Source organism: Mustelus asterias, unplaced genomic scaffold, assembly GCF_964213995.1.
Source record: "Mustelus asterias unplaced genomic scaffold, sMusAst1.hap1.1 HAP1_SCAFFOLD_682, whole genome shotgun sequence".
Classification (NCBI taxonomy): domain Eukaryota; kingdom Metazoa; phylum Chordata; class Chondrichthyes; order Carcharhiniformes; family Triakidae; genus Mustelus; species Mustelus asterias.
The window spans coordinates 1-144,179 of record NW_027590631.1 but is presented as its reverse complement, the minus strand read 5'-3'; the positions used below and the strand labels follow the sequence as shown (position 1 = coordinate 144,179).

The following is a 144,179-nucleotide window of genomic DNA, read 5'->3' as shown; positions in this document are numbered from 1 at the left end:
TGCAGAATCTCCCCTTGTACCCAATCACCCCATGTACAGAATCTCCCCATGTAAATACACAGAGTCTCCCCTGGTAGAGAGTCTCCCCTTGTACAGAATCTCCCCTTGTACAGAATCTCCCCATATAAATACACAGAGTCTCCCCTTGTACAGAGTCTCCCCTTGTACAGAATCTCCCCTTGTACAGAATCTCCCCTTGTACAGAATCTCCCCTTGTACACAATCTCCCCATGTACAGAATCTCCCCATGTAAATACACAGATTCTCCCCTTGTGCAGATTCTCCCCTTGTCCACATTCAGCCCATGTACAGAATCTCCCCATGTAAATACACAGAGTCTCCCCTTGTACAGACTCTCCCCTTTTACAGAATCTCCCCTTGTACAGAATTTCCCCATGTAAATACACTGAATCTCCCCTTGTACAGAAGCTCCCCTTGTACACAATCTCCCCATGTACAGAATCTCCCCATGTAAATACACATAATCTCCCCTTGTACAGAGTCTCCCCTTGTACAGAATCTCCCTTTGTACAGAATCTCCCCTTGTGCACAATCTCCCCATGTACAGAATCTCCCCATGTAAATACACAGAGTCTCCCCTTGTACAGAATCTCGCCTTGTACACAATCTCCCCTTGTTCACAATCTCCCCATGGACAGAATCTCCCCATGTAAATACACAGAGTCTCCCCTTGTACAGAGTCTCCCCTTGTACAGAGTCTCCCCTTGTACAGAGTCTCCCCTTGTACAGAGTCTCCCCTTGTACAGAATCTCCCCTTGTACAGAATCTCCCCATGTAAATACACAGAGTCTCCCCTTGTGCAGAGTCTCCCCTTGTAGAGTATCTCCCCTTGTACAGAATCTCCCCTTGTACACAATCTCCCCATGTACAGAATCTCCCCATGTAAATACACAGAATCTCCCCTTGTACAGACTCTCCCCTTTTACAGAATCTCCCCTTGTACAGAATTTCCCCATGTAAATACACTGAATCTCCCCTTGTACAGAAGCTCCCCTTGTACACAATCTCCCCATGTACAGAATCTCCCCATGTAAATACACATAATCTCCCCTTGTACAGAGTCTCCCCTTGTACAGAATCTCCCTTTGTACAAAATCTCCCCTTGTGCACAATCTCCCCATGTACAGAATCTCCCCATGTAAATACACAGAGTCTCCCCTTGTACAGAATCTCGCCTTGTACACAATCTCCCCTTGTTCACAATCTCCCCATGTACAGAATCTCCCCATGTAAATACACAGAGTCTCCCCTTGTACAGAGTCTCCCCTTGTACAGAGTCTCCCCTTGTACAGATTCTCCCCTTGTACACAATCTCCCCATGTACAGAATCTCCCCATGTAAATACACAGAATCTCCCCTTGTGCAGATTCTCCCCTTGTACACAATCTACCCATGTACAGAATCTCCCCATGCAAATACACAGAGTCTCCCCTTGTACAGTATCTCCCCTTGTACAGAATCTCCCCTTGTACAGAATCTCCCCATGTAAATACACAGAGTCTCCCCTTGTACAGAGTCTCCCCTTGTACAGTATCTCCCCTTGTACAGAATCTCCCCTTGTACACAATCTACCCATGTGCAGAATCTCCCCATGTAAATACACAGAGTCTCCCCTTGTACAGAGTCTCCCCTTGTACAGAGTCTCCCCTTGTACAGATTCTCCCCTTGTACACAATCTCCCCATGTACAGAATCTCCCCATGTAAATACACAGAATCTCCCCTTGTGCAGATTCTCCCCTTGTACACAATCTACCCATGTACAGAATCTCCCCATGTAAATACACAGAGTCTCCCCTTGTACAGAGTCTCCCCTTGAACAGAGTCTCCCCTTGTACAGAATCTCCCCTTGTACAGAATGTCCCCTTGTACACAATCTCCCCATGTACAGAATCTCCCCATGTAAATACACAGAATCTCCTCTTGTAAATACACAAATCTCCCCTTGCACACAGGGAGAGTCTCCCCTTGTACAGAGTCTCCCCTTATACAGAGTCTCCCCTTGTACAGAATCTCCCCGTACAGAATCTCCCCTTGTACACAATCTCCCCATGTACAGAATCTCCCCATGTAAATACACAGAGTCTCCCCTTGTACAGAGACTCCCCTTGTACAGAGTCTCCCCTTGTACAGAATCTCCCCTTGTACAGAATCTCCCCATGTAAATACACAGAGTCTCCCCTTGTACAGAGTCTCCCCTTGTACAGAGTCTCCCCTTGTACAGAGTCTCCCCTTGTACAGAATCTCCCCTTGTACAGAATCTCCCCATGTACAGAATCTCCCCATGTAAATACACTGAATCTCCCCTTGTACAGTATCTCCCCTTGTGCAGAATCTCCCCTTGTACACAATCTACCCATGTACAGAATCTCCCCATGTAAATACACAGAGTCTCCCCTTGTACAGAGTCTCCCCTTGTACAGAGTCTCCCCTTGTACAGAATCTCCCCTTGTACACAATCTCCCCATGTACAGAATCTCCCCATGTAAATAGACAGAATCTCCCCTTGTGCAGAATCTCCCTTGTACCCAATCACCCCATGTACAGAATCTCCCCATGTAAATACACAGAGTCTCCCCTGGGAGAGAGTCTCCCCTTGTACAGAATCTCCCCTTGTACAGAATCTCCCCATGTAAATACACAGAGTCTCCCCTTGTACAGAGTCTCCCCTTGTACAGAATCTCCCCTTGGACAGAATCTCCCCTTGTACAGAATCTCCCCTTGTACACAATCTCCCCATGTACAGAATCTCCCCATGTAAATACACAGATTCTCCCCTTGTGCAGATTCTCCCCTTGGACACATTCAGCCCATGGACAGAATCTCCCCATGTAAATACACAGAGTCTCCCCTTGTACAGACTCTCCCCTTTTACAGAATCTCCCCTTGTACAGAATTTCCCCATGTAAATACACTGAATCTCCCCTTGTACAGAAGCTCCCCTTGTACACAATCTCCCCATGAAAAGAATCTCCCCATGTAAATACACATAATCTCCCCTTGTACAGAGTCTCCCCTTGTACAGAATCTCCCTTTGTACAGAATCTCCCCTTGTGCACAATCTCCCCATGTACAGAATCTCCCCATGTAAATACACAGAGTCTCCCCTTGTACAGAGTCTCCCCTTGTACAGAGTCTCCCCTTGTACAGAATCTCCCCTTGTACAGAATCTCCCCATGTAAATACACAGAGTCTCCCCTTGTACAGAGTCTCCCCTTGTACAGTATCTCCCCTTGTACAGAATCTCCCCTTGTACACAATCTACCCATGTACAGAATCTCCCCATGTAAATACACAGAGTCTCCCCTTGTACAGAGTCTCCCCTTGTACAGAGTCTCCCCTTGTACAGATTCTCCCCTTGTACACAATCTCCCCATGTACAGAATCTCCCCATGTAAATACACAGAATCTCCCCTTGTGCAGATTCTCCCCTTGTACACAATCTACCCATGTACAGAATCTCCCCATGTAAATACACAGAGTCTCCCCTTGTACAGAGTCTCCCCTTGAACAGAGTCTCCCCTTGTACAGAATCTCCCCTTGTACAGAATGTCCCCTTGTACACAATCTCCCCATGTACAGAATCTCCCCATGTAAATACACAGAATCTCCTCTTGTAAATACACAAATCTCCCCTTGCACACAGGGAGAGTCTCCCCTTGTACAGAGTCTCCCCTTGTACAGAGTCTCCCCTTGTACAGAATCTCCCCTGTACAGAATCTCCCCTTGTACACAATCTCCCCATGTACAGAATCTCCCCATGTAAATACACAGAATCTCCTCTTGTAAATACACAAATCTCCCCTTGCACACAGGGAGAGTCTCCCCTTGTACAGAGTCTCCCCTTGTACAGAGTATCCCCTTGTACAGAATCTCCCCTGTACAGAATCTCCCCTTGTACACAATCTCCCCATGTACAGAATCTCCCCATGTAAATACACAGAGTCTCCCCTTGGACAGAATCTCGCCTTGTACACAATCTCCCCTTGTTCACAATCTCCCCATGTACAGAATCTCCCCATGTAAATACACAGAGTCTCCCCTTGTACAGAGTCTCCCCTTGTACAGAGTCTCCCCTTGTACAGAATCTCCCCTTGTACAGAATCTCCCCATGTAAATACACAGAGTCTCCCCTTGTACAGAGTCTCCCCTTGTACAGAATCTCCCCTTGTACAGAATTTCCCCATGTACAGAATCTCCCCATGTACAGAATCTCCCCATGTAAATACACTGAATCTCCCCTTGTACAGTATGTCCCCTTGTACAGAATCTCCCCTTGTACACAATCTACCCATGTACAGACTCTCCCCATGTAAATACACAGAGTCTCCCCTTGTACAGAGTCTCCCCTTGTACAGGGTCTCCCCTTGTACAGATTCTCCCCTTGTACACAATCTCCCCATGTACAGAATCTCCCCATGTAAATACACAGAATCTCCCCTTGTGCAGATTCTCCCCTTGTACACAATCACCCCATGTACAGAATCTCCCCATGTAAATACACAGAGTCTCCCCTTGTAGAGAGTCTCCCCTTGTACAGAATCTCCCCTTGTACAGAATTTCCCCATGTACAGAATCTCCCCATGTACAGAATCTCCCCATGTAAATACACAGAGTCTCCCCTTGTACAGAATCTCCCCTTGTACAGAATCTCCCCTTGTACAGAATCTCCCCATTTACAGAAACTCCCATGTAAATACACAGAGACTCCCCTTGTACAGAGTCTCCCCTTGTACAGAGTCTCCCCTTGTACAGAATCTCCCCTTGTACAGTATCTCCCCTTGTACAGAATCTCCCATTGTACACAATCTCCCCATGGACAGAATCCACCCATGTAAATACACAGAGTCTCCCCTTGTACAGAGTCTCCCCTTGTACAGAGTCTCCCCTTGTACAGAATCTCCCCTTGTACAGAATCTCCCCTTGCACACAATCTCCCCATGTACAGAATCTCCCCATGTAAATACACAGAATCTCCCCTTGTACAGAATCTCCCCTTGTACAGAATCTCCCCATGTAAATACACAGAGTCTCCCCTTGTACAGAGTCTCCCCTTGTACAGAGTCTCCCCTTGTACAGAATCTCCCCTTGTACAGAATCTCCCCATGTACAGAATCTCCCCATGTAAATACACTGAATCTCCCCTTGTACAGTATCTCCCCTTGTGCAGAATCTCCCCTTGTACACAATCTACCCATGTACAGAATCTCCCCATGTAAATACACAGAGTCTCCCCTTGTACAGAGTCTCCCCTTCTACAGAGTCTCCCCTTGTACAGAATCTCCCCTTGTACACAATCTCCCCATGTACAGAATCTCCCCATGTAAATAGACAGAATCTCCCCTTGTGCAGAATCTCCCTTGTACCCAATCACCCCATGTACAGAATCTCCCCATGTAAATACACAGAGTCTCCCCTGGGAGAGAGTCTCCCCTTGTACAGAGTATCCCCTTGTACAGAATCTCCCCTGTACAGAATCTCCCCTTGTACACAATCTCCCCATGTACAGAATCTCCCCATGTAAATACACAGAGTCTCCCCTTGGACAGAATCTCGCCTTGTACACAATCTCCCCTTGTTCACAATCTCCCCATGTACAGAATCTCCCCATGTAAATACACAGAGTCTCCCCTTGTACAGAGTCTCCCCTTGTACAGAGTCTCCCCTTGTACAGAATCTCCCCTTGTACAGAATCTCCCCATGTAAATACACAGAGTCTCCCCTTGTACAGAGTCTCCCCTTGTACAGAATCTCCCCTTGTACAGAATTTCCCCATGTACAGAATCTCCCCATGTACAGAATCTCCCCATGTAAATACACTGAATCTCCCCTTGTACAGTATGTCCCCTTGTACAGAATCTCCCCTTGTACACAATCTACCCATGTACAGACTCTCCCCATGTAAATACACAGAGTCTCCCCTTGTACAGAGTCTCCCCTTGTACAGGGTCTCTTGTACAGATTCTCCCCTTGTACACAATCTCCCCATGTACAGAATCTCCCCATGTAAATACACAGAATCTCCCCTTGTGCAGATTCTCCCCTTGTACACAATCACCCCATGTACAGAATCTCCCCATGTAAATACACAGAGTCTCCCCTTGTAGAGAGTCTCCCCTTGTACAGAATCTCCCCTTGTACAGAATTTCCCCATGTACAGAATCTCCCCATGTACAGAATCTCCCCATGTAAATACACAGAGTCTCCCCTTGTACAGAATCTCCCCTTGTACAGAATCTCCCCTTGTACAGAATCTCCCCATTTACAGAAACTCCCATGTAAATACACAGAGACTCCCCTTGTACAGAGTCTCCCCTTGTACAGAGTCTCCCCTTGTACAGAATCTCCCCTTGTACAGTATCTCCCCTTGTACAGAATCTCCCATTGTACACAATCTCCCCATGGACAGAATCCACCCATGTAAATACACAGAGTCTCCCCTTGTACAGAGTCTCCCCTTGTACAGAGTCTCCCCTTGTACAGAATCTTCCCTTGTACAGAATCTCCCCTTGCACACAATCTCCCCATGTACAGAATCTCCCCATGTAAATACACAGAATCTCCCCTTGTACAGAATCTCCCCTTGTACAGAATCTTCCCATGTAAATACACAGAGTCTCCCCTTGTACAGAGTCTCCCCTTGTACAGAATCTCCCCATGTACAGAATATCCCCTTGTACACAATCAGCCCATGTACAGAATCTCCCCATGTAAATACACAGAGTCTCCCCTTGTACAGAGTCTCCCCTTGTACAGAGTCTCCCCTTTTACAGAATCTCCCCTTGTACAGAATTTCCCCATGTAAATACACTGAATCTGCCATTGTACAGAAGCTCCCCTTGTACACAATCTCCCCATGTACCGAATCTCCCCATGTAAATACACATAATCTCCCCTTGTACAGAGTCTCCCCTTGTACAGAATCTCCCTTTGTACAGAATCTCCCCTTGTGCACAATCTCCCCATGTACAGAATCTCCCCATGTAAATCCACAGAGTCTCCCCTTGTACAGAATCTCGCCTTGTACACAATCTCCCCTTGTTCACAATCTCCCCATGTACAGATTCTCCCCATGTAAATACACAGAGTCTCCCCTTGTACAGAGTCTCCCCTTGTACAGAATCTCCCCTTGTACAGATTTTCCCCTTGTACAGAATCTCCCCATGTAAATACACAGAATCTCCCCTTGTGCAGATTCTCCCCTTGTACACAATCTACCCATGTACAGAATCTCCCCATGTAAATACACAGAGTCTCCCCTTGGACAGAGTCTCCCCTTGAACAGAGACTCCCCTTGTACAGAATCTCCCCTTGTACAGAATGTCCCCTTGTACACAATCTCCCCATGTACAGAATCTCCCCATGTAAATACACAGAATCTCCTCTTGTAAATACACAAATCTCCCCTTGCACACAGGGAGAGTCTCCCCTTGTACAGAGTCTCCCCTTGTACAGAGTCTCCCCTTGTACAGAATCTCCCCTGTACAGAATCTCCCCTTGTACACAATCTCCCCATGTACAGAATCTCCCCATGTAAATACACAGAATCTCCTCTTGTAAATACACAAATCTCCTCTTGCACACAGGGAGAGTCTCCCCTTGTACAGAGTCTCCCCTTGTACAGAGTCTACCCTTGTACAGAATCTCCCCTGTACAGAATCTCCCCTTGTACACAATCTCCCCATGTACACAATCTCCCCATGTAAATACACAGAGTCTCCCCTTGTACAGAATCTCGCCTTGTACACAATCTCCCCTTGTTCACAATCTCCCCATGTACAGAATCTCCCCATGTAAATACACAGAGTCTCCCCTTGTACAGAGTCTCCCCTTGTACAGAATCTCCCCTTGTACAGAATTTCCCCATGTACAGAATCTCCCCATGTACAGAATCTCCCCATGTAAATACACTGAATCTCCCCTTGTACAGTATGTCCCCTTGTACAGAATCTCCCCTTGTACACAATCTCCCCATGTACAGAATCTCCCCATGTAAATACACAGAATCTCCCCTTGTGCAGATTCTCCCCTTGTACACAATCACCCCATGTACAGAATCTCCCCATGTAAATACACAGAGTCTCCCCTTGTAGAGAGTCTCCCCTTGTACAGAATCTCCCCTTGTACAGAATCTCCCCAAGTAAATACACAGAGTCTCCCCTTGTACAGAGTCTCCCTTTGTACAGAATCTCCCCTTGTACAGAATTTCCCCATGTACAGAATCTCCCCATGTACAGAATCTCCCCATGTAAATACACAGAGTCTCCCCTTGTACAGAATCTCCCCTTGTACAGAATCTCCCCTTGTACAGAATCTCCCCATTTACAGAAACTCCCATGTAAATACACAGAGACTCCCCTTGTACAGAGTCTCCCCTTGTACAGAGTCTCCCCTTGTACAGTATCTCCCCTTGGACAGAATCTCCCATTGTACACAATCTCCCCATGGACAGAATCCACCCATGTAAATACACAGAGTCTCCCCTTGTACAGAGTCTCCCCTTGTACAGAGTCTCCCCTTGTACAGAATCTCCCCTTGTACAGAATCTCCCCTTGCACACAATCTCCCCATGTACAGAATCTCCCCATGTAAATCCACAGAATCTCCCCTTGTACAGAATCTCCCCTTGTACAGAATCTCCCCATGTAAATACACAGAGTCTCCCCTTGTACAGAGTCTCCCCTTGTACAGAATCTCCCCATGTACAGAATATCCCCTTGTACACAATCAGCCCATGTACAGAATCTCCCCATGTAAATACACATAATCTCCCCTTGTACAGAGTCTCCCCTTGTACAGAATCTCCCTTTGTACAGAATCTCCCCATGTAAATACACAGAGTCTCCCCTTGTACAGAATCTCGCCTTGTACACAATCTCCCCTTGTTCACAATCTCCCCATGTACAGATTCTCCCCATGTAAATACACAGAGTCTCCCCTTGTACAGAGTCTCCCCTTGTACAGAATCTCCCCTTGTACAGATTTTCCCCTTGTACAGAATCTCCCCATGTCAATACACTGAATCTCCCCTTGTACAGTATCTCCCCTTGTACAGAATCTCCCCTTGTACACAATCTACCCATGTACAGAATCTCCCCATGTAAATACACAGAGTCTCCCCTTGTACAGAGTCTCCCCTTGTACAGAGTCTCCCCTTGTACAGATTCTCCCCTTGTACACAATCTCCCCATGTACAGAATCTCCCCATGTAAATACACAGAGTCTCCCCTTGTAGAGAGTCTCCCCTTGTACAGAATCTCCCCTTGTACAGAATCTCCCCATGTAAATACACAGAGTCTCCCCTTGTACAGAGTCTCCCTTTGTACAGAATCTCCCCTTGTACAGAATTTCCCCATGTACAGAATCTCCCCAAGTACAGAATCTCCCCATGTAAATACACAGAGTCTCCCCTTGTACAGCGTCTCCCCTTGTACAGAATCTCCCCTTGTACAGAATCTCCCCTTGTACAGAATCTCCCATTGTACACAATCTCCCCATGTACAGAATCTCCCCATGTAAATATACAGAATCGCCTTTTGGAAATACATACATCTCCCCTTGCACACAGGGAGAGCCTCCCCTTGTACAGAGTTTCCCCTTGTACAGAATCTCCCGTGTACAGAATCTCCCCATGTACAGAATCTCCCCATGTAAATACACAGAATCTCCCCTTGTGCAGATTCTCCCCTTGGACACAATCACCCCATGGACAGAATCTCCCCATGTAAATACACAGAGTCTCCCCTTGTACAGAATCTCCCCTTGTACAGAATCTCCCCTTGTACAGGTCTCCACTTGTAAATACACGGAATCAGCCCTTGTAAATGCGTAGATTCTCCTCTTGTACAGAGAGAGAGTCTCCCCTTGTGCAGAATCTCCCCTTGTACACAATCTCCCCTTCTGCTGGTTCCCCTTGTAAATACACAGAATCTCCCATTGTACATCGATTCTCCCCTTGTACAGAGGGTGAGTCTCCCCTTGTAGAATGGGAGTCTCCCCTTGTACAGAGAGAGAGTCTCCCCTTGTACAGAGAGAGAGTCTCCCCTTGTACAGAGAGAGAGTCTCCCCTTGTACAGAGAGAGAGTCTCCCCTTGTACAGAGAGAGTGTCTCCCCTTGTACAGATTCTCCCCCTGTACAGAAACTCCCCTTGTGGAGACAGAGTCTCTCCTGGTACAGAATCTCCCCTTGAACTGAGACAGAGGGCACGAACTTATGAAAAATATTCAAAGTGCAAAAAGAGCGATGAAACGGGGAGAATGGTGCCGCTCTTTTTGCCAGGCACGCCTCAACCTTCTGGCATTTTTGCAAATAAAGACAGCATCTCGATTCTCACCAGTGGAGGGGGGGGGGGAGGGGGGGGCGCAGAGCCTATTCTCGCCGTTGAAGCGGACTGCAGAGTGCTTGGGGCGCCATTACGCAGGTGCCCCCATCTGCCCTTGAACTGGGAGACCCCCTGCCACCCCCACCCCTTCCACGGACTTTGCCAGCCACCGCCCCTGCCGATTTTCTCCCTGTGTCAGACCCTCCTCCGCCCAGCTGCCAATCGCTCCCTGTGCCAATCCCTCCCCCCACTTCCCACCGATCACTTCCTGTGGCGGTCCCTCCCCCTCCCTCCCCCCGCCAATCACTCCCTGCGCTCCCCCCCCCCTCCCCACTGATCACCCCAACCCTGTCAGCAGAGTTCCCCCCCAATGATCAGCCCTCGTCTGCAGAGTTCCCCTTCAACGCCGATCACCCCCGCTGCAGAGCTCCCCCCCTTGCCTCCCTCCCTTTGCAGACCTCCCTCCCCCGTGGAGCTCCTCCTTTCCCCCCTCCCATCATTGCCCCACCCCCACTCAAGGCCTACCCCCACTCAGGCCCCACCCCCTTGGCACTGCCCCCGGCACAGTTTTGGTGCACGGTAGGGCACTGCCCAGCCCTGCCCCCAACACCTGGGGGGCTTCAACTGCCTACAATCCCCTGGCAAGGCCATCACATCTGGTGTCCGCTGCTGGAGACCATCCATGATTCTTGCCAGTGAGAACCTTGACCAGTGAGGTGGTGAAGGTAAGTGAGTCCAGACGATAACATCCGAGACTCGCGAATGACATGTTAATAATGTCATTAACATTTAAATCAGCCTCACGCCCAGAATGGCAAAGCGGGGCAGGTATGATCAGACGTGAAGCTGGTTTAAATATTAATGCCATTATTAACATGTCATTAACGTGTCCCGAACACTATCATCTGGCCTCACTTACCTTCACCACCTTGATGGACAAAGTTCGCCCCGGAGAGATTCACGTCTGCCTGCCGAGACTAGAGGTGATGGCCTTGCTGGAGGTTTCAGAGGCACTGGCATTGCCCACCTTGAACCCTGGCACTTTCCACCTGGCACCCTGGCATTGTCCACTGGGCACCCTGGCATTGCCCACCTGACACCCTGGCATTGTCCGCCTGGCACCCTGGCACTGTTCCCCAGGCACCCTGGCACTGTTCCCCAGGCACCTTGGTGCGGTTCCCCAGGCACCTTGGTGCTGTCCCCCAGGCACCCTGGCGCTGTCCCCCAGGCACCCTGGCGCTGTCCCCCAGGCACCCTGGCGCTGTCCCCGAGACATCTTGGTGCTGTCCAGAAGGCACCTGGGCACTGCCTGCCTAGCACCCTGTTAATACCCGCCAGGCACCTGGCATTGTCTGCCTAGCAGCCTGGTATTGTCCACTGAGCACCCAGGCACTGTCTACCGGGCACCCTGGCATAGTCCACGGGGTGCCCTGGCACTGCCCAGCTGGAAACCTGACACTGTCAAGAAGGCACCTGGCACTGCCTGCCTAGTGCCCTGCTACTGCCCATTGGGTACGTTGGCACTGCCCATCAGGCAGCTTGGCACTGCCTACTGGGCGCCCTGACAGTGCCCACCAGTCACCATAACTGTGTCAATGGCAATGCCAAGGGGGTGGAGCCTGAATGGGGACAGAACCTATTGGGGTAGAACTATGACAAGGGGGGAGAGAAAAGGTGCACCGCAAGGGTGGGAGGGAGAGAAGGGCATTCTGATGGAGTGGCAATCGGTGGGGGAGAGGGAACTGTGCAGATAGGGTGATTGGCATTGCGGGGGAGAATGACATCCATTCGGCAGGTGGGGGATAGACTGGCAGAGTGGGGGCGAACAGCAGTATGCAGGGGGGGGAGGGGGGAGGGAGGAGGTGTCCAATGTCCGTGGGGTGGGTGGAGGGGGGGTCAGATCGGCAAGGGTGGTTGTTGGCGTAGGGGAGGGGTTCCCATGTCCATGGGGTGGCTGAGCAGAAGAGGCAGAAGATCTCTGGGAGATGGGGGCACCTGCACAATGGCACCCCGAGATCTCAGCAGCCGACTCCCCCGGCGGTCTCCAGCTACACCTCCGCAAAGTTTTCCCTTGAACAGAGACAGAATTTCCCCTTGTACACGGACAGAGTCTCCCCTTGTACACGGACAGAGTCTCCCCTGGTACACGGACAGAGTCTCCCATTGTACACGGACAGAGTTCCCCCTTGTTCACGGACAGAGTCTCCCCTTGTACACGGACCGAGTCTCCCCTTGTACACGGACAGAGTCTCCCCTTGTACAGAGACAGAATCTCCCCTTGTACACGGACAGAGTCTCCCCTTGTACACGGACAGAGTCTCCCCTTGTACAGAGACAGAATCTCCCCTTGTACACGGACAGAGTCTCCCCTTGTACACAGACAGAGTCTCCCCTTGTACACGGACAGAGTCTCCCCTTGTGCAGAGACAGAATCTCCCCTTGTACACGGACCGAGTCCCCCCTTGTACACAGACAGAGTCTCCCCTTGTACACGGACAGAGTCTCCCCTTGTACACAGACAGAGTCTCCCCTTGTACACGGACCGAGTCCCCCCTTGTACACAGACAGAATCTCCCCTTGTACACGGACCGAGTCCCCCCTTGTACACGGACAGAGTCTCCCCTTGTACAGAGACAGAATCTCCCCTTGTACACGGACAGAGTCTCCCCTTGTACACGGACCGAGTCCCCCCTTGTACACGGACAGAGTCTCCCCTTGTACACGGACAGAGTCTCCCCTTGTACACAGACAGAGTCTCCCCTTGTACACGGACAGAGTCCCCCCTTGTACACGGACAGAGTCTCCCCTTGTACACAGACAGAGTCTCCCCTTGTACACGGACAGAGTCTCCCCTTGTACAGAGACAGAGTCTCCCCTTTTACACGGACAGAGTCCCCCCTTGTACAGAGATAGATTCTCCCCTTGTACACGGACAGAGTCCCCCCTTGTACACGGACAGAGTCTCCCCTTGTACAGAGACAGAGTCTCCCCTTGTACACGGACAGAGTCTCCCCTTGTACACGGACAGAGTCTCCCCGTGTACGCAGACAGAGGGTGTGATCTTTCTGGCCCCCTGCACTGGTTGATCAGTGTGGTGAGCTGGGAAGATAGCGCCTGAGGCTTTTGCACCGGTGCAAACCAGTCTCACGGCGAAAGCTATCGTCCCAGCTGTGTTTTGTCGGTGTGATTGGCTTCTCACCGATTTAAATATTACTGACGCGCTTTGCCCCTTTGACAGAGAGAATCAGTCATGGTCCACACCGACTGGGACCAGATGTGATAACCCTGCCGGGGGGGATTGGAGGCCACTGAAGAACCCCGGTTGGTGGGGGCAGGGCCTGGCAGTGCCCACCAAGCACCATAGCTATGCTGGGGCAGTGCCAAGGGGAGGGGCGCAGGAGTGGGTGTGGGTTATAAGTGGTGAGGTGGGGCAATGATGGGGGAGGCAAGGGGGGGGTGAGCTCTGCAAGTGGGGGAAGGGAGCTCTGTATGGGGGGGAGGCATGGGGGTTGCTCTGTATGGGAGGTGATTAGCGGGGAGGGGATTCTGCAGTTGGTGGTGATCGACGGGGGGGGATCTCTGCAGGCGAGGGGTAATCAGTGGGGGGGAGCTCTGCAGACAGGGTGTGATCAGCAGGGGAGGGGAGCTCTGCAGGGATGGTGATTGGCCGGGGCGGGGTTGGACCGACACAGGAAGCAATTGGCTATGGGGTGGGGTCAGAGGGACTGGCACAGGGGAGCCATCGGGCAATCGGTGGGGGGGGGGGGGGACGCCCTGGCGCAAGAGAGTGATTGGTAGTGGGTAACGTGGGGACGATGTCCGTGGTGGGGGCGTTGGGGGGGTGTCAGGAGCTCTCCCAGTTCAGTGGCAGATTGCAGCACCCACGCAATGGCGCCCCAAGCAGAATGCAGCCAGCTTCACGGCTGGTTAGCCTCCGCCGCACCCCCGACTGGTGAGAATCGCGCTTCTGTCCAAAAGAGTGTCAGAAGATTGCATTTTCAAACGTACCCAAAAAATAGGTCGGAAACTCTCCCGTTTACTGGCTCGTTCAGCACTTTGAATTTTTTGGAAAGATCTCGTCCTGAATCTCCCCTTGTACAGAGACAGAATCTCCCCTTGTACAGGGGCAAATCTCCCCTTGTACAGAATCTCTGCTTGGAAATACACAGAATCTGCCCGTGGACTGAGAGACAGTCTCCCCTTGTACAGTGTTTCCCCTTGTACAGAATCTCCCCTTGTCCAGAGAGGGAGAGAGTCTCCCGTTGTACACAGGGAGGGTCTCCCCTTGTAAATACATTGTACAGAGTCTACCCTTGTACACAATCTCCCCATGTACAGATCTCCCCTTGTAAATACACAGAATCACCCCTTGTAAATACATAGAATCTCCCCTTGTAAATACACAGAATCTCCCCTTGTACAGAGAGAGAGAGAGAGTCTCCCTTTGTACACAGGGAGGATCTCCCCTTGTACAGAATCTACCCTGGTACAGAATCTCCCCTTGTACACAATCTCCCCATGTACAGATCTCCCCTTGTAAATACACAGAATATCCCCTTGCACAGAATCTCTGCTTGTAAATACACAGAATCTCCCCTTGTACAGAGATACAGAGTCTCCCGTTGTACACAGGGAGGGTCTCCCCTTGTACAGAGAGAGGGTCTCCCCTTGTACAGAATCTGCCCTTGTACAGAATCTCCCCTTGTACAGAGAGAGGGTCTCCCCTTGTACAGAATCTCCCCTTGTACAGAATCTGCCCTTGTACAGAATCTCCCCTTGTACACAATCTCCCCATGTACAGATCTCCCCTTGTAAATACACAGAATCTCCTCTTGTCCAGAGAGAGAGAGAGTCTCCCCTTGTACACAGGGAGGGTCTCCCCTTGTACACAATCTCCCCATGTACAGATCTCCCCTTGTAAATACACAGAATCTCCCCTTGCACAGAATCTCCCCTTGTACACAATCTCCCCTTGTACACAATCTCCCCTTGTACACAATCTCCCCTTGTACACAATCTCCCCATGTAAATACACAGAATCTCCCCTTGTACAGAGAGAGAGAGAGTCTCCCCTTGTACACAGGGAGGGTCTCCCCTTGTACACAGGGAGGGTCTCGCCTTATACAGAATCTCCCCTTGTACAGAATCTCCCCTTGTACACAACCTCCTCTTGTACACAATCTCCCCATTTACAGATCTCCTCTTGTAAATACACAGAATCTCCCCTTGTCCAGGGAGAGAGAGAGTCTCCCCTTGTACACAGGGAGGGTCTCCCCTTGGACACAATCTCCCCATGTACAGATCTCCTCTTGTAAATACACAGAATCTCCCCTTGTCCAGAGAGAGAGAGAGTCTCCCCTTGTACACAGGGAGGGTCTCCCCTTGTACACAGGGAGGGTCACGCCTTATACAGAATCTCCCCTTGTACAGAATCTCCCCTTGTACAGAATCTCCCCTTGTACAGAATCTCCCCTTGTACACAATCTCCCCTTGTACACAATCTCCCCATGTACACAATCTCCTTATGTAAATACACAGAATCTCCCCTCGTAAATACACAGAATCTCCCCTTGTACAGAGACAGAGAGTCTCCCATTGTACACAGGGAGGGTCTCCCCTTGAACACAGGGAGGGTCTCCCCTTGTACAGAGTCTACCCTTGTACAGAATCTCCCCTTGTACACAATCTCCCCTTGTACACAATCTCCCCTTGTACACAATCTCCCCATGTACAGATCTCCCCTTGTAAATACACAGAATCTCCCCTTGCACAGAATCTCCCCTGGGCAGAGAGAGAGAGTCTCCCCTTGTACACAGTGATGGGCTCCCCTTGTACAGAATCTTCCCTTGTAAATGCACAGAATTTCCTCTTGTAAATAGACAGAATGTCCTCTTGTCCAGAGAGAGAGAGAGTCTCCCGTTGTACATAGGGAGGGTCTCCCCTTGTACACAATCTCCCCATGTACAGATCTCCCCTTGTAAATACACAGAGTCTCCCCTTGCACAGAATCTCCCCTTGTAAATACACAGAATCTCCCCTTGTACAGAGAGAGTCTCCCGCTGTACACAGGGAGGGTCTCCCCTTATACACAGGGAGGGTCTCCCCTTATACACAGGGAGGGTCTCCCCTTATACACAGGGAGGGTCTCCCCTTATACACAGGGAGGGTCTCCCCTTGTACACAGGGAGGGTCTCCCCTTGTACACAGGGAGGGTCTCCCCTTGTACACAGGGAGGGTCTCCCCTTGTACACAGGGAGGGTCTCCCCTTGCACAGAATCTTCCCTTGTACAGAATCTCCCCTTGTACACAATCTCCCCTTGTACACAATCTCCCCATGTACAGAACTCCCCTTGTAAATACACAGAATCTCCTCTTGTGCAGAGAGAGGGTCTCCCCTTGTACAGAATCTCCCCTTGTAAATACACAGAAACTCCCCTTGTACGGAGTGAGAGAGTCTCCCATTGTACACAGGGAGGGTCTCCCCTTGTACAGAATCTTCCCTTGTACAGATCTCCCCTTGTAAATACACAGAATCTCCTCTTGTGCAGAGAGAGGGTCTCCCCTTGTACAGAATCTCCCCTTGTAAATACACAGAAACTCCCCTTGTACGGAGTGAGAGAGTCTCCCATTGTACACAGGGAGGGTCTCCCCTTGTACAGAATCTTCCCTTGTACAGATCTCCCCTTGTAAATACACAGAATCTCCCCTTGTAAATACACAGAATCTCCCGTTGTACAGAGTGAGAGGGTCTCCCCTTGTACACAGGGAGGGTCTCCCCTTGTACACAATCTCCCCATGTACAGATCTCCCCTTGTAAATGCACAGAATCTCCCCTTGTAAATACACAGAATCTCCCTTTGTACAGAGTGAGAGAGTCTCCCCTTGTACACAGGTAGGGTCTCCCCTTGTACAGAATCTTCCCTTGTACAGAATCTCCCCTTGTACACAATGTCCCCATGTCCAGATCTCCCCTTGTAAATACACAGAATCTCCCCTTGTACAGAGAGAGGGTCTCCCCTTGTACAGAATCTCCCCTTGTACAGAGACAGAATCTCCCTTTGTACAGGGCCAACTCTCCCTTAGTACAGAGACAGAATCTCCCCTTGTACAGGGCCAACTCTCCCTTAGTACAGAGACAGAATCTCCCCTAGTGCAGAGATGGAATCTCCCCTTGTGCAGAGACAGAATCTCCCCTTGTACAGAGATGGAATCTCCCCTTGTACAGGCCAGAATCTCCCCTTGTACAGAGACAGAATCTCCCCTAATGCAGAGATGGAATCTCCCCTTGTGCAGAAACAGAATCTCCCCTTGTACAGAGATGGAATCTCCCCTTGTGCAGAAACAGAATCTCCCCTTGTACAGGACAGAATCTCCCCTTGTACAGAGATGGAATCTCCCCTTGTACAGGACAGAATCTCCCCTTGTGCAGAGACAGAATCTCCCCTTGTGCAGAGACAGAATCTCCCCTTGTACAGAGATGGAATCTCCCCTTGTCCAGGACAGAATCTCCCCTTGTACAGGGACGGAATCTCCCCTTGTACGGGGACGGAATCTCCCCTTGTACAGGACAGAATCTCCCCTTGTACAGGGCCAACTCTCCCTTAGTACAGAGACAGAATCTCCCCTAATGCAGAGATGGAATCTCTCCTTGTGCAGAGACAGAATCTCCCCTTGTACAGAGATGGAATCTCCCCTTGTACAGGACAGAATCTCCCCTTGTACAGGGATGGAATCTCCCCTTGTACAGGACAGAATCTCCCCTTGTACAGAGATGGAATCTCCCCTTGTACAGGACAGAATCTCCCCTTGTACAGGGACGGAATCTCCCCTTGTACAGAGATGGAATCTCCCCTTGTACAGGACAGAATCTCCCCTTGTGCAGGGACGGAATCTCCCCTTGTACACCAACTGAGCCTCCTTCCTTCCCACGCTATACGCCCTGTGTATGACACCTTTGTATCTAAGCTACTACATTGCTGCCACTTGGCAGGGTCCACCCACCTGCGCCACTTCCTGCACCAATCTATTGGTGGCATCAAGCGGTGAGTGAGCACGCGCCCAACCAATCATCCCCATTCAGGCACCTGGCACTGATAGACTGCCCATTGGAGTTTCAATCTCCAAACCCAGCATGTGATTGGACAAGTGGGGAGGCGGTTTGGCACCAAAGGTTGGATCGTAAAGCGTACTTTTTGTGGTGGCCTTTGAACAACACACAGCAAAAAAAAATTAACAAATGGATAATGTATATTTTTATTGGACTAAAGATCTGTACTCTTATCTACGGACTGTTGGGTTATGATTTGTGGAAGTCTAGATTGTAGAAATCACCAAACTGTTTGTACAGAAGTGCAAATTATCCTGTGTCCTTCCAATGATGGGGGATTGATGTGACACCATCACTGGATGCTAGTTACCATGGCAACTGGAGTTCTGACAATTGGGTTCATCGTCAGTCAGCACTGGGAAGCACCGACCTTCTGCACCAATGTGTCTGATGTGGGCAGAGGACTTATTCCTAATTGGGTGGTGGGGTTTATTTGGAGTCATGGCTCTACTTCTCCCAACGTCCTTTATACCTGAGGCGAATCCAATAAAAAGTTGTTGTGGGTGCCAGGGCGATAGACTGAAGCTCTCTTCCTGACGGGGGCTGGGGGTGAAGTGGGGGGTGGGTTTGGGGTTGGGAAGGTGGTGGAGGGTTGGTGGGGGAGGTATTGCTGTTTCTTTTGAGTTGCCAGGCGGAGCCACCCCGAGCGTGATGTCACGTAAGTGCTCTTCTAACTTTGGGCTGGTCAGTGATGATGGGATTTGGAATTGACATTGGAAGTCAATTGACAGTTATCAGGGCAGGTTGAGGGGTAGGGGTTGGGGCGGTGTTAATTTACGGAATGCTCCACCCATTCACACCCACGGGATTCTCTGGTCACACCGGCGGTTCCACCCACCCACTGCCGTGGGTTTCCCGGCAGCATGATGGGGGCTGGGGGGCTTCAATGGGAATTCCCATTGACAACGGCGGGACCAGAGAACCCCACCGCCAGAGAGTGGCACACAACCTCCCACCGCTAAGAAAAACGCTGAAGGGAAGCCTGACAATCTCACCCATTGCCCTGTCTTTGGGGGGAGCCTGGCAGGTCAGCCAAGGGGGGCGTCACCCACTGTGGAAACCAACTGGCATTCTGTCAAAATGCAGGAATTGAACCGGGGGCAGGGGTTTGTATTGAGGGGGGGGGGGGGGCGAGAAGTGGGGGGCAAGTAAGAGGAAAAGCCCCAGAAAATCTCTCAGACCAAGTAAAATCCAGAGTTTAGAATTTGGACCGATTCCAAACACCAGAACAATGTTGGCCAGGAGGAGCACATTGGAAAGAACTAGACTGAAGATTGACTTGGATGATGTCACACTGGAACAAGTCAATACCTTTGTGTGTTTAAAATAAATAATAACCAGAGGTTGGCAGATGTGATGTCAAAATCAGAAGAAGGACAGAGTAATATCTTGAAGGTGGGGATGTGTTGACAACAATCAAACTCAAGCTTGGAAACAGCTCCTCAATATTTATTCTCTATTCTAACCACTTCACGTCCGCCTCAGAAAGCCAAAGAATCAGTGAAGATCTGTGGAAGAGAATAGAAATGAGGATTCTCAGATGCTCCGTAGACAGACCATAAGGTGAATGAAGAGGTGTTTGAAATTTGCGAGAGCAAAAACAGTGCCCTAAAAAGTGACATCCAGAGCAGGAAATGTCGGGATTTTGGCCATTTGATCAGAGCTGGAATCCTGCAGAGATCTCATAGAATCCCGAGAGTGCAGAAGGAGGCCATTCGGCCCATCGAGTCTGCACCAACAACAATCCCGCCCAGGCCCTATCCCCATATTTACCCTGCTAATCCCTTTAACCTACCACCCCAGGAGACTAAGGGGCAATTTTAGCACGGCCAATGCACCTAACCCGCACATCTTTGGGACTGTGGGAGGAAACCAGAGCACCCGGAGGAAACCCACGCAGACACGGGGGGAATGTGCAGACTCCACACAGACAGTGACCCAAGCCGGGAATCGAACCCGGGTCCCTGGGGCTGTGAGGCAGCAGTGCTAACAACTGTGCTACCGTGCCGCCCCTCCAGACGACATCAGAAAGTGGAGATGACCCAAGCGTAGTTGGATGATGGATGTCACGGAGCAGTCATAGCTGAGCTACTTGACGTATGAGGATGGAGCAAGTCAGACAAAGGTGACAGTCAATAACCGCAGATCCCTGGGAGGGAGCAGCTACAGGGTGACCTCAATAACAGACGGAGGCGGCAGAAGTTCCTTTTTGAAGTGTACTTTCACACACACTTTTCTTTCCATTGGGGGAATAGTGGGGATATGGTAGAAGGATTCCTGGGATGATCTTCAGCCCATTGAACCATCTCACCAATGTTCCTCCATTGACCATCAAGTCTTGAAGTGGAACTTGAACGCAGTGTTTCTGGGACAGCACCCACTGAGACACTGGGCACCCAATCAGCAGAGGTGATCATATGACGGCCCCGAAACTTTGAATCAACAACAGCCGCACCTCACCCATATTTAACTCCGTTGGCTCAGAGAGGGGTGTAATTCAGACGAACCCTTGAAGATCGCCATGTTCCGTAGGGTTTCCAAACCCTCCAGGATTGTGTCCGGAATCTCTTGGAATTAAAGATGAATCTTCAGGATCCTGTAGTGAGCATTCCCAGGAGAGAAACTGCAGAGTTATTGAAAAAGAATGTTTTTTTAGAAAATATGTATAGACCAGCATTTATTGCCCTTGGGAAGGTGGTGGTGAGTTGCCTTTTGAACCGCTGCAGTTCAGCTCGTGCAGGTACACCCACTGTGCCGTTAGGGAGGGTGTTCCAGGATTTTGACCCAGCAACGGTGAAGGAGTGGTGATATATTTCCAAGTCAGGATGGTGATTGGTTTACAGGGGAATTTGCCGGTGGTGGTGTTCCCATGTGTCTGCTGCTCTTGCCCTTCGAGATGGCAGTGGCTGTAGGGTCTGGAAGGTTTTGCCAGAGACTATTTTTAATGATCAATGAGTGAAATGGAACAAGTAAATCCTGCTTTTCCTTGTCCTCCGAGTGTACAAAATAAGAATTGTTTTCCCAACACACACCTCTTGGTGCCTGTATATGTTTTGTATATCTCTGCTCAACTATTGGTCAAAATAGCCTTCAGTCTCACACAAGCAACCCATTAGCTTAAATGTTGTCCAAGGAAATTCTATCTGCTTTACATTGCCCGGCCCAGCAGCTGGTGGGTAAAATGTCAGTTCTGTGCTTTAAACTTCTAAGGTGTGATTATTTACAGGATTTTATAAAATAATTAGGTTTTGTACGATATATTATACTTAATATATATCATTCATCCCCTCTTCAATGTGTACCCAGAGAGTGGGAAGCACAGTGAGAGGGTTTGGGGTGCCCAGCACTACCTGGACATTGATGTGGGTCACACCAAACTCTCCCATCTGCATTGTGTTGATGGGATGGACTTTGTCTCCGTCTGTGGAGACAGCCAGGAATTCTGCTCCCTGGATAACCAAGCCGAGAAGGAGTTCTCCCTTTCTCTCAGTCGCGCTGTGCACCGTTGGAATTGAACAGCCAATGACATTGCAGTAGTTCAGAGCTGCAGGTCAGGTATTGGCTGAGGGCTTTCACAACTTTGACCTCATCTTGACAGTCTGCAGAAAACGTCAAGTGATCACGGCCTCTCCCTCTGCCCCCCCCCTCTCTGCCCCCCGCCCCCCCTCCCCCTCTGCCCCCCCCTCCCCCTCTGCCCCCCCCACCCCCTCTGCCCCCTCCACCCCCCCTGCCCCCCCCTGCCCCCCCTGCCCCCCCCGCCACCCCCCCCTGCCCCCCCTCTCTGCCCCCCGCCCCCCCTCCCCCTCTGCCCCCCCCTCCCCCTCTGTCCCCCCACCCCCTCTGCCCTCCCCTCTGCCCCCTCCACCCCCCCCTGCCCCCCGCGCCACCCCCCCCTGCCCCCCCCTCTGCCCCCCACTCCCCCCCCCCACCCCCTCTGCCCCCCCCACCACACCACCCCCCACCCCCCACCACAAGCAATCAGCAAAATCCAACCCCAACAGGCAGCTAATTCAGCCCATCTCAAAAATGGCTGCCACTCACAATGGCCAATGGCATGAGAGTTCTTCATTCCAGGAGCTTCTACTGGTGTGAAGAGGGGAGATCAGGAGAAACCTCATTCATTATATGGGAGGGGGGGGACACACGATTGGTGGATGGAGGGGCTGGTGGAGGGAGAGGTTGGTGGAGGGCGGGGCTGATGGAGGGCGGGGCTGATGAAGGGATGGGCTGGTGGAGGGCAGGGCTACTGGATGGAGAGGCTGGTGGATGGAGGGGCTATTGGATGGAGAGGCTGGTGGAGGGAGGGGCTGGTGGAAGGAGGGGCTGGTGGAGGGAGGGGCTGGTGGAGGGAGGGGCTGGTGGAGGGAGGGATTGGTGGAGGGAGAGGCTGGTGGAGGGAGGGGCTACTGGATGGAGGGGCTGGTGGATGGAGGGGCTATTGGGTGGAGGGGCTGGTGGATGGAGGGGCTATTGGATGGAGAGGCTGGTGGATGGAGGGGCTGGTGGAGGGAGGGGCTGTTGGAGGGCGGGGCTACTGGATGGAGAGGCTGGTAGATGGGGGGGCTATTGGATGGAGAGGTTGGTGGAGGGTGGGGCTGATGGAGGGAGGGGCTACTGGATGGAGAGGCTGGTGGATGGAGCGGCTATTGGATGGAGAGGCTGGTGGATGGAGCGGCTATTGGATGGAGAGGCTGGTGGATGGAGGGGCTGGTGGAGGGAGGGGCTGTTGGAGGGAGGGGCTATTGTGTGGAGGGGGTGGTGGAGGGAGGCAGTTGGAGAGGAGTGGCTCTTGGAGGGAGAGCTAACTGGTTGGCATGGCTACCTAATGTTACGTCTCCAGCTTGCCTCGAAATAGCAAACAGGGAAAATTTTAGGGGAGTGGGAAATCTCCTGGCTGAGAAAGACCAGGAGAATTCCCCAGACCTGTTCCCACTCCCACTCTGGAATCTCGCTGGATCGCTGGCATTTTCATCAGCTTGGCATCTTGCAAAGGGGTGTCGGTGGGTTCATGATTGGGTGGGACACATGGAGTATAATGTGGGAAAATGTGAGGTTGTCCAGTTGGGTGGGAAGTTTAAAAAAGCAGCAAATTATTGAAATGGAGAGAGACTGCAGAATGTGGCAGTACAGAGGGATCTGGGTGACCTTGTACATGAATCACAAAAAGCTAGCATGCAGATACAGTAAGTAATTAGGAAGGCAAATAAAATGCTGGACTTCATTGCGAGAGGGAAGGAATACAAGCAGGGGTATAAAAATCTTTCGACAGCTGTATTGGGCATTGGTGAGACCACACCTGGAGTAGGATGTACAGGTCTGCTCTCTTTACTGAGGGAGGGATATACTTACATTGGAGGCAGTTCATAGTGAACCTCGATGAACTGATTCCTGGGATGAAGGGATTTGTCTTACGAGGAGAGGTGGAGCAGGTTGGGCCCACACTGATTGGAGTTGAGAAGAATGTGAGGTGATCTTATTGAAACACAGGATTCTGAGGGGGACTTGACAGGGTCGAGGCTGAGAGGTTGTTTCCCCTTGTGGGGGAATCTAGAACTAGGGGCACAGTTTGAAACTAAGGGGCCTCTCATTTCAGATGGAGAGGAGCAGGAATTTCAGAGGGTCGTTCATGTTCAGAATCCTCTCCCCCAGGGAGCAGTTGAGGGGGAGGAGGGTCATTGCATTTATTCAAGGTTGAGTTAGACAGATTTTGAAATGATGGGGAGGGTCGAGGGTTATGGGGAGCAGGCAGGAAAGAGGATTAAGGTCACAATCAGACCAGCCACGGTCCTACTGACGGGTAGAGCAGGCTCAATGGGCTGAATGGCCGACTCCTGCTCCTCGGTTTTCATGATGTGGAGACGCCGGCGTTGGAGCGGCGGGCTTGGAGCTCCGAAAGCTTGTGTGGCTTTTGCTACCAAATAAACCTGTTGGACTTTAACCTGGTGTTGTTAAACTTCTTCCTCTGTTTTCAGCCAGATTTCCAGAAACGTTATGACATAGTTGGGGGGGTGGGTGGTGGGGAACGTCTCCTGGGTAACAGTAACAGCCTTGACTCATCCAGCCCACCTTCTGCACCGCCCCCCCACCCCCCCTCCCACCAGCCGTTGTGATCAATCATGTCTTCCAGGTTTCTTGTCCAGTTTGACTCAATTGTAACGATCCCAAGATCCGCTCCGTGAACTGGAATCCGATCCGATCCCGATCGACTGAACTCATCACCTTCTTGTTGTGCAGATTGTTCAGGATGTACAAGTCGGGGAATTCTCTCCCGGCCCTACGCCCAATACCGCTCCTCCCATTGACTCCCCGAGCCAGGTTATTAATGGTGGAAAGCAGTTAGAAGTGGAGACATTGAGAATGTGAAATTCTGTGTGGGATGTATAATAAAACTGTCAACTCTCTGTACCGACGTCTGTGTGTGTTTCTGTTGCTAAGGAGGTGAATTTTCACACGAATGGTCGTGGGGAGTTAAGCACAGCAATATTGAGAATGTCACCGTGTGGGCCACTGAGACAAGGCTCTCAGGCTTCTGTCCAATAGAAAGCCAGTGAGAGCCCTACCTTGCCTCTTATGGGATGACCCGCCCGTATCATGTGCCAATCAGGCATTTAATTCATAGAATCATAGAATCCCTACAGTGCAGAAGGAGGCCATTCGGCCCAATGAGTCTGCACTGACCACAATCCCAACCAGACCCTATCCCCATAACCCCCTGCACTTACCCTAACTAGTCCCCCTAACACTAAGGGGCAATTTAGCACGGCCAAGCCACCTAACCCGCACATTTTTGGACTGTGGGAGGAAACCGGAGCACCCGGAGGAAACCCATGCAGACATGGGGAGAACGTGCAAACTCCACACAGCTAGTGACCCAAGCTGGGAATCGAACCTGGGTTCCTGGCACTGTGAGGCAGCAGTGTTAACCATTGTGCCGCCTCTGTTCAGCATCAGGCCCTCGCCATGATCAAGGACCCCAAGGAGTGGAAGTCCCGCCCTCCCCGAATCCCCACTCCCACCCCGCATCTCTGAGGAACCCAGGTGATCAGTGTGTGATGGCAGGAGGGAGTCGTGGGGGAGGGGGCAGGATCACAGGGGAGAGGGTGATCGACGGCTAGGGCAAGGATGTGGTTCTCCCTTCCGGATGTGTGGTGCCTCAGTCAAAGAAGAACAAAGAAAATTACAGCACAGGAACAGGCCCTTCGGCCCTCCAAGCCTGCACCGGCCATGCTGCCCGACTGAACTAAAACCCCCTACCCTTCCGGGGACCATATCCCTCCATTCCCATCCTATTCATGTATTTGTCCAGACGCCCCTTAAAACTCACTATCGTATCCGCTTCCACTACCTCCCCTGGCAGTGAGTTCTAGGCACCCACCACCCTCTGTGTAAAAAACTTGCCTTGTACACCTCCTTTAAACCTTGCCCCTCACACCTTAGAACTAAGCCCCCGAGTAATTGACTCCTCCACCCTGGGAAAAAGCTTCTGACTATCCGCTCTGTCCATGCCCCTCACAATCTTGTAGACTTCTATCAGGTCACCCCCCTCAACCTCCATCGTTCCAGTGGGAACTAACAAAGTTTCTCAAACCTCTCCTCATAGCCAATGCCCTCCATACCAGGCAACATCCTGGTAAATCTTTTCTGTACCCTCTCCAAAACCTCCACATCCTTCTGGTAGTGTGGCGACCAGAATTAAACACTATATTCCAAATGTGGCCTAACTAAGGTTCTATAAAGCTGCAACATGACTTGCCAACTTTTATACTCAATGCCCCAGCCGATGAAGGCAAGCATGCCGTATGCCTTCTTGACTACCTTCTCCATCTGTGTTGCCACTTTCAGTGACTTCTGTACCTGTACACCCAGATCCCTCTGCCTATCAATACTCTTGAGGGTTCTGCCATTTGCTGTATATTTCCCATCTGTATTAGACCTTCCAAAATGCATTACCTCACATTTGTCCGGATTAAACTCCTTCTGCCATCTCTCCGCCCAAGTCTCCAACTGATCTACATCTTGCTGTATCCTCTGATGGTCCTCATCGCTATCTGGAATTCCACCAACCTTTGTGTTGTCTGCAAACTTACTAATTAAACCAGTTACATTTTCCTCCAAATCATTTATATATATTACAAACAGCAAAGGTCCCAGCACTGATCCCTGAGGAACGCCACTTGTCACAGCCCTCCATTCAGAAACGCACCCTTCCACTGCTACCCTCTGTCTTCTATGACCAAGCCAATTCTGTATCCATCTTGCCAGCTCACCACTGATCCCATGCGACTTCACTTTCTGTACCAGTCCTGCCATGAGCGACCTTGTCAAAGGCCTTACTGAAGTCCATGTGGACAACATCCACTGCCCTACCCTCATCAACATCTTTGTCACTTCCTCAGTCAGTCACTCAATAATTTTGAATGCGTGTCACCCCACCCCCACTCCCCCACCCCAGCCTGAAAATGACCCAACTGGGTTTGCTTTTTGGGTCTCACACATGGTAGGAGACCCCTTGCCCACCCCCACACCCCCCACCCCCTGTGCCCCCAGACCCCATCCCCATGCATCCCCACCCCCATCCCTTGCCACTGGGTGAATACTTGCAGGGGCAGGATGAGGGTCTTAAGTCGACATTAATTGCCCACATAAGGACCCCGATTGGGGGTCGGAGCAGGAAAGCCGACCATGAATCTTTCCAGCAGGGAGTTAATCGGGGCAGAGGCAGAAAGAATCAGAGGCTGGGTCAGGGCTGTATGAGCTCAGCAGACGTGATGCCAACTCTCCAATGAATCAAGAGTGGCTCTGGGCAACAGGCATAGTTGGCACAACACAGACATGCCAAAACCAAAGTGGGGGCGAATCAAGTGACAGGAGGCACAATCCCCATGTTGGATGGATCGCTAAATGGGAGCACTGCTTTGTAAGGTCGGTGTCCTCACGTGTTTGCACAGAGACGCTGTGGGCCGTGTACCTGGCAGTAGGTGGCACCCACAGTCAGCACTGTGGACAGGTCCATGCAGCACCAAGGAACAGATAAGGCAGATCATTCAACAATACAACACAGAAGGAGCCATGGAGCCCAGTATGTTTGTGCCAACACATCTCAAGAACTATCCAATCAGTGCCATGCCCTGATGTTTCTCCGGAGCCCTGTCTATTTCCTTCCCTCCGCAAGGTTTCTATCCAATTCCCTTTGGAAAGGGAATTATTGAATTCTATTCCATCTGCTTCCATTACACTTTCAGGAAATGAGTTCCAGATATGAATTCATTTTAAATACTTCTCACATCAACGGCCATTTATCCTAATTATGGAACTATGGCAGAGCTAAAGAAAGCTTTGAGGGGAAGATGTCCTTCGCTGATGACTACCAGGGGAGTGAGTGAATCTGGAAGACCCTTGACGCTGTAACATTGCAAATAGATACCAGGTGACTGTAAGACACCATTCCCACCCTGAACAAACGGTTAGTGATGTAGAAAGTGAGTGACAGATTGGGCATACATCCTTTAACTAACACCACATCTTTACTCTGATTAAAGGACAAGATCAGTTAATAATAGAAAGAACTTTCAATGCAATAGCACCTTGACACAAGGGGATACTGAACTTGAGAAAGAGCGAGTTACTGAGTGAGTGATATACGGTGTGAGGGAGGTTGTTATTGTGTGAGGGAGTGAGTTACTGAGAGTGAGGGAGTGAGTTAATGAGTGAGGGAGGGAGTTACTGAGAGGGAGGGAGTTACTGAGTGAGGGAGGGAGTTACTGAGTGAGGGAGGGAGTTACTGAGTGAGGGTGTGAGTTACTGAATAAGGGAGGGAGTTACTGAGTGAGGGTGTGAGTTACTGAGTGAGGGATTTACTGAGTGAGGGAGGGAGTTACTGAGTGAGGGAGCGAGTTACTGAGTGAGGGAGGGAGTTACTGAGTGAGGGTGTGAGTTACTGAGTGAGGGAGTGAGTTACTGAATAAGGGAGGGAGTTACTGAGTGAGGGTGTGAGTTACTGAGTGAGAGAGGGAGTTACTGATTGAGGGAGTGAGTTACTGAGTGAGGAGGGAGTTACTGAGTGAGGGAGTGAGTTCCTGGAAGTAAGGGAGGGAGTTAGAGGCATAGAGATTTACGGCACAAAAACAGGCCCTTCGGCCCAAATCATCCATGCCGACCACATTTCTTAAACTGATCTGGTCCCATTTGCCTGCGTTTGGCCCATATCCCTCTAAACCTTTCCCATCCATGTACCTATCCAAATGTCTTTTAAATGTTGTAATTGTACCCGCCTCTGGCAGCCCATTCCATACACACATCACCCTCTGTGAAAAGGTTGCCCCTCAGGTCCCCTTTAAATCTTTCCCCTCTCACCTTAAACCTATGACCTCTAGTTTTGGACTCCCTGGGGAAAGACCTTGGCTATTCACTTTATCTATGCCCCTCATGATTTTATAAACCTCTAAGGTCACCCCTCATCCTCCTATGCTCCAGGGAAAAATCTCCTTCCGATTCAGCCTCTCCTTTATAGTTCAAACCTTCCAGTCCCCGTAACATACTTGTAAATTATTTTTGAACCCTTTCCAGTTTAATAACATCCTTCCTATAGCAGGGTGATCAGAATTGTACGTAGGACTCCGAATGTGGCCTTAACAGTGTCTTGTACAGTTGTAACATAATGTCCCAACTCCTGTACCCAATGCTCTGACCAATGAAGGCAAGTGTGCCAAACACCACCTTCACCACCCTGTCTACCTGTGACAACACTTTCAAGGAGCTATGTACCTGCACCCTGAGGTCTCTCTGTTCGACTCCCCAGGGCCCTACCATTAACTGTGTAAGTCCTGCCCTGGTTTGTCTCAGCAAAATGCAACACCTCGCATTTATCTGAATAAAACTCCATCTGCCATTTCTCCAGTCACTGGCCCAGTTGATCAAGATTACATTGTAATCTTAGATAACCTTCTTCACTGTCCACTACACCACCAATTTTGGTGTCATCTGCAAACTTACTAACCATGCCTCCTATATTCTCATCCAAATGACAAACAACAGTGGACCCAGCACCAATTGCTGTGGCACACCGGTGGTCGCAGGCCTCCGGTCTGAAAAACAACCCTCTACCACCACCCTCTGTTTCCTACCAGCAAGCCAATTTTGTATCCAATTGGCTAGTACTCCCTGAATCCCATGTGATCTAACCTTACTGACTAGCCTATCATGTGGGGTACCTTGTTGAAGGCCTTGCTAAAGTCCATGTAGACAATGTCTATGCACTGCCCTCATCGACTTTCATGGTCACCCCTTCAAAAAAGTATCAAATTTGTCAGACACAATTTCCCAATGGAGAGAGACTGCAGAATGTGGCAGTACAGAGGGATCTGGGTGACCTTGTACATGAATCACAAAAAGCTAGCATGCAGATACAGTAAGTAATTAGGAAGGCAAATAAAATGCTGGACTTCATTGCGAGAGGGAAGGAATACAAGCAGGGGTATAAAAATCTTTCGACAGCTGTATTGGGCATTGGTGAGACCACACCTGGAGTAGGATGTACAGGTCTGCTCTCTTTATTGAGGGAGGGATATACTTACATTGGAGGCAGTTCATAGTGAACCTCGATGAACTGATTCCTGGGATGAAGGGATTTGTCTTACGAGGAGAGGTGGAGCAGGTTGGGCCCACACTGATTGGAGTTGAGAAGAATGTGAGGTGATCTTATTGAAACACAGGATTCTGAGGGGGACTTGACAGGGTCGAGGCTGAGAGGTTGTTTCCCCTTGTGGGGGAATCTAGAACTAGGGGCACAGTTTGAAACTAAGGGGCCTCTCATTTCAGATGGAGAGGAGCAGGAATTTCAGAGGGTCGTTCATGTTCAGAATCCTCTCCCCCAGGGAGCAGTTGAGGGGGAGGAGGGTCATTGCATTTATTCAAGGTTGAGTTAGACAGATTTTGAAATGATGGGGAGGGTCGAGGGTTATGGGGAGCAGGCAGGAAAGAGGATTAAGGTCACAATCAGACCAGCCACGGTCCTACTGACGGGTAGAGCAGGCTCAATGGGCTGAATGGCCGACTCCTGCTCCTCGGTTTTCATGATGTGGAGACGCCGGCGTTGGAGCGGCGGGCTTGGAGCTCCGAAAGCTTGTGTGGCTTTTGCTACCAAATAAACCTGTTGGACTTTAACCTGGTGTTGTTAAACTTCTTCCTCCGTTTTCAGCCAGATTTCCAGAAACGTTATGACATAGTTGGGGGGGTGGGTGGTGGGGAACGTCTCCTGGGTAACAGTAACAGCCTTGACTCATCCAGCCCACCTTCTGCACCGCCCCCCCACCCCCCCTCCCACCAGCCGTTGTGATCAATCATGTCTTCCAGGTTTCTTGTCCAGTTTGACTCAATTGTAACGATCCCAAGATCCGCTCCGTGAACTGGAATCCGATCCGATCCCGATCGACTGAACTCATCACCTTCTTGTTGTGCAGATTGTTCAGGATGTACAAGTCGGGGAATTCTCTCCCGGCCCTACGCCCAATACCGCTCCTCCCATTGACTCCCCGAGCCAGGTTATTAATGGTGGAAAGCAGTTAGAAGTGGAGACATTGAGAATGTGAAATTCTGTGTGGGATGTATAATAAAACTGTCAACTCTCTGTACCGACGTCTGTGTGTGTTTCTGTTGCTAAGGAGGTGAATTTTCACACGAATGGTCGTGGGGAGTTAAGCACAGCAATATTGAGAATGTCACCGTGTGGGCCACTGAGACAAGGCTCTCAGGCTTCTGTCCAATAGAAAGCCAGTGAGAGCCCTACCTTGCCTCTTATGGGATGACCCGCCCGTATCATGTGCCAATCAGGCATTTAATTCATAGAATCATAGAATCCCTACAGTGCAGAAGGAGGCCATTCGGCCCAATGAGTCTGCACTGACCACAATCCCAACCAGACCCTATCCCCATAACCCCCTGCACTTACCCTAACTAGTCCCCCTAACACTAAGGGGCAATTTAGCACGGCCAAGCCACCTAACCCGCACATTTTTGGACTGTGGGAGGAAACCGGAGCACCCGGAGGAAACCCATGCAGACATGGGGAGAACGTGCAAACTCCACACAGCTAGTGACCCAAGCTGGGAATCGAACCTGGGTTCCTGGCACTGTGAGGCAGCAGTGTTAACCATTGTGCCGCCTCTGTTCAGCATCAGGCCCTCGCCATGATCAAGGACCCCAAGGAGTGGAAGTCCCGCCCTCCCCGAATCCCCACTCCCACCCCGCATCTCTGAGGAACCCAGGTGATCAGTGTGTGATGGCAGGAGGGAGTCGTGGGGGAGGGGGCAGGATCACAGGGGAGAGGGTGATCGACGGCTAGGGCAAGGATGTGGTTCTCCCTTCCGGATGTGTGGTGCCTCAGTCAAAGAAGAACAAAGAAAATTACAGCACAGGAACAGGCCCTTCGGCCCTCCAAGCCTGCACCGGCCATGCTGCCCGACTGAACTAAAACCCCCTACCCTTCCGGGGACCATATCCCTCCATTCCCATCCTATTCATGTATTTGTCCAGACGCCCCTTAAAACTCACTATCGTATCCGCTTCCACTACCTCCCCTGGCAGTGAGTTCTAGGCACCCACCACCCTCTGTGTAAAAAACTTGCCTTGTACACCTCCTTTAAACCTTGCCCCTCACACCTTAGAACTAAGCCCCCGAGTAATTGACTCCTCCACCCTGGGAAAAAGCTTCTGACTATCCGCTCTGTCCATGCCCCTCACAATCTTGTAGACTTCTATCAGGTCACCCCCCTCAACCTCCATCGTTCCAGTGGGAACTAACAAAGTTTCTCAAACCTCTCCTCATAGCCAATGCCCTCCATACCAGGCAACATCCTGGTAAATCTTTTCTGTACCCTCTCCAAAACCTCCACATCCTTCTGGTAGTGTGGCGACCAGAATTAAACACTATATTCCAAATGTGGCCTAACTAAGGTTCTATAAAGCTGCAACATGACTTGCCAACTTTTATACTCAATGCCCCAGCCGATGAAGGCAAGCATGCCGTATGCCTTCTTGACTACCTTCTCCATCTGTGTTGCCACTTTCAGTGACTTCTGTACCTGTACACCCAGATCCCTCTGCCTATCAATACTCTTGAGGGTTCTGCCATTTGCTGTATATTTCCCATCTGTATTAGACCTTCCAAAATGCATTACCTCACATTTGTCCGGATTAAACTCCTTCTGCCATCTCTCCGCCCAAGTCTCCAACTGATCTACATCTTGCTGTATCCTCTGATGGTCCTCATCGCTATCTGGAATTCCACCAACCTTTGTGTTGTCTGCAAACTTACTAATTAAACCAGTTACATTTTCCTCCAAATCATTTATATATATTACAAACAGCAAAGGTCCCAGCACTGATCCCTGAGGAACGCCACTTGTCACAGCCCTCCATTCAGAAACGCACCCTTCCACTGCTACCCTCTGTCTTCTATGACCAAGCCAATTCTGTATCCATCTTGCCAGCTCACCACTGATCCCATGCGACTTCACTTTCTGTACCAGTCCTGCCATGAGCGACCTTGTCAAAGGCCTTACTGAAGTCCATGTGGACAACATCCACTGCCCTACCCTCATCAACATCTTTGTCACTTCCTCAGTCAGTCACTCAATAATTTTGAATGCGTGTCACCCCACCCCCACTCCCCCACCCCAGCCTGAAAATGACCCAACTGGGTTTGCTTTTTGGGTCTCACACATGGTAGGAGACCCCTTGCCCACCCCCACACCCCCCACCCCCTGTGCCCCCAGACCCCATCCCCATGCATCCCCACCCCCATCCCTTGCCACTGGGTGAATACTTGCAGGGGCAGGATGAGGGTCTTAAGTCGACATTAATTGCCCACATAAGGACCCCGATTGGGGGTCGGAGCAGGAAAGCCGACCATGAATCTTTCCAGCAGGGAGTTAATCGGGGCAGAGGCAGAAAGAATCAGAGGCTGGGTCAGGGCTGTATGAGCTCAGCAGACGTGATGCCAACTCTCCAATGAATCAAGAGTGGCTCTGGGCAACAGGCATAGTTGGCACAACACAGACATGCCAAAACCAAAGTGGGGGCGAATCAAGTGACAGGAGGCACAATCCCCATGTTGGATGGATCGCTAAATGGGAGCACTGCTTTGTAAGGTCGGTGTCCTCACGTGTTTGCACAGAGACGCTGTGGGCCGTGTACCTGGCAGTAGGTGGCACCCACAGTCAGCACTGTGGACAGGTCCATGCAGCACCAAGGAACAGATAAGGCAGATCATTCAACAATACAACACAGAAGGAGCCATGGAGCCCAGTATGTTTGTGCCAACACATCTCAAGAACTATCCAATCAGTGCCATGCCCTGATGTTTCTCCGGAGCCCTGTCTATTTCCTTCCCTCCGCAAGGTTTCTATCCAATTCCCTTTGGAAAGGGAATTATTGAATTCTATTCCATCTGCTTCCATTACACTTTCAGGAAATGAGTTCCAGATATGAATTCATTTTAAATACTTCTCACATCAACGGCCATTTATCCTAATTATGGAACTATGGCAGAGCTAAAGAAAGCTTTGAGGGGAAGATGTCCTTCGCTGATGACTACCAGGGGAGTGAGTGAATCTGGAAGACCCTTGACGCTGTAACATTGCAAATAGATACCAGGTGACTGTAAGACACCATTCCCACCCTGAACAAACGGTTAGTGATGTAGAAAGTGAGTGACAGATTGGGCATACATCCTTTAACTAACACCACATCTTTACTCTGATTAAAGGACAAGATCAGTTAATAATAGAAAGAACTTTCAATGCAATAGCACCTTGACACAAGGGGATACTGAACTTGAGAAAGAGCGAGTTACTGAGTGAGTGATATACGGTGTGAGGGAGGTTGTTATTGTGTGAGGGAGTGAGTTACTGAGAGTGAGGGAGTGAGTTAATGAGTGAGGGAGGGAGTTACTGAGAGGGAGGGAGTTACTGAGTGAGGGAGGGAGTTACTGAGTGAGGGAGGGAGTTACTGAGTGAGGGTGTGAGTTACTGAATAAGGGAGGGAGTTACTGAGTGAGGGTGTGAGTTACTGAGTGAGGGATTTACTGAGTGAGGGAGGGAGTTACTGAGTGAGGGAGCGAGTTACTGAGTGAGGGAGGGAGTTACTGAGTGAGGGTGTGAGTTACTGAGTGAGGGAGTGAGTTACTGAATAAGGGAGGGAGTTACTGAGTGAGGGTGTGAGTTACTGAGTGAGAGAGGGAGTTACTGATTGAGGGAGTGAGTTACTGAGTGAGGAGGGAGTTACTGAGTGAGGGAGTGAGTTCCTGGAAGTAAGGGAGGGAGTTAGAGGCATAGAGATTTACGGCACAAAAACAGGCCCTTCGGCCCAAATCATCCATGCCGACCACATTTCTTAAACTGATCTGGTCCCATTTGCCTGCGTTTGGCCCATATCCCTCTAAACCTTTCCCATCCATGTACCTATCCAAATGTCTTTTAAATGTTGTAATTGTACCCGCCTCTGGCAGCCCATTCCATACACACATCACCCTCTGTGAAAAGGTTGCCCCTCAGGTCCCCTTTAAATCTTTCCCCTCTCACCTTAAACCTATGACCTCTAGTTTTGGACTCCCTGGGGAAAGACCTTGGCTATTCACTTTATCTATGCCCCTCATGATTTTATAAACCTCTAAGGTCACCCCTCATCCTCCTATGCTCCAGGGAAAAATCTCCTTCCGATTCAGCCTCTCCTTTATAGTTCAAACCTTCCAGTCCCCGTAACATACTTGTAAATTATTTTTGAACCCTTTCCAGTTTAATAACATCCTTCCTATAGCAGGGTGATCAGAATTGTACGTAGGACTCCGAATGTGGCCTTAACAGTGTCTTGTACAGTTGTAACATAATGTCCCAACTCCTGTACCCAATGCTCTGACCAATGAAGGCAAGTGTGCCAAACACCACCTTCACCACCCTGTCTACCTGTGACAACACTTTCAAGGAGCTATGTACCTGCACCCTGAGGTCTCTCTGTTCGACTCCCCAGGGCCCTACCATTAACTGTGTAAGTCCTGCCCTGGTTTGTCTCAGCAAAATGCAACACCTCGCATTTATCTGAATAAAACTCCATCTGCCATTTCTCCAGTCACTGGCCCAGTTGATCAAGATTACATTGTAATCTTAGATAACCTTCTTCACTGTCCACTACACCACCAATTTTGGTGTCATCTGCAAACTTACTAACCATGCCTCCTATATTCTCATCCAAATGACAAACAACAGTGGACCCAGCACCAATTGCTGTGGCACACCGGTGGTCGCAGGCCTCCGGTCTGAAAAACAACCCTCTACCACCACCCTCTGTTTCCTACCAGCAAGCCAATTTTGTATCCAATTGGCTAGTACTCCCTGAATCCCATGTGATCTAACCTTACTGACTAGCCTATCATGTGGGGTACCTTGTTGAAGGCCTTGCTAAAGTCCATGTAGACAATGTCTATGCACTGCCCTCATCGACTTTCATGGTCACCCCTTCAAAAAAGTATCAAATTTGTCAGACACAATTTCCCACGCTCGCAGACATGCTGACTGTCCCTAATCAGTCCTTGCCTTTGCAAATGCATGTAGATCCGATCTCTCAGAATCCCCTCCAACAACTTACCCACCACTGATGTTACGCTCAATGGTCTGTAGATCCCTGGCTTTTCCCTGTCACCTTTCTTAAACAATGGCACAACACTTGCCTCCCTCCAGTCTTCACTTGTGGCTGTCGATGATTCATATATCTCATAAGACCATAAGACGTAGGAGCAGAGTTAGGCCGCTCGGCCCATCGAGTCTGCTGCGCCATTCAATCATGGCTGATATTTTTCTCATCCCCATTCTCCTGCCTTTTCCCCATAACCCCTGATCCCCTTATTAATCAAGAACCTATCTATCTATGTCTTAAAGACACTCAATGGCCTGCAGCAAAGGGTTCCACAAATTCATCACCCTCTGGCTGAAGAAATTCCTCCTCATCTCTGTTTTAAAGGATCGTCCCTTTAGCCTGAGGTTGGGCCCTCTGGTTCTAGTTTTTCCTACTAGTAGAAACATCCTCTCCATGTCCACTCTATCCAGGCCTCGCAGTATCCTGCATGTTTCAATAAGATTCCCCCCACCCCCCCTGCCCCCTCCTCATCCTTCTAATCTCCAATGAGTACAGACCCAGAGTCCTCAACCGTTCCTCATACGACAAGCTCTTTATTCCAAGGATCATTCTTGTGAGCCCATTCTGGACCATTTCCAAGGCCAGCACATCCTTCCTTACATATGGGGCCCAAATCTGCTCACAATACTCCAAATGGGGTCTGACCAGAGCCTTATACAGCCTCAGGAGTACATCCCTGTTCTTGTATTCTAGCCCTCTCGACATGAATGCTCACATTGCATTTGCCTTCCTAACTGCCAACTGAACCTGCACGTTAACCTTAAGAGAATCTTGAACAATGATTCCCAAGTCCCTTTGTGTTTCCCATTTCCTAAGCATTTTCCCATTTAGAGAATAGTCTATGCCTCCATTCCTCCTTCCAAAGTGCATAACCTCACACTTTTCCACATTGTATTCCATCTGCCACTTCTTTGCCCACTCTCCTAACCTGTCCAAGTCCTTCTGCAGCCCCCCTGCTTCCTCAATACTACCTGTCTCTCTACGTATCTTTGTATCATCTGCAAACTTAGCAACAGTGTCTTCAGTTCCTTCCTCCAAATTGTTAATGTATATTGTGAAAAGCTGTGGTCCCAGCATCGACCCCGAGGCACACCACAAGTCACCGGCTGCCATCCTGAAAAAGACCCCTTTATCTCCACTCTCTGCCTTCTGCCAGTCAGCCAATCCTCTATCCATGCCGGGATTTTACCCTTAACACCATGATTTAAATATCTACGCTAGGAGCCCCGCAATTTCTTCCTGAGCTTCTCACAATGTCTTGGGATACACTTGATCGGGTCACAGAATCACAAAATCACAGAATCCTGCAGTGCAGAAGAGGCCCTTTGGCCCATCGAGTCTGCACCAACGCATGGAAGGCCCTGACCTGCCCACCTAATCCCACTTGCCAGCACTTGGCCCATAGCCTTGAATGTTCTGGCGTGCCAAGTACTCACCCAGGTACTTTTTAAAGGATGTGAGGTGTCCCGCCTCCACCACCCTCCCAGGCAGCGCATTTCAGACCTCACCACCCTCTGGGTAAAAATGATTTTCCTCAAATACCCCCTAAACCTCCCACCGCTCACTTTTAACTTGTGTCCCCTCATAGCTGACCCTTCAACTAAGGGGAACAGCTCTCCCTATCCACCCTGTCCATGCCCCTCATAATCTTGAACACCTCAATCAGGTCGCCCCTCAGTCTTCTCTGCTCCAACAAAAACAATTGTCTGTACCTTTAAGACTTGATTAGCTGTAAAGACTCACATTCCAATCATTATTCATGTAAATTGAGTTTGTGTCTTCGTGCCCTGTTTGTGATCAGAACTCCCACCCACCTGACGAAGGAACAGCCTGTTCCGAAAGCTCGTGGCTTTTGCTACCAAATAAACCTGTTGGACTTTAACCTGGTGTTGTTAGACTTCTTACCAACGAAAACAACCCAAGTCTATCCAACCTCTCTTCATAGTTTAAATGCTCCGTCCCTGGCAGCATCCTGGTGAATCTCCTCTGCACTCCCTCCAGTGCAATCACATCCTTCCGATAACATGGCGACTAGAACTGCACACAGTGCTCCAGCTGTGGCCTCACCAAAGTTCCAAACAACTCCATCATGATCTCTCTGCTTCTGTAATCTATACCCCGATTGATAAAGGCGGGTGTGCCATATGTCTTTTTCACCGCCCTATTAACCTGATTTTCTGCCTTCAGCGATCTATGGACAAAGGTCCCAGGGATTTATCTACCTTTATGCATTTTAAGGCCTCCAGCACCTCCTCTACTGTAATGTGGACGCTTTTCAAGACATCACTATTTACTTCCCCCAATTTCCTAGCTTCCATGTCTTTCTCCACGGTAAATACTGACAAGAACATAGAACATAGAACAGTACAGCACAGAACAGGCCCTTCGGCCCATGATGTTGTGCCGAGCTTTCTCTGAAACCAAGATCAAGCTATCCCACTCCCTATCATCCTGGTGTGCTCCATGTGCCTATCCAATATCCGCTTAAATATTCCTAAAATGTCTGACTCCACTATCACTGCAGGCAGTCCATTCCACACCCCAACCACTCCCTGAGTAAAGAACCTACCTCGGACATCCTTCCTATATCTCCCACCATGAACCCTATAGTCATGCCCCCTTGTAATAGCTCCATCCACCCGAGGAAATAGTCTTTGAACGTTCACTCTATCTATCCCCTTCATCATTTTATAAACCTCTATTAAGTCTCCCCTCAACCTCCTCCGCTCCAGAGAGAACAGCCCGAGCTCCCTCAACCTTTCCTCATAAGACCTACCCTCCAAACCAGGCAGCATCCTGGTAAATCTCCTCCGCACTCTTTCCAGCGCTTCCACATCCTTCTTATAGTGAGGTGACCAGAACTGCACACAATATTCCAAATGTGGTCTCACCAAGGTCCTGTACAGTTGCAGCATAACCCCACGGCTCTTAAACTCCAACCCCCTGTTAATAAAAGCTAACACAAAGAAATATTTGTTTAGGGTCTCACCCATCTCCTGTGGCTCCACACGTAGACAACCTCATTGATCTTTTGCCCTTAATATACTTATAGACTCTCTTTGGATTCTCCTTTGCCTTATCTGCCAAAGCTATCTCATGTCCCCTTTTTGCCTTCCTGATTTCCCTCTTACTTTACTCCGATACCCCCGATACTCCTCAAGGGATTCACTTGACCCCAGCTGCCTGGCCATAGGCGGCAAGGTCACACAGTGGTTAGCGCTGCTGCTTCACAGCGCCAGGGGCCCAGGTTCGATTCCCAGCTTGGGTCACTGTCTGTGTGGAGTCTGCATGTTCTCACCGTGTCTGCGTGGGTTTCTTCCGGGTGCTCCGGTTTCTTCCCACATTCTGAAAGACGTGCTGGTTAGGGTGCATTGGCCTGAACAGGCGCCGGACTGTGGCGACTCGGGGAATTTCACAGTAACTTCATTACAGTGTTAATGTAAGCCTTACTTGTGACTAATAAAAAGACTTTAAATCTGCTTCCTTCGTTTTATTGACCAGTGCCTCAATATCTCGAGTCATCCAGTGACCCCTACTCCTGCCAACCTCGCCCTTCACACTAACAGGAACATGCTGACCTTGAACTCCTGTTATTCCGCTTTTGAAAGCCTCCCATTTGCCAGACGCTCCTTTACCCGCAAACAGCCTCCCCCAATCAGCTTTTGAAAGTTCCTGTTTAATACCATCAAAACTGGCCTTTCCCCAATTTAGAACTTTTCACTTATGGACCAGACCTATCTTTTTCCATAACTATCTTAAAACTAATAGTCACTGGTCCCAAAGTGACCCCTCACGAACACTTCAGACATTTGCTCTGCCTTATTTCCCAAGGGGAGGTCGAGTTTTGCCCCTTCTCTGGTACATATTGATTGAGAATTTTTTCCTGAACACACTTGACAAATTCCTCCCATTTAAGCTGTTAACACAATGGCAGCCCCAGTCTATGTTTGGAAAGTGAAATTCCCCCATGATTACAACCTTATCATTCTGGCAGCTATCTGTGATATTTGCTCTTCAATTTCCCGCTGACTATTTGGGGGGCCTATAGTACAATCCCATCAAAGTGATCTCTCCCTTCTTGTTTCTCAGTTCCAACCATATCGCCTCACTGGACGATCCCTCAGGAATATCCTCTCTAAGTGCTGCCGTGATGCACAACTCCCCCTCCTCTCTTTCCTCCCCTTCCACCCTTCCTATAGCATCTGTACCCCAGAACATTGATCTGCCAGTCCTGTCCCTCCCTCAGCCATGTTTCAGTTATTGCCATGATATCCCAGTCACATGTACCCACCCATGCCTTGAGTTCATCGGCCTTACCAGTCAGGCCTCTTGCATTGAAATAAATACAGTTTAATTCATCAGTCTTCCCTCTCGTTCCCTGCCATGCTCATGCCAGCCTTGTCTATTTAACTTTGCTCTCTTTAAATTCTGTATTAGCCTCAATATCCCCTTTTGTATCACTACTCTTTAGGGTTCCACCCACCCCTCCCCCAAACCCTCGCCAGACCAGTTTAAACCCTCCCAAGTAGCTTTAGCAAATCTCTCCACCAGTACATTTGTCCTCTCCAGTTCGGTGTAACCTGACCCTCTAGTGCAGGTCACCTCTGCCCCAGAAGAGTTCCCAATGCTCCAATAATCTGAAACCTGGCCCCCTGCACCAGCTCCTCAGCCACGCATTCATCTGCCCTACCCTGTTCCTACTCTCACTAGTGCAGGGCACCAGGAGTAATCCAGAGATTACCACCCTTGAGGCCCTGCTTTTTAACCTCTTGCCTAATTCCTTATATTCTGATTGCAGGACCTCATCCTTCTTCTTACCTCTGTCAATGATACCGATGTGGACCAGGATCTCTGGCCGTACGCCCTCTCCTTTCAGGATGCCCTGCAGCCGTTCAGTGACATCCCTGACCCTAGCATCAGGGAGGCAACACACCATCCTGGAGTCACATCTTTGGCCGCAGAAAGGCCTGTCTACTCCCCCAACTAAAGAGTCCCTTATCTCTATTGCTCTTACACCCCCCTTCTGCCCCACCCCAACACCCCCCAACCCCCCCCACCCCCCCCCACCCATATAACCAAGCTGCTAGCGGTGCCAGAAGCTTGGCTCTGACTGTACTCCTCTGAGGTACCAGCGCCCGCATCAACTTCCAAACTAGAATACCGGTTAGTAAGTGGGATCCAGGCAACTCCTGCACTGCCTGCCTGTTCTTTCTGGACTGTCTGGTGGTCACCCATTCTTTTCTTAGAGCTGCGGTGTGAGCACCTCTCTAAACGTGCAGTCTACATAACTCTCAGCCTCGCCGATATGCCACAGTGTCTCCAGCCGCTGCTCAAGCTCCAAAACCCGGAGCTCCAGCTTCTGCAGTTGGGAGCACTTCCTGCCATGGCCATGTGGCCATCTCGGACACTGGCAGCGTCCAGGACTGCACACATTTTTTAAAAATTCATTTGTGGGACATGGGCGTCGCTGACTGGCCAGCATTTATTGCCCCATCCCCAGTTGCCTTGAGAAGGTGGGGGTGAGCTGCCTTCTTGAATCGCTGCAGTCCATGTGCTGTGGGTTGACCCACAATGCTGTTAGGGAGGGAATTCCAGGATTTTGACCCAGTGACAGTGAAAGAACGGCGATGTATTTCCAAGTCAGGATGGTGAGTGGCTTGGAGGGGAACTTGCAGGTGGTGGTTTTCCCATTTATCTGCTACCCTTGTCCTTCTAGATGGAAGTGGCCATGGTTTGGAAGGTGCTGTCTAAGGATCTTTGGTGAATTGCTACAGTGCATGTTGTAGATAGTCCACAGTTTTGCTATTGAGCGTCGGTGGTGGACGGAGTGGATGTTTGTAGATGTAGTGCCAATCAAGCGGGGCTGCTTTGTCCTGGATGGTGTTGAGTTTCTTGAGTGTTGGAGCTGCACCCATCCAGACAAGTGGATATGACATATGACAAGCTACACATTCCGCTTGGCAGGCCGCTCCGGACATCTCTTAAATTGACAATTAACAACTTAGACTAGAATTAACAGACTATTAGACTTATTATGAGACTTCCTACTCCTTATCACTAAGATTATGAAAGAATTAACTGTAGCTAAGATCCTACTGCTCTAACTCTGTTAGGATAAGAAAGAGTTAACCAGTAATTGTCAGGTAACCAGTTCTCACCAATCCAGAGCTTTTCTACCCACCAAGACCGGAATTCCCGCCCAAGGTCAAGCGATATTTCCATTGTCGGCTCCGATTCTGTGGTGGGCGGGACGGTAGAGTTCCAGCAAATGACTACTAACTTCAGAGTTACTGACTACTAACTATAGAGTTACTAACTAGTAACAATCGAGTTACTGGGTGGGATTTTATGGCCTTGCTCGAGCGAGACCGGAAATTCCTGCCCAAGGTCAAGCGATATTTCCATTGTCTGCTCCGATTCCGTGGTTTGCGGGACGGTAGAATTCCAGCAAATAACTACTAACTTCAGAGTTACTGACTACTGACTATCGCCACCAACTAGACTAACCTCTAAATAGTCAAAAAGGAACTCTTACCTTTCAGCTGTAGTCAGATTCCCAGTCCTGTAGAACTAAGGGACTGCTTCCCAGACTGCTTCAGAGTGACGGTGACTGTAGAGTACACTCTTCCCCAATATCTACCCTTGTCCTTCTAGGGTAGAGGTCGTGCGTTTGGAAGGTGCTGCCTAAGGAGCCTTGGTGATTTCCTGACTTGTGCCTTGTAGATGGTGGACAGGCTTTAGGGAGTCAGGAGATGAGTTACTCGCCAGAGTATTCCTAGCCTCTAACCTGCTCTGGTAGACACAATATTTATATTATTAAGGCCCAGGCCAGAAACGCCAAGGTGTTTTGTGAAGTTGGCCTAGACCCTAAGTTTACATTTGTTTTGGCGTGGGTGGGCATAAGGTGTTTCACTCCAGGTATGATTCAAGTGACCCATTAGGAAGCTTTTATCAAAGTTTATTTAAGAACACAGTTAAAATATAACAAAAATAATTAACATAGCTTTTACCAATTACAGGACTTCAACATGACACAGTATAGCTCCTAACAGCTAGCTATCTCTGTTGTTCCAGGTTAAGCACCATCCCACAGACATAAACTCTTCTTCAGACTTAGCACAAAACAAGTATACTCACATGAGGCTGGATTTTCAGCTTTGTAACATCTATGGACATCTATGGACAGGGCGGCACGGTAGCACAGTGGTTAGCACTGCTGCTTCACAGCTCCAGGGACCTGGGTTCGATTTCCGGCTGTGTGGAGTTTGCACATTCTCCTCGTGTCTGCGTGGGTTTCCTCCAGTCCGGTTTCCTCCCACAGTCCAAAGATGTGCGGGTTAGGTTGATTGGCCATGCTAAAATTTCCCCTTAGTGTCCTGAGATGCATAGGTTAGAGGGATTAGTGGGTAAAATATGTAGGGATATGGGAGTAGGGTGGGATTGTGGTCGGTGCAGACTCGATGGGCTGAATGGCCTCTTTCTGCACTGTAGGGTTTCTATGATTTCTATGATGATTTCTATGAAATCCAGGCCAGCTGTTTACAGAGAAGGATATATCCTCAAAACAGCCAAACTTCAGCAAGGTAAATGTAATCTCTGGCGACTTCCAGTCTTCACACTCCAGAGAGTGAAAAAAAACTGCTGTTGCTTCTCTGCTTCAAGCTGCTTCTGAAAATGAAACTAAAGCCTGGAATGCTCTGTGAAAAATAAATGTCCCCGGGCATATCACCTGACCTGTCAATTACCCCCAAATCCAGCTCCATTCAGAAATTCCAGGGCACCATTAAAAACCACAGAACACTGCATTAGTTCAGATTAAAAGCAACTTGGTATCAATTATCCAGCTTCAGTAATAATAAAGGATACTGGCTACTGGCCGACTAAACATCCTGCAGAGAAACATATTAAAATACATTTCTTAAAGGCACGGTATCGTCACAGTATGACTAGTCCAGCTCAGCTTCTGGTCAATGATAACCCCCAGGATGTTGACAGTGGCAAATTCAGCCATGGTAATGCAATTGAATGTCAAGAGACAATGGTTAGATTTTGCTTGGCCCTTGTGTGGCACGACTGTTACTTGTCTCTGGCCAGCCCAAGTCTGGATATTGTCCAGATCTGGTGGCATTTGGACATGGACGACTGCAGTATCTGAGGAGTCGTGAATGGTGCTGAACATTGTGCAATCATCGGCGAACATCCCCACTCCTGACCTTATGATGGAGGGAAGGTCAATGATGAAGCCATTGATGGTTGGACCGAGGACACTCCCCTGAGGAACTCCTGCAAAGATGCCCTGTAGTGAGATCATTGACCTCAACTTTCCTTATATTGAGTGGGGACCAGATGGACAGGTGGATCTTTCCCCTTTGACACTGTGGAATGGGCAAACCTACAGACACGGACAGCTGCAGTTTGTGACTCTCTGTTTTATACATCATTCACTGCGTTATTCATAACAGCTCAGGAAAGGCCAGCAGCAGCTCCTATGGGTCTTCCAGAATGAAGGATGGTAACTCATTGAGTATGCAAGGTGCTGCGGGGTTGAGGGAGGCCATTTACATCTCGAGTACTGAAATGGGATTCCCTCCAGCAAGTACAACGCTGGGCAGATAGGGGACAGCTTCACATGTCTCTTCTGTTATTTGAGGCCAAGTGTAATAAATCAAGGGCAACTTGATGTGGCTCAAAGTAACAAGGGATTTATTGCCAATGATAAATAAGCCTTTACAACACAAGGTCAGACTCAAGCTTCTATGCAATTCTACAATTCTCCTCCCAGACTCCAACTGTGGGATCTCCTCGACCCGGGAAATGCACCCTCGCTCCCGATTGGCTTAGCTTCCCTCCTTGAAAGCCCTTAAGGTCCGGTCCAAACGCACAGCCCTCAGGGAACGCCCCCTTAAAGGGGTCACACGACCACATTCTTCCCCCCGCCACACCCCAACTCCTGAACTCACCTATGGAGGAAACAAATAACATCATTTGCAAAGACAAACAAATTTTAAAGGCAACATGAGTAACCCAGGGAAAATTTCAGCATGAGTTTAGTTGTTCCGGTGACTTCCTGGTAGAATGCCTCAGTTCTGTGGTAGGCTCCTTAGGATTTGAAGAATCAGGCCGGGTGGCTGCAAAAGGCATCAATCCGAGGTCTAGTTCCTCCTCGATAGCGGCTGGTTCCTCAGTTACCATTACTGCCAGCTGCTCATACCCTTCATTTCCAACCGGGATTCCAGTTACCAATCCTGGCATCTTCGAATATACAGCAGGGGTCGCCTGTGGACCCCTTGTGTCCGTCACTATTCTCCTCCTCAGATAGTCTACGTGTTTCTTGAGACAACAAACTTGACATCGGAGATCAATCCTGTTCCAACCACGATCTTGCCAACCACTCATGCCGGTCCTGCTGCAAAGTATCTGACCACGACTGAATCCTCAACTTGGAAACTCTGTCATTTTTCCTAGAATCATGATTGCCCTTCTGAGAGGCTAGCGTAACCTCCACATTCCCTGCCAAATGTGGAAATACCTCCACCCATGTTCTTAAGCAGTGTCCCATCGGTAGCGCGGCTGGTGGGACCCCCCTCTTGGTGTGGTGTTATAAGACAGCAAAAAGCTGGCTGTAGGTAGAGGAAGAGGCCAATTGATGGGTTTCCTCATTGACGACTTGACTGCCTGTCCAGCACATTCTGCTTGCCAATTGGAGGCTGGGTGGTAAGGTGCTGACCTCAAATGGCCAATCCCATTTGATTCGACTCATTTTTGAAACTCCTTTGCGGTGAATGATGTGCCAATGTCCAACACGATAACTTCTGGAATTTTCCTTAATTTGTCAATGGTGGCCATGACTGTTGTGAACTCCATTAACTACACATCTAACAACTTAGATTGCGCATCGACTAATATAAGAAACATGATCCATGAACTGTCCAGCAAAGTCGATATGATTCTTACCCAGGGTCTACCTGGCCGCTCCCAAGGATGCATGCTCGCCGGTGGTGGCAAGGCCTGTTAAACTTCACAATTGGGGCACTGACTGACCATTCTTTCAATTTCTTTCTCAATGCCCAGCCACCAAACGTGATTCACAGCTCGGGCCTTCATTCTGCTTTGCCCGGGATGGGAGTCATGCAATTCCTGTAATAAAAGTGGTCTCCCCCGGGATTATAACTCTAGCCCCCACACAATAACACCCCGTTTTCACAGGTTATCTCCGTCCTTCTGTGCTGGTAAGATTTCAGCAACTCTGACTTCTCACATCGCCACCCTTGCATTACCATCTTCTTAACTTTTGATAATACAGTTTCTCTTTCTGTCCACATCTTTATTTGTTTAGCTGAGACTGGCAAGGTCGCTGCCAGATTCAGTGTCAATATAACCTCTTGAGGCACCGATGATGATGGGTGGCAAAGGCAACCAGTTGAGTGCAACTGCATTTGATATCCATGTCCAGGGTGATGCTGAAACGTATAACTGTGATGCACCATCAATCGAGCAAAGACTAGTTTGAACGGAAGAACAAATAGGCTTTTATTAGCAAAAGACTTGGAGCACACCCATGCCGATGAACTGGTCCAGACTGAGGCGGGGGGGGGGGGGGGGGGGGGGGGGGTGGGGAGCAGTCACCTTTATATCTGGACCGGGGGGGGAGGAGTCTCGGGCAGGGCCGGCAGGGGATGTGTCCAGGCATGTCACATATACAGGTAATAAGCTAACAGTGGTTTACCACAAACTGTACGCTGATAATGAAAGAGCCATCTCTGCACCCTTACAGAGGCGATTTGGCAGCATGGACTTATCTTTTCTCAATAGACCGAACAATGGCTTGTGGTCTGAAACTATTGTGAAGTGCCAACTGTAAATATATTGATGAATGAACGGATGAATGAACACCGCTCGACAATCACCAGGCAGGAGCGTTCTCTTCCTGTCGGGGAACACTTCAGCAGTCACGGGCATTCAGCCTCTGATCTTCGGGTAAGCGTTCTCCAAGGCGGCCTTCATGACACATGACAATGCAGAATCGCCGAGCAAAAACTGATAGCCAAGTTCCGTACACATGAGGACGGCCTCAACCGGGATATTGGGTTCATGTCACACTATCTGTAACCCCCATGACTTAGCTGGGCTTGCAAAATCTCACTAACTGTCCTGGCTTGAGACAATTTACACCTCTTTAACCTGTGCTTAACCCTCTCTCCACTCGCATTGTCTGTATCTTTAAAGACTTACATTCCAAACATTATCTTGTAAATTGAGTCTGTATCTATGTGTGCCCTGTCTGTGAACACAACTCTTCACACACCTGATGAAGGAGCAACGCTCCGAAAGCTTGTGCTACCAAATAAACCTGGTGGACTTTAATCTGGTGTTGTGAGACTTCTTACATTGCCAGCGATAGCCGCACCTCATGAATGAATAAACAGAGAATGGTCATACCTGAAGTGGATTACAATCCTCTGTCCTTTTTGGGACTATTGTGGATCAGGGATACTCCTCAGATGATCAGTCTCACTCATGATTGAGAAAGATGGGCCCCACAGATACTTCAGTGGGTCTGAAGAACTGATCCAACTCTCCCTGAAGGAAAGGAACCAGCAGAAAATAGCAGTGTCCTCCAGATAGCCTTTCTAACACAAACACAAATGAAGAATTCTGGAAAGACTCTGCAGCTTTGGCCCACAGGTAGTGCCAGACCAACTGAGTTTTACCAGAATTCTCTGGTTTTGTTTCAGACGCCAACCCCCTTTGACAAGGTACCGCATGGTAGGTTGTTGCATAAGGTTAGATCTCACGGGATCCAGGGTGAGGTAGCCAATTGGAAACAAAATTGGCTTGATGACAGGAGACAGAGGGTGGTTGTTTTTCAAACTGGGGGCCTGTGACCAGCGGTGTGCCTCAGGGATCGGTGCTGGGTCCACCGTTATTTGTCATTTATATTAATGATTTGGATGAGAATTTAGGAGGCATGGTTAGTAAGTTTGCAGATGGCACCAAGATTGGTGGTATAATGGACAGTGAAGAAAGTTATCGAGGATTGCAGCAGGATCTTGATCAATTGGGCCAGTGGGCCGACGAATGGCAGATGGTGCTTAATTTAGATAAATGCGAGGTGATGCATTTTGGTAGGTTGAACCAGGGCAGGACTTACTCAGTTAATGGTAGGGCGTTGCGGAGAGTTGCAGAACAAAGAGATTTAGGGGTACTGATGCGCTATCAATAAGGCGAAAGACTACCGATATGCCAATATAAGTGTAGGCTTTTATTCACAACAGAATCAGGAGCAGATCCCAACAAATAACCAACCTGGACTGAACAAGGGGGAGGAGACAGCCACCTTTATACTAGGTGCCGAGGGGAGGAACCAAACTGGAAGGGGATGTGTCCAGGTATGACAAACACACACAATGGTGGTCCATATAGGACAAAGGCACAACTGAGGTCCACCACATTCACCCCTTCCTTTTAAAAAAACAACACGGGGTGAAGCAGAAACAATATTACAAGTTCAGACGAACCGGTGGCTTGATCCGCCGTCGCGATCGTCGTAGTACAGGTCGCAGAGTCGTCGGAGCAGGGTGCGATGTCGGCCCAGGCTCCGTACAGTGAGCGCGAGAGAAGGCGCCAGGTGGTGTGAAGCGGACCGATCCGTCGTCCCGTCCAGTCGTCGGGTACTGCGTGGCGACGGCTCCGGCGACTCAAGCGAGCTGTACACAGGGGCGAGAGGAGTGAGCAGTGGCCCTGGTGGCGTATGGGGAACAGTGGAAACAGGAGCTGGGGGGTAGGGGGCCACAACAGGCTCTGGGCACACTACATTGGGAACAGGGACTGAGGGAGGAAGAGGCGTAGCAGTCTCCGAATGGACGACACCAGGGACCGTGGGGCGGAAGGACGTGGTGACCTCAGGGGCACCCGCGGGTGCCAAGTCACGGACAGAAACCGTGTCCTCCCGCCCATCAGGGTACGCTACGTAAGCATATTGAGGATTAGCGTGGAGCAGTTGGACCTCCTCGACCAAGGGATCTGCCTTATGGGTCCGGACATGCTTCCGAAGCAGGACGGGTCCCGGGGACATCAGCCAATCCGGGAGCGAAGTACCCGAGGAGGACTTCCTGGGAAACGAAAACATCCGCTCGTGAGGGGTCGTATTGGTCACTGTGCACAAGAGTGACCTAATGGAATGTAGTGCGTCCGGAAGGACGTCTTGCCAACGGCTGACTGGAAGGCCCCTAGACCGTAACGCTAATAGAACGGCCTTCCAGATGGTTGCGTTCTCCCGCTCTACTTGACCATTGCCCCTGGGGTTATAGCTAGTGGTGCGGCTGGAGGCAACGCCTTTGGCAAGCAGGTACTGCCTCAGCTCGTCACTCATGAAAGAGGACCCACGATCGCTATGGACATAGGCTGGGAAGCCGAACAGGGTGAAGAGCTTGTTCAGGGTCCGAATCACTGTAGCCGTGGTCATGTCCGAGCAGGGGAAGGCAAAAGGGAAATGTGAGTATTCGTCAATGATATTCAGGAAATAAACATTGCGGTTAGAGGAGGGGAGGGGGCCTTTAAAATCAATGCTAAGGCGCTCGAACGCGCGAGTGGCCTTTACAAGGTGCGCCCTACCTGGCCGGTAGAACTGCGGTTTGCACTCAGCGCAGACCCTGCATTGCCTGGTAATCGTCCGGACTTCCTCAAGGGAGAAGGGCAGGTTACGGGACTTGACAAAATGGAAAAATCTGGTGACACCCGGGTGACAGAGGTCGTTATGGAGGGACTGTAGCTGGTCTAGTTGGGTGCTGGCACATGATCCACGGGACAGGGCATCTGGGGGCTCATTGAGCTTTCCGGGCCGGTACATGATGTCATATCTGTAGGTGGAGAGTTCAATCCTCCACTGCAAGATCTTGTCATTCTTAATCTTGCCCTTTTGCCTGGTGTTAAACAGGAAGGCAACTGACCGCTGGTCCGTAATTAAGGTGAATCGTTGGCCCGCGAGATAATGGCGCCAGTGCCGGACGGCTTCCACGATGGCCTGGGCCTCCTTCTCGACCGAGGAGTGTCGAATCTCAGGGCCTTGTAAGGTCCGAGAAAAGAAGGCCACCGGACGGCCCCTCTGGTTAAGGGTGGCAGCTAGGGCAAAGTCAGACGCATCACTTTCCACTTGGAACGGGATGGATTCGTCCACAGCGTGCATCGCGGCCTTCGCGATGTCCGCTTTGATGTCGTCGAAGGCCCGACGGGCCTCCTCCGCCAGGGGAAAAGAGGTCGATTTTAGGAGCGGACGGGCTTTATCTGCGTAACGGGGAACCCACTGGGCATAATAGGAGAAGAAGCCCAGGCATCTCCTCAGTGCTTTGAGGGTAGTAGGGAGGGGAAGCTGCATAAGGGGACGCATACGGGCTGGGTCGGGGCCAAGGACACCATTTTCGATCACGTACCCAAGGATGGCGAGGCGGCATGTCCGAAAAACACACTTCGCCTCATTATATGTGAGGTTCAGGAAAGTGGCCGTACGAAGGAATTTTTGTAGGTTGGCATCATGATCCTGCAGGTCATGGCCGCAGATGGTGACGTTATCCAGATATGGGAAAGTGGCCCGTAGCCCGTGCTGGTCTACCATTTGATCCATGGCCCGTTGGAAGACTGAGACCCCATTGGTGACACCAAAGGGGACTCGGAGGAACTGGTAGAGGCGGCCATCCGCCTCAAAGACAGTATATGGGCGATCCTCCGAGCGGATAGGGAGCTGGTGGTAAGCCAATTTCAAATCGATCGTCGGGAAAACCCTATAGTGCGCGATGCGGTTGACTATGTCCACGATACGGGGAAGAGGATACGCATCCAGTTGAGTATACCTATTTATGGTCTGGCTGTCGTCAATCACCATGCGGTGTTTCTCCCCCGATTTAACTACGACCACTTGCGCCCTCCAGGGGCTGGTGCTGGCCTGGATAATCCCTTCCCGGAGCAGTCGTTGTACCTCGGACCGAATGAAGGCCCGGTCATCCGCACTATAGCGCCTACTCTTGGTGGCTATAGGCCTACATCCGGGGTGAGGTTATCAAATAACAGGGGGGGGGGTGATCTTGAGGGTCGAGAGACTGCAGGTGGTGCGCGAGGGGCGCTGCCGTGACGGCGCCTGGCAGACGGAGAGCGGGGGATAAGGGCCATCATACTGCAGGGTGACGCTCCTATGATGGCTGAGGAAATCTAACCCCAGCAGTACAGCTGCGCAGAGTCGCGGCAGCACGAGGAGCCGAAAACGCTCGTAGACTGTGCCCTGTACCGTCAGCGTCACCAAACAGCACCCGAGGACCTCCACTGAGTGGGAATTCGAGGCCATGGAGATGGTCTGGCTCCAGGGTCACAAGGGAAGGGCATATTGACGCACTGTGCGAGGGTGTATAAAACTTTCTGTGCTCCCGCAGTCGAACAGGCAGATTGCTGCATGGTCATTTACCTTGATCTCCATTATGGACTTGGAGAGTTGATGAGGCTGCGACTGGTCCAGGCAAATCGATGCCACTGTTGAATTAAAGAAGAATCGATCTTCGTCGCCGTCTGATGACGTCACGGATGAAGCTTCCTGCTCAGCTCGCCTTGATGCCAGTCGCAAAGATGGCGACTCCCGCACTTCCGGTGACCGCATCAAAGATGGCGATTCCCGCACTTCCGGTGACCGCATCAAAGATGGCGATTCGCGTGCAGCCGCCGCCTGCATCAAAGATGGCTGCACCCTCGGAGCACACATGGCTCCACGAGGCTTCGGAAGCGGCTTTGCTCGGCAGACTTTAACGAAGTGGCCTAGCTTACCGCATCCGGAGCAAATCGCGTCCTTTGCCGGGCAGCAACGCCGAGGGTGCTTAGGTAGGCCACAAAAGTAACATTTGGGCCCCGCCGGAACAGCCGTCGCGGTGGAGCCGTCGGTGGAACGGGATGCAAGGTAAGACCTGAGATTATGGGAGGCCGCTTCTAACGTTTCAGCCATTGTGGCTGTTCTTCGGAGATCTAGGTCATCTTGTTCCAGCAGACGCTGCTGGATGTATGTAGACTCAATGCCCGCAACGTAGGCGTCGCGGATCAGGTCCTCCATGTTCTGAGCTGCTGTAACAGCCTTACAGTCATAAGCTCGAGCTAGGACCCGCAGGGCGCGCAGAAATTGGGCGTACGATTCTCCTGGCTGCTGCTTGCGGGTAGTTAGGAGGTGTCTGGCGTAAACCACGTTAGGGTTCTTTCGGAACTGCCCTTTTAGGAGTTCGATAGCGTCCTCGTAAGTAGCAGCGTCCCGGAAGATTCCATAGACAGCTTCGCTTACCCGGGCGCGGAGCACGTGGAGTTTAGCGGCGTCGGTGTCGATGGCCGTAGCGGTGTCGACGAATGCTTCGAAGCAGTCCAACCAATGATCAAATTTATCGGAGGTTCCAACCTCTTGAGGGTCTAATGCTAACTTGTCGGGTTTTAGAAACTGCTCCATACTGGTAGCTGTTGTGAATAAAATTGATGCGCTATCAATAAGGCGAAAGACTACCGATATGCCAATATAAGTGTAGGCTTTTATTCACAACAGAATCAGGAGCAGATCCCAACAAATAACCAACCTGGACTGAACAAGGGGGAGGAGACAGCCACCTTTATACTAGGTGCCGAGGGGAGGAACCAAACTGGAAGGGGATGTGTCCAGGTATAACAAACACACACAACGGTGGTCCATATAGGACAAAGGCACAACTGAGGTCCACCACAGGTACAGGTTCATAGCTCCTTGAAAGTGGAGTCACAGGTGGACAGAGTGGTGAAGAAGATATTCGGCATGCTTGGTTTCATTGGTCAGAACATTGAATACAGGAGTTGGGACGTCTTGTTGAAGTTGTACAAGACATTGGTAAGGTCACACTTGGAATACTGTGTACAGTTCTGGTCACCCTATTATAGAAAGGATATTATTAAACTAGACAAAAAAGATTTACGAGGATGCTACCAGGACTTGATAGTTTGAGTTATAAGGAAAGGTTGGAGAGACTGGGACGTTTTTCCTGGAGCATAAGTGGCTTAGGGGTGATCTTATGGAGGTTTATAAAATAATGAGGGACATAGATAAGGTAGATAGTCAACATCTTTCCCAACAGTAGGGGAGTCTAAAACTACAGGGCATAGGTTTAAGGTGAGAGGGGAGAGATGCAAAAGGGTCCAGAGGGGCATTTTTTCCACACAGAGGGCGATGAGTGTCTGGAACAAGCTGCCAGAGGTAGTAGTAGAGGCGGGTACAATTTTGTCTTTTAAAAAGCATTTAGACAGTTCCATGGATAAGATGGGTATAGAGGGATACGGGCCAAAAGCTGGCAATTGGGACTAGCTTAATGGTAAAAGCTGGGCGGTATGGACAAGTTGGGCCAAAGGGCCTGTTTCCATGCTGTAAACCTCTATGACTCTATCTATCCCCAGCGTTTTGCTTTTATTTTAGCCTTTTTAACATGTTTTTGCCAGATTTTAACAAGCCGGATGTTATGAGGGTCCGGGCACCTTTCCTCAACAATGCTCCTCTCCACTGAAGAGTGTACAGAGATGGGTTCATGAGATTGGGTATAACAGGTTATATGAGGCAATATACTTTCTAAATTATATAAAAGTTTATTAAAGAATCTAACGTGTAATTCACTTTTGATGATAAGTATAACATTGATGGATCTCGGAAGAATAAATTTAATTTTATTCCTATTGGAGAATCTCGTCCTATCAACGTTACAGACAATAGTTAAGATATCTATCAATATTTAAAGTAATATTCATCCTAAATCCCCAAGTAGAAAGCTATCGAGTCAGGCAAAGTGCCTCTATTCCAATTAAGGGAATAACTACCATCGCCACACTACAGTAGTCATGCCTTTACCTTTTGAGACATTGAAATGAATGTAATAAGTCCTACTGTGTGGTTCTGATATTCCTACTATAAAAGAACAGAACCAGCATATTGGCCACATGTGCTGGAAAACAGTCTTTGCTTTTGTCAACATCTTTCGGTTTAGTCAACATCCTTGAAGCAAACGATACCGTGCAGATAGTGTTCAATACACGCAGTTTCGAGGATTCAATTGACAAGTTATTTAGGGTCATCCATTAGGTTATCCATTGGCAGATGAAGTTTAGTCTGGACAAATGTGAGGTAATGCATTTTGGAAGGTCTAATACAGATGGGAAATATACAGTGAATGGCAGAACCTTAAGAGTATTGGTAGACAGAGGGATCTGGGTGTACAGGTACACAAGTCACTGAAAGTGGCAACGCAGGTGGATAAGGTAGTCAAGAAGGCCTACTGCATACTTGCCTTCATCGGCTGGGGTATTGAGTTTAAAAATTGGCAAGTCATGTTGCTGCTGTACAGAACCTTAGTTAGGCCACACTTGGAATATAGTGTTCAATTCTGGTCACCGCACTACCAGAAGGATGTAGAGGCTTTGGAGAAGGGACGGAAAAGATTTACCAGGATGTTGCCTGGTATGGAGGGCATTAGCTATGAGGAGAGGTTGGAGAAACTTGGTTTGTTCTCACTGGAACGATGGAGGTTGAGGGGGGTGACCTGATAGAAGTCTACAAGATTACGAGGGGCATGGGACAGAGTAAATAGTCAGAAGCTTTTTCCCAAGGTGGAAGAGTCAATTACGAGGGGGCATAGGTTTAAGGTGCGAGAGACAAGGTTTAAAGGAGATAGATGAGGCAAGTTTTTACACAGAGGGTGGTGGGTGCCTGGAACTCACTGCCAGGGGGAGGTAGTGGAAGCGGATACGGTAGTGACTTTTAAGGGGCGCCTTGACAAATACATGAATAGGATGGGAATAGAGGGATATGGTCCCCGGAAGGGGAGGGGGTTTTAGTTCAGTCGGGCAGCATGGTCGGTGCAGGCCTGGAGGGACGAAGGGCCTGTCCTTTTGCTGTAATTTTCTTTGTTCTTTGACTGCATAGACCACCTCCAAACTTCCCTTGCCTATCTGCGAATACTCGTTTTCTGCATCTGGCAGGGTTCTAGAAGCAAAGGCAAGGGGCCTCTCTGCCCTGTGGGATAAATCAGCTCCCACTCTGTATGGTGATGAGGCCTTGCATGGGATTGTTAGAGTCAAAGTATTGAAAAGAGTTAAAAAAATAATTTGCAAAGATGAGTCAGGAACATTTGACACGTTCAGCAATATTGATAATTGAAAGTGCGTTGTCACAAGATTTTACCTACGATGATGTAATTGATAATTATTTGAAGAAAGAGTGAAGAAAAGCTATCTAAATTGCCATGTCAACAAGGGATGAAGCAAGAAAATCTTAAAAATCAGTCCCGCTTCCATATTCTCCTGTTTAAATTCTGTTTTTCAAAGCGGGGAATATTGCTGCTCTGATACAGTGGCTGCAGCTGGTCACATGTTGATAGCTCTAACCATCATCACTCTCAAGACTTCCTCTTCAGAAAGTCTCTACAGGACAAGGAACGGAATCCTCCTGCAGACGGAGCCGCTGATATGGATTCACCAGACATTTCACTCACATGAATTTATGGCAATAACTTCTTTGATTTTGTCAGAGGAAGTGGGGAAGTTAACTTCTGAACCTGAATGATACTCTGGAATGTACGGAATGATGGCGTATTGGAGTATTTGCTCTGGATTGGCTCATGATCATCTGCACTGGCCTGTGCTGCAGTGATGTCATTGGTTGCAATTATACAGGGCCTCGGTGAGGCCACACCTAGAGTATTGTGCGCAGTTTTGGTCTCCTTTTCTGAGGAAGGATGTTCTTGCTCTCCAGGGAGTGCAGCAAAGGTTTACCAGGCTGATTCCGGGATAGCGGGACTGATGTGTGAGGAGAGATTGACTAGGTTAGGATTGTTTTCGCTGGAGTTCAGACGAATGAGGGGGGATCTCATAGAGACTTATAAAATTCTAACAGGACTCGACAGGGTAGATGCAGGGAGGATGTTCCCGATGGTGGGGGGAGTCCAGAACCAGGGGTCACAGTCTGAGGATTCTGGGTAGACCGTTTAGGACGGAGGTGAGGAGACATTTCCTCACCAAAAGAGTGGTGAGCCTGTGGAATTCATTACCACAGGAAGTAGTTGATCGCAAAACATTGAATGTATCCAAGAGGCGGCTGGATATAGCACTTGGGGTGAATGGGATCAAAGGTTATGGGGAGAAAGCAGCATTGGGCTATTGAGTTGGATGATCAGCCATGATCGTGATGAATGGCAGAGCAGGTTCGAAGGGCCGAATGACCTCCTGACCTATTTCTAGATCTATGTTGATTTATTCATCTCGTTGCTCATCAGCAAGTTCCACATCTGCTCGTCTCAAAACTCACATTGCATTCTTGACCATCTTTACCGTCATCCTGACAAGACGGAAGCTTGGATTTCAGAGTCATAGGCTGGAATTCTCCAGACCTTCACGCCGGCGGGATTCTCCGGTCCTGCTGACAGCGCACCCCCTGCCCGTGGGATTGCCGCCGGTCTGGGGTGACGTCGATGGGAATTCCCATTGACAGCGGCAGGACCACGGAATCCCGCTGCTCGCAAGCAACACGCCACCTCCTGCAGGCGGGAAGCATGCGGCTGGGAGGCCAAACAATCCTGCCCATAGAGCCAAACAGCACAGAAAAGGCCCTTCCGTCCATCGAGTCTGCACTGACAATTACTACCACTAAAGTTGCGCGAATCGCATTTTCCAGCATGTGTCCCATATCCTTGAATGTTCTGATATTTCAAGTGCTCATCCAAATATTTTTTAAAGGTTGTAAGGTTTCCGGTCTCCACTACCTTCCCAGGCAGCGCATCCCAGATTCCCATCACCCTCTGAGTGAGAAAAAGTTTTCGCAAATCCCCTCTGAATCTTCTGCACCTCACCCTAAAACTGTGCCCCCTTGTGACTGACCCCTCAACCAAGGGGAACATCTGCTCCCTATTCACCCTGTCCACACCCCTCATAATCGTAGACACCTCAATCATGTCCCCCCTCAGCCTTCTCTGCTCCAGAGAAAACAATCCAAGCCTATCCAGTCTCTCCTTATCGCTCAAACGCTCTGTCCCAGGCAGCATCCTGGTGAATCTCCTCTGTACCCCCTCGAGTGCTATCACATCCTTCCTATAGTGAGGTGACCAGAACTGCACACAGTGCTCCAGCTGTGGCCTCACCAACGCTCTGTACAGCTCCAACATCACCTCCTCGCTCTTATACTCTATACCACGATTGATAAAAGCAAAAGTACCATATTCAGCAATTATTCACACACACATGTTTTCACAAGTGAAAAAGCAGTGATCGATGTGTGTATTTATGTGGCTTCCTTTCAGTTCTGTGGGGCGAGGGTGGGTCGGGAGGGACACGAAGTTGTGCCCTGACTGTAAGTGCGGTGGAGGCAGGTTCAACTGAGGCATTCGGGGGGGCATTGAACAAACAAAGAACAAAGAACAATACAGCACAGGAACAGGCTCTTCGGCCCTCCAAGCCCACGCCGCTCCCTGGTCCAAACTAGACCATTCTTTTGTATCCCTCCATTCCCACTCCATTCATGTGGCTACCTAGATAAGTCTTAAACATTCCCAGTGTGCCCGCCTCCACCACCTTGCCTGGCAGCGCATTCCAGGCCCCCACCACCCTCTGTGTAAAATATGTCCTTCTGATATCCATGTTAAACCTCCCCCCCCCTCACCTTGAACCTATGACCCCTCGTGAACGTCACCACTGACCTGGGAAAAAGCTTCCCACCGTTCACCCTATCTATGCCTTTCATAATTTTATACACCTCTATTAGGTCTCCACTCATCCTCCGTCTTTCCAGTGAGAACAACCCCAGTTTACCCAATCTCTCCTCATAACTAAGCCCCTCCATACCAGGCAACATCCTGGTAAACCTCTTCTGCACTCTCTCTAAAGCCTCCACGTCCTTCTGGTAGTGTGGCGACTAGAACTGGACGCAGTATTCCAAATGCAGCCGAACCAACGTTCTATACATCAGACCCCAACTTTTATACTCTATGCCCCGTCCTATAAAGGCAAGCATGCCATATGCCTTCTTTACCACTTTCTCCACCTGTGACGTCACCCTCAAGGATCTGTGGACTTGCAAACCCAGGTCCCTCTGCGTATCTACACCCTTTATGGTTCTGCCATTTATCGTATAGCTCCCCCCTACATTAGCTCTACCAAAATGCATCACTTCGCCTTTATCTGGATTGAATTCCATCTGCCATTTTTTGCCCAAATTTCCAGCCTATCTCTATCCATCTGTAGCCTCTGACAATGTTCCTCACTATCTGCAAGACCAGCCAATTTTGTGTCGTCCGCAAACTTGCTGATCACCCCAGTTACACCTTCTTCCAGATCGTTTATATAAATCACAAACAGCAGAGGTCCCAATACAGAGCCCTGCGGAACACCACTAGTCACAGGCCTCCAGCTGGAAAAAGACCCTTCCACTACCACCCTCTGTCTTCTGTGACCAAGCCAGTTCTCCACCCATCTAGCCACCTCCCCCTTTATCCCATGAAATCCAACCTTTTGCACAAACCTCCAACCTTTTGCACCAACCATGGATGATTATTTGAATAGAAACATTGTGTAAGGGTACGGGGAAAAGCCAGGGAAATGGCACAAAGTCATGAAGCAGACATGGTGGGCCAAATGGTCTCCTTCTGTGCTGTGATTGTGAACGTCACTCCGACTTCCCGCTCCCATCAATGGACTTTTGTCCAGAGTGGAAAATTCTGCTCGGATGTGGGCGTAACCGTACCCACACAGTGAATGGCCAATCAGGTGAGGTAGCTAGCTGCTGATCGGGGAGATATTTAGTACCACATGCGAGAGCCTTGAGGAGAGGAAGAGAGAAAAACGGGCTGGAGGGGAGGTGCTTCACTGCAACATATCACCATGGATGAAGCCTTCATGCTCCGCTTCAATGGAGCTGTTAACAGAGTCTTGGAGCAAAGTCAAACGACACTTTGAATCATCATTAATCAGCTGGAGGTCTCTCTATTCTCCTTTATGGTCTATTAATCACTGCAGAAAATTACACAAATGCACTTTGATCCTTCCTTCCCTTTCTGCTTCTGGATCTCAATGTTTTACAATCGCTTCATCAAAGGCCATGCTGTTTCAAAGAAACCTGGGCGTTCTCAGTGGCCCGTTCTCTCAGACTCCTGTTCCCAGTGTTCACCCTGCGGGCCTGTTCGATGAGGTTTGACCCCCATTAACCCCGACAGGAATGAAGATTGTGGGAGGGTAATCACCGCCTGCCCCCGCACTAACTCACCCGCAATACCACTCTTCCTTAAGGAGCAGGGCTACTTATCTCCTGGAGGACCCAATTCCCTTCCTATCCACCATCCTCAGGGAAACACGGGCTGGCGATGTGGGGGGTGGGGAGAGGCAATGGGGGGAGGGGACGGTGGGGGGAGGGGGGACAGGGCTGGACCCAGACAGATTTTCCTTCTCTCAGTCAGGAACAGTAGTCTTGTTAGAATCATAGAATCCTACAGTGCAGAAGGAGCCATTCAGCCCATCGAATCTGCACCGACCACAATCCTAACGACGCCCTATCCCCATAACCCCCATTTATTTACCCAGCTAATCCACCTGACACTAGGGGGAAATTTAGCATGGCCAATCCACCGAACCCGCACATCTTTGGACTGTGGGAGGAAACCGGAGCACCCGGAGGAAACCCACGCAGACACGGGGAGAACGTGCAAACTCCACACAGGCAGTGACCCAAGCCGGGAATCGAACCCGGGTCCCTGGCGCTGTGTAGCAGCAGTGTTAACCACTGTGTCACCGTGCCACCTGCTGCTGATGTTGGCTGACTCCTGCAGAGCTGAAGGATTGGGCCTGGATCCCCTGGACTGTGTCAGCCGTGTCTCAGAGACTAAAACAATCGTCACAGGGCTGTGGAGAGAGAATAGAGCCAATGATTCGAGTCAGGAGAGGGTCATCCAGACACGAAACATTGGCTCTATCCTCTCTCCACAGATGCTGTCAGACCTGTTGAGATCTTCCAGCATTTTCTGTTTTTGTTTCAGATTCCAGCATCCGCAGTATATTGCGTTTGCCACAGGGCTCTGGTGGTCTAATCCAAGAAGAGAGTCTTGGTGCTGCCTTTTGGATGAAACATTAAACCGAGGCCCCGTTCGCCCTCAGATAATCGCTAAAGATCCCTTTTCAAGGAGGAACAGTCGAGCTGTCCTCATGTCTGGTTAATAGTTATCCCTCAATAAACATCTCTAAAACAGATGAACAAGTCACTGATGGTGGGAGCTTGCTGTGTACAAATTGGCTGCTGTGATTCCTACTTCACAACTCTTCGAAAGAGAATTGGATAATTATCTGAAGAGAAATAATTTTGCAGGACTACAGGGTCAAGGGGGAGGGGAAGGGGAGTAGAGAGTTTGCTCTTGCATATTTGACACCTCGACAATGATTGAGAGCTTCAAGTTTTTAGGTGTCCAGATCACCAACAACCTGTCCTGGTCCCTTCACACCGACGCTATAGTTAAGAAAGCCCACCAACGCCTCTACTTTCTCAGAAGACTAGGGAAATTTGGCATGTCCACTATTCATCAACTTCTATAGATGCACCATAGAAAGCACTCTTTCTGGTTGTATCACAGCTTGGTATGGCTCCTACTCTGTCCAAGACCGCAAGAAACTACAAATGGTCGTGAATGAAGCCCAGTCCATCACTCAAACCAGCCTCTCATCCACTGACTCTGTCTACACTTCTGGCTGCCTCGGAAATGCAGCCAGCATAATCAAGGACCCCACACACCCAGGACATTCTCTCTTCCACCTTCTTCCATCGGGAAAAAGATACAAACCAACTCAAGAACAGCTTCTTCCCTGCTGCCATCAGACTTTTGAATGGACCTACCTTATATTAAGTTAATCTTTCTCTACACCCCAGCTATGACTGTAACACTACATTCTGCACTCTCTCCTTTCCTTCTCTATGTACGGTATGCTTTGTCTGTATAGCACGAAGTGTAGACTGAGTCAGCAGGAAGTGTAGACAGAGTCAGCGGGAAGTGTAGACAGAGTCAATGGATGGGAGGCTGGTTTGCGTGATGGACTGGGCTACGTTCGTGATCTTTTGGAGTTTCTTGTGGTCTTGGGCAGAGCAGGAGCCATACCAAGTTGTGATACAACCAGAAAGAATGCTTTCTATGGTGTATCTGTAAAAGTTGGTGAGAGTCGTAATCAAGCGGCACTTACTCAGCAGGAACCTGCTCAGTGACGCCCAGTTTGGGTTCCACTCAGTTCCTGACCTTATTACAGCCTTGGTTCAAACATGGACAAAAGAGCTGAATTCCAGAGGGTGAGGTGAGAGTTATTGCCCTTGGCATCAAGGGTGCACTTGACTGAGTGTGGCATCAAGGAGCCCCCGCAAAACTGGAATCAATGGGAATCAGGAGGGAATTCTACGTTGGTTAGAGTCATAGCTGGCACAAAGGAAAATGGTGGTGGTGATTGAAGAGCAATCATTTCAATCCAGGGACATCTCTGCAGGAGTCCCTCAAGGTAGTGTCCTCGGCCCAACAATCTTCAGCTGCTTCATCAATGACCTTCCCTCCATCATAAGGTCAGAAGTGGGGATGTTCGCCGATGATTGCACAATGTTCAGCACCATTCACAACTCCTCAGATACTGAAGCAGTCCATGTTCAAATGCAGCAAGATCTGGACAATATCCAGGCTTGGACTGACAAGTGGCAAGTAATATTCATAGAATCATAGAATCCCTACAGTGCAGAAGGAGGCATTTCGGCCCATCGAATCTGCACCGACTCTTACCCATGCCCTATCCCCTCAATCCTATCCTGGTAATCACACGTATTTTACCCCGTTAATCCCCCTAACCTATCTTTGGATGCTAAGAAGCAATTTAGCAAGACCAGTCCACCTAACTGGCATATCGTTGGACTGTGGGTTGAAACCGGAGCACCCAGAGGAAACCCACGCAGACACAGGGAGAACGTGCAAACTCCACACAGACAATGACCTAAGGCCAGAATTGAACCCGGGTCCCTGGCGCTTTGAGGCAGCAGTGCTAACCACTGTGCCACCGCGTTGCCCAAGAGCCAGACAATGACCATCTCCAACAAGAGAGGATCTAACCATCGCCACTTGACAGGTCCAAGACTAAGCCAGTTTCTGATCCATCTCACCAAGTTTCCCTGAATTCCATGTGCTTCAACCTTCTCAATCAGTCTCTCATGTGGGACCTTGTCAAAGGCTTTGCTAAAATCCATATACACTACATCAACTGCACTTCCCTCATCCACACACTCGATCACATTTTTAAATAATTCTATCAAAGGTGGGAGGCTCTTTGCCAGAAACTGGCTGAAGGAGAGAGTGGTAAACAGGACAGGCCACCACTGATGTTGTTGAGGTTGGATTCAGATGAAGAGCTTCAAAATTTATTCTATGGAGGCAACGTGTTCCAGTCACTCAGGGGATGAAATTCTCCCAACAGCCTCCACCACCCCCCCCCCCCCCCCCGCCGCCCCCCCCCGCCACAGGAATCGTAGCGGGCGGGACATGGACCATGCAAAGATCTATTGACCTCGGGCAGGGTTTTCCAGCCTTGGGGAGAGCACGGCCAGAAAATCCCACTCAGGGAGTGCAAGTCACTGCACTTTTACATACATTTTGTCAGCGAGATCTATGGTAGAAGCTGCAAAGTTCTAACATGAGGGAAAGGTGGGCTGTCTAATGAGGTTAGGCTGGTATCTGCCGGAGTTTAAAAGAATAAAAGGTGACTTGATCAGAACATTTATGATCCTGAGGGGTATTGACAGGGTGGATGTGGAGAGGATGTTTCCTCTTCTGGGAGAATCTAGAATGAGGGGTCACTGTTTAAAAATAAGGGGTCGCTCATTTAAGACAGAGATGAAGTGAATTATTCTCTTCTCAGGGAGTGCTCTCTTCTTCAAAAGGCAGTGGAAGCAGAGTCTTTCAATGTTTTTAAGGCAGAGCTGGATAGATTCTTGATTAATAAGGGGGTGAAAGGTTATCGGGGGTCGGCAGGAATGTGAGTTTGAGGTTAAAATCAGATCCGTCAGGGTCTTATTGAATGGTGGAGCAGGCTCGAGGCATCTTTTGTTATGATCCCAATTGGTGTTACTACTGAACAGGGAGATCCCAGAATGGAAGCCCAGCTCAATAGACCCTAACTCTCACTTTTGTTTTAGAATATGTAGTAATAACGAATCTCAGGACAACTTTGAAAATTTGATAATAATGCAATATTTCTTCACTCCCCTCTTATTTTCACAAATGTACTCAGATTTCAAGAATAGCACAGGTCACACAACATAACTCATACTACAATGCTCTCAATAACCACACAGTCCCTGTAACTCAAGAGGCTAACTGTGGTCAGACAACACCCCTCTCTGAATCCCAGTGGCAGATGCCACTCAATCGATCTTCCATCTATTTCGCCTCAAATTCCCCCTCCTCAGATGATTGTCACATGAATGATTCTGAATTCCACTCTCAAAACAAATGCTTTAAAATCTTCTTTCAACCAATTATTTCCATCAGGTGTTTTCATCAAGGATCCACCTCCAGGTTTTCCAATTATCCTTTCAAACAAGGCTTTCTCTCAGCTGTTTTAGCAAGGACCCACATCCAGGTTTTCCAACTCTCCTTTCAGTATTCCTTTGTTTTTAATTGCAACATGCATCCAAACCTCTACACAAAAACTCCCGGGTACTGAGTCCCCAACAGAATACTATTGTTTCAAAAGGCTGGAAGTAAGGCTACCAAGCTTATGATTGCTTCAGATGTCTGGCTTTTCCCTCACTGACTTCACACAGGTCTGCACTTCCAGCTTTTCAGGGGCCAGTATCTTGTTCCAATGGCATTCCTCTTTCATCCTTTCACTTCAGTCTTCCGGGAAACTTGGGAGTTTCCAGAATTAACCGCCCTTGAGCTTCTTGGGAGCTTGCTTTCATGCCTATTACTCCAATGTACAGCTTTCCAGTTTCTAGCAGAGCTGGGAGTTGTCCCCTCTCTAGCATCCTATCTCCAACTACCTGGATTCAGTGAATCATTAAGACGCAAAAGGTTTTCTCCCGAAAAGTGCCCCTTTAGCTGCTAAGCAACATCTCATTCTTTCCACCAGCTTGTGTTTACTTTCCTCATCGTAAACTCACTCAGCACAACGCAGAAAACAGTTTCCCCCACATATACAAACAGCTTTGTTTAACATGAATCTAACCTGGGTTGTGCCCTTTCCGGGACAAACACTAAATTAATCCGACCTAAATCTGTACCATGTTTCTAATATTTAACAAAAAATGTATAGATCACTTAAACTACCTCTGTTTCCTGACACTTCTCCTGTTTCTAATTGCTACGTGCCAAAAAAATGCCTAACCAGGTATCTCTCCCACTCTTACCGCCTGCCGCTGGCATGTTTGGAAGGATTTGCAGGTTGATGGTTAACCTGTTTGACCACGTTTAGAATGTGTCGTCCTTGGCCGTCAAGTCCTGGATTGGGATTACGAACATGGACCTTCTGGCTCAGGGGCAGGGACACTAACCCACCGCGCCACAAGTAAACAGGGTTCGTTTAATATCTTCTCCACCCAAAATCAAAAGCATATTGGAATTCGAGTGAGACTCACCAAGGACTTCCTGGGGGAGAGTGAGTTTGGGGTGGGGGGGAGGGGGGGGGTGTGATCAGAGTTTGAACAGTGTGGGTTTAGAGTGGGATAAGGCATCCTGAGCTGGAAAACGAGTTTCATTTTATTTGTGGCAATGTTAGGCCATTAATCATTCATCTGATCTCAGACATTTCAGTCCAGTAAAGAACAAGAGGTGGCAATGATAACCTTTTGAAAGAAAGCAAAGTTAAAATAAGGAGCCTCTCTGAACTAATACATCCGACCAAAATTATTCATCTATTCTTTTCTAAAACAAAGTCCTGGAACAAAGTTTGCTGATGAAATCAGCAGCAGTTTGAGAAGCTGGGAGGAATGACTGTACAACTCCGTCAGAGATTGTGAAGTAACAATCCTGTCACAAGAAATGTGATGTTTCATTAATTTGACTTCATTATGAGGACAGGCACAGTTAGATCTGCCGTGTTCATTATGCACTGGGTTTATTATTCACGTACAGTCTCCCACTCTCTGCCCAAAGCAATAATCCCACCAACGTGAGTGCTTATAGGTAATCCAACCATGAAAGGCATCACAACTGAGTGTTCGAGACAACGGCCACAGCTTCAAGGCACAACTAAATGCCTCCTTCTCAGCACAAAGTACTCTTCCGCGCAGGAAGTGAGGGATTTGCTGTGGTTTCGACAAGAAGCTGTCAGCTCAGAGTCACTCCAGCAGCACTGTCTTACTCTCTCTCAAAGCTGTCCCTGTCCCCAGTTTCGTTTCATCCTCCGCATCATTCGGTGTCTTAACAAAAAACTTTTCCTGTTTCTTGCAGATGTTAAGGAACACAGGCTTCAACAACTCATCAACACCACTGCCCATCCTCGGCTCTCCGCCAGTCCCAAATCCCTCAAACTCCATCTCTTCTAGCGCCAGCCCTTGCCGTGTGTTCACCATATCCTCCGACCCTCCCCTCTCTGAGGCTGAGCGTGCTGTTCTCAGCAAAGCACTCAGCTTTGTACCCTTACGTCCCCACCTCAATGAATTCCGGGCTCAACATGATGTGAACTCTTCTTCTGCCGCCTTCGACTCCGTGCCCACTTCTTTGGGCAAGAGTCCTCCCCCTGTTCCACAGATCCTTTCATGTGCCTCCAACATTCTGCCTCCAATTGGACACCCCCACCGAGACAATTACCTGCCCTCAATCTTTTCACTGGGAACAGTCAACAGGACATTGGTCATCTTAATTTTTCTGCCTCCCCCTCACCCATTCCAACCTCTCTCCTTCTGAACTTTCCGCTCTTCACTCCCTCAGGTCCAACCCCGACTTTGTCATCAAACCTGTCGACAAAGGGGCGCTGTTGCCGTCTGGTGTACTGACCGCTACCTCGCAGAGGCTGAGTGCCAGCTCTCAGGTACTCTCAGATGTCACAAGTAGGCTTACATTAACACTGCAATGAAGTTAGTGTGAAAATCCCCTGGTCGCCACACTCCGGCGCCTGTTCGGGTACACTGAGGGAGAATTTAGCACGGGCAATGCACCTAACCAGCACGTTTTTTGGACTGTGGGAGGAAACTGGAACACCCGGAGGAAACCCACGCAGACACGGGGAGAACATGCAAACTCCACACAGACAGTGACCCAAGCTGGGAATCGAATCGAGGTCCCTGGCGCGGTGAGGCAATAGTGCTAACCACTGTGCCACCATGCCGCCTGTGGTGAACCATAGATGGTTACCACTATGGGTACTGAACCATAGATGGTTAGCACTATGGGTACTTGTACATATGTTACTGTTGTCACTGTTGGGGTTAGGGTTGGGGTGTTCTACCTGTTGGTATTGTTCTGTGGTACACTCCGGTTGGCTCCGCCTACCTGTAGGAGTATAAAGGTCACTGCACTGCCTGGTGACCCTTTAGTCTGGGATTGTATTGTTATATAGTATGCTCCATTCTTGTTACTAATAAAAGCCTTTATTTCCCGGGTACGATCCAGCCTCCCGAGTGATTTAATCGCACATCACCCCCTAATCAGGACCACATCAACCATTCAACCCCTCCAATTCTCCAAGTTGCTGCACTTTCCCACGCGTGTTGTAGTCTGGAGCTATGGTCAGTGATGGTCGAGGCTCCAACATTCTTTCCATCACATGTCTGACCAGGAATCTTTCCCACTCTCACCGCCTGACATTGGCTTGTGTTTGGAAGGATTTTACAGGCTGATTCTCAACCTGTTTGGCCGCGTTATGAACTTCCTTGGGCATCAAGTCCTGGGGTGGGACTCGAACCCAGAGCTCCTGGCTCAGAGGCAGGGACAATAACCCACTGCGTCACAAGATCGCCAAATCACAGCGATCAATCTCTTATCAATTTGTCTCCAACAGCCTCAGACATGAGGTGAGGAAAACCCCCAGCGAGGGTAATCCTTGGGAACCAGAGATCGAAAAAACACCTGTTTCTTCCATACACTACACACACCAGACATCAAATCCAAAATTATTCATAGAGTATTCAAAAATATTATTTTCTGAAATCAATCCAATTTGATTTGAATTAATTAATGCTCACCGCTCTCACCACCTCAAGAAGGTGGGGCGCTGCTCTATAAATCAACCAATCATCTCCTTGGAATATTGAGCTAAATTTGTGTCAAACTCCCTGGGCCAGGTTGGAAGGCAAGGTGCTGTTAAAATGGGGAGGGTAGTCAGGGGCTGGAGAATGGGGTGCTCGATTCTTTCTGACCATTTTACCAGCGGCAGAGAATGGAGTAGAAAGACCTCCTCCATCCAGAGGCTAATTAAACCACATACAGAGCCAATCAATCGTCTCTTCCCACATCTCACTGTGGGGGGCGGTGGGGGTCTGCCACCCTGTGGGGAGACCACTCAGTACCAATAGGCTCAGGCAGGTATGTAATCTCCTACCGAAAGAGGAAACGCTGGAAAATCTCAGCAGGTCCGGCAGCATCTGTAAGGAGAGAAAAGAGCTGATGTTTCGAGTCCAGACGACCCTTCGTCATGTGTGGTCTCCTATTTTGTCACTCTTTACTCAATGGGAGGGGGGCTCCCGGGAGCATTATCCAATTCCGTGACTAAAGATACAGCCTGCTGACACCATTCCCCCACCCCAGCCCAAGCATTGGAGCCTCTGTGACTGCCCCTGCCACCAATAGATTCCTCTCATCCACCTTCTGTGCCATCCTCTTCTTCCAGGTGCAGTCCCAGCAGTGGCCAGCACAGCCGATGAAGAAATCATAGAATCCCTACAGTGCAGAAGGAGGCCATTCGGCCCATCGTGTCTGCACCGACCACAATCCCACCGAGGCCCTATCTCCGTAACCCTACATATTTACCTTGCTAATCCCCCTTTAGCAAGGTAATTTAGCATGGCCAAGCGACCTAACCCGCACATCTTTGGAGTGTGGGAGAAAATTGGAGCATCTGGAGGAAACCCACGCAGACAAGGGGAGAATGTGCAGACTCCACACAGACAGTGACCCAAGCCGGGAATCGAACCCAAGTCTCTGTGAGGCAGAAGTGCTAACCACTGTGTCACCGTGGCGCCCATACGAGAGTGTCTTGAATGATGATTTAGGCAAAATAAAAGGCCTGCAAGTGAAGGTCTACGTGGACCCAGAGGTGGACCCAGGGTCTGACTCGTACCATGTGCTTTACAAGAGAATGTAGATACTGAATTGCAGTGATTGGAAGGACTGAGCATTATCCAGCCAGTTCAGTTCACGGAATGAGCAACACCTACAGTCTCCGTATTGAAACCGGAGAAGACTTTCCACACTTATGGTGATTACAAGTTAACAGCTCATTGTGCTGCCAAGTTGGATAAATATCCAATCCCAAAGATTGAAGACCTGTATGCAAAGCTGGCTGGAGGTCAGTCTTATACAAAGCTGGATATGAGTCATGGATATCAGCAACTCGAATTAGATGATGCTTCCCGAGGTTATGTCACGGTAAACACACACGTGTTCCAGTACACACGCCTGCCTTTTGGTGTGCCTTCAGCATGTGCGATTTTCCACAGGACAATGGAGAGTCTGCTGCAGGGGCTGTCACGAGTTGTGTGGACCTTGATGATGTTCTCATAACTGGATCGACAGAAGCCGAGCATTTAGCAAACTTAGAGGAGGCGCTAGAGAGATTTCAAGAGGCTGGAATCCACCTCAAGAAGGAGAAATGTACTTTTCAAGTCACTGAGGTCGCCTATCTGGGGTATTGTGTAGATGTCCAAGGATTACACCTCATGGAAGACAAGGTCAGAGCCACAAAGGAGGCACCTGCCCCCAGAAACACATCCGAGCTCGAGTCACTCTTAGGAATGGTGAATTACTGTGGGCATTTTTACTGAATTTGTTGACATTATTTTGCCCCCTTATATATTCCGCTGAAGAAACACCAGCGTTGGTTTTGGAAGATTCCCCAGGAAGAAGCTTTCAACAGAGTAAAGCAATTGCTGCATTCTTCAATCCGACTAGAGAGGGGGCTATACTGGACCTAGTTCTGGGAAATGAGCCCGGTCAGGTCGTCAAAGTTTCGGTAGGGGAACATGTGGCAAATAGTGACCACAACTCTGTTAGCTTTAGGATAGTAATGGACAAGGATGAGTGCTGTCCTACGGGCAGGGAGCTAAATTGGGGGAAGGCTAACTATAACCGGATTAGGCAGGAATTGGTGGATGTTGATTGGGAGAGGATGTTCGAGGGTAAGTCCGCGTCTGGCATGTGGGAGTCTTTTAAGGAACTATTGATAAGGCTGCAGGATAGGCATGTGCCTGTAAAAAGGAAAGATAGGAAAGGTAGGATTCGAGAGCCGTGGATAACCAGGGAAATTGAGGATCTGATTAAAATGAAAAGGGAGGCGTACGTTAAGTCCAGGCAACTGAAAACAGATGGAGCTCTGGAGGAATACAGAGAGAGTAGGAAAGAACTCAAACGGGGAGTTAGAAGGGCAAAAAGAGGTCACGAGATGTTCTTGGCAGGCAGGATTAAGGAGAATCCTAAGGCATTCTATTCATACGTTAGGAACAAAAGAGTTGTCAGGGAGAAAATCGGACCTCTCAGGGACAAAGGAGGGGAATTATGCTTAGAACCCAAGGGAATAGGGGAGATCCTAAATGAATACTTTGCATCAGTATTCACGAAGGAGAGGGGCGTGTTAACCGGGAGTGTCTCGGAGGGAGGTGTTGACCCGTTAGAGAAAATCTCCATTACAAGAGAGGAAGTGTTAGGTTTTTTAGGGAACATTAAAACTGACAAAGCCCCAGGGCCTGATGGCATCTATCCTCGACTGCTCAGGGAGACGAGAGATGAAATTTCTGGGCCTCTGATGGAAATCTTTGTCGCTTCTTTGGACACGGGTGAGGTCCCTGAGGATTGGAGGATAGCGAATGGGGTCCCGTTGTTTAAGAAGGGTCGCAGGGATAACCCAGGAAATTATAGGCCGGTGAGCTTGACGTCCGTGGTAGGGAAGTTGTTGGAGAGGATTCTTAGAGACAGGATGTATGTGCATTTAGAACGGAACAATCTCATTAGTGACAGACAGCATGGTTTTGTAAGAGGGAGGTCGTGCCTTACAAATTTGGTGGAGTGTTTTGAGGAAGTGACAAAAACGGTTGATGAAGGAAGGGCCGTGGATGTCATCTATATGGATTTCAGTAAGGCATTTGACAAAGTCCCACATGGCAGGTTGGTTCAGAAGGTTCAGGCTCATGGGATACAAGGAGAAGTGGCTAGATGGGTGGAGAATTGGCTTGGCCATAGGAGACAGAGGGTAGTGGTCGAAGGGTCTTTTTCCGGCTGGAGGTCTGTGACCAGTTGTGTTCCGCAGGGCTCTGTACTGGGACCTCTGCTATTTGTGATATATATAAATGATTTGGAAGAAGGTGTAACTGGTGTAATCAGCAAGTTTGCGGATGACACGAAGATGGCTGGACTTGCAGATAGCGAAGAGCATTGTCGGGCAATACAGCAGGATATAGATAAGCTGGAAAATTGGGCGGAGAGGTGGCAGATGGAGTTTAAATGCGAAGTGATGCATTTTGGAAGAAATAATGTAGGGAGGAGTTATACAATAAATGGCAGAGTCATCAGGAGTATAGAAACACAAAGGGACCTAGGTGTGCAAGTCCACAAATCCTTGAAGGTGGCAACACAGGTGGAGAAGGTGGTGAAGAAGACATATGGTATGCTTGCCTTTATAGGATGGGGTATAGAGTATAAAAGCTGGAGTCTGATGATGCAGCTGTATAGAACGCTGGTTAGGCCACATTTGGAGTACTGCGTCCAGTTTTGGTCGCCGCACTACCAGAAGGACGTGGAGGCGTTAGAGAGAGTGCAGAGAAGGTTTACCAGGATGTTGCCTGGTATGGAGGGTCTTAGCTATGAGGAGAGATTGAGTAAACTGGGGTTGTTCTCCCTGGAAAGACGGAGAATGAGGGGAGATTTAATAGAGGTGTACAAGATTATGAAGGGGATAGATAGGGTGAACGGTGGGAAGCTTTTTCCCAGATCAGAAGTGACGTTCACGAGGGGTCACGGGCCCAAGGTGAGAGGAGCGAAGTATAACTCAGATATTAGAGGGATGTTTTTTACACAGAGGGTGGTGGGGGCCTGGAATGCGCTGCCAAGTAGGGTGGTGGAGGCAGGCACACTGACATCGTTTAAGACTTACCTGGATAGTCACATGAGCAGCCTGGGAATGGAGGGATACAAACGATTGGTCTAGTTGGACCAAGGAGCGGCACAGGCTTGGAGGGCCGAAGGGCCTGTTTCCTGTGCTGTACTGTTCTTTGTTCTTTGATAAACTGCGGTGTTGAGTTAATAGTGCTTGCTTTGTTTAACTCTAAAATACAATAAAGTTTGTTTTTATTTGAAAAAGTTGAAATCTAGTGACGTAGTTCTGTCAGGTAATTATGGTCAGTTAATTCTCTATAAATGTTCCTAACAGGGTTGTAAGAAATTACAGCGGCCACTACACTTCACTGACTGTAGTGTTTTACAATGTCCTGAGGAAAGGCGCTGAAGAAATGCAATTCTTTGTTTCTTTTGGCGACCAGCTGGTTCAGTTCTGAGAGAATTGAGCAGAGATTTCCGTGTCCGTGTGGCTCACTTGTATCCCACGCGGAGCATTTACTGACACAACATTTAATTTGCTCCCCTTGCCGCAGTACTCACTGAGCTTCCTCTTCTGTTGGCTCTTTGCACCTGGGTTATAGCCCGGGGGATAAACCAGCTCCAGGAACTCCTCTGCCAGCTGTCCGATTCTCCTGTCCATAACATCATTCTTTGGCACTGTGTGGGGAAAAGACGATTTCCCCTATTACGCTCCTCTATCAAAGTCATTTATTTGCACCTCTCCAGCTTCCTCTCCCCCCCCTACCCCCAGCATCCCCCCCTCTCCCCCATTTCCCCTCCCGCGGCTTTCCCTCTCCAGCCCACCTTCTCCACCTCTCTACCTTTCCTCCTCCCCCACAGCACCCCATCGGCTCCCCATCTCCCCCCGGTTCCCTCTCTCTCCCCCAGCTCCCCCTCTCTGCCCCCCAGCTCCCCCTCTCTGCCCCCCAGCTCCCCCTCTCTGCCCCTCAGCACAGATTCACAGAATCCTACAATGCAGAAGAGGCCCATCGGCCCACCAAATCTGCACTGATGCATGAAAGGCCCTGACCTGCCCACCTAATCCCACTTGCCAGCACTTGGCCCATAGCCTTGAATGTTATGACGTGCCAAGTGCTCATCCAGGTACTTTTTAAAGGATGTGAGGCGTCCCGCCTCCACCACCCCCCCAGGCAGCGCATTCCAGACCCTCACCACCCTCTGGGTAAAAACCTTTTTCCTCAAATCCCTCTTAAACCTCCCACCCCTCACTTTTAACTTGTGTCCCCTCGTAACTGACCCTTCAACTAAGGGGAACAGCTGCTCCCTATCCACCCTGTCCATGTCCCTCATAATCTTGAACACCTCAATCAGGGCACCCCTCAGTCTTCTCCGCTCCAGAGAAAACAACGCAAGCTTATCCAACCTTTCTTCATAACTTAAATGTTCCGTCCCAGGCAGCATCCTGGTGAATCTCCTCTGCACCCCCTCCAGTGCAATCACGTCCTTCCTATAAGGTGGCGACCAGAACTGCACACAGTGCTCCAGCTGTGGCCTCACCAAAGTTCTATACAACTCCATCATGACCTCTCTGCTTTGTAATCTATACCCCGATTGATAAAGGCGAGTGTGCCATATGCCTTTTTCACCACCCTATTAACCTGCCTTTCCACCTTCAGAGATCTATGGACAAACACGCCAAGGTCCCTTTGTTCTTCGGAACTTCCCAGTGTCAGACCTTTCACAGTATACTTCCACCCTCTCCCCACCCCCACTCCCCATCTCCACCCCCACCTCTCCACCCCAATTCTCCCTCCCCCCAGCTCCCCCTCTCCAACCCTAGGTCACCCCCTCTCCCCCCCCTCCCCCCACCCCCAGCTCCCCCTCGCTCCCCCCCCCAGGTCCCCCTCTTCCCCCCCCAGCTCCCCCTCTTCCCCCCCCAGCTCCCCCTCTTCCCCCCCCCAGCTCCCCCTCTCCCCCCCCAGCTCTCCCCGCCCCAGCTCCCCCTCTCCCCCCCGCCAAGCTCCCCCTCTACCCCCCCCAGCTCCCCCTCTCCTCTCCCCCCCAAGCTAACCCTCTCTTCCCCAGCACCCCCTCTCTCTTCCCCAGCACCCCCTCTCTCTTCCCCAGCACCCCCTCTCTCCTCCCCAGCACCCCCTCTCTCTCTTCCCCAGCACCCCCTCTCTCTTCCCCAGCACCCCCTCTCTCTTCCCCAGCACCCCCTCTCTCTCTTCCCCAGCACCCCCTCTCTCTTCCCCAGCACCCCCTCTCTCTTCCCCAGCACCCCCTCTCTCTTCCCCAGCACCCCCTCTCTCTTCCCCAGCACCCCCTCTCTCTTCCCCAGCACCCCCTCTCTCTTCCCCAGCACCCCCTCTCTCTTCCCCAGCACCCCCTCTCTCTTCCCCAGCACCCCCTCTCTCTTCCCCAGCACCCCCTCTCTCTTCCCCAGCACCCCCACTCTCTTCCCCAGCATCCCCTCTCTCTTCCCCAGCACCCCCTCTCTCTTCCCTAGCACCCCCTCTCTCTTCCCCAGCACCCCCTCTCTCTTCCCTAGCACCCCCTCTCTCTTCCCCAGCACCCCCTCTCTCTCGCCCCCAGCATCCCCTCTTTCTTCCCCAGCACCCCCTCTCTCTCGCCCCCACTCCCCTCAGCTGCCCTTCTCCAACACGGTAAGAAGTTTAACAACACCAGGTTAAAGTCCAACAAGTTGATTTGGTAGCAAATGCCACTCGCTTTTGGAGCGCTGCCCCTTCATCAGCTGGAGCTCAACACCCCCAGCTCCCCCTCCCCGCCAGCTCCCCCTTTCCCTGCCAGCTCCCCCTCTCCCCCCAGCTCCCCCTCTCTCCCCCCTGTCTGCTCCTCCCCCCAGCTCTGCCCCCACCTCCCCTGAGCTCTGCACCGCCCCCCCCCCCACCCCGAGCTCCCTCTTATTAACAGTGGAGGAATAATACAGCAGCTGGTCTTTTTCCTTCAGCAAGTTTATTCTACATACAGCTCAGTACAGATACAAGCTCCTCTGATTCCCCCACAGTATCTGTTCCTGCTGTGTCCATTTATACTCTTTCAGAGGTTGAGTCAATAACCATCGCCTGTCTTCAATAAGGCAATTACTGTAATTGCCACAATATGCATTTGCTGATACACTGACTCTCCTCTCCGCATCCCCCAGCTCCCCCACCCTAACCCCCCCCACTTTGCCATATTTCTCCCCTCTTCATGCCCCCAGCAACCCCTCTCTGCCCCCCAGGGAGCATTACAACTGGATTCAACAATTACCCAATATTCATACCCGCCCCGGGGCCCTGAATCCAATGGGAAATATTCCCGATATACTGCTCTGTTACAGACTACGTGTGAAAGCTGGGCTTTTTTCGTCTTTACAATCACTATCTTATCATAATCACTATCATTCCTTATCATCATCAAGGACCCCACGCACCTCGGACATTCTCTCTTCCACCTTCTTCTGTCGGGAAAAGGTCTGAGGTCACGTACCAACCGACTCAAGAACAGCTTCTTCCCTGCTGCTGTCAGACTTTTGAATGGACCGACCTCGCATTAAGTTGATCTTTCTCTCCACCCTAGCTATGACTGTAACACTACATTCTGCACTCTCTCCTTTCCTTCTCTATGAACGGTATGCTTTGTCTGTATAGTGCGCAAGAAACAATACTTTTCACTGTATGTTAATACATGTGACAATAATAAATCAAATCAAATTAATTCCTTTTGCTGCTGGGCAGTGGGTACGAGCTGTACAGCAGGATACTCACGTGTCAAATCTTCAACTTCTTCCGGTTCCTTCAAATCGAGGGCCAGTGCCTCCAGATTACGGAAATGCCGCTGAATAACCGGATTCTCAAAGCTCTCTGGCCTAATCCAGAGGGATAGAAATGGTCACCATTTTATTTTAAGGAGAATTTGCAGAAATTTCCTGTTCATCTGCACAGGGGAAATCATAGAAATCCTACAGTGCAGGAGGAGGCCATTCAGCCCATCGAGTCTGCACCGACAACAATCCCACCCCAGGTCCTATCCCCGTAACCCAATGTATTTACCCCGCTAGTCCCTCTAATCTACACATCTGGGTCACTGAGGGGCAATTTAGCACGGCCAATCCCGCACACCTTTCAGACTGTGGGAGGAACCCGGAGGAAACCCATGCAGACACGGGGAGAACGTGCAGACTCTCCGCACAGACAGTGATCCCCTAAAGGCGCAGAAAGTATCGCTGGAACCTCCGACTGACCTGTATTTAAACCGGAGCTTCTGCACCACTGATTTCATCTTCTTGATCTGATCCTCGCTGGCCACTCGCTTCTCCGTAAAGCCGATCTTCCTGACATCGTCGGCATAATGCAAAAAAATCAGGTGGAATCCTGATGGGAAAACAATACTTTTTGTTTTGTTTGTACCAGGAATCGGTGAGCATTTCACACGTCCACTCTGCCCGACTCAGGAGTTGCGTTTGATGGGATGACCTGGGATGAACATTCGCGTTTTTGCAGAAATCAGGTCAAAGCTACGACTAGTAAAGTTTTAAAGTTTAAAGTTTCAAAGTTTATTTTATTAGTGTCACAAGTAGGTTTACATTAACACTGCAATGAAGTTACTGTGAAAATCCCCTAGTCGCCACACTCCTGTTCGGGTACACTGAGGGAGAATTTAGCACGGCCAATCCACCCTAACCCGCACGTCTTTCAGACTGTGGGAGGAAACCGGAGCACCCGGAGGAAACCCACGCAGACACGGGGAGAACGTGCAAACTCCGCACAGAGAGTGACCCAAGCTGGGAATTGACCCAGGTCCCTGGGTGCGTGTGTGAGTGGGGATTGCAGCTCTGTGGGGTGTTTGGATTCTTTGCGTACTTCAATGCTTTTCAGACGTGACAGAAAACTGCGGTCCCCACATCCCTCGGAGGTGGATGTTAACGACCCTGTTTTGAAGAGCAGCAGGGGAGTTTTCCTTGGTGTCTCGGCCAGTATTCATCCCTCAATCAACATCGCTTAAAAAACTCTGCCTATCGTCAGGTTACTGTTCCCAGGGAGGAAACCACAAGTGAAGACCCACGTCTAAAATCACTGCACTGCCAATGTAATGCAGGACTACAGCGATGGTAAATGATTCATTGAATGACACTGCATAGAAGCCATTCAGCCCATAATGGCTATACTGGCTCTTTGAAAGAGCTTATCCAATGCGTCTCAAGAGCCTTCTCTTTCCCCCAGCCCTGCAATCTTTTCCCCTTTATAGATTGGATCAATTTCCTCTCAGCAGTTATGATGTAATCTTCAATTTTCATCCACCCACTGTAACATGTATCCGCTGTAACTCTGAACTATAGAAATCTGAAGTTAGTTCATCTGAGTCCAAGCCCAGGCTGTGGTGCTATCTTTCTCTTACGTTGATCTTTCCCTACACCCCGAGCTGTGACTGTAACACTACATTCTGCACTCTCTCCTTTCCTTCTCTATGAACGGTATGTTTTGTCTGTATAGCACGCAAGAAACAATACTTTTTACTGTAGACTAATAAATGTGACAATAATAAATCAAATCAAATATCTGGTTTCAGTTCCTCTCTGCATTGGAGCTGCACACAATCAGCCAGGCTCCACTGTGTGTATATATGTGTGTGTACGTGCGGTGTGCGCGTACGTGTGGTGCGCGCGTGTACGTGTGGTGCGCTTGCACGTGTGGTGTGCGCGCGCACGTGTGGTGTGCGCACACGTGTGGTGCGCGCGTACGTGTGGTGTGCGCACATGTGTGGTGCCGCTTGTACGTGTGGTGTGCGCTTGTACGTGTGGTGCGCGCTTGTACGTGTGGTGCACGCTTGTACGTGTGGTGTGCGCGCGTACGTGTGGTGTGCGCACATACGTGTGGTGCGCGCGTATGTGTGGTGCGCGTGTATGTGTGGTGCGTGCGCGTACGTGTGGTCGTGCGTGTACGTGGGTGCGTGCATGTACGTGTGGTGCGTGCATGTACGTGTGGTGCGTGCATACGTATGGTGCGCGCATACGTGTGGTGTGTGCATATACGTGTGGTGCGTGTGTACGTGTGGTGTGTGCGTGTATGTGTGGTGCGCGTGTACATGTGCTGTGTGCGTGTACGTGTGGTGTGTGTGTGTACGTGTGGTGCACGCGTACGTGTGGTGTGTGCGTGTACGTGTGGTGTGTGCGTGTACGTGTGGTGTGTGTATACGTGTGGTGCACGCGTACGTGTGGTGTGCGCGTATGTGGTGCGCGCTTGTACGTGTGGTGTGTGCTTGTACGTGTGGTGTGCGCACGTATGTATGGTGCGCGCGCGTACATGTGGTGTGCGCGCGTACGTGTGGTGTGCGCGTGTACGTGTGGTGCGTGTGTATACGTGTGGTGTGTGCGTGTACGTGTGGTGTGTCTGTGTACATGTGGTGCGTGTGTGTATCTGAGATGTGTGTAAATGTGTGCTGTGTGTGTACGTGTGGTGTGTGTACGTGTGGTGTGTGAACATGTGATGTGTGTACATGTGATGTGTGTACGTGTGGTGTCTGTACGTGTGGTGTGTGTACATGTGATGTGTGTACATGTGATGTGTGTACGTGTGGTGTGTACGTGTGGTGTGTGTACGTGTGGTGTGTGTACATGAGATGTGTGTACATGATGTGTGTACGTGTGGTGTGTGTACATGTGATGTGTGTACATGTGATGTGTGTACGTGTGATGTACGTACGTGTGGTGTGTATACGTGTGGTGTGTATACGTGTGGTGTGTATATGTGTGGTATGTGGTGTGTGTGTGCGGGTGTGTGTGTGTGTGTGGGGAAGGTGAGTGGGGGTAGGATAGGCAACAGCTACGATGCCCTCCATAGACAAATAGTGTGTGAATAATTATCATCTGTGGCCAGGCAGAAAAGGTGCCAGAGATTCTGTGGCACTGGTGTGACCATAACTCAGTCAGAAAGGAGAGACAAATCAAGTGTACTCACCCAGTCAGTGAGCGATCCGAGAGAGACAGTGTCACTGACCTGGAGGGATGGTCTGCACTTTCTGATCATCCAGTGCCTCCTCCTGTGGGACCAACGCCACAAATCGGGGTGGGGTGTTCCTCCGGGGAGTGTAGCGGCAAACAGCATACACGTCCTTCTCCAGGCACTTGGTGAGCAGTGCGCTGAATAAAGTGGTGCTTCCTGTTGGGAATGTGAAACATAAACACAGCTCAGAACAATAAGCACCTGGCACCAGGGCTGGCCCAAAGGCTGCTGGAAAGGACCAGGGGGGCTGACCTCTCTGAGCTGCTTAGCAAGTGGCGACGATAAAGTCAAATTGTTACTTCATCCCCTATAACACGATAGAATTCTTCATCAAGGTGGACAGTGAGGGAGTTGATTTTGAGACTAGGGTCCTGAATCTTAATAAAGGAAACTACGATGAATATGAGGCACAAGTTGGCTTTGATAGATTGGGAAATGTTATTTAAGGGGACGATGGTGGATCGGCAACGGCAAACATTCAAAGAATGATTATTTAATCCAGTCTGGCACAAAAATAAAACTGGAAAGGTGGCCAAACCAAGGCTTACAAGGGAAATTAGAGATAGTTAAAGGTCCAAGGGAGAGGCATACAAATGATCCAGAAAAACTATAGACCTGAGGATTGGGACAGTTTATAATTCAGCAAAGGGACTAATTAATAAGGGGAAAATGGAGTACGAGAGTAAGCTCGCGGGAAACATAAACATTGACCGTAAAAGTTTAGAAACATAGAATCCTACAGTACAGAAAGAGGCCATTCGGCCCATCGAGTCTGCACCGACCACAATCCCACCCAGGCCCTACCCCCATATCCCTACATATATACCCACTTATCCCTCTAACCGACACATCTCACGACACTAAGGGGCAATTTTTAGCATGGCCAATCAACCTAACCGGCACATCTTTGGACTGTGGGAGGAAACCGGAGCACCCGGAGGAAACCCACGCAGACACGAGGAGAATGTGCAGACTCCACACAGACAGTGACCCAAGCCGGGAATCGAATCCAGGCCCCTGGAGCTATGAAGCAGCAGTGTTAACCACTGTGCTACCGTGCCATCCAACTTCTATTCGGTGTGTGAGGTGAAAAAGATTGTTAACGACAAACTAGGTCCTTTACAGTCAGAAACAGGGGAATTTATAATGGGGAACAAAGAAATGACTGACCAACTAAATACATACTCTGGTTCTGTCTTCACAAAGGAGGACACAAATAACGTACCAGAAAAGTTGGGGAACACAGGGTCTAGGGAGAGGGAGGAACTGAAGGAAATTAATATTAGTAGAGAAATGGTGTTGGGGAAATTGAGATTGAAGGCTGATAAATCCCCAGGGCCCGATAATCTACACCCCGGAGTACTTAAGGAAATGGTCTGAGAAAAAGTGGGTATATTGGTATTCATCTTCCAAGGTTCTATAGCCTTTGGGACAGTTCCTATGGATTGGAGGGTAGCTAATGTAACCCCACTATTTAAAAAGGGAGGCAGAGAGAGAACAGGGAATTATAGACCAGTCAGCCTGACGTCGGTAGTGGGGGAGGATTTAATAGCAGAGCACTTGGTAAACAGCGGCTGGACAGGACAGAGTCAGATGGATTTACACGAGGGGAATCATGCTTGACAAATCTACTGGAATTCTTCAAGGATGTAACTCGTAGAGTTGATGAGGGGCAGCCAGTGGATGTGGTTTATTTGGACTTTCAGATAAGGTCCCACATAAGAGATCAGTGTGTAAAATTAAAGTGCATGGGATTGGGTAGTGTATTGAGATGGATAGAAAACTGGTTGGCAGGCAGGAAACAAAGAGTAGGAAATAAACAGGTATTTTTCCAAATGGCAGGCAGTGATTAGTGGGGTACCGCTGGGATCAGTGCTGGGGCCCCAGCTATTCACTACATATAAATTAATGATTAAGACGCGGGAACTAAATGTAATATCTCCAAATCTGCAGATGACACAAAGCTGGGTGAGCTGTGAGGAAGATGGAGAGATGCTTCAGTGTGATGTGGACAAGTTGAGTGAGTGGGCAAATGAACAGCAGATGCAGTATAATTTGGAGAAATGTGAGATTATCCACTTTGGTAGCAAAAACAGAAGGCAGATTACGATCTGAAAGGCCATAAATTAGGAGAAAGGAATGTGAAATGAGACCTGGGTGTCCTCATGCACCAGTCGCTGAAGTGAAGCATTCAGGTGCAGCAGGCGGTGAAAAAGGCAAATGGAATGTTGGCCTTCATAGCGAGAGGATTTGAGTACGGGGCAGGGGTGTCTGGTTGCATATATATGGGGCCTTGGTGGGACCACACCTGGAATATTGTGTGCAGCTTTTGTCTCCTTATCTGAGGAAGGACGTTCTTGCTGTAGAGCGGAGGTTTACCAGGTTGATTCCTTGGATGGCGGGACTGACTCCCAAGGTGAGATTGAGTCGGTTAGGATTATATTCACCAGAGTTCAGAAGAATGAGGGGTGGGGGAGAATCTCATAGAAACCCGTGTCTACGTGGGTTTCCTCCGGGTGCTCCGGTTTCCTCCCATAATCTGAAAGACGTGCTGGTTCGGTGCATTGGCCATGCTAAATTCTCCCTCGGTGTACCCAAACAGGCGCCAGAGTGTGGCAACTCAGGGATTTTCACAGTAACTTCATTGCAGTGTTAATGTAATTGTGACACAAATAAATAAACTTGAATTTCTAACAAGACGAGACAATGTAAATGCAGGAAGGATGTTCCCCAATGGCGGGGGGTTGGGGCGGCGTACAGAACCAGGGATCACAATTTAAGAATACAGGCTAAACCATTTAGGACAGAGATGAGGAAAAATGTCTTCACCCAGAGGGTGGTGAATATGTGGAATTTGCTACCACAGAAAGTAATTGAGGCCAAAATATTGAATGTATTCAAGAAGCAGTTAGATATAGCACTTGGTTGGGGCGAAGAGGATCAAAAGATATGGGGGGGAAGATGGGAACAGAATATCGAGTTGGATGATCAGCCATGATCATAATGAATGATGGAGCAGACTCGAAGGGCTGAATGGCCTCCTCCTGCTCCTATTTTCTATGTTTCTAACCAGGGTAATAGGATTCAGCACCTGACTCCTCGATTCAAAGTGTGAGAAATCTTTGGCGTGATCTATGATCCAGAGCAGTGGAGAGAACACATTAACGCCATTCAGTATGTAACCGCATGCTGTAATGAGAGGAAGTGGACCAGGTACAATGAGCTCAAATTCATCTTCTCATCTCTTAAGATATAATAATGCTCAGGTAGCATCAAACAATCAGTGATACAGCTCCCAAGGATAGGGGATACTCTTCAGGGTATTCTAGGCTAGTTATATTCTATGCAGGGTTTTCTAGCGTAATTATATTCTATACAGGGTATTCTAGGGTAGGGGGATTCTAGAGGAGGGGTATTCTATCCGATAACATATTTGCATCTGCTCTGTATTACGGCTGCATTGTAAATATATAAAATGTCACTCTCTCTCTCTCCAGTAGGATTCCTTCATGCTGGAACATTAGCTCCTAACGTTTTAACACTTCTCGCTGCCACTGCAGGGTTTCCCATCATTATCTGCATGAATCTGTCTTGTGAACCATCAGCTAACTGAGGAGAAGGGGGATGAAGTTTGGACCCTGTGCTCTATAAATACCCTGGGTAGAGCCATGCCCACTTGGCCAAAGGGCAGCAGTAACAGCGGCTGAGGGTTACCTGTGACCAGCGTCTCATCTGGGTAAATGAACTGTGGGGGTCTGATGTGGTGGTGCTTCTTTAAGAGTGACAATGGCTTGAAACCAATGAGAACCAAGCCTGGGCCATCAAATCTCTTCAATACCTCGGTTTCCTCTTTCTCCAGAACAATCTGCCTCTGTCCATAAACCTGGGAACCAAAAAGAACAAGAACAGGCTTAAATTATATGAAAGAGCAACATCTTTCGAGGTACTCGCCCGCTGACCCTCCCAAAGCCTGTCCACCATCTACAAGGCACAAGTCAGGAGTGATGGAGTACTCTCCACTTGCAGCTCCAGCAACACTCATGAAGCTTGACACCATCCAGGACAAAACAGCCGCTTGACTGGCACTCCTTCTACAAGCATTCACTTCCTCCACCACGGACACATTGGCAGCCGTGTGTACCATCGATAAGATGCACTGCAGGAACTGACCAAGGTTCCTTCAATAGCTCCTTCCAAACCCACAACTACTTCCAACTAGAAGGGCCAGGGCAGCAGATACCTGGGAAGACCATCACCTACAAGTTCCCCTCCAAGCCACTCACTATCCTGACTTGGAAATATATTGGCTGTTCCTTCACGGTCGCTGGGTCAAAATCCCTGAACTCCCTCCCTAACAGAACAGTGGGTGTACCTACACCACATGCACTGTCGCGTTTCAAGAAGGAAGCTCACCACCACCTTCTCAAGGGCAACTCGGGATGGGCAATCATAGAATCCCTGCAGTGCAGGAGGAGGCCATTCAGCCCATTGAGTTTGTACCGACCACAATCCCACCCAGCCCCTATCCCTGTAGTCCCATGTATCTATCTTGATAGTGCCCCTGACACTAAGGAGCAATTTATCATGGCCAATCAACCTAACCCGCACATCTTTGGAGTGTGGGAGGAAACCGGAGCACCCGGAGGAAACCCACGCAGACACCGGGAGAACGTGCAGACTCCACACAGACAGCGACCCAAGCCGGGAATCGAACCCGGGTCCCTGGCGCTGTGAGGCACCAGTGCTAACCGCCGTGCCGCCCTAACGGTCCTCTTCTGGATTAGGTCACACTGTGTGATATGAGCAATCACCGTCATGAGTAACACAGCCTCTGTGTTATTTTGTTAAATAACACAGAGGCTCAAGCACGCTCTGTTCATTAGGCTGGACATATTTTGTGGAATAATCCATCAATATAGATGGTCATGTAACCACATCAAGCAGATAAACTCAATGAAGCCAAAGCAAAATACTATGGACGCTGGAAATCTGAAATAAAAACAGAGAATGCTGGAAAAGCTCAGCAGGTGCACGGAGAGAGAAGCAGAGTTAACATTTCGGGTCCGTATGCCTCTTCTTCAAAGAGCTAATCCAGTGAAGGTCTGACTGAAAAATGGAAAGTTAATCTCGGTATAAAAACAGCAAAGGGATGGAAGCCTCTTCCCACTGGATGTCTGGATTACGATGGTACAAAATATTCAGGACATTGGAAGAAGGGTGATGCGTATCCCAGAAACGGGGCGGCACGGTGGCACAGTGGTTAGCACTGCTGCTTCACAGCGCCAGGGACCCGAGTTCGATTCCCGGCTTGGGTCACTGTCTGTGTGGAGTCTGCACGTTCTCCCTGTGTCTGCGTGGGTTTCCTCCGGGTGCTCCAGTTTCCTTGCACAGTCCGAATGACGTGCTGGTTAGGGTGCATTGGCCGTGCTAAATTCTCCCTCAGTGTTACCCGAACAGGTGCCGGAGTGTGGCGACTAGGGGATTTTCACAGTAACTTCACTGCAGTGTTAATGTAAGCCTTACTTGTGACACTAATAAATAAACTTTTAACTTTAAACAGGTAACCAGTTAAAGACAGAGCAGAAAATAAAAATGATACCTCGTACTGATCCTTATTTTAAAATAAAAAAGCAAGTTACAGGGAGGGAATCAGTTTGTGAAAGGGATGGAGAGAGTCAAATGTAAGTAGAAAGATTCCTACATTACAGCAGTAGCTAAACTTCGAAACCAATGCTGAACAAGGAGACAGGTTGTCGAAGTTTTTTGTCTTGCACTCATCAGGACAAACCCCAGAAGGTCAAATTTCAAACAATTGTGACAATTTATACCACAGGAGAAAAGGGTGTTGATTGGTTGACAAGTCGACTCTGATTGGCCGAGGTCTTGCCATGGAGAAAGCAATGGGGAGCTATAGGCTCCTCAAGCTGCCAGATAATTCAAAACAGGTGCAAGGCTTGGGCATATTCCTTTTGTCTGCAGAAAAGTTCAGAAGTACTTCATTGGCTGTGAAGTGCTTTGGGCCATCTTGAAGTTGTGGAAGGCGCTATTTTAATGAATACAAGTTCTTTTTCTCTTTATTTACTCATCTCATTACCATTCTATCTTTGCCTTGCACCATTGTCTCTTCTGTTATTTAATCTCTGCTGCCTCCCCTTTCACTCTTTCCAGCCCTCCGTGCATACCTTCCTTCTGTACCTGTTTGAACCCTGTGGCATGTCTAACGCGGGCTAGTTGTAAAGAAAAGTCATCGACCTAAAACATTAACTCTTGTTTCTCTCTGTACAGTACGCACAAGGGATACAATAACAGGGGAGTTCTGTTACTGGATGAGTAATTCAGAGGTTTTGACTAATGATAGAATCATTAGAATCCCTACAGTGCAGAAGGAGGCCGTTCAGCCCATCAAGTCTGCACCGACCACAATCCCACCCAGGCCCTGTCCTCATAAACCTATGCATCTACCCGAGCTAGTCCCCCTGATACTAAAGGGGCAATTTAGCATGGCCAATCCACCTAAACCGCACATCTTTGGACTGTGGGAGGAAACCGGAGCACCCGGAGGAAACCCACGCAGACACGGGGAGAACGTGCAAACTCCAGATAGACAGTGACCCAAACCAGGAATCGAACCCGGGTCCCTGGCGCTGTGAGTCAGCAGTGCTAACCTACTGTGCCACCGTGCCGTCGATCTAGAGGCACGAGTTCAAACCACACCACAGCAACTGGGGGAGAAAAAGAGAAGATGCTGGAAAATCTCAGCAGGTTTGGCAGCATCTGTGAATAGAGAAAAGAGCCAATGTTTCGAGTCTGGATGACCCTTCACCAGAGCTGTATAATAAAGGGGAAATTAGTCTGTGATCATGAAATTACCCGATTGTTGTAAAAACCCATCTGGTTCATTAATGCTCTTTAGAGAAGGAAATCTGCCGTCCTTACCCGGTCTGGCCCGTCTGAGGATCCAGAACCGCATGGCTGACTCTCAACTACCCTCTGATTGACTTAGAAAGCCACTCAGTTGTGTCAAAAGTCATGATGAAACTGCACTGTGGATGTGCCTTCACATCGCAGAGTGCAGCAGTTTTAGAAAACGCCCCATCATCGCCTTCTCGAGGGCAATTAGGGATGCACAATAACTCACATCTCGTTCATGAATTAAGAAAGAGCATTTTCTGTTTGTATTTCAGATTACCAGCATCCGCAGTGTTTTGCCTTTGGTCAGGCAGGAGTTGACGTTTTAATTCAGCACGGTATAGGTTCACCGTCCTTTACCTGGGCCTTCTTGGTGTCGCTGGGCAGGAGCAGACTGCCCGTCTCCCCGTTAAACCAGCGGGTTTTGGTTTTGACGGGCTCGTTGCTTTCTCGGTACAGGCGGACGGCACTGGGTTTCCTGGCACTCCGCACGAGATTGTAAACTCCGACTGAAAGTTCCACGCCTTCTCCCAGCTTCAGGTTCAGCCTGGCCAAAACAAAACACAAAAAAAACAGGACATCAAATACAAGCGGCACCGGAACAGAGAGTTTAACAGGGGCTGAAACTCAAAGACATTCTGATGCACATTAAGCGGTTGAAGAAGGCGGCAGTTTAGGGATGGGGGGCGGTGGGGTTTAAGCCAAGGTCCTGACGACTTGGTCAGTTGGATGTAAAAGATCCCACAGCACCACATGGAGGATGGCACGGTGGCACAGTGGTTAGCACTGCTGCTTCACAGCGCCAGGGACCCGGGTTCGATTCCCAGCTCGGGTCACTGTGTGGTGTTTACACATTCTCCCCGTGTCTGCGTGGGTTTCCTCCGGGTGCTCCAGTTTCCTCCCACATTCTGAAAGATGTGCTGGTTAGGGTGCATTGACCCGAACAGGCGCCGGACTGTGGCAAATAGGGGAATTTCACAGTAACTTCATTGCAGTGTTAATGTAAGCCTTACTTGTGACTAATAAATAAACTTTACTTTGGAGAGCAGGGAAGCTCTGTCCTGTCAAATTAACCTCCAAAAAACAGATCTGGTCATTATCTCACTGTTCAAGTGTGTGTGGAAAATAGTTGCTATGTTTACCAATGTTTGTGAGGAGGATTGTCAGAGGATGCAGCAGGATATCGATAGTCTGGATAGACTTGGGCGGAGAAATGGCAGATGGAATTTAATCCAGACAAATGCGCCTCTGTTTTCTCAGAAGACTAAGGAAATTTGGCATGTCCACTATGACTCTCACCAACTTCTACAGATGCACCATAGAAAGCATTCTTTCTGGTTGTATCACAGCTTGGTATGGCTCCTGCTCTGCCCAAGACCGCAAGAAACTACAAAAGGTTGTGAATGTAGCCCAATCCATCACGTAAACCAGCCTCCCATCCATTGACTCTGTCTACACTTCCCGCTGCCTCAGCAAAGCAGCCAGCATAATTAAGGACCCCACACACCCCGGACATTCTCTCTTCCACCAAAAGATACGGTCACGTACCAACTGACTCGAGAACAGCTTCTTCCCTGCTGCCATCAGACTTTTGAATGGACCTACCTTGCATTAAGTTGATATTTCTCTACATCCTAGCTATGGCTGAAACATTTTTCACTCTCTCCTTTCCTTCTCTATGAATGGTATGCGTTGTCGGTATAGTGCGCAAGAAACAATACTTTTCACTGTATACCAATACATGTGACAATAATAAATCAAATCAAATCAAAGATGATGCATTTTGAAAGGTCCAATGCAGTAGGGAAATACACAGTAAATGGCAGGACCCTTAGAAGCATTAACATGCAGAGGGATCTGGGCGTACAGGTCCACAGTTCCCTGAAAGTGGCAACACAAGTGGATAAGGTGGTCAAGATGGCGTATGGCATGCTTGCCTTCATCGGTTGGGCCATAGGGTGCAAAATTTGGCAGGTCAAGTTGCAGCTGTATAGAGCTTTAGTTAGGGCATGTTTGGAATATTGCATACAGTTCTGGTCGCCACATTAAAAGTTTACCAGGATGTTACCTGGTTTGGAGGGTATCAGCTATGAGAAGAGATTGGACAAACTTGATTTGTTTTCATTTGAACGTCAGAGGCTGAGGGGCGACCTGATAGAAGTCTACAAGATTATGAGAGGCGTGGATAGAATGGATAGTCAGAGTCTTTTTCCCAGGGTAGAAATGCCAATTACTAGGGGACAGAGGTTTAAGGCAAAAAGGGGGAAAGTTTAAAGGAGATGTGAGAGGCAAGTTTTTTTACACAGAGGGTGGTAAGTGCCTGGGACGCGCTGCCCGAGGAGGTGGTAGAAGCAGATACAATAGCAACATTTAAGAGGCATCTGGATAGATACATGAAAAGGCTGGGAATGGAGGAATTTGCTATGTAGAGACGACAGGTCTTTAGTTTAGAAAGGCGTCCTGTGTCGACGCAGGCTTGGAGGGCTGAAGGGCCTGTTCCTGTGCTGTACTATATTCTTTGTATGGCCGATTCCTGTCAAAGTAACATGATGCACTTTATGATGTTTCAACACAAGAGACGCAGCAGAGAAACAGGCCATTCAGCCCAACAGCTGCATGCCAGTATTTCCGCTTCCCATGAACTTTCTCCCTCCCCTCTCCCTTTTAGCGTTATCAGCGTAACGGGCCAATGATTTTCTCTCTCATGCTCATCCAGCTTCTCCGTAAACGCAGCTACACCATTCATTACAACCCTGTGGTAGCCAAGTTCCACATTCCCATCACTCTCTGGGTAAAGAAATTTCTCCTGCATTCCTGGCCTGGTCACTACCTGGTGTTGACGGTTTGTGGTTTCGCTCTTCCCAGCGAGTGGAAACATGCCCTGAGTGCCTAATCTATGAAGATCGTCTGTACATTTGAGCAGATTGTGTGCATGAACACGGACGTTCTGTCTGCCAAGGTCCGCAGGGAGTACAATAGAAACTCTCCGAGGACCCAGGAGACACGGTGCTACTCTGAGTGACTGCTGACCTGGTGACGGTCCTCTGCTTGTAGTCCTTGGCCCACACTTTCCGAAGCAGATCGTCCAACCTGGCTGACCCCTCGCCTTGCACAGCTGCATCCCCATCCTCCGATACACTGACAAGGTCGCAGTAAAAGAGAGACATGTCAAACCCACCAGGCTTCTTCAGATGCATCAGGTCAAGGATGATCCCTGTACACAGACAAGGGCAGAGACAAAGACACGACATTCACAGCATAGCAGCAAAAGGCAAAGCTTCTGTTATTATTGCTCGCGAGATGATGGGCGGGATTTTCCAGCCACGCTCACCCCCAAGGGTCCATGTCCCGCTCGCTACGATTCCCGTGGTGGGCGGGACGGGAAAATTCCGCCCAGTCTTTTGACAAAAATGATCAGCAATTTTCCCTGCAACGTTTCTCAGATTCCTTAAGTTGGAGCTGGACCCAGTTCTTGACGAGGGTAAAGATTGTGAAGTACAGAAAATCAGATTTGATCTGTGATCTCCTAGACTGGTTTTGGTTGCCTGACGGGTTTGACTTTGGGCCTGTTTATTTGCCTTGATTAGCAGACTATGTCGGTGACTGTGGGGGAAGCGGGGAGTGGAGGGATAGAATGAGGAAAGAGGGGAAGAAGTGTTTAGTTCCGGTCTTCGTACCATCACGTCACAGGGCAGGCTGGCGTGGACTGCAGGTCTTACCCTTCCCTTTAGTTACCCTTTCCCTTTAGATGCTGGCTGGCAGGACACCAACCCATGTTGGGAAACAGCCTTCTGGCCATCCCTACAGAACCACGCTTCAGGTGACAATCAGGACAGTGGAAGCAGTGAAGGGGTTGTTCGATGAAGCTCCAATGCACAGTACAACACTGGTCTGGCCACTACACTGTCTAACCCTGCTTCAACACGACTGAATAGTTTGAAAGGGAGAAGAGTGGGCCTAAGGCTAGTATTTTAAACTTAAATAAAGGCAACTATGTGGGCATGAAAGTTGTGCTAGCTAAGTGAACTGGGAGATTAGGCTAGGGGACAGATCAATAGACAAGCAGTGGCAGACATTTAAGGGGCTATTTCAGAATATTCTGAATAAGCAAATTTCTACTATTAAAAAGATTTGGAGGGGGAGGACCCACTTCTGTGGTTAACTAAAGAAGTTAAGGAAACTGTCAAACTTAAGCATATAACTGCAGGCCAGATGATTGGTTAGAATGTGAAGAACAGCAGAGAATGACCAAAGGTTAATCAGGAGAAAGAAATTAGAGTATGAGAGGAAGATGGCTAGAAATGTGAAAACTTATAGCATGTGTTTCTACAGGTGTTTAAACAGGAAAATAGCAAGTTACGTGGGCCCTCTAGAGAGTGAGAATGAACCATAGAATCCCTACAGTGCAGAAGGAGACCATTCAGCCCATTGAGTCTGCACCAGCTCTCCGAAAAAACATCTTACTCAGATCCACCCAATCGATTTATCCCTGTAACCCCATGCATTGACCATGGCTAATCCACCTAACCTACAGTATCAGGAGAATTAGCTGGGTAAATACATAAGGTTATGGGGATAGGGCCTGGGTGGGATTGTCAGTGAAGACTCAATGGGCCGAATGGTCTCCTCCTGCACTATAGGGATTCTATGATTCTACACATTTTTGCTCACTAAGGGGCAATTTAGCATGGCCAATCCATCTAACCTGCACATCTTTGGACTGTGGGAGGAAACCGGAGCACCCGAAGGAAACCCACGCAGACACGAGGAGAACGTGCAAACTCCACACAGGCTGTCACCCAAGCCGGGAATCAAACCGGGTCTCTGGTGCTGTGAGGCAGCAGTGCTAACCACTGTGCCACCACGTCCCCCAATGGGTAGACAATCGTAGATAATAGGAAGATGGCCAACAAAATGAACACATATTTGGATTTTGTCTTCACTGGAGAGGATACATAAACATTCCAGAAATATCTGTAAATCTGGAGGTGGAAAGGGGAGAGGAACTTGGTGAAATTACAATCATTAGAGAAGTGGTTTGAGCAAACTGATGGAGCTAAGGCTGGCAAGTCTCCGGGTCCTGATAGACTTCATCCTAGGGTCTTGAACAAATGAGGTGGTAGATACATTGGTGTTAATTTTGCAAAATTCTCTAGATTCTGGAAAGTTTCCATCAAATTGGAAAGTGGCAAATATAACCCCTCTATTCAAGAAGGGAGGGAGGCCAAAAACAGGAAATTATAGGCCAGTTAGCTTGACATCTGCCGTGGGAAAATTGTTAGAATTGATTGTTAAGTCCAAAGATGCGCGGGTTAGGTTGATTGGCCATGCTAAAATTGCCCTTAGTGTCCTGAGATGCGTAGGTTGGAGGGATTAGTGGGTAAATATGTAGGGATGTGGGGTAGGGCCTGGGTGGGATTGTGGTCGGTGCAGACTCGATGGGCCGAATGGCTTCTTTTTGTGTTGTAGGGTTTCTATGATTCTATGAAGGAGGCTATAGCTGGACACTTATAAAATCCCAAGGTAATTGGGAAAAGTCAGCATGATTTTGTGAAAGGGAAATTATGTTTAACCAACTTAATGGCATTCTTTGAAGGAGTACCATATACTGTGGATAAAGGGGAACCTGTAGATGTGCTGTACTTCAATTTCCAGAAAGCAAAGCAAGAAGAACAAAGAAAAGTACAGCACAGGAACAGGCTCTTCGGCCCTCCAAGCTTGCGCCGATCATGATGCCTGTCTAAACTAAAACCGTATGCACTTACGGAGCCCGTATCCTTCCATTCCCATCCTATTCATGTATTCGTCTAGTTGCCCCTTAAATGCCGCAATCGTACCCGCTCCCACCACCTCCCCGGGCAGCGCGTTCCAGACATTCATCACCTTCTGTGTAAAAAAATTGCCTCGGCACATCTCCTCTCAACCTTTCCCCCACGCACCTTAAACCTATGTCTCCTAGTACCTGACTTTCCTACCCTAGAAAAGAGCATCTGACTATCCACTCCGCCCATGCCTCTCATAAGCATTTGATAAGCATCAAAGATTATTGTGAAAAATAAAAGCTCACGATGTAGGGGGTAACATTTGAGCCTAGATAGAAGACTGGCTGGCTGGCAGAAAACAGAGAGTATGTATAAATGGGTCTTTGTCTGATTGGCAGGGCAGGAGGTGATGAGCAGAGTCCTGTCGAGGTCTGTGCTGGGGCCTCAACCTTTTACATCAATGGCTTAGATGAGGGAAGCAAAGGCATGGGAGATACATTTGCAGACAGTACAATGATAGATAAGAAAGTATGTTGTGAAGGGGACGTGAGTTTGCAGATGAATACAGATAGGTTGAGTGGGCAAAAATCTGGCAGATGGAGTATAATGTGGGAAAATGTGAAGTTGTTCACTTTAGCAGGAAGAATAAAAAATCAGCATTACTTAAATGGAGAATAATTGCAGAATGCCGAGGTGCAGAGGGATCTAGGTGTTCCTGTGCTTGAATCACGAAAAGTTAGTATGCAGGTACAGCATGTAAATGAGAAGGCTAATAGAATGTTATTCCTTATTACAAAAGGAATTGAACATAAAAGTAAGGATGGTATGCTTCAGTTACACAGGGCATTGGTGAGACCGCATCTCAAATACTGTGTGCAGTTTTTGTCTTATTGAAGGTATGGTGGCACAGCGGTTAGCACTGCTACCTCACAGCGCCACGAACCCCCGGGTTCCATTCCAGCTTTGGGTCACTGTCTGTGGAGTTTGCACTTTCTCCCCGTGTCTGCGTGGGTTTCCTCCGGGTGCTCCGGTTTCCTCCCACACTCCAAAGACGTGCAGGTTCGGTTGATTGGCTATGCTAAATTGTCCCTAATGTCAGGCGCATTAGCAGGGTAAATATGTGGGGTTACAGGAATAGGGCCTGTGTGGGATTGTGGTTGGTGCAGACTCGATGGCCTCCTTCTGCACTGTAGGGATTCCATGGGATTCTAAGGAAGTGTGTAAATGAGTTGGAGACGTTTCAGAGGGGGTTTGCTGGATCGATAGCTGGAACGAGCGGTTTATCTTATGGGGAAAGGTTGGGCAGACTGGGCTTGTTTCCACTGAAGTTTAGAAGGGTGAGGGGTGACTTGATTGAAGTAACTAAGATCCTGAACGGTCTGGACAAGGTGGGCATGGAAAGGATGTTTCTTCTTGTGGGAGAGTTCAGACCGAGCGGGCACAGTTTTAAAATTAGTGGTCGCCCTTTTAGGACAGAGGTGGTGAGAATTTTTTTCTTTCAGAGGGTTGCATGACTTTGGAACTCTCTGGCCGGAATTTACTGGCACGTCCGCTCGAGGTTCGTACGATCCCGCCCGAGACTAACGGAGAATGCCGTTCTCCGAGCCTCACCCATCCCTGGAATCAGGGCAGGCGTGCCGGTAAAATTCCGGCCTCTGTCTCAGAAGGCAATGGGGGGGGTCACTGAATATCTTTAAGGCAGAGGTAGAGAGATTCTTGTTCGGCGAGGGAATCAAAGATTATTGTGGGTAGATAGGAATGTGGAATTTGAAACACAAACGTACAAGGCATGATCTCATTGAACGGCACAGCAGGCGGGAGGGGCCGAATGGCCTACTTACGCTCCAATTTTGTGCGAAGCACTATTTTCAATCTTGTCAAATCCATCCATTGCCTCAGCCCTCCCCCTCTCTGCGACCTGCACCCCAGTCCGATAACCCTCTGAAATCTCTGCTCTCAGGTGACAAGCTGAGGAAGAGGGTCTGCAGTGACCCAGAGGGTCAAGGATCGGGGGGGGGGGGGCGGCAGCCATAAGCCAGAGGGCTGGTAGCAAGAGGAAAGGTGAGGGAGTGGAAGAGGCGGGGAGCTGGAGGGGCAACGACAGGGAGGGTCAGCGAGTGGAATGTGTGGCACGTGGGAGATTCGGCAAGCATGATGGGCAGAAAACCGGAGCAAAGTATATTTATATCTTTAAATTGATTTCATTTCAAAAGTTGTTCCATCGACCGCTATAGTAATTCAGCAACGTTAAATATTTTCACTCGCAGGTTATCATGTTGAGAAATGTCCTACAGACTCTAAAGACAGCTTTCACATTGGTTTTAATGGGAAAACCTGATTTGTTTAAAGTTGTTTCACATAAAGTTGCACTTCATGGCAATGCAACTGCAATCTTAAGTGAGGACTTTGTGATTCAACATCTTTGAACCAGTCGCTGACAAAGGCTTGATGGTAACAGTGGTTTGCCGACCTGTCTCTCGCAGGTCATTGGCCTTTGTTCTGGTCAGTCGTGCTTTGGAGCTGTCTTTAGCATGTGGGTTGTCATTGTTGGTGAACAGCATGATGCGCTTGTGGCTCAGTTTCAGCGTGACGTCACTGAAGAGATTGGAGCAGACCCAGAGAGCATCGCTCAACGAGTCATCGGTACTGTGGCCTATGTTCTTCTTGAAGGACTTGTTCCCCTTCTCCCCCTCATACTGGTCCAACTCCAGTACTCGCTTAGCACCTGAGCCCAGACAGAGAGAGTCAGATTCGAACATCAATCTATTAAACACACCAGGGGAGGCGATGGCCCAGTGGTATTATCGCTAGACTATTAACCCAGAAACTCAGCTAATGTTCCGGGGACCCGGGTTCGAATGGCGCCACAGCAGACGGTGGAATTTGAATTCAATTTTTAAAAAATCTGGAATTAAGAATCCACTGATGACCATGAACCATGGTCGATTGTCAGAAAAACCCATCTGGTTCACTAATGTCCTTTAGGGAAGGAAATTTGCCTTCCTTACCTGGTCTGGCCTACATGTGACTCCAGATCCACAGCAATGTGGTTGACTCTCAACTGCCCTCCAAGGGCAACTAGGGATGGGCAATAAATGCTGGCCAGCCAGCGACGCCCGTGTCCCACAAATGAATAAAAAACAGGAAATGGCCCATGTTCTTTTTACATCGATACAGGATGATGACCTATTAGGGACAGAGGCCTCAGAAACCTGCTCTTACACTTTCAAACTTAAGGATCCTGGGGTTAGAACTCTCCTCCTCTTGGCTTTTTAATTTTTCTTTTATAGGATGTGGGCGTTGCTGGCTAGACCATCTCTTATTGCCCTCGAGAAAGTAGGTGGTGAGCCGCCATCTTGAACCGCTGCAGTCCCTGTGGTGTAGGCACACCCACAGTGCTGTTAGGGAGGGACTTCCAGGATTTTGACCCAGTGACAGTGAAGGAACAGCTGATATATTTCCAAGTCAGGATGGTGAGTGGCTTGGAGAGGAACTTGCAGGTGGCGGAGTTCCAAGATATGTGCTGCCTTTTTCCTTCTAGATGGTAGAAGTCATGGGTTTGGAAGGTGCTGTTCATAAGTTGATAAGATATAGGAGCAGAATTAGGCCATTTGGCCCATCGGGTCTGCTCCGCCATTCAATCATGGCTGATATGCTCCTCATCCCCATTTTCCTGCCTTCTCCCCATAACCTTTCAACCCATTACCAATTAAAAAATCAGTCTAACTCCTCCTTAATTTTACTCACTGTTCCAGCATCCGCTGCACTTTGGGGCAGCGAATTCCAGAGTTTCACAAGCCTTTGGGAGAAGTAGTTTCTCCTCAACTCTGTTTTAAATTTGCTTCCCCTTATCCTAAGACTATGACCTCTCGTCCTCGAATGCCCCACCAGCAGAAGCATCCGCTCCACGTCTACTTTATCCTGTTGAAGGAGCCTTAGGTGAGTTGCTGCAGAGCATCTTACAGATGGTACACACGGCTGCCACTCGGTGGAGGAGAGTGAGAGTGTTGAAGGTGGTAGATGTGATGCCAATCAAGTGGACCGCTTTGTCCTGGATGGTGTCGAGTTTCTTGCGTGAAGTTGGAGCCGCACTCATCCGGGCAAGTGGGGAGTATTCCATTACACTCCTGACTTGTGCCCTGTAGATGGTGGACAGATATTGGGGGAGTCAGAAGGTGAGTTACTCCCCGCAGAGTTCCCAGCATCTGACCTGCATTTGTGATGCGCTATTCAGACACGAGGCTTGAAGCTCAGTAAATGAAAGGCTTTTATTTACTGTTAATGAAACTACCAGAACTTATATACACTATCCCAGACTGAAGGGGTCCCGGCCAGAGCAGGGACTCTTATACCTCTCCCAGGAGGCAGAGCCCGACTGGGATGTGCCACAACACTACAATACAAAGGTGTAACAACCCCACCCTAACCCAACAGCAACAATAGCACAATCCAACAGTAACATATGTACATCCTTGTAGTCCTGGCCAGCCCCTGGCTCAGCACTATCCAGTGGGAACCAACGATGGTTCACCACATTCACCCCTCCTTTGAAAACAAAGGCCGGCGGGGTACAAAAAACCCAGAATAAAATGTCAGCAGTCCATAAGTTCAGACGGTCAGGGGGACCGCACCGTTGTTGTGACCTCCTCAATACCGGCGGTGACACCGGAGTAGGCACTTGCGGTGGCGTTCTCCCCAAAACGGCGTCCAGCTGTTCTTCCACGGACTCACAGGCCGGTTGACCCTGAGGTGACGGTAGTCCAGGGGATCCTGACACGCCCTGCGGTGGCGACCAACCTCTGGGCACAGGCAAGCTGTACATGGGAGTAAAATGGTTAAGCAATGGTCCCGATGCTGCCCGCGCCGTGCCCGGGGAAGAAATAAGAGATAATGGGTTTGTTACTGGGGGTATGGGAGCGACAGGGGTTGCTACGTCCCCTGCTGGCGCCAGGTCTCGGATCGAGACCGTGTCCTCTCGCCCGTCAGGGTATGCCACATAGGCATACTGAGGGTTGGCGTGGAGGAGATGGACCTGTTCGACCAACGGGTCAGACTTGCGGGCCCTTACATGTCGCCGCAGGAGGACGGGTCCTGAGTACGTCAACCAAGACGGTAATGAGGTCCCCGAGGAAGACTTCCGAGGGAATGAGAACATCCTCTCGTGGGGAGTAGCATTGGTTGCCGTACACAGGAGGGAGCGAATAGAATGGAGCGCATCAGGGAGCACCTCTTGCCAACGGGAGACTGGAAGACCTTTGCACTTCAACGCCAGTAAGACAGCCTTCCAGACTGTAGCATTCTCACGTTCCACCTGTCCGTTACCCCTAGGGTTGTAACTCGTGGTCCTCCTAGAGGCAATCCCGTATGAGAGCAGGAATTGCCTCAAGTCATCGCTCATGAACGACGTGCCCCTGTCGCTATGGATGTAGCTGGGGTACCCGAACAGGGTAAAAAGATCACGGAATGCCTTGATCACCGTGGCAGCGGATGTATCCGAGCAGGGAACAACAAAAGGGAACCGAGAGTACTCATCGATGATATTGAGAAAGTACACGTTCCGATCTGTTGAGGGAAGGGGGCCCTTAAAATCAACACTCAGTCTCTCGAAGGGACGAGTGGCCTTGACTAAATGTGCCCGGTCAGGTCGGTAAAAGTGCGGTTTGCATTCCGCGCAAATCCGACAGCTCCTTGTTACCGACCTGACGTCCTCCACTGAGTAAGGCAGGTTGCGGGCTTTTACAAAGTGGTAGAGCCGAGTGACCCCAGGATGGCACAGATCATTATGGAGGGCGTGCAAACGGTCCTCCTGAATACTAGCACATGTTCCACGCGAGAGGGCATCCGAGAGCTCATTGAGTTTCCCTGGACGATACATGATATCGTAGTTATAGGTGGAGAGTTCAATTCTCCACCGCAAGATCTTTTCATTTTTGATCGTGCTCCTCTGCGTGTTGTTAAACATGAACGCCACGGACCGCTGGTCCGTGATCAGGGTGAACTGTTTTCCCGCCAAGTAATGGCGCCAGTGTCTGACGGCCTCCACAATGGCCTGGGCCTCCTTTTCCACCGCTGAATGCCGAATTTCGGGGCCTTGGAGGGTGCGGGAAAAAAATGCGACGGGCCTGCCCGCCTGGTTATGTGTGGCGGCCAGGGCGAAATCAGATGCATCGCTTTCCACCTGAAAGGGGATGGACTCGTCTACCGCGTGCATCGTAGCTTTCGCGATGTCGGCTTTCAATTTATCGAAGGCCAATCGGGCCTCTGGCGTTAGGGGAAAAGTCGTGGACTTAATGAGCAGACGGGCTTTGTCCGCGTAGTTGGGAACCCAATGCACATAATAAGAGAAGAAGCCTAAGCATCTTCTCAGTGCTTTTGCACTAGTAGGTAAGGGAAGTTCAGCAAGGGGGCGCATACGGTCTGGATCAGGGCCAATGACCCCGTTTTCCACCACGTATCCTAGGATGGCTAAACGGCGCGTACGAAACACACACTTCTCCCCGTTGTAGGTCAAGTTCAGGCGAGATGCAGTGCGTAAGAAGTTCAGGAGGTTTGTGTCGTGGTCCTGCTGGTCATGGCCGCAGATGGTGACATTATCCAGGTACGGGAAGGTAGCCCGCAGCCTGTTCTGGTCCACCATTCGGTCCATAGCACGCTGGAAGACGGAGACCCCATTGGTGACACCAAAGGGAACCCTGAGAAAATGATACAAGCGACCATCCGCCTCAAAAGCCGTGTATTGTCGGTCCTCTGGGCGAATGGGGAGTTGGTGGTAGGCAGACTTGAGGTCTATGGTGGAGAACACCCGGTACTGCGCAATCTGATTGACCATATCAGATATGCGCGGAGGGGGATACGCATCCAGCTGCGAATATCGGTTAATGGTCTGACTGTAGTCAATGACCATCCGGGGTTTGTTCCCGCTCTTGACCACCACGACCTGTGCTCACCACGGACTAACACTGGGTTGTATGATCCTTTCTTTGAGGAGCCGCTGAACCTCAGATCTAATGAAGATCCGATCCTCAGTGCTGTAACGCCTACTTTTAGTCGCGATGGGCTTGCAGCCTGGCACAAGATTCTGAAACAAGGAGGGTGTGGTGATCTTCAGCGTCGAGAGGCTACAGGCGGGGCGCGTTGGGCAATTTGGAGGCTGCTGCTGTTTTCCCACTGCCAGTGAAGGGAGTGGCCCACCGTACTGTAGGATTACACTCCTCAAGTGGACCATGAAGTTTAGTCCGAGAAGTATTGGCGCGCAAAGATACGGCAACACAAGGAGCTTGAAGCGCTCGTAAACTGTGCCTTGTACTTTCAAGGTTACCACGCAACTCCCTAGCACGGCAACAGACCGGGACCTCGATGCCATAGAGATTGTCTGTTTGGCAGGTTGAATCTGGAGTCCACACCGCTTCACAGTGTCTGGGTGGATAAGGCTCTCAGTGCTCCTGCTGTCAAACAGACAATAAATCACATGATTATTTACCTGGATATTCATCATAGAACGGTCGAGTCTATGAGGCTTGGCCTGGTCCAGGATGATCGACGCCACCGTTGGTTCATGAACGCCACTGCAGGCAGCTGAAATCGATGCGGAGGACCCCTGCTGGTCGTTCGTGGTCAGTGTCGACCAACATGGCTGCTCCCATGAATCGCACGTGGGTGAGGGCGCCAAACTCAGCGACCCCTGGTGGTCATACTCCTCCGACTCCGTCGACCGTAATGGCGTCGTCCTGGTCTCGCACGTGGACGAACCCCGCGACAACTTCGACGATGATGACCCAAGCTCTGAAGAATCGCAGGCCGCACTGCCGTTCCTGGGTTTAGATTGGCACACTTTTGCATAATGCCCTTTTTTACCGCATGCGGTACACAATACAGCTTTAGCGGGACACTTTTGCCGGATATGCTTCGCTCCTCCACAGAAGTAGCACCGTGGGCCGCACGGGGCTGCAGCCGTCGTCTGGCCCGAATGGGAGCACGCCATTACACAGCATTTCGAACCCGAGGGACGAGGAGGGATTTGCGACTGCTCCTGCCACGTTGTCTCCACGTGGTCCTCCGGATATAAAACTAAGCTCTTTGAAGCCGACTCGAGCATCTCTGCTAACTCGATGGCCTGGGTAAGATTAAGGTTACCCTTCTCCAACAGTTTAAGTCGAATGTACGACGATCCGACCCCGGCCACAAACGCATCTCGGGTGAGGTCGTTCATGCTCTGCTCAGCCGACACAGCTTTGCAGTCACAGCCCCTGGCTAGCTGTAGGAGCTCATTGGCATAGTCCTCCATCGTTTCGCCAGACTGCCGTCGTCGAGTGGGTAGGAGGTAACGAGCGTGTATCTCATTAGGTGGTTTGGTATCGCGCTTCTTTAGAAGCTCGAGGGCCTTAGGGTAATTCGTGGCCGCACGGATCGCGAGGTAGACAGTGTCGCTTACCCTCGCATGGAGGACCCGGAGTCTGTCATCATCTGTGGTGACCGCTGCGGAGGCTGCCAAGTAGTCTTCGAAACACTTCAGCCAGTGGTCGAAGGTGTTAGAAGTGCCCACCGCACGTGGATCTAGCGTAAGGCGTTCCGGCTTGAGAATTTGCTCCATACTCTCTCTCTTTTTTTTTCGACGAGAGTTTAACGACAGTAAATAAAATTGATGCGCTATTCAGACACGAGGCTTGAAGCTCAGTAAATGAAAGGCTTTTATTTACTGTTAATGAAGCTACCAGAACTTATATACACTATCCCAGACTGAAGGGGTCCCGGCCAGAGCAGGGACTCTTATACCTCTCCCAGGAGGCGGAGCCCGACTGGGATGTGCCACAACACTACAATACAAAGGTGTAACAACCCCACCCTAACCCAACAGCAACAATAGCACAATCCAACAGTAACATATGTACATCCTTGTAGTCCTGGCCAGCCCCGGCTCAGCAGTATCCAATGGAAACCAACGATGGTTCACCACAATTTGTAACCACAATATTTCTATTCCACCAGGACCTCAAAACAGTGCATCCAAGGACTTGTGCGTTTTGAACCTCAGTCTGAGCTGTCCTGCAAAATGGTGCCTCATGCCACAGATATCAGACGGACATATTTTACACAGAGGGTGGTGGGGGCCTGGAATGCGCTGCCAGGCAAGGTGGTGGAGGCGGACACACTGGGAACGTTTAAGACTTATCTAGACAGCTATATGAACGGAGTGGGAATGGAGGGATACAAAAGAATGGTCTAGTTTGGACCAGGGAGCGGCGCGGGCTTGGAGGGCCGAAGGGCCTGTTCCTGTGCTGTATTGTTCTTTGTTCTTTATGCCAGCCAGAGTTCCCCACACCTCCAGTGGAAGTGGACTCGAGGAGACACATGTTCTGCTCCATGGAAACAGAATCTCATCTGGACTTGAGCTGTCCGCTTAGCGGCTCTGGACGGGCTGAGATTGCGGTAAATATAGCAATTAGGTCCAAGAATGGGCGTTAAATCTGGAGTTTCAAATAGACTATTCTTATTAGCAGAATGTTCATTCTGTTCCTGTGGTCCAGACAAGTCCTGGAGAATTGTGAGTTGTAAACATGTGAAATTTATTTTCAAGTTTTGTGGTTGAGGCAGAAAGGATGTTAACCCAACTGGACAGAGGGACAAAGGAAATGGGATCAAGGAAATATAGAATTTTACATACATGGTGGCACGGGTGGCACAGTGGATAGCACTGCCGTCTCACTGCGCCAGGGGCCCGGGTTCAATTCCGACCTCAGGTCATTGTCTGCGTGGAGTCTGCACATTCTCCCCGTGGGTTTCTTCTGGGTGCTCTGGTTTCCTCCCACAGTCTGAAAGACGTACAGTTAGGTGGAATGGCCATGCTAAATTAACCCTTAGTGTCAGGGGATTAGCAGGGTAAAGACATGGGGTTGCGGGGATAGGGCCTGGGATTGTTGTCAGTACTGGCTCAAATGGCCTCTTTCTGCACTGTAGGATTCTATGATGAGGAGGCCATTCAGTCCATCATGCCTGTTGCCTGCTCTTCATATCAGTGATCCCATGAGAAGACGGTGGGTAAATGTGAAAAGTGCAACCGAAAGGCACCAATTGCATTGATATAGCGCCTTTCCCAATCCCAGATGTCCCAAAACGCTTTACAGTCAATACTTCTGAAGTGTATTCCCAGTATTCCGGCCAATCGTTACTTCTCAATCAACATCACTGAATCAGATTGCCTGGTTATTGTCACTTTACTGCTCCCAGCTGCGTACCTACACCACAACTTGCACAGAGCAGAGTCCCAAGGGAAGGACATACCCCACACCGAGTTTAAACGGACTTGCTCCAGATCTGGGGGATAAACTTGCCTGGTGTGTCCAAGTCGTGGAGGACATAAACATGCTTGAAGTCAACAGAGTTCTTGTGCTTCTGAGTCCCGAAGAACACGACAGCCAGAAGGTCACGGTCGCTGCTAATAATCTTACTGGTGTAAACCCTGTGGACACACTGCAAGTAGAGAGAGTCTAATCAGTCAGCAGCACTATCAACCGACCTTTGCGGAAGGATGTATTGGCCTTGGAGGGAGTACAGAGAAGGTTGACCAGGTTGATACCGGAGATGAGGGGGTTAGCTTATGAGGAGAGATTGAGTAGATTGGGCCTGTACTCGTTGGAGTTTAGAAGGCTGAGGGGAGATCTTATAGAGTCATATAAGATAATGAAGGGGCTAGAGAGGGTAGAGGCAGAGAGATTCTTTCCACTTAGAAAGGAAACAAGAACTAGAGGACACAGCCTCAAAATAAGGGGGAGTCAGTTTAGGACAGAGTTGAGGAGGAACTTCTTCTCTCAGAGGGTAGGGAATCTCTGCCCATTGAAGCAGTGGAGGCTACCTCATTAAATATGTTTAAGTCACAGGTAGATAGATTTCTGATCAATAAGGGAATTAAGGGTTATGGGGAGTGGGCGGGTCAGTGGAACTAAACTACTATCAGATCAGCCATGATCTTACTGAATGGCGGGGCAGGCTTGAGGGGCTAGATGGCCTTCTCCTGCTCCTATTTCTTATGTTCTTAAAACACTCAGCACACGCAGACACAGGGAGAACATGCAAACTCCACACAGACAGTGACCCAAGCCAGGAATCAAACCTGGGTCCCTGGCACTGTGAAGCAGCAGTGCTAACCACTGTGCCACCGTGCTGTCCCTTTTGCACGGTAGATTTTCTTCACAGTATTTTTGAAAAACATCAGGACAAATTTCAAAAACCTTTTTTGAGGTAAAAATGTGCCTTGAATGTTTTCAAGAAGAGGGACTGTGTGTGTGTGTCTCTCAGAGATGTGAGGGAGAGACAGACGTCTGGTTTTATAGGACCATTAGAGTATCAGGCATAGGAACAGAAGGAGGCCATTCAGCCCATTGAGTCTGTTCCACCATTCAATGAGATCATGACTGATGTGATAATCCTCAACTCCACTTTCCCGCCTTATCGCCAAGACCCTCGATTCCCTGACTGATTAAAAATCTGTCTACCTCAGCCCTGAACATACTTAACGACTGTCACCTACAGCACTGTCACTGGTCGCCTCTTACCTGAATAGTCATGTCGAATGCTGAAGTGGCCTCACCATTCATTTCAAACATGGCCTCCGAGGCATCGATGAGGAAGACTAAGCTATCCCTGCCTGCGTATCGAATGTCCTCTGAAACATAAATCAACACGTCACAACCTTAACTGATAGAAAAGAGCGGCCGGTGACAAAACCGAGTAATCGCAGCTTGTGATCATTCTCCAACCACTACACGCTTCTTTGTATTAGGAGGGATTTATGGTGTTTGTAACAGCTGGACATCTCTGTGAGTGGATGTAATACATTCTCTTTTGTAAAAAAAAATCGATAGCTGTGGCTCAACGACCTTCTAACTGCTAGAACCGCAGTGACATCACTCAGAGAAGGCCCCGGAAAGACTGCAGGGGTTGGTGGGGGGGGGGGGGGGGGGGGGGGGGTGTCACCCTGGTTTGATTTGATTTATTGTCACGTGGATTAGTATACAGTGAAAAGTATAGTTTCTTGCACGCTATATAGACAAAATATACCATTCACAGAGAAGGAAAGGAGAGAGTGCAGAATGTAGTGTTCGTCAGAGCTCGGGTGTAGAGAAAGATCAACTTAATGCGAGGTAGGTCCATTCAAAAGTCTGATGGTAGCAGGGGTGCACGGTGGCACAGTGATTAGCACTGCTGCCTCACAGCGCCAGGGACCCGGGTTCAATTCCCGGCTTGGGTGAAAGTCTGTGTGGAGTCTGCACATTTTCCCCCTGTCTGCGTGGGTTTCCTCCCACAGTCCAATGATGTGCAGGTTAGGTTAATTGGCTATACTAAATTGTCCCTTAGTGTCAGGGGGATTAGCAGGGTAAATATGTGGGGTTACGCGGATAGGGACTGGGTGGGATAGTTGGCGGTGCGGGCTCGATGGGCCAAATGGCCTCCTCCTGCACTGTAGGATTCTATGATTCTAAGAAACTGTTTTTGAGTCGGTTGGTACTATGATCTCAGACTTTTGCATCTTTTTCCCGATGGGAGAAGGTGGAAGAGAGAATGTCCGGGGTGCGTGGGGTCCTTAATTATGCTGGCTGCTTTGCCAAGGCAGCGGGAAGTGTAGACAGAGTCAATGGATGGGAGGCTGGTTTGTGTGATGGATTGGGCTACCTTCACGACCTTTTGTAGTTCCTTGCGGTTTTGGGCAGAGCAGGAGCCCATACCAAGCTGTGATACAACCAGAAAGGATGCTTTCTATCTGCGGACATACGACTCTCACCAACACCTACAGATGCATCATCGAAAGCATTCTTCCAGTTGTATTTCCTTAGTCTCCTCAGAAAATAGAGGCGTTGGTGGGTTTCTTAATGATAGCGTTTTACTCATCTAATAAAATCAAATAACTGGGGATGCTGGAAATCTGAAATAAAAATGGAAAATGCTGGAAAAAATCAGCAGGTCTGGCAGTGTCTGTGGAGAGAGAAAGGATTCAGATCTTTCTGAAGTTGTGGCTGAGTCACATGGGAGGAATACCTTCACTGTGCCACCTGTCATGAAGCTGGAAATGTGTTTGCAAAAATTGAATTAAGAAAGACTTGGAAGGACTGTGAACTGTCAGAGAGATAGTGTTAAACTTGAAGAGGACAAAGACGGGGCTGATGGAATGGACAAGTATCAGATTAAATGTAATGCTGAGAAACGCAAAATGATTCGGCACGCTAGCACAGTGGTTAGCACTGTTGCTTCACAGCTCCAGGGACCTGGGTTCGATTCCCGGCTTGGGTCACGGTCTGTGTGGAGTTTGCACATTCTCCTCGTGTCTGCGTGGGTTTCCTCCGGGTGCTCCGGTTTCCTCCCACAGTCCAAAGATGTGCGGGTTAGGTTGATTGGCCATGCTAAAAATTGCCCTTAGTGTCCTGAGATGCGTAGGTTAGAACATAAGAAATAGGAGCAGGAGTAGGCCATCTAGCCCCTCGAGCCTGCCCCGCCATTCAATAAGATCATGGCTGATCTGACGTGGATCAGTACCACTTACCCGCCTGATCCCCATAACCCTTAATTCCCTTACCGATCAGGAATCCATCCATCCGCGCTTTAAACATATTCAGCGAGGTAGCCTCCACCACCTCAGTGGGCAGAGAATTCCAGAGATTCACCACCCTCTGGGAGAAGAAGTTCCTCCTCAACTCTGTCTTAAACCGACCCCCCTTTATTTTGAGGCTGTGACCTCTAGTTTTAACTTCCTTACTAAGTGGAAAGAATCTCTCCGCCTCCACCCTATCCAGCCCCCGCATTATCTTATAAGTCTCCATAAGATCCCCCCTCATCCTTCTAAACTCCAACGAGTACAAACCCAATCTCCTCAGCCTCTCCTCATAATCCAAACCCCTCATCTCCGGTATCAACCTGGTGAACCTTCTCTGCACTCCCTCCAATGCCAATATATCCTTCCTCATATAAGGGGACCAATACTGCACACAGTATTCCAGCTGCGGCCTCACCAATGCCCTGTACAGGTGCATCAAGACATCCCTGCTTTTATATTCTATCCCCCTCGCAATATAGGCCAACATCCCATTTGCCTTCTTGATCACCTGTTGTACCTGCAGACTGGGCTTTTGCGTCTCATGCACAAGGACCCCCAGGTCCCTTTGCACGGTAGCATGTTTTAATTTGTTTCCATTGAGATAGTAATCCCATTTGTTATTATTTCCTCCAAAGTGTATAACCTCGCATTTCTCAACGTTATACTCCATTTGCCATATCCTCGCCCACTCACTCAGCCTGTCCAAATCTCTCTGCAGATCTTCTCCGTCCTCCACACGATTCACTTTTCCACTTATCTTTGTGTCGTCTGCAAACTTTGTTACCCTACACTCCGTCCCCTCCTCCAGATCATCTATATAAATGGTAAACAGTTGCGGCCCGAGTACCGATCCCTGCGGCACGCCACTAGTTACCTTCCTCCAACCGGAAAAACACCCATTTATTCCGACTCTTTGCTTCCTGTCGGATAGCCAGTCCCCAATCCACTTTAACACACTACCCCCAACTCCGTGTGCCCTAATCTTCTTCAGCAGCCTTTTATGGGGCACCTTATCAAACGCCTTTTGGAAATCCAAAAACACCGCATCCACCGGTTCTCCTCCATCAACCGCCCTAGTCACATCTTCATAAAAATCCAACATGTTCGTCAAGCACGACTTTCCCCTCATGAATCCATGCTGCGTCTGATTGATCGAACCATTTCTATCCAGATGCCCTGCTATCTCCTCTTTAATAATGGATTCCAGCATTTTCCCTACTACAGACGTTAAGCTGACCGGCCTATAGTTACCCGCCTTTTGTCTCCTTCCTTTTTTAAACAGCGGCGTAACATTAGCCGTTTTCCAATCAACCGGCACTACCCCAGAATGCAACGAGTTTTGATAAATAATCACTAACGCATCCACTATTACCTCTGACATTTCTTTCAATACCCTGGGATGCATTCCATCCGGACCCGGGGACATGTCCACCTTCAGTCCCATTAGTCTACCCAGCACTGCCTCTCTGGTAACATTAATTGTATTAAGTATTTCTCCTGCTGCCAACCCTCTATCGTTAGTATTTGGCAAACTAGAGGGGTTAGAGGGATTAGAGGGTAAATATGTAGGGATATGGGGGTAGGGCCTGGGTGGGATTGTGGTCGGTGCAGACTCGATGGGCCGAATAGCCTCTTTCTGATTCATTTTGGTTGGAAGAATGCATAGGACACAATATAAAATAAAACAAACAATTCTAAAGTGGGTGCTGGAGCAGAGAGACCTGGGTGTATATGTGCATAAATCACTGAAGGTGGCAGGACAAGTTGAGAAAGTGGATAAAAAGGCACATGGGATCTTGGTCTTTATAAATAACAGCACAGAGTACAACAGCAAGGGAGTGAAAATGAATTTTTACAAAACACTGGTCCAGCATCAACTGGAGTATTGCGTCCAATTCTGGAGATTGCAATTTAGGAAAGATATGACGGCTTCAGAAAAGGTCCAGGTGGTTCCAGGGATGAGGGACTTCAGTTATGTGGATAGATTGGAGAAGTTGGAACTGTTTTCCTTGGAAAAGTTCAAAATCACGAGGGATCTGGACAGAGTCAAGAGGGAGAAACTGTTCCCATTGGTGGAAGGATCAAGAACCAGAGGACCAATGCACCTAACCAGCACATCTTTCCGGAGGAAACTGGAGCACCTGGAGGAAACCCACACAGACACGGGGAGAATGTGCAGACTCCGCACAGTCACCCAAGCCGAGAGTCAAACATGGATCCCTGGCGCTGTAAGGCAGTAGTGCTGACCACTGTGCCACCCTATATAACATCTGGGGGAAGCACTGGTGAGTACTGTTCTGTCACTCATTGAGGCTATGGTTTCAGGTCAGGGTTAGAATTATCAAAACGTGCGCAGTGTGTTGTACTTAAACATAATAAATAGGAACAGGAATGCTCCACCATTCAATGAGATCACGGCTGATATGATTGTGGCCTTAACTCCACTTCCCTGCCTGTTTCCCTCTCCTATCAAAAACCCGTCTCATCAGCCTCAAATGTTTATTATCTAGAGGTGTACAGCATGTTAGAATCGTAGAATCCTACAGTGCAGAAGGAGGCCATTTGGCCCATCAGGTCAAAGGTAGGGTTCTGAAGACTGTGGAGGAACAGAGGGATCTTGGGGTTCATATCCACAGATCTCTGAAGGTTGCCTCTCAAGTGGATAGAGCTGTGAAGAAGGCCTATAGTGTGTTAGCGTTTATTAACAGGGGGTTGGAGTTTAAGAGCCGTGGGGTTATGCTGCAACTGTACAGGACCTTGGTGAGACCACATTTGGAATATTGTGTGCAGTTCTGGTCACCTCACGATAAGAAGAATGTGGAAGAGCAGGAAAGAGTGCAAAGGAGATTTACCAGGAAGCTGCCTGATTTGGAGGGTAGGTCTTATGAGGAAAGGTTGAGGGAGCTAGGGCTGTTCTCTCTGGCGCGGAGGAGGTTGAGGGGAGACCTCCCTTCGTTTTCCTCTGCTTCCTCTGGATCCTCCTCATCTTCATTCCGAAAGTGTGACTGCCAATCCGCCATATCTGCTGTGGAGGAAGTGCCAACTCCCCTGTCAGGTAGAAGTACAAGGGACAACATTAACCAAAGGAGACATTCCTGGATCATGGGATTAGCCCAGAGAAGTGACAGAGACAAGGTGGCAGAATAATTCAGTCACTTTGGACTCAAAAAGATTTAAAAACAAAACAGTGCCTTGATTGGTTTCACTTCTTCAAGGGCATACAGCTCTCTCAATCGGAGCTAGTGTAGACCATTCGGCCCCTCAAGCCTGTCCTGCCATTCAATAAGATCATGACTAATCATCTACCTCAACTCCACCTCCCTGCATTCTCCCCACCTCCTTTGGCACCCAAAGTCCTATTGATTTCTGCCTGGACTATGCTCATCGAGTGAGCATCCACAGTCCACAGTGGGGTGGAGCGTTCCAAAGGGAGATGTACGGCTCCCAGCCTCATCCAGTGCTGGCCTCACTGTGGCTGATTAATTTTCTCCAGGCAAAGGGTATTAACAGATTCAAGGTAGGTGACCCAGATCAGTCATGAATTAGCTGAATGATGGAACAGACTCGAGGGACCGAATGGCCTCCTCCTAGGTGGAAAGTGAGACTTGGTGTTGGGAAATGTGCCCAATATAAGTCTCTTTTAAATTACACATCTGGATTTTAAATGTTTGGAATGATATACAACAGAGAAGAGCAATGGGAGAAGAAATATAAGTTAGTATTAAAGCAGCAGTTATTGAAATGTGTTCCCCTGGAGGGAGCTGTCCCTTTAAGAGGAGAATATGGCGCTTTAAGAGTGCAGTACGAAGTCTCACAACACCAGGTTAAAGTCCAACAGGTTTATTTGGTCGCAAAAGCCACTAGCTTTCGGAGCGCTGCTCCTTCATCAGGTGAGTGGGAGTTCTGTTCACAAACAGGGTGTATAAAGACACAAACTCAATTTACAAAATAATGGTTGGAATGCGAGTCTTTACAGGTAATCAAGTCTCAAAGATACAGACAATGTGAGTGGAGAGAGGGTTAAGCACAGGTTAAAGAGATTTGTATTGTCTCCAGCCAGGACAGTTAGTGAGATTTTGCAAGCCCAGGCAAGTCGTGGATTACAGATAGAATGACATGAACCCAAGATCCTGGTTGAGGCCATCCTCATGTGTGCAGAACTTGGCTATCAGTCTCTGCTCAGCGACTCTGCGCTGTCGCATGTCGTGAAGGCTGCCTTGGAGAACGTTTACCCGAAGATCAGAGGCCGAATGCCTGTGACTGCTGAAGTGTTCCCCAACAGGAAGAGAACACTCTTGCCTGGTGATTGTCGAGCGGTGTTCATTCATCTGTTGTCGTAGCATCTGCATGGTCTCCCCAATGTACCATGTCTCGGGGCATCCTTTCCTGCAGTGTATGGAGGTAGACAACGTTGGTCGAGTTGCAAGTGTATGTACCGTGAACCTGGTAGATGGTGTTCTCACGTGAGATGATGGCATCCATGTCGATGATCCGGCACGTCTTGCAGAGGTTGCTGTGGCAGGGTTGTGTGGTGTCGTGGTCACTGTTCTCCTGAAGGCTGGGTAGTTTGCTGCGGACAATGGTCTGTTTGTGGTTGTGCGGTTGTTTGAAGGCAAGAAGTAGGAGTGTGGGGATGGCCTTGGTGAGATGTTTGTCTTCATCAATGACATGTTGAAGGCTCTGGAGAAGATGTGATAGCTTCTCCGCTCCGGGGAAGTACTGGACGATGTAGGGTATTTTGTCTGCCGTGTCCTGTGTTTGTCTTCTGAGGAGGTTGGTGCGATTTTTCGCTGTGGCGCGTTGGAACTATCGATCGATGAGTCGAGCGCCATATCCTGTTCTTATGAGGGCATCTTTCAGCGTCTGGCGGTGTCTGTTGCGATCCTCCTCATCTGAGCAGATCCTGTGTATACGGAGGGCTTGTCCATAGGGGATGGCTTCGTTAACGTGTTTAGGGTGGAAGCTGGAGAAGTGGAGCATCGTGAGGTTATCTGTGGGCTTGCGGTACAGTGAGGTGCTGAGGTGACCGTCCTTGATGGAGATGCGTATGTCCAAGAATGCAACCGATTCTGGAGAGTAGTCCATGGTGAGTCTGATGGTGGGATGGAACTTGTTGATGTCATCATATAGCTGTTTCAGTGATTGTTCACCATGAGTCTAAAGGAAGAAAATGTCATCGATGTATCTAGTGTATAGCATCAGTTGAAGGTCCTGTGCGGTGAAGAGGTCCACTTCACCAGGCAAGAGTGTTCTCTTCCTGTTGGGGAACACTTCAGCGGTCACGGGCATTCAGCCTCTGATCTTCGGGTAAACGCTCTCCAAGATGGCCTTCACAACGCAGAGTCACTGAGCAGAGTGATAGCCACGTTCCACACACATGAGGACGGCCTCAACCGGGATCTTGGGTTCATGTCACACTACCTGTAAACCCCATGACTTGCAAAATCTCACTAACTGTCCTGTCTGGAGACAATACACATCTCTTTAACCTGTGCTTAACGCTCTCTCCACTCACAATGTAACCTTTAAGATTACCTGCAAGGACTCACATTCCAACCATTATTCTGTAAATTGAGTTTGAGTCTTTCTGTGCCCTGTTTGTGAACACAACTCACACTCACCTGATGAAGGAGCAGCGCTCCGAAAGCTAGTGGCTTGTGCTACCAAATAAACCTGTTGGACTTTAACCTGGTGTTGTGAGACTTCTTACTGTGTTCACCCCAGTCCAACACCAGCACCTCCACAACATGTCTTTAGGAAGCCCAGGGGCAATGACTCACTGGGTTTGATTGACAGCCGAACAGGAGCTATCAACCAATCGGAACCCGGAGAGAGCAAAGGCAAGAGGCCAATCAACCGAAACGTGGGCGGTTCCCAGGGTCACAATGATTGATCGCCGATTAGGCCAATCAGATACGGTGTAGAGGAGAGCTAAGGAGCCAATCAGCAGCAAGATGGGCCTATCGGATTACCCAATCGGAGGCAGGAGACAAGGCAACAAAGCCAATCACAAGCGAGGAAGGCGGACCTTGGGGGGGCTATGAATCACACGTGACATAGCCAATCAGAAGCAGGAGCGAAGGGAACAGGCCAATCAGCCACAAGATGGGTGGATCTAAGGGACAGTGATTGACAGGCATGACAACCAATCGAAACCCTTGGTGCCTCTGATTGACAGCCGCGTTAACCAATCAGAAACGAGACGAGTGAAGCCTCGAGGAGGCGGACAGCCGGTTCGGACGCGAATGTGTTGCTGGCCCCGCGGGTAAAAGTTTGAGTCTGGCCAGGGAGGGTAAATCAGCGGTAAAACCCAGTTAGAATTCCCGACGGGAGGGGAAAATAATAATAATTAAAAACTCCGGCCTCAGGCGCGCGGGGCGGGGGGGTGCGTTTAATCGCCAGAACGTGAAGAGAGATTGAGAAACGGCTGCCGGCTGCTCGCGCCTGCTCACTTCCGGTCTCGCGAGGGGTCAGAGCCGCGGCCGCGCAGGCGCAGTGCCACTCCCTGTGGGGACAATGGGTTGTGGCACCAATAGAGACCAATGGGTAAGGTTTGGTGGGGATTCCAGAGACATGGTTAAGGAGGAGCAGGACTGGGAGTTGAATGTCCAAGGGTGCTTACTCAGTATTGTGGAACGATGGACAGGATAGGGAGTTGCTTTATGGGTTAACGATGACACCAAGGCTGTATTAAAGTTTATTAGTCACAAGTAAGGCTTACATTAACATAATGTGATGTCCAGTTGGCAATCAGTTTGTCCCTGCAATGATGTTACTGTGAAATTCCCCGAGTCGCCACATTCCGGCTTCTCTTCGGGTACTCCGAGGGAGAATTTAGCACGGCCAATGCACCCTAACCAGCACGTCTTTCAGACTGTGGGAGGAAACCGGAGCACCCGGAGGAAACCCACGTAGACATGGGGAGAACGTGTAGACTCCACACAGACAGCGAGCCAAGCCGGGAGTCGAACCTCGGTCCCTGGCGCTGTGAGGCAGCAGTGTTAGCCACCGTGTCGCCACATCAGAAGCAGGAAAGAAGTGAACAGGCATTATTATTTCCCTGGCCCTGCACTCAACCCTGGAACACCGAGATAACAAAGACACCTATGTCAGACTCCTATTTATTGACTCCAGTTCAGCCTCCAACACCATTATTCTAACGGACCGCAAGAAACTACAAAGAGTCATGAATGTAGCCCAGTCCCATCCATTGATTCTATCTGCACTTCCCGTTGCGTCGGAAAAGCAGCCGGCAAAATTAAGGACCCCATGCACCCCGGACATTCTCTCTTCCACCTTCTTCCATTGGGGAAAAAGATAGAAAAGTTGAGGTCATGTACCAACCGACTCGAGAACAGTTTTTTCCCTGCTGCCATCAAACATTTGAGTGGACCAACCTTGCATTAAAGTTGACCTTTCTCTACACTCTAGCTATGACTGTAACACATTCTGCACTCCTTCTCTATGAACGGTATGCTTCGTCTGTATAGTGTGCAACAACCTATACATTTCACCGTACAAAGAACAAAGAAAATTACAGTACAGGAACAGGCCCTTTGGCCCTCCGAGCCTGCACCGACTATGCTGCCCGACTGATCGTCTAACTCAATAACTTAATCCTGCTTTTTCCCCATAACCTTTGATCCCATTCGTCCCAAGTGCTATATCCAGCCACCTCTTGAATACATTCAATGTTTTGGCATCAACTACTTCCTGTGGTAACGAATTCCACAGGCTCACCATTCTTCGAGTGAAGAAATGTCTCCTCACCTCCGTCCTAAACGGTCTACCCTGAATCTTCAGAGTGTGACCCCTGGTTCTGGACTCCCCCACCATCGGGAATATCCTCTCTGCATCTACCCTGTCTAGTCTTGTTAGAAGTTCCTAAGTCTCTATGAGATCCCCTCTCATTCATCTGAACTCCAGCAAAAACAATCTTAACCTAGTCAATCTTTCCTCATACATCAGTCCCGCCATTCCCTGAATCAGCCTGGTAAGACTTCGCTGCACTCCCTTGACAGCAAGAACATCCTTCCTCAGAAAAGGAGACCAAAACTGCACACAATACTCTAGGTGTGGCCTCACCAAGGCCCTGTATAATTGCAACAACACATCCCTGCTCCTGTACTCGAAACCTCTCGCAATGAAGGCCAACATACCATTTGCCTTCTTTACCGCCTGCTGCACCTGTGTGCTTACCTTCAGTGACTGGTGCACAAGGACACCCAGGTACCGCTGCACACTCCCCTCTCCCAATTTACAGCCGTTCAGGTAGTAATCTGCCTTCTTGTTTTTACTTCCAAAGTGAATAACCTCACATTTATCCAAATTATACTGCATCTATCATTGATTTGCCCACTCACCCAATCTGTCCAGATCATTCTGTAGGATCTCTGCATCCTCATCACAGTTCACCCTCCCACCCAACTTGGTATCATCTGCAAACTTTGAGATGTTACATTTTGTTCCCTCATCCAAATTATTAATATATATTGTGAATATCTGGGGTCCCAGCACCAATCCCTGTGGCACCCCACTAGTTACTGCCTGCCAATTTGAAAAGCAACCATTAATTTTTACTCTTTGTTTCCTCTCTGCCAACCAGTTTTCTATCCATCTCAATACACTTCCCCCAATCACATGCGCTTTCATCTTGCACGATATTCTCTTATGCGAGACTTTGTCAAACGCTTTCTGAAAGTCCAAATATACCACATTGATTGGCTCCCCCTTGTCAACTCTACTAGTTACATCTTCAAAGAATTCCAACAGATTTGTCAAGCATGATTTCCCCTTCATAAATCCATGCTGACTCTGTCTGATCCTGCCACGCTTTCTAAATACTCTGCTATAAGGTCCTTGATGATGGATTTGAGAATTTTCCCCACTTCCGATGTTAAGCTTACTGATCTATAATTCCCTGTTTTCTCTCTACCTCCCTTTTTGAATATTGGAGTGACATTCGTTACCCTCCAACCTGCAGGGACTGTTCCAGAATCTATAGAATCCTGGAAGATGACCACCAATACATCCACTATTTCTGGAGCCACTTTTTTAAGTACTCTGGGATATAGATTATCAGGCCCTGGGAAATTATCCGCCTTCAATCCCATCAATGTTTCCAGCACCATTTCTCTACTAATATTGATCTCCCTCAGCTCTTCTTCCCTCTCACTAAATCTTGCATTCTCCAACATTTCTGGCATCTGATTTGTGTCCTCTTTTATGAAGACAGAACCAAAGTATGTATTCAGTTGCTTGGCCATTTCTTTGTCCCCTATTATACATTCCCCCATTTCTGTCTGTAGGGGACCTACATTTGTCTTCACCAACCTCTTTCTCTTCACATATCTATAGAAACCCTCAGTGTCAGTCTTTATGTTCCCTGCAAGCTTACTTTTGCACTGTATTTCCCCCTTAATCAATCACTTGGTCCTTCTTTGTTTGAATTCTAAACTGCTCCCAAATTTCAGACCTATTATTTTTCTTGACCAATCTATATGCTTCTTCCTTAGATCGGATACTCTCTCTAATTTCCTTTGTAAGCCATGGATTGGCCCTCTTACCCATTTTGCTTTTGTGCCAGACAGGAATAAAGAGTTGCTGCAGTTCCCCCATTTGTTCCTTGAATGTTTGCCATTGCCTATCCACTGTCATCCCTTTAAGTAATTCTCCCCAATCTATCAAGGCCAACTCACACCTTATATCCTCATAGTTTCCTTTATTAAGATTAAGCACCCTAGTCTCTGAATCAACTATTTCACTCTCCACCTTGATAAAAAAATTCCTGATGTTATGGTCGCTCATCCCCAAGGGGTCTCGTACAGCTAGACTGGGAATGATTGGGGCGGCACGGTAGCACAGTGGTTAGCACTGCTGCTTCACAGCTCCAGAGACCTGGGTTCGATTCCCGGCTTGGGTCACTGTCTGTGTGGAGTTTGCAAATTCTCCTCGTGTCTGCGTGGGTTTCCTCCGGGTGCTCCGGTTTCCTCCCACAGTCCAAAGATGTGTGGGTTAGGTGGATTGGCCATGCTAAAATTGCCCCTTAGTGTCCTGAGATGCGTAGGTTAGAGGGATTAGCGGGTAAATATGTAGGGATATGGGGGTAGGGCCTGGGTGGGATTGTGGTCGGTGCAGACTCGATGGGTGGCCTCCCAGTCCAGGTGGCCTCTTTCTGCACTATAGGGTTTCTATGATTCCCTTCTCATTACACAGTACCCAGTCTAAGATGGCCGGCTCTCTAGTTGGTTCCTCCACATATTGGTCAAGAAAACCATCCCATACGCACTCCAGGAATTCTTTCTCTACGGCATTGTTGCTAATTTGATTTGCCCAATCTATGTGCAGATTAAAATCACCCATGATCACCGATATTCCCTTACCACATGCATCTCTAATTTCGTGTTTAATGCCGTTCCCAACATGACCACTGCAGTTTGGGGGTCTACATATGACATCCACGAATGTTTTTTGCCCCTTGGTATTTCTCAACTCTACCCATACAGACTTCATGTTGTCAGAGCTAATATCCTTTCTCACTATTGTGTTAATTTCCTCTTTAACCAGCAGTGCCACTCCACCACCTTTCCCTTTATGGCTGTCCTTCTTAAATATTGAATACCCTGGGACATTCAATTCCCACCCCTGGTCATCCTGCAGCCATGTTTCTGTAATCCCAATTATATCATACCCGTTTAGATCTATGTTGAATCAATATGGTGGGAATAAAAAAAAGAGGATGTGTTGGTGCAGACTCGATGGGCCGAAGGGCCTCTTCTGCGCTGTATGGTTCTATGAAAAAACATCTTGGTCGGAGCAATTTACAGGCCCCCAAGCAATACTTCCAAAGTGGGGCATAGTATAAACCAATATAAACTAATGTGGGCTTATGAGAAGGGCATAAGGTAATCGTGGGTCATTTTAACATGGATATAGATGGGATCAATCAAATTGGCAAAGGTAGCCTCGAGGGAGATTTCATAGAGTATATGAGGGATTGTTTCTTAGAGCAATATGTTATGGAACCAACCAGGGAACAGGCTATTTTAGATTTAGTAACGAAGAAGTGTTGATAAATAGTCTTGTTGTTAAAGATCCTCTTGGATCTGCTAGAATTTCGGATTCCGATTGAGTGAGAGAAGCCAGAGTGCCATACTAGAGTTTTAGCGTTGGGCAGAGGTAATTATACAGGTCTGAGGAAAGAGTTGGCCCAAGTAAATTGGACACAAATACTTGAGGGCAGGACCGTTAAGGAACAATGGCGGATGTTGACGGAGATATTGAATATCTCTCGATTAAAGTATATTCCTGAGAGGAAGAGGAATTATTAAAGGAAGGAAAACGTTCCATGGCAAGACAAGGAAGTCAAAGAGGACATAGAATCTACAGCATGGAGACAGGCCCTTCGGCCCAAACTGGTCCATGCTGACCAAAATGCCCATCTAAGCTAACCCCATTTGCCTGCTTTTGGCCCATATCCCTCAAAACCTTTCCTATCCATGTATCTGTCCAAATGCCTTTTAAATGTTGTCAATGTCCCTGCCTCAACCACTTCCTCTGACAACTCATTCCACACACGTACCACCCTCTGTGTAAAAAGAAAAGGTTGCTCCTCAGGTTCCCATTAATTAATTCTTTCCCCTCTTAACTTAAACCAATGCCCTCTAGTTCTCGATTCCCCAACCCTGGGAAAAAGACTGAGTGCATTCACCCTATCATATTCACCCTACATAGAGGCAAAAACTAGGGAAACTACTGCAAAGCTAGTGGCAAGCTGGAGGATTGGGAGAACTTTAAGGTTCAGTTAAAGGCTGTTAAAAATAGAATCAAAGGAGCTAAGTGAACTACGACAGGAAGCTAGCAGAAAACATAAACACAGAAACCAAAAGCTTCTACAAGTATATAAGGAGGAAGAGAATAGCGAAACTAAATGTTGGCCCTTTAGAGGACGATACTGGTGAGGTATTATTGGGGAACATCGAGATGGCGGAGGCACTAAACCAATATTCTGCCTCTTTAGAACATAGAACATAGAACATTACAGCGCAGTACAGGCCCTTCGGCCCTCGATGTTGCGCCGACCAGTGAAACCAATCTAAAGCCCCTCTAATCTACACTATTCCAATATCATCCATATGTTTATCCAATAACCATTTGAATGCTCTTAATGCTCTTTCTTCATGGTGGAGAAAAATGAAGATTTTTCAAAAACTGTCTTTAATGCAGAGCAGCTTGGTGCAATAAATATCACTAAGGAGAAGGTATTGAATAAACTAATGGGATTAAAGGCAGATAAGTCCCTGGGGCCTGATGGTCTGCACTCGAGGGTATTAAAGGAGGTGGCCGCAGAGATAGTGGATGCATTGGTTGTGATATTTCAAAATTCCCTGGATTCCGGTGAGGTCCTGATGGATTGGAAACACGCTAATGTGACGCCCTTATTCAAAAAGGGACAGAGACAAAAAGTAGGAAATTATAGGCCAGTTAGCTTGACCTCTGTGCTGGGGAAGTTGCTGGAATCAATCATTGAGGAGATGGCTGAGCATTTGGAAGGACAAAGCTCATTGTCAGTATGGTTTTACGAAGGGTGAGTTGTGCTTGAAAAACTTGCATGAGTTCTTTGATCTGCAAGAAGGGGACAGAGTGTAACACAGCAAAATTTGTGGATGAGACTAAAATAATGGGGAAGCAGGCAGTGAAGAGGATATAAAGACTCTACAGGTGGATATAGGTAGGCTAAGAGAATGGGCCAAAATTTGGCAGATGGAGCTTAATGTGGATAAGTGTGAGGTTGTCCATTTTGGCAGAAAAAATAGAAAGGCAGATTATTACCTAAATGGGAAGCAGATTCAAAATGTGTCCGGGCAGAGGGATCTGGGTGTCTTTGTTCATGAATCGTGGAAAGTTGGTATGCAGGTGCAGCAGGTAATAAAAAAGGCAAATAGAATGTTGCCATTTATTGCAAAGGGACTGGAGTATAAAAGTAGAGGAGTGTTGCTGCAATTGTATAGGGTGTTGGTGAGACCACGGCTGGAGTCATGTCCAGGTTTGGTCTCCTTATTTGAGCAAGGACGTGGTGGCATTGGAGGCAGTTCAGAGGAGGTTCACCAGATTGATTCCGGGAATGAAGGGGTTGATGTATGAGGAGAGATTAAATAGTTTGGGCTTGTCCTCACTGGAGTTGACAAGGGTGAGGGGGGATCTGATCGAGGTATATAAAATTTTAACCAAATGTTTCTTCTTATGGGGCAATCTCGAACAAGAGGTCACAGAGTATAGGTTGAGAGGCGGTAGATTTAAAACTGAGATGAGGAGGAACTACTTCTTGCAGAGGGTGGTGAATTTGTGGAACTCGCTGCCCCATTGCGTGGTGGAGTCTGAATCATTGAATGATTTCAAGAAGGGAATAGATATATTTCCAATAAAAAAAAGGGAAAGAGGGAGATGGGGAGCAGGTGAGGAGGTGGATTTGAGACCAGATCTGATTGAATGGCGGAGCAGGCTCGAAGGGCTGAATTTGCTTACTTCTGCTCCTAATTCCTATGTTCCTATGGCAACTCCCATCCCTGGGTCAGCGCATCCCACTCCCAATAGGGACTCCTCCCATCCCTGGGTCAGTGTGTCCTACTCCCAATGGGGACCCCTCCCATCCCTGCGTCAGTGTGTCCCACTCCCAGTGGGGACCCCTCCCATTCCTCCATCAGTATGTCCACTCCCAGTGGAGACCATTCCCATCCTTGGGTTAGTGTGTCCCACTCCCAATGGGGACCACTCACATCCCATTGTCAGTGTGTCCTACTCCCAGTGGGGACCCCTCCCATCCCTCCATCAGTGTGTCCCACTCCCAATGGAGACTGTTCCCATCCCTGGGTCAGTGTGTCTCACTCCCAGTGGGGACCCCTCCCATCCCTCCATCAGTGTGTCCCACTCCCAATGGAGACTGTTCCCATCCCTGGGTCAATGTGTCTCACTCCCAGTGGGGACCCCTCTCATCCCTCCGTCAGTGTGTCCCACTCCCAATGGGGACCATTCCCATCCCTGTGTTAGTGTGTCCCACTCCCAATGGGGACCATTCCCATCCCTCCGTCAGTGTGTCCCACTCCCAATGGGGACCACTCCCATCCCTGCGTCAGTGTATCCACTCCCAGTGGGGAGTACCCCCAATGGAGACTACCCCTAATGGAGATCACTCCCATTTGAGAACTCCCCCAATGGAGACCATCCCCAATGGAGACCACTTCCAATGGAGACCAGTCCCATCCCTGCGTCACTGTGTCCCACTTCCAATGAAGGCAACTCCCATCTCTGGGTCAGAGTGTCCCACATCCAATAGGGACCTTTCCAAGTTGGAACCCAATGGAGACCACTCCCATCCATGCGTCAGTTTCTTCCAGTCCCAATGGTGACCACCCCCTATGGGGGCCAGGTGGAGACCACTCCCAATGGAGATCACTCTCATCCCTGGCTCAGTGTGTCCCACTCCCAGTGGAGACCACTCTCATCCCTGGCTCAGTGTGTCCAACTCCCAGTGGAGACCACCGCCAATGGGGACCCAATGAAGACCACTCCCATCCCTGGGTCAGTGTGTCCCACTCCTAATATGGACCCCTCCCAATGGGGACTACCCCCATGGAGACCACTTCTAATGGAGACCACTCCTAATGGAGACTACTTCCATCCCTGGGTCAATGTGTCCCACCCCCAATGGGGACCACCCCCAACGGGGACCATTCCCAATGGGGACCACCCCCAACGGGAACTGCTCCCATCCCTGGGTCACTATGCCCTGACTTCAAGCTCCATTTCAGAAATTATAAGCACAAAATCCAAAATTGGTGCAGTATAGTGAGAGTGCTGCACTGCCATAGGTGCTGTCTTTTGGGTGGGATGTTAAACCTTCTTGGGTGGGCATGGTCGATAGAGGTGAGGAAAATTTGTTTCTATCAGAGGGTTGTGTGATTTTGGAACTCTCTGCCTCAGAAGGTGGTGGAGGCTGGGTCACTGAATATTTTTATGGCAGAGGTAGATAGATTCTTGTTAGGTGAGGAAATCAGAGGTTATCGTGGGTAGGCGGGAATGTTGAACTCGAAACAGAAATAGATTAGCCTGATCTTGTTGAATGGTGGAGCAGGCCCGAGGGGCAGAATGGCCTGCTGCTACTCCTATTTTGTATGTTTGTTTGATCACGTTGCGCTCTTTGGAAGAAGAGCAGAGGGTGTATTTTTCCTGGTGTTCTGGCCAATATTTATCCCACAATCCACGTCGGATCACAAAAACTGACTATCGGGTAATAATCACATTGTGGGAGCTTGCTTTCCCCAATTGCCTACATTACAACAATGATTACACCTCAAAAGTGCTTGATCAACTGGACAATATTTGGCAACATGAGGCAACATTTTTTAATGACACAGTGTATTATCCAGAGGGCGGCGAAAGCAGATTCAGTATGTAGCAACTTTCAAAAGCAAATAAGAACATTATCTGAAGGGAAATTATTACAGAGCAATGGGGAGAGAGCAGCTGAACAAGAGCACAATGAGATTGCTCTGAAAAGCCAATGTAGACACGATGGAGTGTACAAGAAAGAACAAGGAAAAGTACAGCACAGGAACAGGCCCTTTGACCCTCCAAACCTGTGCCGATCATGATGCCCTAAATTAACTAAAAAAAACCTTCTGCCCTTACTCGGCTGATGAAAGCAAGCATGCCATATGCCTTCTTAATAACCTTGGCCACCAGCGTTGCCACTTTTAGGGAACTATGGACCTGTATGCCCAGATCCCTCTGTATGTTAATGTTGCTCAGAGTTCTGTCACATCATATTATTCACACCTAAATTTGATCGTCTAAAATGCATCACCTCGCATTTGTCTGGATTAAACTCCATCTGCCATTTCTGTGCCCAAGTCTCTGATCTATCTATATTCTGTTGTATTCTCTGACAATCCCCCGCATTATCAGCAACTCCACCAATCTTCGTGTCATCCGCAAATTTACTAATCAGGCCACCCACATTTTCTTCCAGATTATTTCTTTTGCTACCCTCTTGCTCCTAATATATGCATATAAAAGCCTTGGGATTTTCCTTGACCTGTTTGCTAAAGACATTTCATGGCCCCTTTTAGCCCTCCTAATTCTACGTTTAAGTTCCTTCCTACTTTCACTAAGCTTACAATTTCACTCGTCACCTATTGTTCCCGAATCCTGCCATTTCTATCCTTCATTTTTGCGGAGACATGCCTGTCCTGCACGTCAATCAACTGGCCTTTAAAAGCCCCCCGCATGCCAGTCATGGATTTGCCCTCAAATAGCCGCTCCCAATCCACATTCCCCAGTTCCTGTCTAATTTGCATGTATTTAGCCCTTGCCCAATTAATCACCCTCACTCGAGGGCCACTCTTGTCCTTATCCAAGACTACCCGAAATCTTATGGAGTTACGGTCGCTAAGTCCAAAGTGCTCCCCTATTGAAACATCGATCACCTGGCCTGGCTCATTCCCCAATATCAAGTCTAGTATGGCCCCCTTCCTGGTTGGATTGTCAACATACTGTATCAAAAAACCCTCCGAGACACAACTAACAAGTTGCCCTCCATCCGAGCCCCTGTCTGTAAGGGAGTCCCAGTCAATGTGGGGGAAAGTTAAAGTTGCCCACCACAACGACCCTGCTTTTTTCACACCTTTCTAGTATCTGACTACACAACTGCTCCTCTGTCTCCTACGGGCTGATGGGAGGTCTACAGTACATTCCCAACATTGTGATTTCACCCTTCCTATTTCTGAGCTCCACCCATAATGCCTCACTAGAAGATCCCTCCAATGTGTCCTCCCTCAACACAGCTGTGATGTGCTGCCTGATCAGCAATGCGACTCCCCCGTGCCCCCTCCCCCCCACAACGCTCCTTCTGTTTCCCCCTCTGTCCCATCTAAAACAATGATATCCCGGAATGTTAAGCTGCCAGTCCTGTCCCTCCTTTAACCAGGTCCCCGTAATTGCAATAACATCATAATTCCATGCAGTAATCCAGGCTCTCTGTTCATCTGTCTTACCTGTTATACTTCTTGCATTGAAGCAAATGCACTCCAAACCTCCAGTCTCGCTGAGCCCCTCTGCCTGCTCTTACTCTGCGATACGTTTATCTCAGTCTCACTTTTTTCCCCAGTCCCTACACTTACTGGCTTGCTGTTCCGGTTCCCACCCCTCTGCCGCACCAGTTTAAATCCTCCCGAACAGCACCAACAAACTTCCCACCCAGGATATTGGTGCCCCTCCAGTTCAGGTGGAACCCGTCCTTCTTGTACAGATCCCACCTTCCCCAGAAGAGATCCCAATGATTCATGTATCTAAAGCCCTCCCTCCTACACCAGCTCTTTAACCATGTGTTCAATTGTACTGTCTCTCTGTTCCAAGCCTCACTGGTAGCATGTAGCGTGAACCCTTTATTGTATATATGTACCTGGTTCTTGTAGTTAATCAATACATACAGTTAACCTACTTAAGATGATGAAGGCTTTATTAAGACCTACCGAGCAGTATCCAACACCCGACAGAAGAGGGGTCAATAACCAGGAGGCATAGCTTTAATGTAAGGGGTGGGAGATTTATAGGGGATTTGAGGAAAAACCTTTTCACTCAGATGGTGGTGGGAAACTGGAACTCACTGCCTGAAAGGGTGGTAGAGGTGGGAACCCTCACAATATTTAAGAAGCATTTAGATCGGCACTTGAAATGCCATAGCACACATGGTTACGGACCAAGTGCTGGAAAATGTGTTGAGACCATAAGACGTGGGAGCAGTAGTAGACCATTCAGCCCACCGAATATGCGCCCCCATTCAATGAGATCATGGCTGCTCTGATATAAAGCTCAACTCCACTTTCCCACCTTGTCCCAAGAACAAAGAAAAGTACAGCACAGGAACAGGCCCTTTGGCCCTCCAAGTTGTGCCAATCATGTCATAACTAAACTAAAACAAACCTGCCCTTACTCAGTCCGTATCCCTCTATTCCCTTCCTATTCATGTACCCATCCAAATGCCTCTTAAATATTGCTAATGTGCCTGCTTCCACCACCTCCTCTGGCAGCGCGTTCCAGACACCCACCACTCACTGCGTGAAAAACTTCCCCCCCCCCGCATCTCCCTTAAACTTTCCCCCTCTCACCTTGAACATGTGCCTCCTTGTAATTGACACTTCCACCCTTGGAGAAATCCTCTGACTATCCACCCTGTCTATGCCTCTCATCATTTTGTAGACTTCGATCAGGCCACCCCTCAGCCTCCATCTTTCTAGTGAAAACATTCCAAGTTTATTCAACCTCTCCTCATGGCCAACACCTTCGAGACCAGGTAACATCCTGGTGAACCTTTGCACTCTCTCCAAAGATTCCATGTCTTTCTGGTAGTGTGGCAACGTGAACTGCACGCGATCCACCATAACTCTTGATTCCCTTACTGATTAAAAATCTGTCTATCTCAGCCTTGGCTAGGTGCTGGATGGCCAGTGCAGACATGATGGGCTGAAGGGCCTCTTTCTGTGCTGTAAAACTCTATAATTCTACAATAACAAGATTCTGTAGTAGTTTCTCCACATCTACCCTATCACTGATCTGATCGCCTCTCACTGTCCTGTTTTCCAGGGAAGAGCTTGCTAAATCGTTCCTGAGAGTTGGATCCTCTCAGTCCCACTAGCACTCTTGTTAATCTTTTCTGTAATTTTCCTGCTCCTTTTTATAAGAAAGGGACCAGAAATGTACACACAACTGCCAAGCATAGTTGAATCAGAGTTCCGTGGTAAGTTCCACATTATCTCCTTGCTTTGGTATTGAGGTGGTCAGCCTTGGCTCAGTGTGGTCCTCTCATCTCTGAGACAGAGGGTTGTGAGTTCCAGTCCTACTGCAGGGATCTGAGTTATTACATAACCCGAACTTACCTTAATGTTGAGCTTGGAAGTCTGGAACCTCAACTCCTGACAGACCTTGGAATTTCGGCACGTGAGCAGACCTGGGAGTGGGCTTCCCGCACTCAGTTCAGCATAAGTTGTCCCGGCCCACGACAGGCCCAAACTGACTACACATAAAGAGAAAGAATATAAATGGCATGAGAATCCGGGTGCGGATTGCCAGAACCAAACAGTGTCCCAGACAGGGGGGAGAGCACAGAGAGAGGTCCCACAAGGAAGTCCCAAGTAAGAGACCTCAGACAGGGGCAGTTAAGTTCAGTTAAAAGAGAAACAGGTTCCAAGTTATAGAAAGGGCTGTGAGGAGCAGGCTTTAGGTCTGGAGGGCTCAGAAGAACCCTTGGGCCATTGGGGCAAAGCTGTTCTGCTTGGTGTGGCCGAAGGTCTGAAATTCTGCCTGTAGTTTGGTGTTTGAGAGTATACTCGGGGATTCCAGGGGAACGGGATCTTGGAAGGTGAGACTGAAACCCAATAAGATGGGCTACCATTGATGCTGCCTGAGGGTTCAAGAGAAGCCCTGAAGATCCAAGAAGACAGCCAAATGTTGGTGACTGTGCTGTGGGCCGTTGGGACAAAGGTACCACTTTTGAATAGTTATGTTCTGCTCAGCATGGCCGAAGAACTGAAATCATGCTGTTGAGTAGCTGTTTGAGTGTACTTGGGAATCCAGGGGCACGTGATCTCAGGAGACGAGATTAAAATCCTGCGAGGTGGGGCGTCATTGAAGCCGTCTGAGTTGGAGCGAGTTTTTGAGATAATTCCAAGGTAAGATCTTCTAAGATGAAAATTGGAAACTTTTGTGAGTGAGAGAGTTACAGTGAGATTGGTTGACTCACAGTGTTACTGATGTCTGGGTGTGATGTTGAGAAATCGTGGACTCTGTTTTGGTCACGCCTGTCATTATGCAATACTCCATAACCCTTGATTCCCTTACTGGTTAAAAATCTGTCTATCTCAGCCTTGGCTAGGTGCTGGATGGCCGTTGCAGATATGATGGGCTGGAGGGCCTCTTTCTGTGCTGTAAAACTCTATGATTCTACAATAACAAGAAGATTGTGTCGTTGGCATGTCTGACCACAATTTGCCTGTTAATTTAAATATACCTCTTGAAACCTGAATGCTAACGTTTAGGATACATGTTGTAAATAGTTTTATCTTTCTGATCTTGCATAGTAAAGTTAATTTCTCTTTCTTCAAACTCTGTGGAATTTTGTGACTTTATTCAGTGAACAAGTGTCTCAAATCTCAAGCTTTGTCTATGTTAAATAAAATGTCATTGGTCACTAACCGGATCTCGCCAACACTTGGAGCTCTGGCCAATGATCATAACAAAGTAGATGATTCAAACTGATGTTGCCAGTGCAGTACTGAGGGAGTGCTGCAGTACTGTCCTTTGGGATGAGATGTTTTCCCTCTCAGGTGGATGTAAGAGATCCCATGGCACTGTTTTGAAGAAGGTGTACAAGATTATGAGAGGTGTGGACAGGGTGGATCGGAAGCAGCTGTTACCCTTAGTTGAAGGGTCAGTAATGAGGGGGCATAATTTTAAGGTGATTTAGAGGGGATTTGAGGAAAAGATTTTTCACCCAGAGGGTGGTGGGAGTCTGGAATGCGCTATCTGGGAGGGTAGTAGAGGCGGGAAACCTCACAACCTTTAAAAAGTATGTGGATGAGCACTTGAAATGTCAGAACATTCAAGGCCATGGGCCAAGTGCTGGAAAGTGGGATTAGTGTAGATTTAGTGTAGTTTTGTTGGTACAGGCTCAATGGGCTGAAGGACCTCTTCTGTACTGTATGACTCGATGACTCTAAGAACCAGGAGGGTTCCCCTGGACAATATTTATCTCCTAACAGTTGCGAAGTTGGGTTGAGTAATTGTAGATTGGGAAGTAGGAAGTTAAAATTTTGGTGTTTGGAAAACCGTAAAATGCTATGGGGGAGGGAGGGGGGGGGGAGGGGGGAGGAGAGGGGGGGGGGAAGCATTGCATAGTCCCGGTAAAAGGTGGTGCTTTTTCCGTGCTTAGAGATTAAAAGTGCAAGTACACAGAGAGCCCAAACTGAAACATTTGTATTGAAAGGCCGAGCAGCAGTTTTTCCAAAACAACAGGCTTTTGAATTTAGCCAATTTGAATCAAGCACTTAGATACCAAGAACCTATTAAATTTAAGTCTGATGGTTTTGACAATCTAGGACCAATCCTATTGTGGAAAATACTGATATGCCATCAGGGGTATAAATGAAGGGGCAGTGGAACAAAGAGAGAGAGAGAGCAACTGCCGCCTTCTAGAGTTAACAGCTCTTAGTTCAGCTCTCCATTCTAGAGAGAGAGAGAGCGAATTGCTGGCTCTCATAGCTTCACCTATGTCTTAAGAGAAAGCACTATCGAAATAGCAAAGATACGAAAGAAGAAAGAGGTTCCAGACAGAAGATTCAACAGAGAAGGCCCAGAACATTCCAGAAGATGCCAAACGTGATTGTAATTTTGAGAGTGACTAAATTCTATTTTGTTAAGGAGTGGAAATTGTATTTATCTGAACAGCATTCCATTAGAATCGTGTTTTATCCGGTTCGTTACTAGTTTAGTTAATTTGTTCACTGTTAGTTAGATAAATTAATTGTTACGTGTTGATTTTAGAGTGAGTGTCAGGGATTTATTTTGTATTTAACCACTAGGAGTTGCCGAAGAGCGGGTCACACCACTTCACACACACTTTTTACAGATTATAAGGTGAGGTATTCCTCTTTGAGTGGTTAGGTGTTAGTTCTCAGAGGGGGGCATCAACCTCTGCTTTATAACAGATTGGGGGCTCGGGTTCGGGCTATGACTAGTCCTCGATCTTTACTTGTTGTCGCTTAAATCAAAAGTGGGGAAATGGTTCTTAAAATTGCTAAAGAGATTCTGGGGGTCGAAGATGCTTCCCAAATTTGCCAAGGAAGCTTAGAAAGACAGAAAAAGACGACACTTGTAGAATTAGCAAACAGGCTAAAAGTGGGTTTAACCAGGGATAATAAGAAAGCTGAAATTGTAACGGAGTTATCCAATCATTTAGGCATATCAGAGAAACAGTCAAGTGCAGTGGAGTTAGAAAAAAAATAAATTGCAAATGAGACAATTGGAGCTAGAAAGTGAACTGAAAAGGCTGGAGTCAGAGAAAGAAGAAAGAGAAAGATTGTTCGAGTTGGAAAAGATGACGTTGGAACTTGAAGCAAAAAGACTTCAAATGACTGAAGTAAAAGTGCAAGATAGAAGTGATGATGGGCAAACTCATCGTGGCCAACCGCCTGGTGGGGATACATACAAATATGTCCAAACATTAGCAAAATTTGATGAAAAAGATGCAGAAGTCTTTTTCATTTCCTTTGAGAAATTGGCGACACAGATGAAATGGCCAGAAGAGGTGTGGGTAACGTTAATTCAGACCAAAGTTGGTAAGCAGGGCTACTGAGGTGTTTGCAGCGCTGTCAGAGGAGGTGTCAGGAAAATATGAAGAAGTAAAGAAGGTTGTTTTGAGTGCCTATGAATTAGTATCGAGACAACGGTTCAGAAATGTAAGAAAGGAACCAGGTCAGACTTATATCGAGTTTGAAAGAATTAAACAGAGCAACTTCAATAGATGGGTGGGAGCATTAAAGATAGAAAAGATATATGAGGTTATTAGAGATATTATTCTGCTGGAGGGGTTTAGAAACTCATTTCCAGAAGTGATAAGAACACATGTTGAGGAACAGAAAGTTAAAACAGTGAGAAGAGCTGCAGAGATGGCAGATGAATACACATTACTGCATAAATTGACATCTAGCTTCCAACAGCAATTTCATTCCATGAGGGATAGAAATTGGGAAAGAGGGAGATCCTTCAATGAAAAACAAAAATGTAGATCACATTGGGAACAGTTTACCACCTGTGATAAAAGAAACCCAAGAAGGTGGAAAAGAGGTGAAAGACCTCGGGTGTTTTCACTGTAATAAGGTCGGACACACTAAGTCACAGTGCTGATGGCTTAAGAAAGGCACTGGGAAAAAGGATGTGGTAAAAGAGGCTCAACCAGTGGGATTAGCTAAGGCAGTGAGGGAAATTCCAGAGAGGTCGAGGAGCTAAAGGAGAGTGCACAGCCTCGGCACAGGCTGGATAGTAAGATAGCGTCTGATCTTTTCAAAGACTTTACCTGTGTGGGTAAGATTTACTCAGGTAGAACAGGAGGAGTAGGTAAAGAAGTTAAAATATTGAGAGATATGGGAGCTAGTCTGTCTCCAATAGTAAGAGGTGAAAATATTTGCACTCCTGAAATATTGCCCGAGAGAGTGGTAATCTGTGGAATAAATGGAGAGAGGAGTATGTCCCCTGTGTAAGATAAGGCTAGAAAGTCCAATCAAGACTGGGTAAGTGATAGTGGGAGTGATGGAAAACTTGGCTATTCCAGGAATACAGGTTATCCTTGGAAATGATATCGCTGGTTCACAGGAGGAACTGATGCTCATTGTAGTGGAAAAGCCAAAAGAAAACCAGGGAACTGAGGAGTTAAAAGAAAAATACCCTGGAATTTTTCCAGATCGTGTGGTGACAAGATCCCACAGCCATTAGTTAAAACAGGAGTGGGAGAACAAAAGAGAAAGATGAAGGAATTGAGGTCCAGCTAGCTGACACTCTGATGAGATGGTAAAGGAAAGACCTAAGCAGGTAGAGGATCAAGCAGAGGTGTCTAGCTCTAAAAGATTAATGGAGTTATAACAAAAAAATGAGGTGATAAAGGATTTATATCATAAAGCCGACTCGGAAAAGGAATCAGAGTGTATTCCAGAATGCTATTACCTTAATAGTAAAATCTTAAGGTGAAAATAGAGACCTTGGCAAGTTAGTGCAGATGAGAAATAGGCAGAAGTTCATCAGACTGTGTTGCTGGTAGAATACAGACAGGAAGTATTGTGGGTAGCACAAGAGTTACCTGTAGGAGGTCATCTAGGGGTGAAGAAGATTCAGGCTAAGATACAGAAGCATTTCTATTGGCCTGGACTACATAAAGATGTGATTGAATCTTGTCGCACCTGTCATATGTATCAGATGGTAGGAAAGCCACAGGCAGTGATAAAACCAGCACCTTTGATGCCACTTCTCGCATTTGAAGAACCTTTTACACGGGTTATCATTGATTGTGTAGGTCCCCTCTCTAAAACCAGAAGTGGGAACCAGTATTTTTTTAACCATAATGAAAGTGTCTACCAGGTTTCCAGACGCAATTCCATTATGGAATGTCAAGGCAAAAAAGGTTGTGGGGGATTTGCTTGCTTTCTTTACCCGTTATGGATTTCCCAGGGAGATTCAGTCAAACGAAGGGTCCAATTTTACTGCTAAATTATTTAAGAGAGGCAAGGACTGATTAGGGACAGTCAGCATGGCTTTGTGAGTGGAAAATCATGTCTCACAGATTTGATTGAGTGTTTTTGAAGGGGTAACCAAGAAGGTAGATGAGGGCAGTGCAGTTGATGTTGTCTACATGGACTTTAGCAAGGCCTTTGACAAGGTATCGCACGGTAGGTTGTTGCATAAAGTTAAATCTCACAGGATCCGGGGTGAGGTAGCTAAATGGATACAACATTGGCTTGATGACAGAAGCCAACGGGTGGTTGTAGAGGTTGTGGTTGTTTTTCAAACTGGAGACCTGTGGCCAGCGGTGTGCCTCAGGGATCAGTGCTGGGTCCACTGTTATTTGTCATTTATATTAATGGTTTGGATGAGAATATAGGAGGCATGGTTAGTAAGTTTGCAGATGACACCAAGATTGGTGGCATAGTGGACAGTGAAGAAGGTAATCTCGGATTGCAATGGAATCTTGATCAATTGGGCCAATGGGCTGACGAATGGCAGATGGAGTTTAATTTTGATAAATGCGAGGTAATGCATTTTGGTTGATCGAACCAGGGCAGGACTTACTCAGTTAATGGTAGGGCGTTGGGGAGAGTTACAGAACAAAGATCTACGTCCTTGAAAGTGGAGTCACAGGTGGACAGAGTGGTGAAGAAGGCATTCAGCATGCTTGGTTTCATTGGTCAGAACATTGAATATAGGAGTTGGGATGTCTTGTTGAAGTTGTACAAGACATTTGTAAGGCCACACTTGGAATACTGTGTACAGTTCTGGTCACCCTATTATAGAAAGGATATTATTAGACTAGAAAGAGTGCAGGAGAGATTTACTAGGATGCTACCGGGACTTGATGGTTTGAGTTATAAGGAGAGGCTGGATAGACTGGGACTTTTTTCTCTGGAGCGTAGAAGGCTGAGGGATGATCTTATAGCGGTCTATAAAATAATGAGGGGCATAGATCAGCTAGATAGTGTGGTAAACCACTGTTATCTGTGGTGGTTAACCACTGTTAGTATTTATTATTACCTGCGTATGTGGCACATCCCTGTTGGTTCCGCCCAAGACTCCTCCCCCTGGTCCGGGTATAAAGGCGGTGGCTCCTCCCCCTAGCCTTCAGTACAGACCAGATCACCAACAGGGATGGCTCCAAGTTCTTGCTAATAAAAGCCTATTTGACTTGCTCACAACTAGTCTTGACTCGATTGATAGTGCATCAGAAAGTCAGTATCTTTTCCCAAAGATAGGGGAGTCTAAAACTAGAGGGAATAGGTCTAAGGGGAGAGATACATAAGGGTCCAGAGGGGCAATTTTTTCACACAGAAGGTGGTGAGTGTCTGGAACAAGTTGCCAGAGGTAGTAATAGAGGCGGGTACAATTTTGTCTTTTAAAAAGCATTTAGTAAGCTACATGGGTAAGATGGGTATAGAGGGATATGGGCCAAACATGGGCAATTGGGATTAGCTTAGGGGTTTAAAATAGCATGAATTCAAAAACTCTGCTTCCACCACCATTTCAAGAGAGACTTCCAAAGACACTGAACCCCCAGAGAGAAAATGTTTCACCTTATCTCCATTTTAAACGGGTGACCACTTACTTTTTAACAGTGAGTCTCTAGTTCTACGTTCTCCCACAAGAGGAAACATCCTCTCCACATCCACCCTGTCAACACCCCCTCAGGATCTTATCTGTTTCAATCAAGTCGCCTCTTATTCTTCGAAACTCCAGCGGATACAAGGTTCACCTCTCCAAACCTTGCTCAAAACACCACCCACCCATTCCTGGTATGAGTCCAGTAAACATTCTCCGAACTGTTTCCAATGCATTTACACCCTTCCTGAAATAAATAAACAAGAGGAAACATTCTCCCACTATCAAAAACTTTTCATAATTTTAAAGATCCTATTAGTGATGGTATGGATCATCGCTTATCCCGCCACCAGCGTCACAGATTGTTGGTTCGCTTATCTCATTGCCATTTATGGGAGCTTGCTGTGCACATGACACGTTCCTCCCTGTTTCAGAACAGTGAGCATGCCTTCCCTGGCTGTGAGGTTGGTAGGGACGGCCTGAGGTCCTCAGTAATCAGGAGTTATGTTGAGCCGAGAGTGAGACTGCGGGTGGCAATGCAACTGAATACCAGGAGATGGCAGAGGCGGACAAGGCTAGTTTGAGGATGGAATTGCAAGGCCAGGAGCTGGGGGGAGACACAATCCTGACAGTAAAATGCTTCAGCGGAACTGAAGAAAGAAAGAGGACCTTTTAAGTATTAACATATTTGCTCACTTAAACAACTCTCCATTTCTGACATAATCTCTCTCTAACCCACTTTGAATCATAGAATCCCTACAGTGCAGAAGGCGGCCATTCAACCCATCGAGTCTGCACTGACAACAATCCCACCCAGGCCCTATCCCCGTAACCCCATGTATTTACCCTAGCTAATCCCCCTGACACTAAGGGGCAATTTAGCATGCTTAATCCACCTTACTCGCACATCTTTGGGCTGTGGGAGGAAACCGGAGCACCCGGAGGAAACCCATGCCGACATGGGGAGAACCTACAAACTCCACACAGACAGTGACCCAAGGCCAGAATTGAACCCAGGTCTCTGGAACTATGAGGCAGCAGTGCTAACCACTGTGCCACCGTGCCACCCATGGTACGGTGAGGTTGGGAGTGTGTTAATCTTATTTGAATGGCAGCTTCAATACAGCTTGTCTTTCATTCTCAATAAACACATGTACCATTTCCTGGAATCCTTTGCAGTGTAATTAAGAATGTGCATTTTGTTGCGTTAAATCCTGTTTCCATTTGTTCATTCTGCTCCAGATAGTTTTGAGTGCAGTTGCTAACTGTGGTGATTAACACTCAGTAAGCTTGCAATTATTGGTGCTGGGGAAATGGGAAACTTTCCCCGTTTCAAATACCCAGAGTACTGACTGGGGGGAATGGAGGGGCAATCTCACTCACTCGATTTGGGGGTGCTTCAGGGGGCTCACACTCTTAACTCCATTTCGGTCGGCTGTGGTTTCAGTCCCACTCCAGAGGCTTGGGTGCAAAAGGCGAGATTGGAGCTGCTGCATCTTGGACGAGACAGTAAAGGGAGGCCATGTATCTGCCCTCTCAGGTGGCATTCTCTTTGGAAGAGTCATCCGGGGAACTTCTAGCCAAGCCCTGAACCAACATCGCAAAAACCTGGTCATCTGCTGGCTGTTTTGTGGGATCTTGCCATGCCCAAATGAGTGACTGTCTTCCTTACATGATAATAGTGGCGACACTTCAAAAGTACGTTGCTGATGGTGGGTGTCCTGATGTTATGAAAGGTGTTGTGTAAAGAGACACCTGACAGTGTTATTCCAACCCTGTCTTGGGTCAGGGAGAAGCGAGGTGAGGATGTTCTAAAGATATTGATGACCCACCATTCTTCCCCACTGAGATATTCAATCGGGTGGCACAGTGGTTAGCACTGCTGCCTCACAGTGCCAGGGACCCGAGTTCGATTCTCGGCTTGGGTGACTGTCTGTGTGGAGTCTGCATGTTCTCCCCGTGTCTGCGTGGGTTTCCTCTGGATGCTCTGGTTTTCTCCCACATCTGAAAGATGTGCTGCTTCGGTGCATTGGCCGTGCTAAATTCTCCCTCAGTGTACCCGAACGGGTGCCAGAGTGTGGCGACTCGGGGATTTTCACAGTAACTTCATTGCAGTGTTAATGTAAGCACGCTTGTGACACTAATAAATAAACATTAAACAGATTTTAGGACAACAGACCGATGCTCTTTCTCTCCTCTTAGAGGTGCTGACCTGTGCTCCGGTCACAAGTGTTGGCAACAATTGGTTCCTTGCTGAAAGTGTGGTTTTTATGAGTGAGGTCAGACAGCGGGCCCTATTTTACCATTTTGATTCTCAGTGCTGGACGGGGGGGACTTGAAACTGGGAGTGTTTCAGATCCGACTTTTAGACCCATTCTCAGGCGCCTCCATACACACTCTGCCTGCAAAAATATCAGCGATTCCGAATTGCGCTGAAGAAGTCTGTGGGTGGGGCTTAATGCGCCTGAAACCCTGCAACTCCGATCAGTGCTTCCAACTGCGCCTGCGCAGTAAAAAAAACCTGATAGAATGCCCCTCCCCACCACATCCCTCCCGAGCCGGGTAATGCCTGCCCTGGCGGTCCTAATCGTGGCCATTGCCGGGCCTTGGTAAAGGGGGAACCGGCACAAAGGCAGGCGTGGTTTGCGCTACTCGCCTGACTTTACCAAGTTTTCGCAACAGGCGAAAACGGGCGCAACGCGATGGTAGAATCGGGCCCAGCATGTATTGCCAGGCAATTTGACTGTGAGAGGTATCGCAGTCTGGCCCTGTGCATACCCAACACACACTCTCGCTGTTAGTTAGAGACTGCTGGCTGATTTTATTTACTGCTCCCTGAGCCAGAGGTTCCTGAGGGTAGATGTGTGTAACTGAGCGAGTTAGAATCGTCACGACACAGAAAGGGACCATTGAGTTAGTGCCAGCTCTCTGTCGAACAATCCAGTCAGTCCCACTCCCCCGCTCTATCCCCGTCTCCCCACAAGTTTATCTTCCCCCAAGTGCCCATCCAATTTCCTTTTGAAATCTTTCATTATATCTGATTTCACCCCGTTCCTCATTTTACTCCCTGCACACCTTGCCCGAAACCTCATCTCTGTCTCCTTCAGTCCTTGTACCCTCAGCTAACGGCAATAGCTTTTCTTTGTCCACTTGATCTAAACCTTGTACACCCTTGGCAAATCTCCTCTCAATCTCCTTCACTCCAAGGAGAACAACCCCAACTTCTCCAACCTAACCCTGTAGCTAAAATCCTCCCCATCCCTGGCACCATTCTGATAAATCTCCCTCTTCACTGTCACAAGGACCCTCACACCCTTCCTAAAGCGACCAGAACTCAGTGCAGTCTTCTAATTGGTGCTTAACCCAAGCTTTATACAGGTTCAGCATAACTTCCCTACTTTTGTCCTCAGTGCCTCTAATAATGAAGCCCAAGATGCTTTGCGAACCGCTCTCAATATGTCCAGCCACCTTGAAAGATGCACACGAACCCACAAGTGTCTCTGTCCCTGCTCACTCTCCGGATTTCTGCCATTAAGGAATATCCAAAAAATCTCTTCTTTCCAATACAACTTCTATTTGTTCCTTCCACCTTCCTCCCTGGTTCTGTACGTGCTTAAAAACAGTTCATCATCAACAACTTCTTGTTCTATTATATAGAATTACATCAAATGTACGAGATCCTGTGGCACAGTGGGTTGGTGTCCCTGCCTCTGATCCAGAAGCTCCGGGTTCGAGTCCCACCCCAGGACTTGATGTCCAAGGAAGGTGAGTTCATAATGCGGCCATTTGGTAGTAAAAGCCACTAGCTTTCGGAGCGCTGCTCCTTCGTCAGGTGAGTGGGAGATCTCCTCAGAAACAGGGCACATAAAGACTCAAACTCAATTTACAGAATAATGGTAATCTTAAAGGTACAGACATTGTGAGAGGAGAGAGCGTTAAGCACAGGTTAAAGAGATGTGTATTGTCTCCAGACAGGACAGTTAGTGAGATTTTGCAAGTCATGGGGGTTACAGGTAGTGTGACATGAACCCAAGATCCCGGTTGAGGCCGTCCGCATGTGTGTGGAACATGGCGATCACTCTCTGCTCAGCGACTCTGCGTTGTCGTGAAGACCACCTTGGAGAGCGCTTACCCGAAGATCAGAGGCTGAATGCCCGTGACCGCTGAAGTGTTCCCCAACAGGAAGAGAACACTCTTGCCTGGTGAAGTGGACCTCTTCACCGCACAGGACCTTCAACTGATGCTATACACTAGATACATCGATGACATTTTCTTCCTTTAGACTCATGGTGAACAATCACTGAAACAACTATATGATGACATCAACAAGTTCCATCCCACCATCAGACTCACCATGGACTACTCTCCAGAATCGGTTGCATTCTTGGACATACGCATCTCCATCAAGGATGGTCACCTCAGCACCTCACTGTACCGCAAGCCCACAGATAACCTCACGATGCTCCACTTCTCCAGCTTCCACCCTAAACACGTTAACGAAGCCATCCCCTATGGACAAGCCCTCCGTATACACAGGATCTGCTCAGATGAGGAGGATCGCAACAGACACCTCCAGACGCTGAAAGATGCCCTCATAAGAACAGGATATGGCGCTCGACTCATCGATCGATAGTTCCAACGCGCCACAGCGAAAAATCGCACCAACCTCCTCAGAAGACAAACACGAGACACGGCAGACAAAGTACCCTTCATCGTCCAGTACTTCCCCGGAGCGGAGAAGCTATGACATCTTCTCCAGAGCCTTCAACATGTCATTGATGAAGACAAACATCTCACCAAGGCCATCCCCACACCCCTACTTCTTGCCTTCAAACAACAGCACAACCACAAACAGACCATTGTCCGCAGCAAACTACCCAGCCTTCAGGAGAACAGTGACCACGACACCACACAACCCTGCCACAGCAACCTCTGCAAGACGTGCCGGATCATCGACATGGATGCCATCATCTCACGTGAGAGCACCATCCACCAGGTACACGGTAAATACACTTGCAACTCGACCAACGTTGTCTACCTCCATACACTGCAGGAAAGGATGCCCCGAGACATGGTACATTGGGGAGACCATGCAGACGCTACGACAACAGATGAATGAACACCGCTCGACAATCACCAGGCAAGAGTGTTCTCTTCCTGTTGGGGAACACTTCAGCAGTCACGGGCATTCGGCCTCTGATCTTCGAGTAAGCGTTCTCCAAGGCAGCCTTCACGACATGCGACAGCGCAGAGTCTCTGAGCAGAGACTGATAGCCAAGTTCCGCACACATGAGGACGGCCTCAACCAGGATCTTGGGTTCATGTCACACTATCTGTAATCCACGACTTGCCTGTGCTTGCAAAATCTCACTAACTGTCCTGTCTGGAGACAATATACATCTCTTTAACCTGTGCTTAACCCTCCCTCCACTCACATTGTCTGTATCTTTGAGACTTGATTACCTGTAAAGACTCGCATTCCAACCATTATTTTGTAAATTGAGTTTGTGTCTTTATATGCCCTGTTTGTGAACAGAACTCCCACTCACCTGATGAAGGAGCAGCGCTCCGAAAGCTAGTGGCTTTTGCTACCAAATAAACCTGTTGGACTTTAACCTGGTGTTGTGAGACTTCTTGCTGCACTCTTAAAGTGCCATATTCTCCTCTTAAAGGGACAGCTCCCTCCAGGGGAACACATTTCAATAACTGCTGCTTTAATACTAACTTATATTTCTTCTCCCATTGCTCTTCTCTGTTGTATATCATTCCAAACATTTAAAATCCAGATGTGTAATTTAAAAGAGACTTATATTGGGCACATTTCCCAACACCAAGTCTCACTTTCCACCGAGGAGGAGGCCATTCGGTCCCTCGAGTCTGTTCCATCATTCAGCTAATTCATGACTGATCTGGGTCACCTACCTTGAATCTGTTAATACCCTTTGCCTGGAGAAAATTAATCAACCACAGTGAGGCCAGCACTGGATGAGGCTGGGAGCCATATGTCTCCCTTTGGAACGCTCCACCCCACTGTGGACTGTGGATGCTCACTCGATGAGCATAGTCCAGGCAGAAATCAATAGGACTTTGGGTGCCAAAGGAGATGGGGATAATGCAGGGAGGTGGAGTTGAGGTAGATGATTAGTCATGATCTTATTGAATGGCAGGACAGGCTTGAGGGCCCGAATGGTCTACACTAGCTCCGATTGAGAGAGCTGTATGCCCTTGAAGAAGTGAAACCAATCAAGGCACTGTTTTGTTTTTAAATCTTTTTGAGTCCAAAGTGACTGAATTATTCTGCCACCTTGTCTCTGTCACTTCTCTGGGCTAATCCCATGATCCAGGAATGTCTCCTTTGGTTAATGTTGTCCCTTGTACTTCTACCTGACAGGGGAGTTGGCACTTCCTCCACAGCAGATATGGCGGATTGGCAGTCACACTTTCGGAATAAAGATGAGGAGGATCCAGAGGAGGCAGAGGAAAACGAAGGTAGGTCAAATGTGAACCCGAGGTTTACAACGGCACGGTGGCACAGTGGTTAGCACTGCTGCCTCACAGCGCCAGGGACCCGGGTTCAATTCCCGGCTTAGGTCACTGTGTAGAGTTTGCACATTCCCCCCGTGTCTGTGTAGGTTTCCTCTGGGTCCTCTGGTTTCCTCCCACAGTCCAAAGATGTGCGAGTTAGATGTATTGTCCATGCTAAATTGCACCTCAGTGTCAGGGGGGCTAGCTAGGGTAAATGCATGGGGATAGGGCCTGGTGGGATTGTGGTCAGAGCAGACTTGATAGAACATAGAACACTACAGCACAGAACAGGCCCTTCAGCCCACGATGTTGTGCCGAGCTTTATCTGAAACCAAGATCAAGCTATCCCACTCCCTATCATCCTGGTGTGCTCCATGTGCCTATCCAATAACTGTTTAAATGTTCCTAAAGTGTCTGACTCCACTATCACTGCAGGCAGTCCATTCCACACCCCAACCACTCTCTGCGTAAAGAACCTACCTCGGACATCCTTCCTATATCTCCCACCATGAACCCTATCGTTATGCCCCCTTGTAATAGCTCCATCCACCCGAGGAAATAGTCTTTGAACGTTCACTCTATCTATCCCCTTCATCATTTTATAAACCTCTATTAAGTCTCCCCTCAACCTCCTCCGCTCCAGAGAGAACAACCCTAGATCCCTCAACCTTTCCTCATAAGACCTACCCCCCAAACCAGGCAGCATCCTGGTAAATCTCCTTTGCACTCTTTCCAGCGCTTCCACATCCTTCTTATAGTGAGGTGATCAGAACTGCACACAATATTCCAAATGTGGTCTCACCAAGGTCCTGTACAGTTGCAGCATAACCCCACGGCTCTTAAACTCCAACCCCCTGTTAATAAACGCTAACACACTATAGGCCTTCTTCACAGCTCTATCCACTTGAGTGGCAACCTTCAGAGATATGTGGATATGGACCCCAAGATCTCTCTGTTCCTCCACAGTCTTCAGAACCCTACCTTTGACCTGATGGGCCAAATGGCCTCCTTCTGCACTGTAGGATTCTACGATTCTAACATGCTGTACACCTCTAGATAATAAGAACATTCGAGGCTGATGAGACGGGTTTTTGATAGGAGAGAGAAACAGGCAGGGAAGTGGAGTTAAGGCCACAATCAAATCAGCCTTGATCTCATTGAATGGTGGAGCATTCCTGTTCCTATTTATTATGTTTAAGTACAACACACTGCGCACGTTTTGATAATTCTAATCCTGACCTGAAACCATAGCCTCGCCAGTGCTTCACCCAGATGTTATATAGGGTGGCACAGTGGTTAGCACTACTGCTTCACAGCGCCAGGGATCCGTGTTTGACTCTCGGCTTGGGTGACTGTGCGGAGTCTGCACATTCTCCCCGTGTCTGTGTGGGTTTCCTCCAGGTGCTCCAGTTTCCTCCGGAAAGATGTGCTGGTTAGGTGCATTGGTCCTCTGGTTCTTGATCCTTCCACCAATGGGAACAGTTTCTCCCTCTTGACTCTGTCCAGATCCCTCGTGATTTTGAACTTTTCCAAGGAAAACAGTTCCAACTTCTCCAATCTATCCACATAACTGAAGTCCCTCATCCCTGGAACCACCTGGACCTTTTCTGAAGCCGTCATATCTTTCCTAAATTGCAATCTCCAGAATTGGACGCAATACTCCAGTTGATGCTGGACCAGTGTTTTGTAAAAATTCATTTTCACTCCCTTGCTGTTGTACTCTGTGCTGTTATTTATAAAGACCAAGATCCCATGTGCCTTTTTATCCACTTTCTCAACTTGTCCTGCCACCTTCAGTGATTTATGCACATATACACCCAGGTCTCTCTGCTCCAGCACCCACTTTAGAATTGTTTGTTTTATTTTATATTGTGTCCTATGCATTCTTCCAACCAAAATGAATCAGAAAGAGGCTATTCGGCCCATCGAGTCTGCACCGACCACAATCCCACCCAGGCCCTACCCCCACATCCCTACATATTTACCCACTACTCCCTCTAACCTACGCATCTCAGGACACTAAGGGCAATTTTTAGCATGGCCAATCAACCTAACCCGCACATCTTTGGACTATGGGAGGAAACCGGAGCACCCGGAGGAAACCCACGCAGACACGAGGAGAATGTGCAAACTCCACACAGATAGTGACCCAAGCCGGGAATCGAACCCAGGTCCCTGGAGCTGTGAAGCAGCAGTGCTAACCACTGTGCTACCGTGCCGAATCATTTTGCGTTTCTCAGCATTACATTTAATCTGATACTTGTCCATTCCATCAGCCCCGTCTTTGTCCTCTTCAAGTTTAACACTATCTCCCTGACAGTTCACAGTACTTCCAAGTCTTTCTTAATTCAATTTTTGCAAACACATTTCCAGCTTCATGACAGGTGGCACAGTGAAGGTATTCCTCCCATGTGACTCAGCCACAACTTCAGAAAGATCTGAATCCTTTCTCTCTCCACAGACACTGCCAGACCTGCTGAATTTTTCCAGCATTTTCCATTTTTATTTCAGATTTCCAGCATCCCCAGTTATTTGATTTTATTAGATGAGTAAAACGCTATCATTAAGAAACCCACCAACGCCTCTATTTTCTGAGGAGACTAAGGAAATACAACTGGAAGAATGCTTTCGATGATGCATCTGTAGGTGTTGGTGAGAGTCGTATGTCCGCAGATAGAAAGCATCCTTTCTGGTTGTATCACAGCTTGGTATGGGCTCCTGCTCTGCCCAAAACCGCAAGGAACTACAAAAGGTCGTGAAGGTAGCCCAATCCATCACACAAACCAGCCTCCCATCCATTGACTCTGTCTACACTTCCCGCTGCCTTGGCAAAGCAGCCAGCATAATTAAGGACCCCACGCACCCCGGACATTCTCTCTTCCACCTTCTCCCATCGGGAAAAAGATGCAAAAGTCTGAGATCATAGTACCAACCGACTCAAAAACAGTTTCTTAGGATCATAGAATCCTACAGTGCAGGAGGAGGCCATTTGTCCCATCGAGCCCGCACCGCCAACTATCCCACCCAGGCCCTATCCCCGTAACCCCACATATTTACCCTGCTAATCCCCCTGACACTAAGGGACAATTTAGTATAGCCAATCAACCTAACCCGCACATCATTGGACTGTGGGAGGAAACCCACGCAGACACGGGGAAAATGTGCAGACTCCACACAGACTTTCACCCAAGCCGGGAATTGAACCCGGGTCCCTGGCGCTGTGAGGCAGCAGTGCTAATCACTGTGCCACCGTGCACCCCTGCTACCATCAGACTTTTGAATGGACCTACCTCGCATTAAGTTGATATTTCTCTTCACCCGAGCTCTGACTAACACTACATTCTGCACTCTCTCCTTTCCTTCTCTATGAATGGTATATTTTGTCTATATAGCGTGCAAGAAACTATACTTTTCACTGTATACTAATCCACGTGACAATAAATCAAATCAAACCAGGGTGACACCCTCCCCCCCAACCCCTGCAGTCTTTCCGGGGCCTTCTCTGAGTGATGTCACTGCGGTTCTAGCGGTTAGAAGGTGTTGAGCCACAGCTATCGATTTTTTTTTACAAAAGAGAATGTATTACATCCACTCACAGAGATGCCCAGCTGTTACAAACACCATAAATCCCTCCTAATACAAAGAAGCGTGTAGTGGTTGGAGAATGATCACAACCTGCGATTACTCAGTTTTGTCACTGGCCGCTCTTTTCTATCAGTTAAGGTTGTGACGTGTTGATTTATGTTTCAGAGGACGTTCGATACGCAGGCAGGGACAGCTTAGTCTTCCTCATTGATGCTTCGGAGGCCATGTTTGAAATGAATGGTGAGGCCACTTCAGCATTCGACATGACTATTCAGGTAAGAGGAGACCAGTGACAGTGCTGTAGGTGACAGTCGTTAAGTATGTTCAGGGCTGAGGTAGACAGATTTTTAATCAGTCAGGGAATCGAGGGTCTTGGGGATAAGGCGGGAAAGTGGAGTTGAGGATTATCACATCAGATCAGTCATGATCTCATTGAATGGTGGAACAGACTCGATGGGCTGAATGGCCTCCTTCTGTTCCTATGCCTGATACTCTAATGGTCCTATAAAACCTGTCTCTCCCTCACATCTCTGAGAGACACACACACAGTCCCTCTTCTTGAAAACATTCAAGGCACATTTTTACCTCAAAAAAGGTTTTTGAAATTTGTCCTGATGTTTTTCAAAAATACTGTGAAGAAAATCTACCGTGCAAAAGGGACAGCACGGTGGCACAGTGGTTAGCACTGCTGCTTCACAGTGCCAGGGACCCAGGTTCGATTCCCGGCTTGGGTCACTGTCTGTGGAGTTTGCATGTTATCCCTGTGTCTGTGTGTGCTGAGTGTTTTAAGAACATAAGAACAAAAGAAATAGGAGCAGGAGTAGGCCATCTAGCCCCTCAAGCCGGCCCCGCCATTCAGTAAGATCATGGCTGATCTGATAGTGGTTTAGTTCCACTGACCCACCCACTCCCCATAACCCTTAATTCCCTTCTTGATCAGAAATCTATCTACCTGTGACTTAAACATATTTAATGAGGTAGCCTCCACTGCTTCAATGGGCAGAGATTCCCTACCCTCTGAGAGAAGAAGTTCCTCCTCAACTCTGTCCTAAACTGACTCCCCCTTATTTTGAGGCTGTGTCCTCTAGTTCTTGTTTCCTTTCTAAGTGGAAAGAATCTCTCTGCCTCTACCCTCTCTAGCCCCTTCATTATCTTATATGTCTCTATAAGATCTCCCCTCAGCCTTCTAAACTCCCAACGAGTACAGGCCCAATCGACTCAATCTCTCCTCATAAGCTAACCCCCTCATCTCCGGTATCAACCTGGTCAACCTTCTCTGTACTCCCTCCAAGGCCAATACATCCTTCCGCAAAGGTCGGTTAATAGTGCTGCTGACTGATTAGACTCTCTCTACTTGCAGTGTGTCCACAGGGTTTACACCAGTAAGATTATTAGCAGCGACCGTGACCTTCTGGCTGTCGTGTTCTTCGGGACTCAGAAGCACAAGAACTCTGTTGACTTCAAGCATGTTTATGTCCTCCACGACTTGGACACACCAGGCAAGTTTATCCCCCAGATCTGGAGCAAGTCCGTTTAAACTCGGTGTGGGGTATGTCCCTCCCTTGGGACTCTGCTCTGTGCACGTTGTGGTGTAGGTACGCAGCTGGGAGCAGTAAAGTGACAATAACCAGGCAATCTGATTCAGTGATGTTGATTGAGAAGTAACTATTGGCCGGAATACTGGGAATACACTTCAGAAGTATTGACTGTAAAGCGTTTTGGGACATCTGGGATTGGGAAAGGCCCTATATCAATGCAATTGGTGCTTTTTGGTTGCACTTTTCACATTTACCCACCGTTTTCTCATTGGATCACTGATATGAAGAGCAGGCAACAGGCATGATGGACTGAATCCTCATCATAGAATCCTACAGTGCAGAAAGAGGCCATTTGAGCCAGTACTGACAACAATCCCAGGCCCTATCCCCGCAACCCCATGTCTTTACCCTGCTAATCCCCTGACACTAAGGGTTAATTTAGCATGGCCATTCCACCTAACTGTACGTCTTTCAGACTGTGGGAGGAAACCAGAGCACCCAGAAGAAACCCACGGGGAGAATGTGCAGACTCCACGCAGACAATGACCTGAGGCCGGAATTGAACCCGGGCCCCTGGCGCAGTGAGATGGCAGTGCTATCCACTGTGCCACCCGTGGCACCATGTATGTAAAATTCGATATTTCCTTGATCCCATTTCCTTTGTACCTCTGTCCAGTTGGATTAACATCCTTTCTGCCTCAACCACAAAACTTGAAAATAAATTTCACATGTTTACAACTCACAATTCTCCAGGACTTGTCTGAACCACAGGAACGGAATGAACATTCTGCTAATAAGAATAGTCTCTATGAAATTCCAGATTAAATGCCCATTCTTGGACCTAATTGCTAATTACCGCAATCTCAGCCCGTCCAGAGCCGCTAAGCGGACGGCTCAAGTCCAGATGAGATTCTGTTTCCATGGAGCAGAACATGTGTCTCCTCGAGCCTACTTCCACTGGAGGTGTGGGGAACTCTGGCTGGCATGAGGCACCATTTTGCAGGACAGCTCAGACTGAGGTTCAAAACGCACAAGTTCTTGGATGCATTGTTTTGAGGTCCTGGTGGAATAGAAATATTGTGGTTACAAATGCAGGTCAGATGCTGGGAACTCTGCGGGGAGTAACTCACCTTCTGACTCCCCCAATATCTGTCCACCATCTACAGGGCACAAGTCAGGAGTGTAATGGAATACCCACTTGCCCGGATGAGTGCGGCTCGAACAACACGCAAGAAACTCGACACCATCCAGGACAAAGCGGTCCACTTGATTGGCATCACATCTACCACCTTCAACACTCTCACTCTCCTCCACCGAGTGGCAGCCGTGTGTACCATCTGTAAGATGCTCTGCAGCAACTCACCTAAGGCTCCTTCAACAGGATAAAGTAGACGTGGAGCGGATGCTTCTGCCGGTGGGGCATTCTAGGACGAGAGGTCATAGTCTTAGGATAAGGGGCAGCAAATTTAAAACAGAGTTGAGGAGAAACTACTTCTCCCAAAGGCTTGTGAAACTCTGGAATTCGCTGCCCCAAAGTGCGGCAGATGCTGGGACAGTGAGTAAAATTAAGGAGGAGTTAGACAGATTTTTAATTGGGAATGGGTTGAAAGGTTATGGGGAGAAGGCAGGAAAATGGGGATGAGGAGCATATCAGCCATGATTGAATGGCGGAGCAGACCCGATGGGCCAAATGGCCTAATTCTGCTCCTATATCTTATCAACTTATGAACAGCACCTTCCAAACCCATGACTTCTACCATCTAGAAGGAAAAAGGCAGCACATATCTTGGAACTCCGCCACCTGCAAGTTCCCCTTCAAGCCACTCACCATCCTGACTTGGAAATATATCAGCTGTTCCTTCACTGTCACTGGGTCAAAATCCTGGAAGTTCCTCCCTAACAGCACTGTGGGTGTGCCTACACCACAGGGACTGCAGCGGTTCAAGATGGCGGCTCACCACCTACTTTCTCGAGGGCAATAAGAGATGGT

General features: G+C 48.7%; 2 protein-coding genes across 3 annotated transcripts; one reads left to right on the top strand and one right to left on the bottom strand.

Moving 5' to 3' along the window:
* Positions 1-71,842: 71,842 nt before the first annotated feature.
* On the bottom strand, positions 71,843-107,653 carry LOC144487262 (X-ray repair cross-complementing protein 5-like). Its single transcript, XM_078205345.1, has 11 exons — positions 107,586-107,653; positions 102,601-102,712; positions 101,380-101,518; positions 93,522-93,776; positions 88,320-88,503; positions 85,650-85,836; positions 82,095-82,263; positions 78,375-78,536; positions 75,623-75,752; positions 75,147-75,247; positions 71,843-72,072 (listed from the first exon to the last, which is right to left on the bottom strand). Exons 1-11 carry the CDS (start codon positions 107,651-107,653, stop codon positions 71,843-71,845), a joined length of 1,737 nt encoding a protein of 578 aa, XP_078061471.1.
* Positions 107,654-110,850: 3,197 nt separating this feature from the next.
* Positions 110,851-142,323, top strand: LOC144487263 (X-ray repair cross-complementing protein 6-like). Of its 2 annotated transcripts, none has more exons than XM_078205346.1 (5): positions 110,851-110,898; positions 134,199-134,306; positions 136,933-137,030; positions 140,817-140,926; positions 142,012-142,323. In XM_078205346.1, the coding sequence occupies exons 1-5, from the start codon at positions 110,879-110,881 to the stop codon at positions 142,186-142,188; spliced, it is 513 nt and encodes a 170-aa protein (XP_078061472.1). In that variant the 5' UTR covers positions 110,851-110,878; the 3' UTR covers positions 142,189-142,323. The 2 variants fall into 2 exon arrangements, with proteins under 2 accessions (XP_078061472.1, XP_078061473.1); XM_078205347.1 differs by lacking the exon at positions 110,851-110,898 and adding an exon at positions 123,154-124,357.
* Positions 142,324-144,179: the final 1,856 nt, after the last annotated feature.

Bases quoted from the DNA above. Each gene is read 5' to 3' on its own strand.
- LOC144487262 (XM_078205345.1), bottom strand. From the start codon at position 107,653: ATGGCGGATTGGCAGTCACACTTTCGGAATGAAGATGAGGAGGATCCA. The intron at 93,777-101,379 runs GCAAGTTTATCC...GTCTGGGCTCAG, and splicing joins CCACGACTTGGACACACCAG to GTGCTAAGCGAGTACTGGAG. The intron at 72,073-75,146 runs GTGAGTATCCTG...TTCCCCACACAG, and splicing joins AGAAGTTGAAGATTTGACAC to TGCCAAAGAATGATGTTATG.
- LOC144487263 (XM_078205346.1), top strand. From the start codon at position 110,879: ATGTGTTGCTGGCCCCGCGG. The intron at 110,899-134,198 runs GTAAAAGTTTGA...TCTATTATATAG, and splicing joins ATGTGTTGCTGGCCCCGCGG to AATTACATCAAATGTACGAG. The intron at 140,927-142,011 runs GTAAGAGGAGAC...CTCTACTTGCAG, and splicing joins CATTCGACATGACTATTCAG to TGTGTCCACAGGGTTTACAC.